Source organism: Saimiri boliviensis, chromosome 13, assembly GCF_048565385.1.
Source record: "Saimiri boliviensis isolate mSaiBol1 chromosome 13, mSaiBol1.pri, whole genome shotgun sequence".
Lineage (NCBI taxonomy): Eukaryota > Metazoa > Chordata > Mammalia > Primates > Cebidae > Saimiri > Saimiri boliviensis.
Genome location: NC_133461.1, coordinates 76,406,465 through 76,550,643, shown reverse-complemented (window position 1 = coordinate 76,550,643; position 144,179 = coordinate 76,406,465). Strand labels below are relative to the sequence as shown.

Sequence of the window (144,179 nt, the reverse complement as noted above, 5' to 3'; positions counted from 1 at the left end):
AGCATCTTCGAGGCGATTGTTTTTATCTTTCTATTGGCAGCTGATAATGTGGCATCTAGCACTGAAAAAATTGCTTAACAATTATTCATGGGAAGGATGGATAAATGAATGACCGGAAATAGGTCCCAAGGCCATTAGAAACACCAAGATTCAGGCTTTGTTTCTCTGGCTTTCTACCTCTTTTACTTCTCTAATCTAAAACACAAAACTCTAACGATTTAAATTAGGAAAAGGGAAAGGGAAAAAAAATTACATTTGTCTGGTTTCGAAGTGTCATTTTATAGAACACAGAAAGCAAAAGAAAAGGTACAAGAGGTAAATGATTAAAATAACTACTGACTGGACGAGGTGGCTTACGCCTATAATCCCAGCACTTTGAGAGGCTGAGGCGGATGGGTCACCTGAGGTCGAGTTCAAGACCAGCCTGGCTAACATGACGAAACCTCATCTCTACTAAAATACAATAAATAGCTGGGTGTGGTAGCAGGCACCTGTAATCCTAGCTACTTGGGAGGCTGAGGTGGGAGAGTCACTTGAACGAGGGAGAATCACTTGAATCCGGGAGGTGGAGATTGCAGTGAGCTGAGATCCCACCACTGCACTCCAGCTTGGGTGACAAGAGCAAGAGTCCATCTCAAAACAAAAAAAAAACAAAACAAAACAAAACAAAAAACTAACCACTGTATTTTAATCAGGTCCTGCCAAAAAATATTGCTGTTCCCTACTGCCAACTCTCCGAGAAGCTGCAGCTGCCTCCTATTCTGGTTTATGCAGACTGTGTCTTGGCAAACTGGAAGAAAAAGGATCCTAACAAGTATGTAAATGGTGATAACAACAGGAATTTTGGAGTACATGCCAACTAAATAAAACAGGCGTTACTTATTGGCTTAATTTTGGGCAGCACAGTTTTCCCCTCTGTTGCTGGGTATGGTTTCTTGGACTGCTGTGTCTACCACTACAAATGTACACATATGTGAGAGGTGTATAGTTAACACAGCAAAATGCACAAATCTTAAGTGGTCAGCTTGAATTTGACTATTGTATACATACGTATACCCACCACTCTCAGCAAGATATAGAATATTTTTTATCATCTCAGAAAATTTCTTTGTGCCTCTTTCAATTCCCTTTCCTGCCACAGACAAATATATTCTTATTTGCTTTATCAAAACTTAAATTAGTTTTGTTATTGGGTTTCATATCAATGAAACCATGGAGTATAGAGTCTTGTGTCTGGCTTCTTTTGATTAGCAGGTTTTTGAGATTCCATCCGTTTAATTTTTAAGAAGCCATTTGTGGTTAAGAGTCGACACATCTTTAACAACAGGCAGCAATGACTGGTTTTTCAGAGCAGTCTGCTCAGGAGGCAGGCCATTTTTACCCATTTAGGCATGAGATCTGCTACAATAAAGGGAAGGGGGAATCACAGACCATGCCTCTGAGCATGTGCTGGCAGAAGAATATTCTGCAAATGGGATTATCACAAAATGAAAGAACTTGAGCTATCAAGTTTCTTATTAACAATTAGTTAAAAAAAAAAAAAAGCCAGGAATGATGGCATATGCCTGTGGTCCCAACTACACAGTGGGTTAAGATAGCAGGATCTCTTGAGCCCAAGAAGCTGAGGCTTCAGTGAGCCAGGTTCACGCCACTGCGCTCCAGCCTGGGCCACAGAGGGAGACCCTGTCTCAAAAAAAATAAATAAATAAAACAATTAGTTTTGACTGTCCATGTGAGTTCTTTGCATATTTAATTATTTAATTCATTTGTAAGTTATTAAGTTAAATGTTTGTAATGCCTACTGAAGAAATATTTTTTAAAAGTTTTTCTTTTTACCTGTCTATGTCTTACCACTGATAGATCAGTAGTAGTCAATCAAATAACAACAACTCATCATTATTTGATGTTAAGTTGATTTTCTTTCTCTCTTCCAATTTGCGCATTGCTTCATGGCTGCTTTCATAAGGCCCCTGACTTATGAGTAAGTATCTGATTCTTGTTTTATTCTAAGAATTATTTGTTATTTATACTTGAATGTAGGCTTATCAATAAAGCCAAACATTTTTTATATGATTAACTGAATTCAGGCAAAAAATAATTAAGTGATTATTTAGAGAACAAACAATCTGTCTTTAATTATATCTATGATTGTGTTACAACTATGTCTATTTGATATTACAGCTATAGATATATACAAGAATGCTACCCAAATACATATATAGAAGATTATTATGCAAACATACAAAATTCACATACAACTATGTATCTATGACTTAATAACTCCTAGTCCATAACTAGTTATCAGTGTCCATAAGTAACCATATGCTAATTTCTTTTTGAGCCAATCCTTACTACTTCTGACCTATAATATATACTAAACATTGGCTAAGAGATGGGAAAACTAAGGCAAATGTCATCAGTATAAACCCGCCTTGGTGAAGCTAGACTAACAGAGAGGAAAGGCAGTATATAAAATTGTGTAAACTGCTATATGACTAAGAGAAGGTGTAAGAAGATAAAGTATTGGGATTCCCAACCAAATAAAGCGGGTAATGGGGGAACCCTTGAAGCAAGTTATTTGAGTCCTGAAGAGTGAGTTAGGAATTAGCTGGAGGAAAAAGGTACTGGTATTCATAGCAGAAGAAACAACAAAAATGAGACCTTCAATGTCAAATATCTTGGTGCATTATCAAAGCTGAAAGATGGCTAATGTTACTGATAATAAATAATAAAAATAACAGTGTGAGAAAAGAATTAACAATTTTTTTTAAAAGATGGCTGGGCGCAGTGGCTCATTTCTATAATCCCAGCACTGTGGGAGGCTGAGGCGGCTGGATCACCTGAGGCCAGGCGTTCGAGACCAGCCTGGCCAACATGGCGAAACCCCTCCTCTACTAAAAATACAAAATTAGCGGAACATGGTGGCACACACCTGTAATCCCAGCTACTCAGGAGGCTGAGGCAGGAGAATCGCTTGAACTCGGAAGGCAGAGGTGGCAGTGAGCCAAGATGTACCATTGCACTCCAGCCTGGGCGACAGAGCAAGACTCCGTCTCAAAAAAAATAAGATTATGTAGGATTTTATTAGCTATGATAAGAAATTAAAACAGAATCTTAAGATACGGGAGAAACTGGAAGGCTTTTAAATAGGAGGGTGATATTAGCAGTCAGTCCCATTTTACAGATGAGAACACCAAGGCAGATGATGTCGTATCTTGCTCAAGGTCACACAGCAAGTAAGTTGCAGAGGTGGTCTGGCTTCAGATACCATGAATTTCACCACCACAAAACTCGTAGATATACAGATACTAAGATCATGTTTTCACCAATGTCAAAACTTCAATTGAAGAGAAAAACAGGGTCTTATTAGTTATTTGAATTTCACAATCAACGGCTTTGTAAAGTAGATATACCACTGAGAAACGGAATTAGGCTCACAAATTAAAATATGAATATGAATGTAATTACTTAAACAAAAGATTACCTCTGAAAATTCTACCTCACAGTTATCTCTGTAAACATTGAGTATATGTGTATGGTAATATAAATGCCTGTGAAAAGTTAACAGGATTATAGAAACAGAACTAGTTTGAGAATTTCTAGGTCTGTGTGTTTTTTGTTTTTTGTTTTTGAGATGGAGTCTTACTGTTGTTGCCCAGGCTGGAATGCAATGGAGCAATCTTGGCTCATTGCAACCTCTGCCTCCTGGGTCCAACTGATTCTCCTGCCTTAGCCTCCTGTGTAGCTGGGATTAGTGGGGCCCACCACCATATCCAGCTAATTTTTGTATTCTTAGTAGACATGGGGTCTCACCACATTGGCCAAACTGGTCTCAAACTCCCGACCTCAGGTGATCCACCCACCTCGGTGTCCCAAAGTGCTGGGATTACAGGTGTGAGCCACGATGCCCAGCCCTAGTTCTGAGTTCTAATACAAAATTTTAGGTCTCAATTTAGTCTATTTACTATTAATTATATGATCTTAGACAATGGGCCTAACAACTGAGTCTTAATATTCTCAACTACATAATGGAGATAGTAAGGCCTGCCACACCTCTCGTAAAATTTTGTTGAAAATAAAATAGAATAAATTAAAATGTCGAAAACCATTTTTGCTAAATTTCTTGCCTTCCTTATCTGATTTCCTTAGGAACATGGATGTTTTGTTCTCATTTCGTCATGAAGACTGCAGTAAAGGATTCTTCCTGGTCTCTCTATTGGTGGAAATAGAAGCTGCTTCTGCAATCAAAGTATGTCTATCCTCACTTCAAAATTTATACATCAATTTACCTAAGCAGAGCAATCACTTAGGAGCCTAAACTATACTAAGCATGAGTTAACTTTATCCTTAACAAATACAACATGGGATCGTTTAATTGTGAATAGAGGATCAATTATTTATATTTGTGTATTACCTAAAATATAAAATCTCAGAGCCATTTACTTAAAGTCCAACTTGAAACCTCTGTAGGAAATAAAAATTTTCAATGAAATCTGGATTTGGAACTATGATATACAGTGTCATAAATTCAATAGTTTTGATTATCAAAAATAGAAATGAAACATATACAACTATATAAATATCACTAAATTAAACGCTATGTGAATAATAACAAATCCAAGCTTCTAGAAATATAAGGAAATTAGTCAAATAGGGTGTCCAGCCCAGGAAAGAAATGTAAAAACCCCAAATTTAATTTATGGATTAAGACCGGAGAATTTGCCCAGGTATGGTGGCTCACACCTATAATCCCAGCACTTTGGGAGGCTGAGGTGGGCAGTTCACTTAAGTGAATAGTTGGAGATCAGCCTGGCCAACATGGTGAAACCCCGTCTCTAGCTAAAAATATAAAAATTAGCCAGGCATATTGGCATGCACCTGTAAAATTCCAGCTACTCGGAGGCTGAGGCACAAGAATGCCTTAGAATGCCTTGAGCCTGAAGAAGCAGAGGTTGAAGTGAGCTGAGATCGTGCCATTGCACTCCAGCTTGGGCAGCAGAGCAAGACTCTGTTAAAAAGAAAAAAAAAAAAAAAAAGACAACGATGGAAGAATTTTGTACTATGTCAATGTTTAGCTTTAGAAAACCTTAAATGCTTGTTTGTTGTGTGTGTGTGTTTTTTTTTTAGGAAATTCCTATTATATTCAAGGCAATGCGAATGCAAGAACTGGACACTTTGCGAAAGGCTCTGTTGAAAACAGCTTCTTGCCTGGAGAAAGCGCTTCAAGTGTTTAACCAAATCCATGGCAAGTGTCGTATGCCGTGCCACAGTCTAGCCTGACAAGTCAAATGTTCCAAGTGTAAAACAGTTGAAAAGGGGAAGCAAAAAGCAACTATCACTATCACTTAGCATGTTTTCGCTTTAGGTATTTTATCTTACTAAACCATTACACTTTCTATGTGGAAGGTTTTATTACCTCCATTTTACAAGTAAGGTAATCTAAATTGAGAAAGACAGGGTAAATGACTTCAGATTCCACAGGCAGTAAATAGTGAATCCAGAGTTCCAGGCTGGTCTATTTAAGGAACTTCCTTACTGCCCACTAAAAACCTTATAAAAACTGGCTGAGTTCCGAAAAAAACAGCTTCTGCTTGATAAGAACTCTTTCCTAATTCTGCTTTTTCACAAATTAAGAAACAACACAGAAAAGCCAGCTTTCTGTTCTCTCTGTTATTACTTGGCCAGGTATGTACTGCCGGTAGAGGGGGGATAAGTTTTTCATTGAGCTGAAAACTTGTTGTGAAATTAATAGCTAAAAAACTACCCCCAAAAGAACACACACAAAAAAGTGCATAAGCAATAATTTGCTATAGGAAATCTGCCCTACTGAGCAGATTCAACCAATCTGATCGTTTATTTCTGGGTTTTGAGTAATTGCTATTTGGTCCTTGGCAAGAAGCTAGATTTTCAAATCAAGTAGGGTAGGAGGCTGAGTGTGGTGGCTCATACCTGTAGTTCAGCTACTTGGGAGGCTGAGGTGGGAAGACTGCGTGAGCCCAGGAGTTGGGGCTGCAGTGAGCTTTGGTCATTACATTCTAGCCTAAGTGATGAAGTGAGATCCTGTCTCCAAACAATTTTTTAAAATTTTTAAAATAGATCTAGTTTCGGGGTTTTTGTTTTGGCTTGGTCTGTATTTTGTCTTTGGTTTGTTTCTTTCTCGATGTAAACAGTTTATCTGTTGCCTCCGTAAGCACGTAAAGTAGTGCTAAATAAATATTTACAGTTTAACTGGCGGCATGGAAGAGGGCAGGAAAGTGAACATTTATGCGCAGGGGCTTTGTTTTGCACATACTGACCTAATGCCTTTCCTGTAGCCTCTGCAGAAATCCACTATCAGTTGTACACGACATCTTGATTTCCCTGTATACCTCTTATGCTGCTTAATTAAACACATTCCATCTTTTCACAGAGCACGTGAACCCGCAAGTATTTTTCAATGTTCTTCGCATCTATTTGTCTGGGTATGTAGTCTTACCTTTGAATTTGTTTGCTCTCACTTAACAAAGGACGTCACCAATTCCCTTGGATGATCCCTAATATCCATGGGGTTTGGCTATCAATTTATATCCAAAAATTCATGTGGTAGAAAAAGACTAGACCATTCTCTCTGTTATTACTTGGCCGGGAATGTACAGCGGGGTGTGATGGCTGGGGGAGGGGAGAAGAGGGGAAACAGGAAAGCTAGTCATTTTAAAAAGAGTGGAATGATCTGTGCTGGTACCAAGGTAAGGTTCCATTCCTGGAATATTTATGCCAAATTTGCTCAGGATTATATTACTTATTATTCTCATGCATGGAAATGAACAGGGGGAAGGGGGCGTGAAAGAAGGATCATGAAACCCATCTCTCATCGCCTTTTATTCACCGTTAGTGCAAGATCTGATATCAAAAAATTAGCAATTAATCTAAAGAATGATTTTTCTTTCTTTCTTTCTTTCTTTCCTCTGACAGCTGGAAAGGCAACCCCCAACTATCAGAAGGTCTGATGTATGACGGGTTCTGGAAGGACGCAAAGCAGTTTTCAGGGGGCAGTGCAGGCCAAAGCAGCATCTTCCAGTGCTTTGACGTCCTCCTGGGCATCCCGCAGAGGGCCGGTGGAGGTGAGTGGAAAATAACAAGAAATAATCATTTCTTATGTGAACACAATTGTATTTGGATATCTACAAAGCACCTTCCCATCAGCATCTCATCTGAGTTTATCTGATGGTTTTAGCAGCATCAGGCAAGTAGGGATTTGGTTGCCATCATCCCATTTTAAAGATGAAGATGCATAAACTTTATGAGGGTCAGTGACTGGTTCCTTCTGAACCAGCTAGAAAGTGGCAGAGCTGGCTGGGCGCAGTGACTCAAGCTTGTAATCCTAGCACTTTGGGAGGCCAAGGCAGATGGATAACCTGAGGTCAGGAGTTCAAGACCAGCCTGGCTTACACGGTGAAACCTCGTCTCTACTAAAAATACAAAAATTAGCTGGGCGTGGTGGTGCCGCCTGTAATCCCAGCTACTCAGGAGGCTCGCTTAAACCCGGTGGGCAGAGGTTGCAGTGAGCCGAGATTACACCACTTCACTCCAGCAGCGAAAGAGTGAAACTCTGTCTCAAAATAAAAATAAAAAATTTAAAAAGTGGCAGAGATTTCCTCACACCCAAGCTTCATCTTGATATCTGAACTTGTATGTAAAGACTGGTTGACTCTGGTTAAGTCAATATCACATGTTCAGAAAATGTATGATCAGACTCAGAGACAGTCTGACCAAATGAGACAGGGCTGTTAAGGGGAGCTAAAGACCTCAGTGGCATGGAGGGTCTGCGCCTTGCTCTTGTTCAGCTGTCTTGTGGCCCCAGCCACCCAGAGCAATGCCTGCACCAATGTTTAAAGATGTGCCACATTGATTATATGCCTTCTAAGGGCTGGAGGAGAGGAATAAGCTCCAAGAAGAACTTCTTTCTAATTTTCTCTGTTCTGTTAAACTACTGTTTAATAGTCAAAAGGGAAAGCATCAGGCTGTGTAAAAACATATATTTTTCTTTTCTTATCTTTTTTGAGATGGAGTCTCGCTCTGTCACCCAGGCTAGAGTGCAGTGGTATGATCTCAGCTCACCACAACCTCTGTTTCCCGGGTTCAAGCGATTGTTCTGCCTCAGCCTCCTGAGTAGCTGGGATTATAGGCATACACCATCACACCTGGCTAATTTTTGTCTTTTTAGTAGAGACAGGGTTTCACCACGTTGGTCAGGCTGGTCTTGAACTCCTGACCTCGTGATCCACCTACCTCGGCCTCCCAAAGTGCTGGGGTCACAGCTGTGAGCCACCGCACCTGGCCCAAACAGGTTTTTCTTAACTTGAGCACTTTAATTTTTTTATCATATTCAATTTTTTATTTTAGATTCAGGGGATACATGTGCAGATTTATTACACAGGTATATTGAGTGATGCTGATGTTTGGGCTTCTAATGATCCCCTCACCCAAGTATAGAACATAGTATCTGATAGGTAGTTTTTCCTCCCCCCTCCCCTATTTGAAATCCTTAATATCAGTTGCTCCCATCTTTGTGTCCATGTGTACTCAATATTTAGCTCCCACTTATCAGTAAGAACATGTGATACTTGGTTTGCTGTTTCTGCATTAATTCGCTTAGGCTAATGGCCTCCAGCTGCATCCATGTTGCTGTAAAGCCCATAATTTCATTCTTTTTCATGGCTGCATAGTATTCCATGGTGTACATGTACCATATTTTCTTTGTCCCATCCACCACTGATGCAAACCTGGGTTCATTCCATATCTTTGCTATTGCTGAACACTCATTTAAACACAGTCTCTTAAACTCTCTTAATACTCAGTCATGATATGTCAAATGTAGATTATATATGCCCTTGTCTATAACATCAGCTTCTTATAATAGAAAAGTGAGGAAGAAAGTGCAAATGAAGGCTGGGCGCAGTAGTTCACGCTTGTAATGCCAGCACTTTGGGAGGCTGATGCTGGCAGATCACCTGAGGTCAGGAGTTCGAGACCAGCCTAACCAACATGGAGAAACCCCAGTCTCTACTAAAAACACAAAATTAGCCAGGCGTGGTGGCGCATGCCTGTAATCCCAGCTACTCAGGAGGCAGAGGCAGAAGAATTGCTTGAACCGGGGAAGTAGAAGTTGTGGTGAGCGGACCTTGCACCATTGCACTCCAGCCTGGGCAACAAGAGCAATCCTCTGTCTCAAAAAAATAAAAAAAGAAAGAAAAGAAAAGAAAGTGCAAACAAAAGTACTTATTGTGGGAAAATGAATTTAGTTCATCCAGTTTTCAAAATTAATAATATTTTACAACAGTTATGATTGCTATAGTAGCAAGACTAATAGCCAAACATTATCCTTCAAGTCAGATGACCTTGACCTCAGAGACTGCTGTGTTGGTGATCTCCTGTCCACTCTGACCTGACTCTGCCTTTCTCTACTGGATTGGGGAATGCTGTGACCTTCACATTTCCTCGTCTTTCTCTTGTTCCTATAGGATCTGCTGCTCAGTTCCTCCAGGACATGAGAATGTATATGCCACCAGCTCACAGGAACTTTCTGTGCTCATTAGAGTCCAATCCCTCAGTCCGTGAGTTTGTCCTTTTAAAAGGTGATGCTGACCTGCGGGAAGCTTATGATGCCTGTGTGAAAGCTTTGGTCGATCTGAGGAACTACCATCTGCAAATTGTAACTAAGTACATCCTGATTCCTGCAAGTCAGAAATCAAAGAACGAGACCTCCAAAGAGCCTTCGAAACAGGAAAACAAAGGAACTGGAGGCACTGATTTAATGAATTTCCTAAAGACTGTAAGAACTACTACCCAGAAATCTCTTTTGAAGGAAGGTTAATGTAACCCAACAAGAGCACATTTTATCATAGCATCGATATCTGCGTATATTCCTGTCACTACCCTTTATAACAGAGCCCCAAATTAATACGATGCAATGCTTTATCGATAATGCAATACAAAAGACTTCAAAATCTGTGCATTTCTTGTAGAAAACAACAAAAGGTAATTATGTGTAAATATTAAAAATTATAGAAGTTTTATAATCTGTATCTTATTATTGGAATAAAATGATGAAATTCAATAAATAAAAATGCATAAGATATAATAAATCTTGCTTGATTTATAACCATAATCAAATCTTTCTTTGGATGGGACCTACTCTAAACTGCTTTCAGCAGGGCTAATAGACTCCTATACTTTCCCTATGTTAATGTGAAATTTTTTTCATGATTGCCTGTTTACTTGTCCATATTCTCATCACATGACAAGCTTTTTTTTTTAATTATTTTTCATTGTTTTTTTTTGTTTTCACATGATAAGCTTCTTGAAGTCAGAGGCATTCTATATTGTTTACCAGATTTATGCATCCCAGAATTTTTTTTTTTTTTTTTTTTTTTTGAGACAAGGTCTCACTTATCACCCAGGCTGGAGTGCAGTGGCATGATCTCAGCTCACGCAGCCCTGATCTCCCAAATCTAAGTGATCCTTCCACCTCAGCCTCCTAAGTAAATGAGACTACAGCTGTGCACCAACATGCTTGGCCAATTTTTGTATTTTTTTGTAGAGACAGGGTCTTGCTATGTTGCCCAGGCTGGTCTTGAACTCCTGAGCTCAAGTTATGTCTGTATCTTAGCATTGGAATATGTGATAATCCCAGCAATCTGGCCTCCCAAAAGTGCTGGGATTACAGCATCCCTCCCAAGGTGGTGGGATGCAGCCAGGTGTGGTGGCTCATGCCTGTGATTCCATATGATTATGAAAAATACGATTTGGCCTCCTAATGTTCTGGAATTACAGGCTTGAGCCACCGCAGCCAGCCACATTCCAGCTTTTAGTAGATACTTAGCAAATATATGTTAAATAAATATATAAAAGAATGAATGAATGTATGAATAAATTAACCTGAGCTAACACGAAGAGTTCACCTTTGAAATAAAACTTCTGCAAGATCCAGATTATGGGCACTCACTTTCTGGCATGAACATGTTTAATAATGGAAACCTAAAAAGCTACAGCCTGAGAGGAATTACAGATTATCAAAGTTAAGCTCTTCATTTTAGAGATGACAACATTGACACACAGAAAGGTGAAATAACTTACTGATGGTCACATAGTTAGTTGGTTAACAGTGGGAGAAAAATTTTTGATGACTCTTACCATCTTTCTTTTTGCTCTAATTAGAGTAAACTAAGGTGGTGGAAAAAATAATTTTGGAAGGGGAAGGGGAGGAAGTGAGTTGACTGGGCAGGAACTCATGAGATTGTAAATGGTCAGCCAGAAATCAGATATGTTATAGAAGATGAGATGGAGGGGCGGGGCATGGTGGCTCACACCTGTAATCCCAGCACTTTGGGAGGCTGAAGCAGATGGATCACGAGGTCAAGAGATTGAGACCATCCTGGTCAACATGGTGAAACCCTGTCTCTACTAAAAATACAAAAAATCAGCTGGGCGTGGTGGTGTGTGCCTGTAATCCCAGCTACTCAGGAGGTTGAGGCAGGAGAATTGCCTGAACCGAGGAGGTGGAGGTTGCGGTGAGCCGAGATCGCGCCATTGCACTCCAGCCTGGGTAACAAGAGTGAAATTCCATCTCAAACAAACAAACAAACAAACAAAAAGAAGATGAGATGGAGGGAAAAACCACCATGGTCTCATGGGGGTGGAATTAGCAAGCACTTTGAATTTGTGAAAACCTCAGCCCTGAAGAAGCTCTGAGCTCTTTCAAGTACACAGGAATTTAAATGAGTATACCCAAGTAGGTCTGGGGAAGGAAATGTAGCCATACACTACTAAAAGCCAAACTTCTAAAAACCATTTTAATATTATTTCTTAAATACACCCTAACTCAGTGAAATCAAGTGAAATCTTCCTGCTTACAGCAAACTTTCACTAGATTCTGCAGAAAAGGTACCAAACAAAAATAATAGCAGTATTTATCAGGCGGGACACATTTTCTTCTTTATGCTCCTGTCCATGTTTCTGCAATGAGGACATAGAATTTTATAATGAAAAAGTATATATGCACCATGCACACATACCTGCCAAATACATATATGAGTGTGCACATGCGTGTAAGTTTTGTTTTCGGTTTTGGTTTTTCCAAGACGGAGTCTTGCTCTGTCACCCAGGCTGGAGTGTAGTGGTGTAATCTCTGCTCACTGCGACCTCTGCCTCCTGGGTTCAAGCAATTCTCCTGCCTCAGTCTCCTGAGTAGCTGGTAATTACAGGTGCCTGCCACCACCACACTGGCTAATTTTTGTATTTTTAGTAGAGAGTGGGTTTCACCCTGTTGGCCAGGCTGGTCTCGAACACCTGACTTCAGGTGATCCGCCTTCCTCAGCCTCCCAAAGTGCTGGAATTATGGGCATTACCCACTGTGCCTGGCCTGTGTTTAAGTTTTAAGGGATAACCAGAAAGACCATCACATTCTTAGAGTTGAATGTGGTACAGAAATCTCTAACCTGAGAGTCGAGAGACCAAGACGTGGGTTTCATTTGGACATCTTTCAGCTTTGTGACCTTAGGCAAGTCACATTTTATGTCTGCAAAATAAGCATGACAACACTAGCCCTGACTTATTCACAAGTTAGAACAAGGTTCTAACAGTGAGGCCTGAATGCAATATGGTGTTGAAGTGTTAGGAAGCTGTAATGTACTACTAGGATAGATAAGCAAATTGCTAAGGATCTTTTTTTTTTTTTTTTTTTTTTTTTTTGAGATGGAGTCTTGCTCTTTCACCCAGGCAGGAGTGCAATGGTGCCATCTTGGCTCACTGCAACCTTCACCTCCCAGGTTCTGGAAATTCTCCTGCCTCAGTCTCCCGAATAACTGGGACTACAGGCTCCTGCCACCACACCCAGCTAATTTTTCGTATTTTTAGTAGAGACGGGGTTTTATCATGTTAGCCAGGCTGGTCTTGAACTCCTGACCTCAGGTTATCTGCCTGCCTCGGCTTGCCAAAGTGCTGTGATTACTGGCGTGGTCCACTATGCTCAGCCTGCTATGGAGCTTTTATTGGCTCCTGCTAAGGAGGTCAAGATGCCTTCCGTCTTGTGTTCTCCTGCTTGCAACACTGATCACTCTGGCCCACAACCCTGGAAAGGCTACGCTTCAGACACATCAGGCATTTCTCTCTTCCAGAGTTGGTTTTATCTAATTAGTATTGACATGCAGAGAGTCTCTGGTTCCCTCAGAAAGACCCTGCAGCCACGCCTTCTCCTTTAGAACATCACCTTTACTCTGATACTAAGGGAGAGAGGGAAAGGGAGGAAGCAAGGAGCATTGCCACAGAAGTCGCGCCCACTGCTGCCTTGTAGGTGAGACAGGGACTGTCACTGGGCTCCACGTGCTCCTACAGAGCATGTGGACACTAGCTCCAGAGTCTCTTCCGTGTGTCCACATAATAGAAACCAAGATATCTGAGTTACTCTAATTAAACCATCTCTGGAGTGGGAAAGGAACAGAAAGATGCTTGGTATGTTTCATAAGAAGCCCTGCCACTTCCTCCCCATGTATTTTCTGCACATCACAGTTGAGTGTTCCTCCAGGGGTGGGGTGGGATCACCAGATGGTGAAGATGGTTTCCTATCACAGAGAAGGTTTTAACAAGATGTAATATGTTTTAAGTAACACGGTTCCTATTTGAATGAAATTAAAGGTGATTCTATCCCAGTCTGCGTCATGGGAAATACAGAAGTTCATGGAGGTGGCAGGGCACAGTGGCTCATGCCTGTAATCCCAGCACTTTGGGAGTCCGAGGAGGGCAGACAACTTGATGTCAAGAATTCAAGACCAGCCTGGCCAACATGACGAAACCCCATCTCTACCAAAAATATAAAAATTAGCAGGGCGTGGTGGCATGTGCCTGTAATCCCAGCTACTTGGGAGGCTGAGACAGAAGAGCTTGAACCTAGAAGGTGAAGGTTGCAGTGAGCCAAGATCACGCCACTGCACTTGGGCAACAGAGAGAGACTCCCTCAAAGAGAGAGAGAGAGGAAAAAAAGAAAGAAAAAAAGAAAGAGAGAGAGAAATAAAGAAAGAAAGAAAGAAAAAAAGAAAGAAAGAAAGAAAAAGAAAGAGAGAAAGAAAGAGAAAGAAAACCATAGTGGTGTATTTCTCCACACATTGTTTTCCATAAATAAGGATAACTTAGCTTAAAATATGTATCATTTCCATATCAAAGTTCGAAAAAGTATTCTTTAGCCCTTGCCTTCTATAATTCAGTTTGCATATTAAATGTTGAAGTTATTTATGTATTATGTCACCCTATGTTTTTCACTCTACTATGTTATATATAATCTCACAAGGAAATGAGAAATACTTTTCTCAGCTTTTGCCACACCGAACGTCTCCTGTCCTTTAAACCAGAGCTAGTGCAGTCATGCAGTTGTAATGGTCAGCCATGAACTTCAAATAGACATTTGCTCATTTCCACAGAACTGTTTCGTGACAATAAACAATTAAAAGGTTAGAAGTTCACCCAAGCCAAAAATTTTTCATATAAACATACACTTAATGGTTTCTAAGATTCTTGCCAAATATGAAACGAAATGGCCCACACAGGCAGAAATTCCATCTCCAGTGCCTCTGGGAAATAGCAAGCTTGTATTTAGAACTCACACCATCAATTACTACTCCTAATGGTCTTCACATACAATCATTTAATCTTCAAAGCAATTCTATGTATTATTACTCTCCTCATTTTATAGATGAGGAAATTGAGATGCAAGGCTAAATTTGTTCAAGAACATAACAAGGAAGAGAAAATGCCAGGGTATACATCTGCATAGTCAGGCTCCAAAGATGAGCTCTTCATTACTTTAATATATAGGAGGCAATGTACTCAGCTTCTGTGGAAATACCTCTAGAGAACGGGACGTCAATAACACATATATGGCTTGACTCACTTTTCCACAGACATTCGTTATTTTAGTTGCTTGATATTTAAATACCAATAAAACACTTTTTCTAATCTCAATTAGCTTACAGAGACAAGACATCATATTGTGTTTCTTTGGGGGTGATTACCTCTATAATCGTTAGACTAACAAGAAAATTGTGTGTGATAGAGGCACAAAATAGAAAATGATTCATTCTGTTTGAAAAGTTAAGGAACATTTTTTCCAGGAGGTAAGTTTGATACCTAGCTTTAAAGTTAAATTGATTAGTATACCTTCATTGAGAATTTTCTTCTGAATGCCTAGCATTAAATAAACAAGCAAACACATAACTTTGGCTTGTTGACCTAGCCTCATATATAATGCAAGAAGTAAACATAAAAATATAAATTTCATAAATGAACATCAGAATAATCCAATATAGGGAATCTTCTGGGATACCCACTTTTTAAAACTATAATTTAATAATGATAGCTAATAATTACTTAATTCTTTCATATGCCTCTTTCCTACAAATGTCGTATTCATTACTCACTTAATCAAAACAATGAATCTAGAGACAGGTACTATTACTAGTACTTCTTTTTCCTATATGGGAATTGATATCCCATGTAGTTCAGTAGTTTCCAAGAACTGCACAGCTATGACAAAGTAAAAGATCGAACCCAGGCAATCTGACTACAGAGTATTTCAACCACTACACAATACAATCTCCTTTGTTGGCAAATTTCCTTTTACAAGGGAACTCGATTTCTTTTGACCTTTGCTATCAAGGTATTGGATCATTGACTGCACAAGTCTCCCCTCAAATTCCCAACTCATGTATGACTTTTTATTATGTTGTAGTAATAAGAGAACAGTGGAAGTCGGTGGAAGAAGACTTATTTTTGTGCTCATTACCACTATGTGGAGCAAGGGCTGAAGATTTTGAAAATGAGAGCTCAGAGACAAGGCCCTGGCCTTGGAAGATGACCCGGAGACGCTAAGGTGGTTGCACTTCCGCCATAGGAGCTGAACCCAATGAATGCAGAGGCTGGTGCCTGAAAATGTCAGTTGCCACAGAAAGAAGATGGAGAATTTTAAAGTTGGAAATCTGGCTGGTAAGGGATCATTTGCTGGTGTCTGTAAAGTTGAATCCATACACACCGGTTTGGAAATTTTGGTCAAAATGATAGTTAAAAAAGCGATAAGAATACAGAGTCCAAAATGAGATGAAAATGTACTGCCAGCAAAAAATAATAAAAAGAAATAAAAAATTTTAAACATTAAAATGAAAAAATACAAATAAAGAAAATGCACTGCCAGTTGAAACTTTCTCCTATTTTGGAACCTTATAAACATTTTCAAGACAAGGATTGGATTAGACCTGATAATAGAAATGTACAGTAATGCAGATGGCAACAGATATCTAAAGAACAGAATGAAAGCATTCTTAGGAAATGAAACTTGACATTTTATCCACCAGGTCATCACAAGAATGTTGCATTTTCATTCTCACGGTAAGAACACTAGGAACTTCTTTTCTAACCTCTTATGCATAATGTAAACATCAAGACTGACAATCGTGGGCTAGCAACTCAATTAAAAAAAATCACTGCCTTCTACTGAGAACAATGTAAACAGCAGAAAATTCCTAATTATATTTCCCTAGAAATTGCAAAGTGCACATGTACTTTCATTTAATGTTTGGTTCATGGGCTGAATGCTTTGTACATTCCTTTTGTTTTTTTGAGACGGAGTCTTGCTCTTTTGCCCATGATGGAGTCCAGTGGCGCAATCTCGGCTCACTGTAACCTCTGCCTCCCAGGTTCAACCCATTCTCCTGCCTCAGCTTCCCGAGTCACTGGGATTACAGGCACTCACCACCACACCCAGCTAATTTTTGTACTTTAGTAGAGATGAGGTTTCACCATATTGGTCAGGCTGGTCTTGAATTCCTGAGCTCATGTGATCCACACGCCAAGTGCTGGGATTACAGCCATAAGCCACGACACCCAGCCTGTGCACTACTTTTGAGGCCACATTGGATAATGGCACAGTCAAGAACGCTAAATAAAGTAGTATTGGCAGATTATGAAATGGCAATTGTTTTGGAAGACAGCAAAACCTGAAGTATGAAAACATCATCGAATTTTCAGAAATGTACATTGTGAAGTACTACAGCTTCTTTATGTGCAAGTTAAAATCCTTCATAACTGACAATCAAACGGGCAATAGTGAACAGACTTCATGCATAAGAGGTATCCATGAATGGACACTTCTAAAAGAGGTCTTTCATGGTTAGAGATATGATTACAATGTATTCTCCAAATAATGCAGTCTTCTATTGCTGACAGAATGCATCCACCTACTAACATCAGTAGGTACGGGTTTAATAATTTACCAGAAACATACTGAAGGAAATATGAATATGCTTCCAGATTTATTCTGCTTACAGGATCTGTCTCCAAAGTCATGTATTTTACAAGGTACTATAAATGCATTTTGATGAAAAAATTACCCTGGTATTGATTTTGAGGTCTGGTATTATGATAGAGCAAAAAATACAAAAGAGATTTAATTCAAGTGATGGAAAAGTCTTGAAAAATGTGTGCAAAATCTTACACATTGAAAGGAGAAAGTGAAGTTGGTAGCTTGAAAATGTGTTCCACTGTGAACAATTCTCTGCAAACCTACCCCCAAAAGTCAAGGGGGCTGACAGGCTGAAGAAATAGGCTGGCGAATCTAGTTTCTCAGAAAAAGAAAAATTAATAGGGATTTATGAACAGAAGCCATATCTCTGCCCTGAGATGAGAAGGTGGATCCTCACACTGTTACCCCCAGACCCAGGGCTTATATACTATAGGGAAAGACAATTGCAGCCGTTTGCTTAACAGCAGGATTTACAGCAAGTACATGCTGTTAAGAGTAGATTAAGTAGGAACCTTAGAGGCATTCCTACAACTAGAGTTAATCACCAGTCAACGTGGTAGATTAGCATCCAAAATGGAGTTGCTTTAGGCTCCACAAAGAGAAAATGAAAATATATTCGGTCCATGCTAATTAGGGGTGTTCCATTTGTTTGAAACTGAAATCTATAATTTCAGAAGAAGAAAATGAAAGTGAAAGTCCTCCTTCCTTTTTGGTATTCAAAGACAATCTGGCATTGTTATGCCTCTAAGGCCTTATCACCTCTTCCTTCTATGAGTCAGACTTTCCAGTGAGAGGAATGACATCTTTTAAAAGAATACTCATGACTAGTTTAATCATGAATAGTTCATCTTCTCTGCAATAGATATCCATATTTAATATGTCTATTGTTATATTACAAAGAATATGATGGCACAGCTACAACTTTGGAACAAACTCCAGAAAAGGTACTCTTAATGATTGTCTTCCAAAATCAGAACAACTTCTGAATTCTATTTTGTGGAAAATGTAGTTTGAGCAACACAGTAAACTCTGTGGATCTCTATGGATACAGTTTAATGATGGCTCCCAGTTTATCATGCAGGCAGGATTATCTTCCAACAGTTATATTTCACAGAAAGGCAAAATAACGAGGTACAGAGTATTTCCAATGCTAAAAAGAAATGAGCTATCAAGCCAAGAAAATGTAAGTCTTTTTTTTTATCTTTTTGAGACAGAGCATTGCTCTGTCGCCCTGGCTGGAGTACAGTAGCGAGATCTCGGTTCACTGCAACCTCTGCCTCCCAAGTTCAAGTGATTCTCCTGCCTCAGCCTTGGGAGTAGCTGGGATTACAGGTGCACACAATTGCACCCAGCTAATTTTTGTATTTTTAGTAGAGACGGGGTTTCACCATGTTGGCCAAGCTGGTCTTGAACACCTCACCTTGTGATCCACCCGCCTTGGCCTCCCAAAGTGGTAGGATTACACGCATGAGCCACCATGCTCAGCTGAAAGTGTAAGTCTTAAAGGTTACTAAAGATTATTACTAAATAAGAGAAGTCAATCCTGGAAAATGTAAAACTATGGAGATAGTAGAAATGTGAGTGTTTGCCAGGGATAGTGGGGAGGGAGGAATAAATAGATTGAGCACAGAGGATTTTTAGGGTGCTGAAACTATTCTTTATAATGCTATAATGATAGATAAATGTCACCATGCATGTCAAGACCTGTAGAATATACAATAAGAGTGAATGCTAATGTAAACTCTGGTGATAGTGATGTGTCAATGTAAATACATCAGTTGTAAGAAGAGAACCATCTTGGTGGGGGATGCTGAGACTGGGGGAAGCTGTACAGGTGTGGGTGTAGGGGATATATGCAAGCTCTCTGTGCTTTCTGTTTAATTCTGTTGTGAGCCTGAAACTGCTTTATTAAAAATAAAATTGGGCTGCATGTTGTAGCTCATGTCTGTAATCCCAGAACTTTGGGAGGCTGTGATGGGAGGATTGCTTGAGGCCAGGAGTTTGAAAACAGCCTGAGCAACATAACCAGATTCTATCTCTACACAAAGCTTAAAAACTAGCCAGGCATTGTGGCACATGCCTGTGGTCCTAGCTTGAGTCCAGCAGTTCCAAAGCTGCAGTGAGCCGTGATTGTGCACTGAGCTCCAGCCTTGGCAACAGAGCAAGAACTCATCTCTAAAAATAAAATAAAATAAAATTGCTGTATGACCTTAGAGAATTCATTTAACCTCTCTTGTCTGTTTTGTACCTCTAACATCATCAGAGATAAACAGATCATCTTAAGGTGACCTCCAACTCCGTAATTCAAGCATATGTGTCTGCAAATTTTACCTACAAATAAAATTGATTTTCATTCCCACCAACAGTGTAAAGCCATCCCTTTCTTCTCCACAACGTTACCAGCATCTGCTGTTTTTTACATTTTAGTAATAGCCATTCTGATTGGCACGAGACGGTATCTCCATGGGGCTTTGGTTTGCCTTTCTGTAATGATCAGTGATGATGAACCTTTTTGTTATATGTTCATTGGCCACATGTACGTCTTCTTTTGAGAAGCTTCTGTTTATGTCCTTTGCCACTTTTTAATGAGGTTGTTTGTTTTTTGCTTGCAAATTTGTTTAAGTTCAACCATTCTGGAAGACAGCGTGGTGATTCCTCAAAGACCTAGAGGCAGAAACACCATTTAACCCAGCAATCCCATTCCTGGATGTATACCCAAAGGAATATAAATCATTCTATTATAAAGATACATGCACATATATGTTCACTGTAGCACTATTTACAATAGCAAAGACATAGAATCAACCTAAGTACTCATCAAGAATAAACTGCATTTAAAAAATATGGTACACACTAGGGAATAGTGTGCAGCCATACAAAGGAATGAGATCATGTCCTTTGCAGGGACATAGAAGGAGTTGGAAGCCATTATCATCAGCAAGCTAATGCAGGAACAGAAAACCAAACACCACATAGTCTCATTTATAAGTGGGAGCTGACTGATGAGAACATATGGACACATGGAAGGGCTCAACACACTCTGGGCACCAGTGGGGAGTGAGAACAATGGGAAGAATAGCTAGTGGGTCCTGGGCTTAATACATAAAAGATGGGGCAATCTGTCCAGTAAACTATCATGGCACATGTTTACCTGTGTAACAAACCTGCACGTCTTGCACATGTACCCCTGAACTTAAAATAAAAGTTGAAAAACCAGAATACGATTAAAATAAAAAATAAGCAAATAAATACATCCAGGCATGGTGGCTCATGTCTGTAATCCCAGCACTTTGGGAGGCCAAGACAGATGGATCATCTGAGGTCAGGAGTTTGAGACTAACCTGGCCAACATGGTGAAACCCCGTCTCTACTAAAAATACAAAAATTAGCAGGGCATGGTGACAAACACCTGTAATTCTGGTTACTTGGAAGGCTGAGGCAAGATAATTGCTCGAACGCAAGAGACGGGGGCTCCGGTGAGCTGAGATTGCACCACTGTACTCCAGCCTGAATGATGGAGTGAGACTCTAGCTCTAAATAATATAAATAAATAAATAAATAAATTTGCTGAGCCTGCGTGGATTGACACTCTCTCTCTCTCTCTCTCTCACACACACACACACACACACAAGAAAAAGAAATAAAACTGATTGCTAAACTAAATTAATCGTAGTGGAAAATTTAAGTAACAAAAAGCCAGAATGTGTTCAAAAGTAAAACAGTGCTTAGATTTTGTTTTTACTCCATATTGTTTATTTTCTACAGCCCTGTTAGTTATATCAAAAGAGGAACTATTTTCCTTTTATGTGGTTGGCTTTAAAACTGTAGGAGGCAGGGTAAATGAGGAGAGGGAAATACCAGAATTACCCATCTTTTGAAGAACCTACAATCCATACCTTTAGTTCTCCAAGGGTAGCCCGAGCTTCAAGGGCTCTGGGGTCTGATCCTGCTGCTATAACCACAACGCACCTGTTCCTGGTTGAGAACCACTGTTTAGGCCACTCCCAACTTAAACTAAAGAACTAACTTGTAGGCCAGGCGCGGCAGCTCAAGCCTGTAATCCCAGCACTTTGGGAGGCCGAGGTGGGTGGATCATGAGGTCAAGAGATCGAGACCATCCTGGTCAACATGGTGAAACCCCGTCTCTACTAAAAATACAAAAAATTAGCTGGGCATGGTGACATGTGCCTGTAATCCCAGCTACTCAGGAGGCTGAGGCAGGAGAATTGCCTGAACCCAGGAGGCGGAGGTTGCGGTGAGCCGAGATCGCGCCATTGCACTCCAGCCTGGGTAACAAGCGTGAAACTCTGTCTTAAAAAAAAAAAAAAAAAAAAAAAAAAGAACTAACTTGTCAGGGATTCTCTTTTCCTCTATGACCACCATTTGTAGAAAGTTCTTTTTGGGTAATATTATTTTGGTCCTTGTATCATGATTACGGGTGCATGCATGTGCATGTTTTTGTCACTTCGTTTGGTAATTCATCAGTTCCTAAGGATAGGTCCCACAGGTTTTTCATTTTTACATCATAGCACTTAGCAACGTTTTTAAAATATTGGCTGTTAAAGAATTTTGTGGCCGGGCACGGTGGCTCATGCCTGTAATCGCAATACTTTGGGAGGCCAAGGCAGGTAGATTCCTTGAGGTCAGGAGATCAAGACTGACCTGGCCAACATGGTGAAACCCTGTCTCTACTAAAAATACAAAAATTAACTAGGGGCACATCTGTAGTCCCAACTCCTTGGGAGGCTGAGACCAGAGAATCACTTGAACCCAGAGAATAGCTTGAACCCAGGAGGCAGAGGTTGCAGTGAGCCAAGATGGCGCCACTGTCCTCCAGCCTGGATGAGAGTGAGACTCCATCTCAAAAAAATAAAATAAAATAAAATAAAGAAGAATAATACTGTGTGAATTCGTAGGATCTCTTCATGAGTGAGTTTAGAACTGACCCTATAAGCATCAGAATCTCTACCTAGACCACTCGTTTGTTTAATAACCATTTAACAGACAAATATGGTGAGCTAGTTCCTGAGTGGATACTAGAAATGGAAAGGTTAAGGGCACCATCTTACCCTTAGAGAGCTCTTTAGTGTTGAATTCACGGATGAATCATTTCAATGCAATGAAATAAGGGCTGTATGGACTTAAGCAGCAAATGGAGGTACACAGAGCAGGAGTCTCTAACCCAGACTAGAGAGACCAGAGAGCAGCAGAAGGGAGACTTCCATTGACAAAAGAGGAAGAGGCAAGGCAGGACACTACTAACGAGGATGTGTGGCAAAATAGGCCTTTCTATATAAGGTAAAATAGATGAGTTTTGCCGACCAGGCGAGGTGGCTCACGCCTGTAATACCAGCACTTTGTGGGGCAGAGGCAGGTGGATCACCTGAGGTCAGGAGTTCAAGACCAGCCTGGCCAACGTGGTAAAGCCCCGTCTCTCTACTAAAAATAGAAAAATTAGCCAAGTGTGGTGGTGTGCACCTGTAATCCCAGCTACGCGGGAGGCTGAGGCAGGAAAATCACTTGAACCTAGGAGGTGGAGGTTGCAGTGAGCTGAGGTCACACCATTGCACTCCAGTCTGGGTGACAAGAGCAAAACTCTGTCTCAAAAAAGAAAAAGATGAATTTTAAGGAGTGATTAATTTACATGCAAATGAAAAGGAAAAATTTAAAAATTCCAGGAGGAGTGTTAAAGTGAACTACATATGGCCTGAGAAGACCTCTGTACTTCAGTATTTGAGTCTTTGTGGACGAACTGTAAACTAACTTCAGAGTGTGCGCCTATGACAGTGGCTGCCTTTTGGCCAATCCCAGCAGCTGTACTTCAACCACTAATGCACTGTCCAGTGTTGAAACTGTGATCAAATAATGCAAACGCTGAGCTGTAACCGATCCAGTTGTTTCTGTACGTCACTTCTGATTTCTGTACATCATTTCCCTGTTCTTGTCTAAAAATTTGTTCTGATCAGAAGGCATCCCTGGAGTATCTCTGAATTTGCTGTGATTCTGGGTCTACCTGATTGGCAAAACGTTCATTGCTCAAACTCCTTTAAATTAATTTGGCTGAAGTTTTTATTTGAACAAGAGAAAGGACGTGCAAAGCACAGCTGTATAAGCACAGTCTGTTTGGGGAAGGGCACACGGTTCAGTATGACAAAAGCATAAAAGGATTAAAGGATGGCCTGGCACAGTGTCCCACACCTACAATCCCAGCACTTCGGGAGGCTGAGGCAGGTGGATCACTTGAGGTCAGGAGTTGGAGACTAGCATGGCCAACATGACAAAACTCTATCTCTACTGAAAATACAAAAAATTAGCAGGGAGTAGTGGCTCATGTCTGTAGTCCCAGCTTCTTGAGAGACTGAAACAGGAGAATTGCTTGAACCTGGGAGGCAGAAGCCGTGGTGAGCCAAGATTGCACACTGCCCTACAGCCTGGGTGACAGAGGAAGATTCTGTCTCAAAAAAAAAAAAAAAAAAAAAAAAGAAAGAAAATTCCATGATTGCAGCCTTAGTAAAATAAGGAGGGATAGGGGTCATGGAAAATGTCAAGAAGAGAAAAGAGTTTAAAAAAAAAAAAAAAAAAAGTAGGTTGTAATGCTGGATGCTTGAAAAGTTAATCAAGGAAAGGACTAAATGTCCCCATTGAATTTAGGAACAAAGAAGTAATTAGTAAACTGGACAAAAACACCCTCAATGTACCAGCATTATCAACTTAGAAACTGAAACTCAGAGTATCAGATGTTGCTTTCAGGAAACAAGTAAATGATGCCCTAAAAAGCTTGATTGTAGCCATTTTTTTTTTCTTTTTGTAATTTCTCCTTGGCCCATTTCCAAAAAGCCCTACTACCCTGATTAATAGAAATGGAACCCTTGCTGTGCACTGGTACTACTGTGATTCATGGAAAACTGATCATGGAACCCAAAATTCCCAGCCTTACTATTAGGAAAGAAAGCTTCTGACCACAATTGTTTCTAACCCACTTCCTCTTAGTAAGTAAGAAAGAGTCCAGGCAGGGCTTCATGCAGCTTACTGCCCTGGGTTCCTTACCGTAAGGTACGTTTCTGGGGCTGGGAGTAAGGCGGTGTCACTGAGAGCAGTGCAACGTTCTACCTGACATGCAGACCCCCGTCCTAAAACTGTGAGATCCATAATGAGACTGAGAGATCATTTATCCAACAAATATTTATTGAGTGCCAGACACTGGGCTGGCAGCTAAAGGAAAATACAAAGTTGGGTTGGATATGAGTTCTGTTTTCAGGGATCTTATCATCTAACAGGAAAGATAAGGTGACATTACTAACAATCAGACCGGATAGAACTGGAAATGTGATGCAAACGAGGTACAGGTTGACTGTAGAATTTTGCAGAAAGAAAACAATTCTGAAAAAGTGTTCATGGAAGTATTAGTATTTGAGATGTGTCTTAAAAGATTAGTTGGGTTTCTGTTGGAAACGTGCAAAATTCTCTCTTCCAGCTATTTTTAAATATACAATATGTTATTGTTAACTATAGTCACTCTACTGTGCTGTATAACACTAGAACTTATTCTTGTTATCTAATTTTAATTTTGTACCCACTAACCGACCTCTCCCGGTCCCTCCTCCCCCTACTCATTCTACCCTCGGTCGCCACTGTTCTACTGTCTGCTTCCCAAAACAAAGGAATGATCGCCGTTTGAGTGACGGAGATGTCAATTACCCTGATTTGATCATTACACATTGCATAAATATATAGAAATATCACACGAAATCCTAAAATATATACCATTCTTCTGTACCGATTAAAAATTTTAAAAAATTTAAAACTTTGGCCAGGTGCGGTGCCTCACACCTGTGATCCCAGCACTTTGGGAGACTGAGGCGGGTGGATCACCTGAGGTCAGGAGCTTCAGACCAACCTGGTCAACATGGTGTAACTCCATCTCTTCTAAAAATACAAAAATTAGCCTGGTGTGATGGTGGCTGCCTGTAATACTAGCTTCTCAGGAGGCTGAGGCAGGAAAATTGCTTCAACCCAGGAGGCAGAAGCTGCAGTGAGCCAAGATCATGTCATTGCACTTCAGCCTGGGCAACAGAGCAAGACTCCATCTCAAAAAAAAAAAAAAAAAAAAAAAAGAAGTCGAGCTTAGTTGTGGTGACTGTCAAGAAAGTATTTTGGAAAGAGGCTGGAGTATGAATAACTAGACCAAAGAAATCTAATACCAGTTGTTTCAGGAGCAGTCAATTATTTTTGAGGGTGTGAGCAAGGGTCTTGCTAGAAAGGTGCTGAGGCGTCAAATTTCAGATGTAATGCCAGGCCAAGGAAATTTACACTTCATTTCATTAACAATGAGGAGTTCTTGAAAGTTTTATTGGCAGGACCTGAGATAGTTACAGACCCACAAGACACAGGGATCTAGACTTTGGGAACAAGAAAAGTCAAGACTGAGTATACAGACTTGGGAATCAGGTATAATTAATGGCTAAGATTAGATAAAAATACCTAAGAACACTGAGATAGAGAAATGGTTCATTAATGCTGCAAATGTCTATATGTTTAGAGATGAAATCAAAAAAGAAGTCATAAAAACACAGTTCAAACAATAGGAAAGAAAACCAGAAATACATGATACTAAGAAAGGAAAGGGTGGATGTGGTGGCTCATGTCTGTAATCCCAGCACTTTGGGAGGCTGAGGCAGAAGGATTGCTACAGCCCAGGAGTTCAAGACCACCCAGAGCAACACAGGAAAATCCCATCTCTACAAGAAATGAAAATAAAAATTAGCCAGGCATGATGGTACACGCTGTAGTCCCAGCTACACAAGGCAGAAGGATCACTTGAGCCCAGCAGGTGAAGGATACGGAAAGCTATGATCACACCACTGTACTCCAGCCTGGTTGAGCAAATGAGATCTTGTTTCCAAAAATAAAAAATAAGAAAGGATTTCTAAAATGAGAGGAAAACAACATGAAACGTGAGAAAAACAACATTCTCTGTTACGTGGTAGGTGCTTTGCTTATAGTTTCTCATTAATTTATCAGGTAATGTCTCTGGGATAAACATTATGTATTTCCCACAGATATGGAAAACAGAAGCTCAGAATTTTATGCCAGGTGTTGAAAGGCCATGTAGCTAATAGTTGATAGAACAGAGACTCACACTCTGGTAGTCCTGAGTTAACAGCGGAAAGCCCTAAGCCAGGCATGAGCCATCACACCTATAATCCCAGCATTTTGGGAGGTTGAGGCAGGCAGATCACCTGAGGTCAGGCGTTCAAGACCAGCCTGGCTAACATGGTGTAAGCCTATCTGTACTAAAAACGCAATTACCCAGGTGTGGTGGTGTGCATTTGCAGTTCCAGCTACTCGAGAAGCGGAGGCAGGAGAATCTCCTGAACCTGGGAGGCAGAGGTTACAGTGAGCCAAGATTGCACCATTGCACTCCAGTCTGGGTGACCGAAAGAGACTCTGTATCAAAACAAAACAAAAAAACCCAACTAAGCAATCAACCAACCAACCAAAAAAACAGTAGGAAGTCCTGGACTGAGAGGCATCAAATCAGGATTCTACTCCAACTCTGATGCCAACTTCCAAGAATACACTTGATAAGTCATTTTATTCCCATAAATCTTGGGTTATCATGTTTAATGAGAGTGTTGAACTGTATCATTTATTCTATACTGGCTCAGTTCTAATATTTTACAATTCTGTGGTTGTATAATGTTACTGTAAATTATTGGGAAGTTGCAAAGAGAACAGATTAAAAAATCATCTGACTTGCATAAAAAAATAACAGAGCCGTCTTTTCATCTGAGAATTTAAGGAAAGAACAAGAGGACAATGAAACACACAGAGTTCAAGAACTTGAACTTAGGAGGCATAAGTTGATGAATTACAAAATTGGTTAAATATTGAGCTGAAGAGAGCTGAGAATTTTTTAATAATTAAAAACTTCTTGGTCGGACACATTGGCTTATACCTGCAATCCCAGCACTTTGGGAGGCTGAGATGGGCAGATCACTTGAGGTCAGGAATTCGAGACTAGCCTGGCCAACATGGTGAACCCATCTTTACTATAAGTACAAAAAAAATTAGCTGAGCATGGTGGTGCAAGCCTGTAATCCCAGCTACTCAGGAGGGTAAGGCGGAAGAATCATTTGAGCCCAGGAGGCAGAGGTTGCAGTAAGTTGAGATCGTGCCACTGCACTCCAGCCTGAATGACAGAGGGAGACTATCTCAAAACAAACACACAAAACAAAACACTTAAGAAATTAGGTGTAGAAAGAAAGTTCCTCAATACGATAAAGCCATGTGTGAGAAACCTATAGCTAATAACATACTGAATGGTGAACAGTTGAGTGCTTTTTCTCTAAGAACTAGAACAAAACAGGGTTGCCAACTCTCACAACTCTTAATCAACATAGTACTGGAAGTCTGAGCCACAGCAACCAAGCAGGGGACGTGGATGACTGAGAGTGGCTCAGGAGGCACTGTGGCTCAGTCCTGTCGTTCTAGCACATAAGGAGGTGAGGCCAGGCGTTCAAGAATGGCTCCTAGGTATCTCATAAGGAACCGTAAATCAGTTAGTCTGCTTTAGCTAAGCAGCAAGCTTCAAAACTGACACGTATGTGAGAAGTGTTCAATTAGTTATCTAGGAACTTCCTGCTTTTAGCTTTCATATTTATCTTACAGAAAGGGAGGAAGGAGAGGTTGTGTATGGATACATAAGCATTCACATAAATGTTTATAATCTTATGACCAGAGTTTAGGTCCAATGAACAAAAAGCCAGGGTCTTCAGAATTTCCCCAGTGCAATCTATGACCTGGACATTGCTATGCCGGGATCCACACTAAATGCTTGGATTACAGGGGTGGACCACCGCACCTGGCCCAAGACTTTCCTACTGTTAACTCAGGACTACCAGAGTGTGAATCTCTGTTCTATCATCTATTAGCTCCGTGGCCTTTCAACAACTGTCATAAAATTCTGAACAATGGCTTGGAAACTAAGATTCCTTAGCTCTAATCCTTGCTCTGCTAATAATTAATAGAGTGAAATCAGACAGGATTATTCACGTGTGTGCATCAGTTTACTGTTAACTGAAGAACGACAAGGTTCACAAATGTGGAAAGGAGGGTTTTTTTTTTGTTTTTTGTTTTTTGGGTTTTTTTGGGGATGGTGTCTTATTCCATTGCCCAGGCTGGAGTGCAGTGGCACGATCTCGGCTCGCTGCAAACTTTGCCTCCCGGGTTCAAGTGATTTCTTCTGCCTCAGCCTCCCGAGTAGCTATGATTACAGGTGCTTGCCACCACTCCCAGCTAATTTTTGTATTTTTAGTAGAGACAGGATTTCACCATGTTGGTCAGGCTGGTCTCGACCTTCTGACCTTGTGTTCCACCCGCCTCAGCTTCCTAAAGTGCTGGGATTATGGGCGTGAGCCACCACACCTGGCTGGAAAGGAGAGGTTTCTTACATAAGATTGCAATCTGCGGGGTGGCCGTGCTACAGTCTGGGAAGCAGAGCCTCTGGCTGGAAGCCAGAAACAGGCACTTCCAGGATCAGAAGAATAAGACAGAGATTTATGCTGAATGGGGTGACTAAATATACATGTTCAATAGGCTATAGGAGGAGTTATGAATATTTATGAAAGGAGAAATGTGCACATGTGCAATTTAGCTTCATGCCCCTTCATGGGACTTATGTTCAAAAAATGGAGGCCTTAGCAAGATCTGAAGGTGGAGCTTTCACCCCTCTGATGTCAAAGTGAAGCAGAGGACTTGAAACCCTCACTGTGCATTCTCCACAGGTGCCAGAACCACTGCATGGTTGGTGAACCTGGCTGGTTGATATGTTGAAACTGCAAAAGGGAGGGGTAACAGTCAGGTACTTGTTTGATACCAAGGGTAGAGACTTTCAAAAGGGCTGGATTCTGTTTGGCCCTTAGGGAAGAATGTCTAATGAGAATTCCCTAGAAGGGTATGATGACAAGTGTCTGACATCCCCATCCAGTTGTGACCTAGAACTCAGTTTTCATGTTTACTTTGGGACCCTCTTGGCCAAAGCGAGGTCCATTCAGTTGGTTGGAGAGCTTAGGATTTCACTTCTGTCTCTCATCACTAATCTGCGAAAGCCGGTAGTGAAATCACTTTTGCAAAATGATGACTGAGACAGTGAAAGAGATCTAACTTAATCGACTCCATCTTGGTTCTAACCTCCAAGCCGTCTTTATTCATTCCTGGGCATAGGCTGAACTAACTTTGAGAGAAACTTAGTTTATAGTTTTTAGTTTAAAACAAAGATAATAACAGCCACTTCCTAAAACAGACCTCCTTCTTGCCTGGGGACTAGATTGCCTTTATAGGACTAACATTAGCCACAAGATGAGAAATTGTGTTTTAGGAATCATACAGCTGGAGGCTACAAGATTCTGACCCTTCCGAAACTGCTCCTAAGATCAGTCCTTGAGCTATTTTGCAGACCCTGCACTTGATGGATCAGTTGGCACCACCCAGACTGATAAAGTGACTCCTCTGATCTTGTGGTCCCCACCCGAGAACTGACTCAGCATAAGAAGACAGCTTTGACTCCCTCTGATTTCAACCCTGACCCATCAACTCCTGGCTCACTGGCCTCCCAAAAGCCAGCAAGTTATCCTTAGAAACTCTGCTTCTGGCAGGGCACGGTGGATCAGGCCTGTAATTCTAGCACTTGGAGAGGCCAAGGCAGGTGGATTATGAGGTCAGGAGTTCAAAACCACCTGGACAATATGGTGAAACTCTGTCTCTACTAAAAAAAAAAAAAAAAAAAAAAAATAGCCAGGTGTGGTGGCACACGCCTGTAATCCCAGATACTCAAGAGTCTGAGGCAAGAGAATCGCTTAAACCCAGGAGGTGGAGGTTGCAGTGAGCCAAGATTGTGCCAAGGCACTCCAGCCTAGGCCATGGAGCTCCATCTCAAAAAGTAAAAAAAAAAAAAAAAAAAAAAAAAAATCTGCTCCCTGAATGTTTATGGACACTGATTTGAGTCATAATAAAACTCCAGTCTCCAGCACAACCTGCTCTGTGTGAATTGCTCTTTATTGTAAATCCCCTGTCTTGATAAATTGGCTCAGTCTAGGCAGTGGGCAAGGTGAATTCATTAAGCAGTTACAGTAGTACCCACTTCATAAGTGAAATCACTTATCTTAGTGGTAGGGTCTTAAAAGTTGTTTGGTAGAAGTAGAGGATTGAGGTGGTACATGGTGGCTCACGCCTGTAATCCCAGCACTTTGGGAGGCCAAGGGTGGATAACCTGAGGTCAGGAGTTTGAGACCAGTCTGGCCAACATGGTGAAACTCCACCTTTACTAAAATACAAAAAATTTAGCTGGGTGTGGTGGCAGGTGCCTGTAATTTCAACTATTTGGGAGGCTGAGGCAGAAGAATCACTTGAACCTGGGAAACAGAGGTCGCAGTGAGCCAAGATCATGCCACTGCACTCCAGCCTGAGCAACAAGAGTGAAAGTATGTCTCAAAAAAGTAGAGTGTTGAATTAAATAATCTGTTCATGCTATTTTCTAGTTTGTTAGTATTTATTATCTCATTTGCTAAACTTAGAAAACATATATTTTTCTTTAATGTGATCAAATATTTCAAAAAGTTTCTGTGTTATTTCTTAAATCAACCATAATCTTAGACTATGTTGCTCAAACTATATACAACACTCTCTGAGCTTCTGACAGGCCCTTCCTCCCCTCCCTGCTCACCACAGATCACTGAAATAATTGCCTGTATGTAACTTCTAATTTTGATAGACTACTCCATTTCGAATAACTCTCACCCATTTGTCAAAGTTCGTGATGGAGCAGGTTCCTGTTAGGGTACAGGTTTGATAAGTCATGACCACAGGTCTAGCACATTTCTCCTTTTCCAAAGTGGAACAAATGTCTCTGGGGTTAAAACCACTTTTCTCATATTGGTGCATGAGAGAAAAGGAGGAATTTTTTTTCAGTTTGTTTGGTTTGTCTGTTTGTTTAATTGGCATGTTAAAAATCATTTACTCAGCCTATCTCAGGAAAGTCCATGGCAATCTGGAATTCAACCTCAGGGCAAAGTTCTCCCCTGTGGCTGAGACATTGCTCAACTAACCGCAACCGAAGGATGCAACCTGGGTGTTTAGTACATTAGGAGCAGTTGATTCTTCAGTGACACCTTCCGTGCAGATACCTCAGACAAAATAATGGAGCCCCAAAGACCAAATGTGAAGACAGCACTGCCATTGTCTTTGGAAAGATATCACATATCTGAAGAGTATGGCTTTCTTCTTCCAGATTCTCTGGTAAGGATAGAGCCTTGAAGCAGGCTAGAATATGTTTCTTGAGATGCTGGTTGGTTTATTTTTTTAAAAAAATGTATGTGAATATTAAGAGATATGCCATATAAACTGAGAAAACATGCTACAAAGAATATAGATTATCATCACCATCAAAAGTTAAGTAACAGATACCACAGAGAACAGGTCATATGGAATATTTTTTGTTTCCGTTTCTTTCGAGTAGATTGTCAGTTAGCCCAGAGAAATTATAAGCGAATCTGTAGTTATCAAGAAAAAGGATGAACTAAGTAGAGAGAATTTATAAGAACAAATAGAACCTCAGCAACCGGAACATGGCACTTCCAAGGTGCATGAGCTAAGGTCACAGCAAGACTCAAGCTCCTTCAACAGAATACCTGGAATTTCTGCTACAGATTTTCTCCTTTGCATGACTACACGTTTAGAACGCAGGTCCCTCCAGGAGGGCTTAGTTATAAACTGTTCTGGAGCACTACCACTGACAGTTTGAGGTCAATTAGTTTACCTTGACTGGCCAGTGGGAGAAAAAAGAGAACAGCAGGAAACTTGGGTGCTTTCAGGGCTGGTTAGAAGGACTAAGTCCAAGCAGAAATTTCTGGAAAGAAGAAGGAAACCTTGATAACAAACAATACCTCTTTCTCAATTCTACTTAGGGCTCAACCTGTAATGCAATTGTTTCATCATTTAGACCTTATCAACACTTTTTCTCATCAGGTGTCAGCCTCTCTTTGTACATCTGAGCTGGATAAAATCCAAGGGAAATTACTCACTCAAAGTCATAGTGTCAAAAGCAGAACTAGTCCTGCTTGTAGCGCTTGACGACTTCTTCTTCTTCTTCTCCTTCTCCTTCTTCTTCTTCTTCTTTTTCTTCTTCTTCTTCTTCTTCTTCTTCTTCTTCTTCTTCTTCTTCTTCTTCTTTCTTCTTCTTCCTCTTCTTCTTCTTTCTTCTTCTTCTTCCTCTTCTTCCTCTTCTTCATCTTCTTCCTCTCCTCCTCCTCCTCCTCCTCCTCCTCCTCCTCCTCCTCCTCCTCCTCCTCCTCCTCCTCCTCCTCCTCCTCCTCCTCCTCCTCCTTCTTCTTCTTCTTCTTCTTCTTCTTCTTCTTCTTCTTCTTCTTCTTCTTCTTCTTCTTCTTCTTCTTCTTCTTCTTTCTCTTCTTCTGCTTATTATTATTATTATTATCCTAAATGCGGGCCTAGGTCACTCAGTTAAAAATCTTGGGATCCAGGCTGGACGCCGTGGCTCATGCCTGTAATCCCAGCAGTTTGGGAGGCAGAGGTGGGTGGATCACTTGAGGGTCAGGAGTTTGAGACCAGGTTGGCCAACACGGTGAAACCCCTGTCTCTACTAAAAATATACAAATTGGCCAGGCGTGGTGGCGCATGCCTGTAGTCGCAGCTATTCGGGAGGCTGAGGCAGGAGAATTCTTGAACCAAGGAGTCAGAGGTTGCAGTGAGCAGAGATCGTGCCACTGTACTCCACCCTGGGCTGGAGAGACTCTGTCTCAGAAAAAAAAAAAAAAAAAAAAAAAAAATATATATATATATATCCCATTGTCTGGGGTATGTATCCTGGTTCTCTGACTCCCCCGAGAAAGAATTCACGACACGGACACACATGAGAAGAGGGTTTAGGAGCTGAAAGTTTAACAGATAAGAGAGAGAGAAAAGGTTTCCTTATGTTGAGAGAAGGGGTTGCCCAAGAGAGGGTCTCTGGTTTGAGGTAGAAGACAATGGATTTTGTACAAAGGGTTGAAAAGGCGGTGATTGATTTACACAGGGCCCAGGGGATTGGTTTGACCAGCTGTGTCATTTACATAGCCCTCCTTGAAGACTGGCCCTCCCACCCTTGTCTTTTATTATGCAAATGCAGCCTTCACCTGGCAGCGGCCATGATGACGGTACACGTGGTTTTACCTGAAGGGGGCCATGACATCTACACACCTGGTGAGAAGGAAACAAGACTGAGGTCCGGGTGCAGTAATCACACTTGTAATTTCAGCACTGTGAGAGGCCGAGGTGGGCAGATCACGAGGTCAGGAGTTCTAGACCAGCCTGACCAACATGGTGAAACCCCATCTCGACTAAAAATACAAAAATTATCCAGGCATGGTGGTGTGCACCTGGAATCCTAGCTACTTGGGAGGCTGAGGCAGGAGAATCACTTGAACCCAGGAGGTAGAGGTTGCAGTGAGCCAAGATTTCACCACTGCACTCCTAACTGGGAGGTAGAGTGAGACTTTGTCTTAAAAAAGGAAGAAAAAAGGAAAAGCAATGGCCGTATTCGATGTACCTGGCTCCAGGTACTGCTGCTAGCATTTCCATGTGAAACCTCCCAGCTTGCATGTCTATCCAGCTGCTTTTAGAGAAGAAATGGTTTTCTGCTGCTTTTTATTAAAGGAAAATTCCACTGAGACCTCCTTTACCCTTTCTAGCTGCCTAAAAATAATTTCTTTCATTCTTTCTTTTTCTTTCTTTCTTTCTTTTTTTTTTTTTTTTTTTTTTTGAGAAAGAGACTTGCTCTGTTGCCCAGGCTAGAGTGCAGCGCTGCAATCTCAGCTCACTACAACCTCCGCCTCCCAGGTCCAAGCGATTCTCCTCCCTCAGTTTCCCAAGTAGCTGGGACTACAGACATGTACCATCATGCCTGGCTAACTTTTTTTTTTTTTTTGTATTTTTACTAGAGATGGGTTTCACTGTGTTAGTCAGATGGTCTCGATCTCCTGATCCCCTGATCCGCCCACCTCTACCTCCCAAAGTGCTGGGATTACAGTCGTGAGCCACCACACAGTTCCAAAAACAATTTCTCAGTAACTCCTATATTACTATGCACAGTCAAGTTGCGGTCCCGAGGACCAGACTATTGCCTCTGACACTACCACCAGATGACTCAGTGTCCCAATTTGTTCTCCTGACATGCAGGACTCTCAGTGCTAAATCAGGAAAGTGCTGGGGCAATTCTGATGAGTCGGTCACCCTAAGTTGCACTTAGTAGCTCCTGTGACTTTGAGTGAAACACAAACATCCCCTGACCCTCAATTTTCACATTTACTGGATGGAGATCCGGTGCCACCTCCACTAGATTGCTATGGAGAATGAATGTGAAAGCACTTTCATAAATCTAGGGTAAGGCTCAGAAGCCAGTCTCTGACCTTGAGCCAGAGCTTGTTAAAAACTCCCCTCAGTTTTTAACTAGCACTAACCTCATTCAGGAACATCCTGCCTAGTTCCTGTCTAACCCAATTCAGGAATATCCTGCCTAGTTCCAAAGGAAGAAAAGACCAAATTGCTCTTGTCGGGATTAAATGTGTACACTGAGCTGAGGAACAGTAATGTTACAAATCAACTAAACATGAAGTAGACTCACAGTTGTAGAGTTGCCCTCTTTGCTGTTTCCTCTTTTGTAACTATGGAAGCAGATGAAAATCAGTAACAGCACCAAGTTCTTGTGACACTCCCTGCCTGACATGCTATGGTTTATCAGTGGAATTTCCATTCCTGAGCTTGAATACAAAACAGACCCTTGGGAAACTTGTTTTACTCTGTTATGACCATTTTCACCGGAGTTCTCAAAGTGTACTTCCTTGTTTCAGTTTTAATTTTCTTTCACCGTGGTGATTATTTTTAACATCCCCCTTTCTGGGAAGATGTAGAGGAAGGACATTTTCATCAAAATCTGCCCCAGGTTGCTTCATAGATAAGGAGAGACCCAGCCACTAAAATGACCAGGCAGAAGTGTTGCAAGGGCAGACGGAGAATCACAATCAGCTGCCCTGCTCAAGTGGCACCAGACCTTACTTTCCTTTGGTTGAAAGGCAAGCGTCAGCATTGGGAGGCTGCTCCTTCATGTCCAGTGACCCCAGAGAAGTTCCTTCGGTATCTCTTTCAGATGCCATTTTAATAGGTTTCTCACTACAGACAGTTGCTTGAATGTGTCTGAAGAAAACATGGTCAAGGCAGTGACTAAAAACAATTCTGATTTTGGAGAAGGAGTCTGACTTGATTTCAAATCTTCTATCCCATTGTTTCTATCAACGTTCAGACCTTTCCAAGCTCCAACATCTATTGCGGGAAATGTGTGCCTCACCAACTCATACCCATAAATGTTTCATGTGCCCTACGTGTGCAGAGGGGGAATGGATGTGTGTTTCTGGAGGAAGGGGTAGTTTCTCTTTAGACGTGGAGAATACAAAGAAATTAGCTTGACATCAAGAAGAGTTAGACAAGAATGAAGAGAACTAAGAGACCTTGGATGTGAGGCTCTGAAGTTCAGATTTTTTTTTTTTTCCCCGAGTCTTGCTCTTTTGCCCAGGCTGGAGTACAGTGGTGTGATCTCTACTCATTGCAACTTCCCCTCCCAGGTTCAAGTGATTCTCCTGCCTCATCCTCCTGAGTAGCTGGGATTACAGGGGTGTGCCATCATACCTCTCTGATTTTTGTATTTTAAGTAGAGATGGGTTTCACCGTGTTGGCCAGGCTGGTCTTGAACTCCTGACCTCTTGATCCTCCCACCTTGGCCTTCCAACATGTTGGGATTACAGGTGTGAGCCACCATGCCTGGCCTGGAGTTTAGATTTAACGCATCCCATAAATGACATGATGCATCTGGTATTTGAAGAGTTTCCTCAAAGAATGTTTGAGGAAACATGCAAGGCAGTTTCGAGTTGTTGTTCCTGGCTACATAGCAAAAGTACTTGGGGAGTTTTTAAAAATACTGATATTGGAGCTCTACCTAGAACAGTTCATTCAGAATCTCTAGCGTAACTGACCTCAGTACTTGAAATATGATTATTATAAAGATTAATCAACTTTTAATAATATATCCTGGCTCTATTACTGATAGAAATCTTTCACTTGTATATCATCTCCAGTTAATGAGTCCCATAAATTGAAAGTCTAGTGTTTAAATTTCTACTTTATATTTATTTTTACTGATTGTTTTATTATTATTACTTTTGATACAGAGCCTCTTTTTGTAGTCCAGGCTGGAGTGCAGTGGCCCCATCTCTGCTCACTCCAACCTCCACCTCCCAGATTCAAGCGATTCTCCTGCTTCAGCCTCCTGTGTAGCTGGGATTACAGGCACCCACCACCACATCCAGATAATTTTTGTATTTTTAGTAGACATGGTTCACCATGTTGGCCAGGCTGGTCTTGAACTCCTGACCTCAAGTGATGCACCCACCTCAGCCATTCAAAGTGCTGGAATGACAGGCATGAGTCACCACGCCTGGCCTATTTTTATTATTACTCTTTAGAAATTGGGACACTACTAAAGCATGGTGGCTCATCATTAGCCAGAATATTTTCATGGAAAAATATTTTAAATGTGAGGATTTTTATTAAATTAGTGAAGATATATTAATTAAAAATTGGAAAATTTAGAAAGGTATGAAGCTGATAATTCATAGCCCCAACACAGAATCAAAATACCTTTGGTGTTTGAGAGTATTTAAGAGGCTGGGAATGGTAGTTTGCACCTGTAATCCCAGCACTTTGGAAGGCCAAGGCAGAAGGATCACTTGAGCCCAGGAGTTTAAGACCAGCCTGGGAAACAAAATGAGACTGAGACTGCTTTGCTACAAAAAATAAATTAGGCATGGCAACTAATGGGTCCGACTCCATGGGAGGCTGAAGTGGGAGGATATCCTGAGCCCAGGAGGTCAAGGGTGCAGTGAGTTATGATTGCACCACTGCCCTCTAGCCTGGACAACAGAGCAAAACCCTGTCTCAAATTTAAAAAATAATTGTAATCGCTAGCTAATTTTGAGGTCGATTGCCTCATCATTTGTTCTATTTCTTTAGTTTCAACTCAACAACCGTTTCTGACATTTCTATTCTTTCAGGATTTTTCTGGGCATTTTATTGTTTCCGTTTAGCGAAAACTTATTCACTGGTTTCTATGCCTAAGGGCATTTAGGAAGTTGCTTAGGGTACAGATGTGATAAAAAGAATAGTGTGAAAACTCTCCACTCCTAGACATTACATTCTAGTCCTCATCTTCTGGCATTTAAATCCTCAGTGATTCTTTTTTTTGGTGGTGCGGGGGATGGAGTTTTGCTCTTGTTGCCCAAGCTGTAGTGTAATGGTGTGATCTCGGCTCACTGCAACCTCTGCCTCCCAGGTTCAAGCGATTCTCCTGCCTCAGTCTCCCGAGTAGCTGGGATTACAGGTGCCCGCCAGATGGGGTTTCCCCCTGTTGGCTTGAACTTCTGACCTCAAGTGATCTGCCCGCCTGGGCCTCCCAAAGTGCTGGGATTACAGACATGAGCCACCAGCTCGACCATTTAGATGCCTTCTCATGCTTTTCTGTCTTCTGAAACAGATCATCTGTCTGTTGACATAGCATAACTCTTCAGACTAGAGACATTTTAGGCTGTATGTTTGGAATTGCATTTTCTAATCCCTCTATGCTTATTGTTCTAGTTAGGTTTTCTGTTTCTAAATAAAAATTTGATTTTCTGCAATTTCCCAAAGGGAAACTTAATTGAAATTTTCAAATGTATGAGCAAAATTTATTCATAGCCGCCTCTTACATTTCATTAAGAGTTGAATTTTTCTGCCCGGCTCAGTGGCTCATGCCTGTAATCCCAGCATTTTGAGAGGCTGAGGAGGGTGGATCACGTAGTTAGGAGTTTGAGACCAGCCTGACCAACATGGTGAAACCCCGTCACTACTAAAAATATTTTAAAAATTAGCCAGGCCTGGTGATGCATGCTTGTGATCCCAGCTACTCGGGAGGCTGAGGCAGGAGAATTGTTTGAACCTAGGAGGCGGAAGTTGTAGTGAGCCAAGATCAGGCCACTGAACTCCAGCCTAGAGTGAGACTCTGTCTCAAAAAAATAAAATCAATAAATAAGTCAGAGATTGTGAATAGGCTGTTGGACATATCCGGTTATGAATTAATTAGGAGCTTAAACCCAGGTTTGTCTCAGATCCTCAGGGACAAAAGACTTCCAGGTGAATCATGAGTAATTTGTAGGTCTATACTTCTCCATATTTATAGTTTTCAGACTTCCCCGGGTTCTCATGGGCTTTCCATGTCATTTGTATGTTTAGGTTGAGCTCCCTGATCTTTTCCCCTCTGTAATTAGTTTCACATTTACCCCTATCTGTGAAGATCAATTACACAACTTGATCTTCCCTCCCATCTGCTGATAAATTGAGTCCATAAAAAATGAACTCCTTTAAACTCTAGATCTTCTCCTTCTACTGCTGCAAGGACAGACATTCTATTTCAGCTCGCTCTCTCCTCCTTCCCTTCTTCCCGTCCTTTGCCCTTTGCTCCTTCTGCATTCAGTTACTCTCCTCTCTTCTTTGTCTTCAGGCTCTTCCTCTTGCAATAGCCAAGTATAAACTGTTTAGGTTTCTCTCTCTCTCTCTTTTTTTTTTTTTTTTTTTTTTTTTTTGAGACAGAATCTCACCCTGTTGTCCAGGCTGGAGTGCAGTGGTGTGATCCTGGCTCACTGCAACCTCTGCCTCCTAGGTTCAAGCAATTCCCTGCCTCAGCCTCCCTAGTAGCTGGGATTACAGGCGACTGCCACCACGCCCAATTAATTTTTGTATTTTTAGTAGAGATGGCAGTTTCACCTTCTTGGCCAGGCTGGTCTTGAACTCCTGACCTCATGATCCACCCAGCTCGGCCTCCCAAAGAGGGGGATTACAGGTGCGAGCCACCGTGCCTGGCCTCAGGTTTCTTGTTCTTAAAAGATCTCTCTCAAATGTAAATTCCTTACTGCCTTATGGCTTTTCTTCAAAAATAATATACATTTTCCCTATTTTTCTGCTTTCTCAACACACTAACATTTGAACTCTGCTTTTATGACCCTGACATAAATTCCTATTAAATGTACATAGATAAACTAATACTATTTGTGACTTCCTAATTTTTTTTTTTATTTTTATTTTTAAAGAGGGCAATCTTACTTTAATTCCATAATGATGCATTTGACCGGATGATCCTCCACTTCTGTGAAATGCTCTACTGTCTTGAATTCTATAGGGTCATTCTATTCAGGCTCATTAAACGTCTGTCACTGTGTTTTCGATCTGTATTGCTGGAATCAGTTTCTCTACCTGCTGTGTGAATATTGCCCACTGTGCTAATCTAGGCTTCTTCTCCTTTCACTTTTCATATTCTCTCAAATAGCTTTACACATTCTTGTGGTTTTAACCACAAGGTAGGGTTTTCACAGTAGTTAACGCTTTCAAATTGTGTATTTCTTTTATTTTTCTTTCTTTCTTTTTTTTTTTTTTTTTTTTTTTTTTGAGACAGAGTCTTTCTCTGTTACCCAGGCTGAAATGCAGTGGCATTATCTCAGCTCACTGCAACCTCTGCCTCCCTGGTTCAAGCAATTCTTCTACCTCAGCCTCCCTAGTAGCTGGGATTACAAGTATGCACTACCACGTCTGGTTAATTTTGTATTTTTAGTAGAGTTGGGATTTCACCATGTTGGTCAGGCTGATCACAAACGCCTCATGATCTGCCCACCTTGGGCTTCCAAAGTGCTGGGATTACAGGCATGAGCCACCATGCCCAGCCTGAATTGTATATTTCTAATATGACTTTTCTCCTGAACTTTAAAATGTGTATTCAACTTCTCAGTACAGTCATATCTTTTGATTCCATGGGTAATTTAACTCAATATATTTAAAAATGAATTCATTATCTTCATCCCCAGTCTTTGACTTTAACCTGCATTTCTGTCTCAATTCATGTTTCCATCCATTCATTTGCTCACCTAATTCATAAACTTGGAAATCATCCCTACTTCCTCTTCTTCTTAACCCACAAATTCAGTTGTGCAGGTCATACACTGAGCAAGGAGCCCCAGATCATGGGGATAAATCAGAGATCGGCGAACTTTTTCTGAAGGGCCAAATACTTAGTGCGTTAAGCTTGCCTACTGCATGGTTTCTGTTGAAAGTACAAACTCTACTGCTGTAATGTAAAAGCAACCATAGATAGTATGTAAACAAATAAGAGAGACTGGGTTAAAATGAAAATTCACAAAAATTAATGTAGTTTCCTATCTCTTGGGTAAGTTAGAGTTGGGAGGGGCTCACTGAAATTCAGAGTATGTCTTCCTTGGCTAAACCATGGGCCCAGAGTGGGCACATAATGGAGCTTTTGGGCTAGTGATTTTCTTGCCTTAAGCCCCCAGCCTCAAATTTAATCATCACATAATTTCAATTGCATTTTCCAAATATATCTTGAATACATGGCTTCTCCTTTCCAAATTCACTGTCATTGCCTAAGTTTAGTCCTTGAACAGTATTTTAAAGGCTTCCTTATCTGACTTTATATCTTAAAGTCCTACAAATTTATCTACCTAAAATTCAAATCAAACCATGTCATCAACTTTAAGAAAGGGGAAATTCATATATTCTACACACAGCACATTTCATGTAACTTTCTAGGCTAATCTTTCATCATCCTTTTCCTGCAAGATTTTCTGCTCCTTAGCTCAGCAAAATTCAGGATCTTGTCTCACAACCAGGAAAAATTAGGCAGGTAGACACAGTGAAGGGTGAGGATGACAGAATTTATTAAGCAAAAGGGGAGCGCTCAGCAAAGAGAGGGGTTCTGCTAGCAGGGCTCCCACCTTACATTGGAGTACCAGGACTTTCACACATGAGCTGAAAAGGCTAGGCTCCTCCCCAGCACAGGGCATAAATTCCTGGTGGTTCCACAGGTTTTCCTAGTACACACATGGACATGCCCAGGCAAGCCATAGGGAGTATCAGAAAAGGCAATATTCAATTGGTTAAAAGACATTATTCAGAAAGAATCAATTGGAAAAGGGTGAGCAAACGGGGGAATTTCTCCCTCTGGGTCACAGGTTTCATCTGGGACCAGCAGTTGATCTTTCAGCCTTCAGACTGTTTTATGCTTGTAGGTGGGTTTTCACCGGGGACCCTTCCCTATTTGCTTAGGCATTTGTCTGCCTCCTGCCTCTGTCACTTTCTCTTGAGTTTTATATTTTAGCAACATTAAGTAACATTGTTTCCCAGGGAAGCACCCACATCTGTTTATCTGCCATCCCCTTTACTTTTACTACCTTCCTTTCTTCACATCTCTACCCAAAAAAGTCATCTCCGCTCCAAAAACTGGGCTCAACTGTCATATTTTTATGTATATTTCCCTTTAATTCCTCACAACAGCTGACTGAATTAACTACATCCTCTTCTTTGCAAGTTCTTTGGCTTACACACATATCAGTAATTAAACATATTTTACTGCATTGTCATATATCTAACGAATGTGGTTTTTTTTCCCCTTACTGAAGCATACGCTCCTTAGTCATCTGTGTATCTGAGATGCTTAGCACCGGGCCTACCTAACATATGGTGTCTCCTTGATGTTAGTTGAACTGCACTGACTTGAATTCTCCTGAAGACTGAAATCTGAAAATAGCTACCCCCAAAAGCCCCTTTCCAGAGAGGTCTAAAATATTTATATGTTTCTATTTTAAATGCAGAAAGAACTTCCAGATCATTATAGACCTTGGATGGAAATTGCCAATAGACTTACTCAATTGATTGATGTGCACCAGCTTCGAGTTCACGTGGACAAGGTATTCTTTTCTTCACCCACTCATCACCATTCTGTTTTCGTCATAATATCACTTTTCTTTCTTAGTCTTGTGGAAGTTCATCAATTGACCTGGGAAACTGATATTACCATTGAGCAAAGCCATCTCATCCTTCCTGAAAAACAGAATGACCCCATCAAACATATGACGCATGTGTTTTCCTGACGTTGCCAGAGCCAGCACAAAACAATGTCTGACACGTATTAATTACTCATCAAATGTTTGTTTAAAAAAGAATCTGGATTGGAATTAATAAACAAACTAATGGAGAAGGTGTGGCCTAAGAAGGCCAGCTTGGGAATTCTCAGGTTCCTCATTCCATGTCAAGCGGTCAGGGCTCTGTTGTTGCTCAGTGGGTCTACCTTGATTTTGTCCTGGGTCTTATAGAATAGTTGAATGGAGGGAACTTCTGAATTATAAAATAGTGAGAATTTCTAAATTATAAAATTAGCCATGGGTTCTACAGAAACATCCAATAAGCCAGTAAATTCCACGAAAGTATTTATTAGGCTGGTACAAAGGTAATTGCAGTTTTTGCAGTTACTTTTAATGACAAAAAACACAAGTACTTTTGTACCGACCTAACAGGTATGTAATCTTGAAAAAGTTACTCAACTTTGCAATTCCATTTCCTTATTTATAAAATGAGAGAAATTTGGGTCTCACGGTATTGTTATGGGAACTAAACCACTTTCAAAGTGGCCCTTTTGTGGTTCTTGCCATATGACAGACAGCATTCAGTATACATTCATTTCTTCCCTGTAGTCTCTTCTCTATCTGTCTTAATCTTATCAATTTGGAATGCCACATAATTGCAGAATTCCATGAAAAGTTTTCCACTCTCCAAAATTCCCCTTTGCTGATGGATAGTATTTAATGTCTATATTTATGGATTCTTTTAAAAATACTCATTGAATGCCTGCTCTGTGCAAAGCACTAGAACCCTGTAAAAGATGAATAAGGGTCTGCCTTCAATATCTATGAAGATAGCAACTAGAGTGATTTCCTACAAATGTATCTTCCTAAAATTCAAATCAAACCATGTCACTGACATGACCAAAGAAATACAAAAATAAGAAAAGAAAGAGAGAAACTATCTGTAAGAAGAAGAAAAAAAAAAAAAAAAAAAAAAAACAGAGAAAAGTTCCAATGATGGAATAAAACTTAAAGGATTTTTTTTGATCGTATTAAGCAAATCATGTCTAAGATCCAGAAATAAGTTTACAGGACCCATGTCAGGCATTTAACCAAAGCAAAGGGAGACTCTGATGAGCCCCCCTTTCCCATCTCAGAATAGCAGAGTAGAGAAGCAAGAGGAGTCTGGAATGGTTGGCAGGAGGGTAGCTTAGAAATCAGTTTACGAACTATGAGGTCCTCTGCCACGTAAATTCACCAGGCGTTATTTGATTAAACTGCCATGAAGGAAGAGAAGGACTTGTTAAATTGGGGCTCCTCCTAGCAGAGCATTGAAAACAGTCCCTATTGCTTCTTGGCTTTTGGCCAAAATTGAATGTGAAATCAATCACTTAACATTTGTCTTGGGTTTAGGCTGGGTGTGGTGGCTCATGTCGGTAATCTTAGCACTCTGGGAGGCCAAGGCTGGCAGATTGCCTGAGCTCAGGAATTCAAGACCAGCCTGAGCAACATGGTGAAACCATGTGTCTAGTAAAAATTTTAAAAAAGTAGCTGGATGTGGGGGCACATGCCTGTAGTCTCAGCTACTCAGGAGGCTGAGGCAGGAGAATCGCTTGAACCTGGGAAGTGAAGGTGGCAGTAAGCCAAGATCATGCCACGGAACTCCAGCCTAGGCAACAGAGTGCGACTCTGTCACAAAAAACAAAACAAAACAAATAAACATATCTATATATAAACATATATATATAAATATATATAAAAACATATATATATATATATATATATGAATTTTTACTAGGTTTGATAGTGTCTTCCTAGAAGTCATGTTCATACAGAATCTGTGAGAGTGGTCTCATTTGGACATAGTGTGTGTACAGATGTATTCAAGTCAAGCTGAGGCCATGCTGGATTAAATTCTACATGATGAGCATCCTTGTTAGAAGAGGAAAATTTAAACACAAGGACATAGACACAAGGGAAAACACCACATGAAGATGAAGGTAGAATTGGAGTGATGCATTGACAGTTCAAGATGTGCCAAGGATTGCTGGCAGCCACCAGGAGTTAGGAGAGAGGCGTGGAACAGATTCTTCCTCTGAGGCTCCAGAAGAAATCAACTCTGTTGATACATTAATTTGGGACGTCTATCTTCCATAACTGTGGAGGAACAAATTTCTGCTGTTTTAAGTCATGCAGTTTGTGGTCATTAGTTATGGCCACCGAGGAAACTAACACAACAGTCTTGGTCTCCGTCCCTACTTTTAATTGCCTATGGCGAGCAACTGTAATCCCAGCTACTCAGAAGGCTGAGCAGGAGAATCGCTTGAAAGTGAAAGGCAGAAGTCGCAGTGAGCCAAGATCGCGCCACTGGACTACAGCTTGGACGAAAGGGCGAAACTCTGTCTCAAAAAAAAACTACAATGGTTGAACTAATTGACCCTCCCACCAACAGTGTAAAAGTGTTCCTATTTCTCCACATCCTCTCCAGCATCTGTTGTCTCCAGATTTTTTAATGATCGCCATTCTAACTGGCGTGAGATGGTATCTCAATGTAGTTTTGATATGCATTTCTCTAATGACCAGTGATGATGAGCATTTTTTCAAACACCGCATGTTCTCACTCATAAGCGGGTGTTGAACAACGAGAACACATAGACACAGGGAGGGGAGCACTACACACTGGGGTTTGTTGGGGGGAATCAGGGGAGGGACAGCGGAGGGTGTGGAGTTGTGGGGGGATGGCATGGGGAGAAATGCCAGATAAGGTGAGGGGGAGGAAGCAGTAAATCATACTACCACATGTGTACCTATGCAACAATCTTGCATGTTCTTCACATGTACCTCCAAACCTAAAATGCAATTAAAAAAAATAAAAAGAAAGAAATGTAGAGGTTAGAGACTAAATGAAATTTGAGAAGATACTTAAATAAAATATGACACCTAAAAAAAAACCAAACTAACAAATTAAGAGCAATTTTTAGAGTTTACTACCAAAAGCTGAGACTGAAACAGTTAGGAATTGTTTGTGAGAAGCAAATATAATAGTTTCCAGAGACTGAATCAGTTAGGAATTGTCTGTGAGAAGCAAATATAATAGTTTCCAGAACCACAGATGGAGCTATAGACAAAAAACATGTGTTCTCTAGATCCTTTACTTGCTGCAGACAACACAATAAGTGAATTTACAGCTTTGATCTTACAGTGCACCTAAGCCAACCACCTTGTCTTAGAATGCCTCAACATACCCCTCTGTATCTGAAACAAAATATATTAATTGGCTTAGACCCATCCACTCACATTTCTGAGGAAGGCATGATCAGAGAAAGCTATGCAAGAAGAAATCCAGCAGTGTTCTGGAAATACAATAAGAACATTCATATTAGACGCTGATCCTATAAAGCTAACCTTTGTTCATGAATTTGAATAGATACATTAAAATTACCAAATAATATAGATAATATGGGCAACTCAAAAAGAAGAAGGTTAGTCCAATTGGCATTCAGAACCAATGGCCTCCAGTAAATAATTAAGATGATATTAGTGCTTTAAATATTCTATGACATGTATCCAGCATATTGCTTTGATAAATTAAGTGAAAGCTGATATACAAAAGGAACTATTATAACTAAAAAACACACACATCCAAAAACTCCTCAATATAAACTCAATGAATTCAGTAAAACACTGATTGCAAAAAATATATATAGTGATTTAGGGACTTCCTTGAGAAATTTCATAAAGCATAAAAAAAAATCAAAGAATGCAAACCATCAGAAAAATAAAATATATAAAAAAGAGACGTATAGGTGATCCAAATTCCATATAATGGAATCCCATCAACAAATAGGTGGAGGAAAAGTAAAACTTCCAACATATAAGCACAAAATTTTTAGATCTTAAGAAATATTTGAGTTTTTTATATCAGAAAGATGGTGTTGGGGTGAGGGTTAGGGAACACATATGAATACTCAGATGAGACTTCAAATATTCTAGCATAAAAAATCTGCAAGTTCTTAAAAATGAAAAATAGTTTATTTACAGAGTAAATACATAGGACTATTTACCTGCAATGCTAAATATTAAAAGACAGCTTCTTTTCTTTTTTTTTGAGATGGAGTTTCACTATTATCACCCAGGTTGGAGCACAGTGGTTTGATCTTGGCTCACTGCAACCTCTGCCTCCTGGATTCAAACGATCCTCCCACCTCAGCCATGCAAGTAGCTGGGACTACAGGCATGTGCCACCCTGCCCAGCTAATTTTTGTATTTTTAGTAGAGACGGAGTTTCACCATGTTGGCTAGGCTTGTCTTGAACTCCTGACCTCAGGTGATCCACCTGCCTCCGCCTCCCAAAGTTCTGGGATTACAGGTGTGAACTGCCATGAGCAGCCTAAAAGACAATTTCGTACCTATTTTGTAATTTTTTTAAAAATCTGGCCATATTAAATGCTGGAGAGGATGTGTAGCAATAGAGACTTTCATTCATTGCTGATGGAAATGCAAAATGGTACTGCTAGTTTGGGAACTGGCTTGGCAGATTCTTATAAAATCAAACATAATTTACCATACAGCTCAGCAATAGCATTCCTAAGTATTTATTTAAGTAAGTGGAAAATTTATGTTCACAGAAAAAAATCCATATGTGAATGTTTATAACAGCTTTATTCATAACCACAAAAAAAAAAAAAAAAAAAAAAAACCTTGAAGAAAACACAACATCCCTCAACAAGGGAACGAACAAACCAAGTTATAGTAATTGTAAATTGTGGAATAGATAGTGGAATAGTATTCAGGAATACAGATGATTGAGCAATTAATTTGTGCAATGACAAGGATAAACCTTAAATACATTTACCTAAATGAACGATGTCAGTCCTATATTGTATGATTCTTTTCATATGACTTTCGGGAAAAGGCAAAACTAGAAGGATTAAAAATAGATTAATGGTTACCAGAGACAGGCAAGGAGTAGGTAGCGGACTGCAAAACTAATATCTAGGGGACTGTTCAGCATGATGGAATTGTTTTGTATGGTACTCAGGTGATGGATATATGACTCTATGCATTGAAAAACCCATAGAATTGTATGTCATAAAGAATGAACTTTCATGTATGCAAATTTAAAAAAATAAGCCAGAATATTGGGAGGATACCAGGATGGAATGCAGACTCACTCTGACAAATAAAACGAACTGGACTGTCAGCAAACCAACACAGGAACAGAAAACCAAACACCCCATGTTCTTACTCATAAGCGGGAGTTGAGTAATGAGAACTCATGGGCACAGAGAGGGGAACATTACACACCGGGGCTGTCTGGGGGTGGGAAGCAAGGGGAGGGAGAGCATTAGGACAAATACCTAATAATGCATGTGGGGCTTTAAATCTAGATGATAGGTTGACAGGTACAGCAAACCACCATGGCACATGTATACATATGTAACAAGCCTGCACATTCTACACATGTATCCCAGAACTTAAAGTAAAATTTTAAAAAGTGAAAAATAAAAGTACTACAAATGCACGATATAACCTCAATGAAGAGGGTGGGGAGTAGAGAAAGGAATGGACTTAAATTACTCCAAAATAGTGTTGTGATTAGAATCTATAAGGCTAATGGTAAATGAAACTTATATCATCACTATATTCTAGTTGGTAAATCAGTTTTTCATGGGATACAGGTGAAAAATTCTGAAACTACTTTACATACTGGGATATCTTTGCGTTTTGCAGATATTTCTTTCCTTTTTTTTTTTTTTTTTTTTTTTTTTTTTTTTGAGACAGAGTCTTGCTCTGTCACCCAGGCCGGAGTGCCATGGTGTGAACTTGGCTCACTGCAACCTCCACTTCCTGGGTTCAAGTGAGTCTCCTGCCTCAGCTTCCGGAGTAGCAGGGATTACAGGTGGGTACCACCACACTTGGCTAATTTTTTTTTTTTTTTTTGTATTTTTAGTAGAGACAGGGTTTCACCATGTTGACCAGGCTGGTCTCAAACTCCTGACCTCATGATCCACCCGTCTCGGCCTCACAAAGTGCTGGGATTACAGGTGTGAGCCACCGCACCTGGCCAGCAGATATTTCAATTTTTACAAATTGAAGATTCATGGCAACCTCACATCAAACGAGTTTGTCAACCCCATTTTTCCCACAGCGTGTGTTAATTTTGTGTCTGTGTGTCATATTTTGATAATTCTAACAATATTTAAAACTTTTCTTTACTATGACATCTGATACAGTCATCTGTGATCAGTAATCTTCAATGTTACTATTTTAATTGTTTTGAAGGTACCACAAACTGTGCCCCTGTAAGTCCGGAAACTTAATTGATAAATGTATGTGTTCTGGTTGCTCCACTGATGAGCTGTTGCCCCATCTGTCTCCCCTCCTCAGGCCTCCTGATTTCCTGAGATATAATGATATTGAAATTAGGCCGATTAATAATCCTACACCGGCTTCTAAGTGTTCAAGTGAAAGGAGTTGCATGTCTCTCACTTTAACAATCTAAAGCTAGAAATGATTAAGCTTGGTGAGAAAGTCATGTCAAAACTAGATAGGCTTAAAGCTGGGCCTCTTTTTTGGAACAGACAAGGTGGGAGTGCAAAGGAAAAGCTTTTGAAGAAAATTAAAATTGCTATTCCAGTGAACATATGAATGATGAGAAAGCAAAAGAGCCTTATTGCTGATGTAAAGAAAGTTTGAGTTTTTGGATAGATCAAAGCAGCCACAGCATTCCTTAAAACCAAAGCCTAACTCAAAAAAAGGCCCTAACGCTCTTCAATTCTACAAAGTCTGAGAGAGGTGAAGAAGCTGCAGAAAGAAAAGTCTTAAGCTAGCAGAGGTTGGTTCATAAGGTATGAGGAAAGAAGCCATCTCCACAACATAAAAGTGCAAAGATCATTGATGAAGGTGACTACACTTATTTTGTTTATTTATTTAGAGATGGAGTCTTGCTCTGTTACCCAGGCTGGAGTGCAGTGGCGAAATCTTTGCTCACTGCAAACTCTACCTCCCAGGTTCAAGCAATTCTCCTGCCTCAGCCTCCCAAGTAGCTGGGATTACAGATGCCTGTCACAATGCCTGACTAATTTTTGTATTTTTAGTAGAGATGGAGTTGCACCACATTAGCCAGGCTGATCTTAAACTCCTGACCTTAGGTGATCCACCCACCTCAGCCTCCCAAAGTGCTGGGGTTACAGGCATGATCCACCATGCCTGGCCAGTGGCTGCATTTAAAAACATATTAAATGCAGACAAAACCATCTTTCATTGGAAGAAGATTCTATCCAGGACTTTCATAGTGAAGAAGAAGTCAATGCCTAGTTTGAAAGGACAGGCTGACTCTCTGGTTAGAGGCTAATGCAGCTGGTGATTAAAGTTCAAGCCAATGCTTATTTACCATTCCCAAAACCCTAGGGTCCTTACCAGTTATGCTAAATCTACTCTGCCTGTGCTTTATAAAGGGAACAATAAAGCCTTGGTGACAGCATATCTATTTACAGCATGTTTTACTGACTATTTTAAGCTCACTGTTGCACCCTACTGCTCAGAAAAAAAGATTCCTTTCAAAATATTACTGCTCAATAATAATGGCTCTGATCACCCAAGAGGTCTGATGGAGATGTACCAGGAAATAAATATTATTTTCATGCCTGCTAACACATTTATTCTGCAACCTGTGGATCAAGGAGTCATTTTGGCTTTCAAGTCTTATTATTTAAGAACCATTCTTTGTAAAGCTATTCCTGCCACAGATAGTGATTCCTCTGAAGAATCTGGGCAAAGTCAAATGGAAATCTTCTGGAAAGAATTCACTCTTCTAGATACCATTAAAAACATGCATGATTCATGGAAGAGGTAAAAATAAAAACATTAACAGGAGTTTGCAAGAAGTTAAATTTCAACCCTCATGGATGTTTGAGGGGTTCAAGACATCAGCAGAGGAAGTCACTGCAGATGCGGTGGAAATAGTAAGAGAACTAGAATTAGAAGTGGAGCCTGATTTTGTAACTGAGTTGCAGCAATCTCATGATTTAACTTTTTTATTTTTTATTTATTTATTTATTATTTGAGACAGAGTTTCACTCTTGTTGCCCAGGCTGGAGTGCAGTAGTCCGATCTCGGTTCACTGCAACCTGTACCTCCTGGGTTCAAGCAATTCTCCTGCCTCAGCCTCCTGAGTAGCTGGGATTACAGGTGCCCACCACCATGCCCAGCTAATTTTTTGTATTTTTAGTACAGATGGGGTTTCGCCATGTTGGCCAGGCTAGTCTTGAACTCCTGGCATGAGCCACCATGCCTGGTCTCATAATTGAACAAGAAGAGATAAATTGCTTCTTATGGAGCAAAGAAAGTAGTTTCACAACACAGAATTTACTCCTGGTGAAAACGCTGTTTGAACTGTTGTTGAAATGTTGTTGAACATTGTTGAAATGATAAAATAAAAAATTTTTTTTTTCTTTTTGAAACAGAGTCTTGCTCTGTCACCCAGGCTGGAGTGCAGTGGTATGATCTCAGCTCACTGCAACCTCCACCTCCTGGGTTCAAGCAATTCTCCTGCCTCAGCATCTCAAGTAGCTGGGATTACAGGCACCTGCCACCACGCCTGGCTAATTTTTTGTATTTTTTGTAGTGACAGGGTTTCACCATGTTGGCCAGGCTGGTTCGAACTCCTGACCTCATGATCTGCCCACCTCAACTTCCCAAAGAGCTGGGATTACAGGTGTGAGCCATGGAGCCAGGCTGATTAACTGCAATTTTAAAAGAAGTTCTACTGGGGGGCCAAGTGCCGTGGCTCACGTCTATAATCCCAGCACTTTGGGAGGCTGAGGCGGGCAGATCATTTGAGGTCGAGTTTGAGACCAGCCTGGCCAACATGGTGAAACTCTGTTTGTACTAAAAATACAAAAATTAGCTGAGCATGGTGGCAGGCACCTGTGATCCCAGCTACTCAGTAAGCTGAGGCAGGAGAATTGCTAGAACCTGGGAGGCAGAGGTTGCAGTGAGTCAAGGTCTCACCACTGCATTCCAGCCTGGGTAATAGAGCGAGACTCCATCTCAAAAAAAAAAAAAAAAAAAAAAAAAAGTTCTACTGGGGAAAAAATGCTAACAAACATATTTCATGCAATGGAGAAATATTTTGTGAAAGAGTCAATTGATGTGGCCAATTGCCTTGTTATTTCCTTAACAAATTGCCACAGCCACCCCAACCTTCAGCAACCAACATCTTGAACAGCAAGTAGCCATCAGCATCAAAGCAAGGCTCTCCACCAGCAAAGAGATTTTGACTCACTGATGGCTCAGATGATCATTAGCATATTTTAGCAGTACAGTACTTTATAATTAAGGTATAAAGTACTTTATAATGTACATTGTTTTTCTAGGCATAATGCTATTGCACACTTTATAGTGTGAAGATAACTTTTATATGCACTGGAAAGCCAAGAAGTATGTGTGATTTGCTTTATTGGGATAGTCACTTTATTGTGGTGATTTGGAAATGATCCCTGAATATCTCCGAGGTATTTTTGTAGAGATGGGGTTTCACCATGTTGGCCAGGCTGGTCTCGAACTTCTGACCTCATGTGATCTCCCCCACCTCAGCCTACCAAAATGCTGTGAGGCACCATACCTGTTCAATAATATATTGTTCAGTGATCATATGTATGTGAATTTTGAAGGATATACAAATAGCAAGAAAATAATGAATACACAATTCAGCAAATAGATACCCTTGAGGAGTAAGCAGGATATTACAATGAATGAGAGGTACATAGAGGGTTGCAAAAATTTTGGTCAGGTTCTATTTCTTAAGCTGAGTGATTAGTAAATAAGTGTTTGTTCATGTATACTCTTTAGGCTGTAAATAGGCATTATATGTGTTTAATTTATATTCATAGTATATAAATTCATGAATTACTTCTAATAGGAAGTTATAAAATATACTTCAAAATGTTCAGCAGAAAATAATGCAAACATATTTCCCTGAATCGTGTTGCAGATTCTAAAGAAATGTTCATGATGGTTCTGAGACGCTCCTCAAATGGCATTTTTGTTTTAAGAGGGAAAATCACATTGTTTGGCCCTCCCAGATAATGTGGTCAGAGACTTTCAAAATGTTAGTTGAGTAGCATTAAGAAAAGCATTCAAGGTAGAGTACGTTTCCATTGTGAAGGAAACTCACAAATTAGTATTTCTGATTTCAGCTCCATATTATTTCTACTAATTCATAGACTTTTAATACACCAGTCATCAGAGACAAAAAGTTTTGTGCTCATGTCCTCAAAGTCATTTACAATTCAGAAAAAATTGTACTTAGGAATAAAATGTCACCAATATTTTTTATTCATTTGTGAGAAAAGTATTAATAATTTTCTAACAGTATATCTTTCCAATGAATCTAGCCATAATAAAATAATTATATAATCTTCAAAATAAATTATTAAACAACAAACAATAAACTAAAACATTTTAGAACATATGTATTAAAGATTAAGATCCATAATACAAAATGTATTCTATGAAATCAATAAGATGAATCATTGATGGGGAAAGATGGGCAAATCATATAAATAGTTAAGATATTGAAAGATATTTGAATTGGTGATAAACAGGCAAAAATGCTCAATCTCAAGAATAAACCAAAAATGCTAATGAAAACAGTAAAATATCTGGTATTTGGATAAGACAGGCTTGTAAAAGTTGCCGTGCAAGACACCTAGGAAATAAGTTCACTCGATCCTGGGAAAATAATGAAATATCTGGTTTTGCCTAAGAGATTGTCAATACATTTAAAATGTACTTAATAAAAAAAAACTGCTGTTTTAATGCTCACCTGGTTCCTGCTAAAAAGCAACATCTCAAGGCCAGGCACAATGACTCACGCCTGTAAGCCCAGCACTTTGGGAGGCCAAGGCGAGAGGATTGCTCCAGCTGAGAAGTTTGAGTTTGAGACTAGCCTGGGCAACATAGTGAGACCCCCATCCCCACAAACAGTTTTAAAATTAGCCAGATGCAGTGGCACATGCCTATAGTCCCAGGTACTCAGGAGGCTGAGGCAGGAGGGTTGCTTGAGCCCGGGTGTTCAACGCTGCACTGAGCTGTGATTGCTCTACTGCACTGCAGCCTGGGCAACAGAGCAAAACTCTGTTTCTAAAACAAAACATAACAAAGCAAAACAAAACAAAAGCAACACCTCAACTGTCCTCCCTTCCTCCAGCTGTGCCTCCCCTGCAAGCGTAGGGCACATTCTAGTTGTGATTCTGAAAGTCAATTTTATTTTTATTTTTAATTTTTGTGGGTACGTAGTGGGTGTATATATTTATGGGGTACATAAGATGTTTTGATACAGGCATGCAACGTTGCATAATCACACCAGGGTAAACGGGGTGTTCATTACCTCAAGCATTTATCCTTTCTTTGTGTTACAATCCAATTACACTTTTAGTTATTTTTAAATGTACAATGTAGCCCCCTGTTGTGCTATCAAACACCAACTCCTGTTCATTCGATCTAACTGTATTTTTGAACCGATGGGGATGGTGAATGAGAGCCCATTTTTGGGAGGCAGAGCGCGCAGTCTGGCCATGGGGAGCGACTGTCCCCTGGCCGACAGCGGGTGAAGGATTCGCCGCAGAGAATCCCCCAACTTCAACCCCGGGCCTGCGCCGGAGGAGCAGCTCCGCGCCCAAGTGGGGGTGCCTGGAGCTGAAATGGACACCGAAAACACCCCCTGCGGCCCTCCCTTCTGGCGCTTCGGACCTGGGAAGGGGTCACCGGGGAGGGGCTCATCCGGGAAGATCAAGATCAGGCAGTGTCTAGAGCTGGGGAGTGGGCCGGGCGGGGGAAGGAGGCGAGCAGAGGGGGGGCGCCTGGAAGCCCAGCTCAGAGGCTGCTGCCCTCAGGCAGGGCCCCCGGAGAAGCTGCCGATTTTTGTTTTGGCAGGGCTGTCACCCTTGAGTAACTTCTGTGCAGGATGTTGCTTTCAGCCGCGTTACCGCCCTTACGCGTCACAGTGAGGCTGCGTGGCACCCGGGCTGTGGCCCTGGAGGACGGGCAGAGGTGGGGTGGGAAGCCCAGGCAGGGTCAGGGGTTGTGTTCTGCTCCGGTCTGATGGAGAGAGGAACACCCACCGTACAGGGCTGTCGCAGGGCCAGCGATGGCAAGCAGGCCACAGTGTTTGGATAAAACAGGCTCGTAAAAGTTGCCACGTAAGACACCTGGGAAAAACGTTCGCTCAGTCCTGCGAGTTAAGCATCTTACAACATTTCAGCCAAGCAGGGGCTTCGGGATGGAGACGGGAGGCTGGCGCAGCCATGGGGACAAGCTGTGGGCTCGGGTGGGTGGTTAGATACTTCCTGAGCCAAGTCGTGTGGAACACCTCCCATACTGGGTGAGTCTGGGTCTAGGAATAAATGGGTGTGTGTGCGGGCTCTTCGTTCCTTCATTAAAATTTAACCCATTGGCCTGCACCCAAAGGCCCCTTCACATCCCAGGTCCCCGGTCCCCGGTCCCTCCCCTGTCCCCGTTCCCATCCCTCCTCTGACGGTATTTGGACCTCCACGAACAGATGCCCATGCTGAGCTGCCAGTTCCTGAAGGGTCACCGGGAGCAGCGCCTGGCCCACCTGGTCCTGAGTGTCCTCACCATGGGGTATGTGTGGCAGGAAGGAGAGGCGCAGCCTGCAGAGGTGAGGGCCAGAGGGCGGCTTCTCCTGTTACCTGGCTGGTTGGCTGCACCTCGAATAACGGGGCGCTCTGCTGGGTGCTATGCTGTTTTCCTGGAAAATGGGTGCTTTCTTCTTCTCGATGGGCATCAGTTGAAGCAAGGGTGAAGGGCCCATTTACTTTATGATTATTATTTATTTTTTATTTTATTTGGGGACAGTCTCAGTCTGTCACTCAGGCTGGAGTGTAGTGGAGTGATCCTGGCTCACTGCAGCTTCCCCTCCCAGGTTCAAGCAATTCTCCTGCCTCAGCCTCTGGTAGCTGGGACTACAGACACCTACCACCATGCCTGGCTAATTTTTGTATTTTTAGTAGAGACAGGTCTCACAATGTTGCCCAGGCTGGTCTAGAACTCTTAACCTTGGGTAATCCACCTGCCTCAGCCTCCCAGAGTTCTGGGATTACAGGTATAAGCTACTGCACCCTGCCTGAGAGCCTATTTAGATGAAGGATTTTTTTTCTTTTTCAGACTAAGAAGGTAATTTGTTTTTTAAACTGATAGCCATTTCTTCCTTTTATAAGCTTTTGAATTTTTTTTTTTTTTTTTTTTTTTTTTGCACCATCTTCCAAGAATGTTTGAAGAGCTGCATTTGAAGGTAAATTGCTTTCTTGCTTTAAAACAGGGTCGCACCACGTTGCCCAGGTTGGAGTGCAGTGGTGCAATCACAATTCATTACAGCCTCAACTCCTTGCAGGTTCAAGCGATCCTCCCACCTCAGTCCCCTGAGAAGTTGGGGCTACCAGCACATACCGCCACACCCAGCTAACTGTTGGAAATTTTTTGTAGAGATCAAGGTCTTGCTCTTTTGCCCAGGCTGGTCTTAAACTCCTGGCCTCAAGTGATCCTCCTGCCTTTGCCTCCCAAAGTGCCGGGATTATAGGCATGAGTCACCATGCTGGGCCTGAAGACAGACTCTGAGAATTCATAGAAACCTTACAGCATCTTGTACCCTTATGCATATAAATTATCTAGGTTGCACTTCCTAATCCTGTGAAATAAATAGAGCCCTACTGGCCCATTTTACAACTGAAAACCACAGGCACTGAATTCCTTAAGCAAGGTCAGATAGCAAATTAGTGGAAAAGCCAAGGTTTTTCCAAGGTCAGATAGCAAATTAGTGGAAAACCCAGATCTTCTCATTTTCCTAGTGCAGCCTTCTTTCCCCAGGGGCCACATTGATATTTACAACACTCATCTATATTTTTTTTCATGCTGCTTTCTATCCAACCAATCATTAATCAGTCTTTTTTTTCTTTCTTTCTTTCTTTTTTTGAGACGGAGTTTCGCTCTTCTTACCCAGGCTGGAGTGCAGTGGTGCGATCTTGGCCCACCGCAACCTCTGCCTCCTGGGTTCAAGCAATTCTCCTGCCTCAGCCTCCTGAATAGCTGGGACTACAGGCATGCACCACCATGCCCAGCTAATTTTTGTATTTTTAGTAGAGACGGGGTTTCACCATGTTGACCAGGATGGTCTCGATCTCTTGACCTTGTGATCCACCCGCCTCGGCCTCCCAAAGTGCTTGGATTATAGGCATGAACCACCACACCCGGCCTAGTCAGTTTTTTTTTTTTTTTTTTCAGAAATGTAATGAAGAAATATATCTGTACATCAAAATATTATATAGTTTAACCAAAGTATTATTTTATCCCATCAAATATTTAATATAAACATAAAATACTTTTTAACTTCAAGCAACCATACTTGCTAAGTTGGGTCTTTGTCAAGGCATAGGCGCTTAATGAGTATATAGTTTAATCTGAGGCTTTCAACCCTTTGACCATGAAAATGAATTCCAAGGAATTAGCCAAATTCTTTTTTCTCTCTATTCAAAATTTAACATTTATCTTATTGCCTGTTTTTTTTTTTTTAAAAGAAAAGGAAGAAAGAGAAAGAGGAAGAGGGAGAGAGGATGGGGGTATTGCTTTATTGCCCGGGCTAGAATGCAGTCTAAATATGGGTATGCCTATAATTGTCCTTAATAATGGAGACATGAAAGAAAATGAGGGAAGAGAATAGCAAACAAGGAGCCAACCAAGATTTCTTTTAAACTTCTAAGTTGATATGATGTGGTACTGATAAGAGTGTATATTTTGTATATTTAAAGTGGAGAGTTCTATAAATGTTAATTACATTTACTTGTTCCAGATCTGAGTTCAAGTCCTGAATATCGTTGTTAATTTTCTATCTCATTGATCTGTCTAATATTAATGTTGAAGTCTCCCACTATTATTATGTGGGAGTCTAAGTCTCTTTATAAGTCTTGTATGTCTGCGTATTCCTGTATTGGGTGCGTATATATTTAGGATCTTTAGCTCTTCTTGTTGTTGTATTGATCCTTTTATCATTATATATTGTCCTTCTTTGCTTCTTTTGATCTTTGTTGCTTAATTGTAACTTCTGCTTTTTATTTATTTATTTATGCTCTCTGTTTGGTTGGTAAATCTTTCTCCATCCCTTGTTTGAAGTCTTTGTGTATCCTTGAATGTGAGATGGATCTGGATGCAGCATACTGATGGGTTTTAGTTTTTTATTCAAATTGCCTGTCTTTGGATGGGGGATTTAGTCAATTTAAATTTAGAATTAATAATAATATATGTGAGTTTAATACTGCCATTAGCTGGCTATTTTGTCCATTAGTTGATGTAAATTCTTCATTATATTGATGCTCTTTTTGATAATTTTTTTAGAAAGGCTGATACTGTTTGTTCCTTTCATATGTGTAGTGGTTCTTTCAGAAGCTCTTGTAAAGCAGGCCTGGTGGTGATGAAATCTCTGAGTGCTTGCTTATTCACAAAAAGCTTTATTTTTCCTACACTTGTGAAGCTTAGTTTGGCTGGATGTGAAATTCTGGGTTGAAAGTTCTTTTCTTTAAGGATGTTGAATATTGGCCCCCACTCTCTTCTGGCTTGTAGGGTTTCTGCTGAGAGATCTGCTGTAAGTCTGATAGGCTTCCCTTTGTGGGTAACCTGACCTTTCTCTCTGGCTGCCCTTAGTATTTTCTCCTTCATTTCAACCCTGGTGAATCTGACGATTATGTGCCTTGGAGTTGCTCTTCTTGAGGAATATCTCTGTGGTGTTCTCTGTATTACCTGGAGTTGAATATTATCCTGCCTTACTAGGCTGGGAAAATTTTCCTGAACAATGTCCTGAAGGGTATTTTCCAGCTTGGATTCATTCTCTTCGTCACATTCAGGTACACCTATCAAGCGTAGATTAGGTCTTTTCACATAGTCCCATATTTCTTGGAGACTTTGCTCGTTCCTTTTTATCCTTTTTTCTCTAGTCTTGTCTTCTTGTTTTATTTCATTGAGTTGGTGTTGGACCTCTGATATCCTTTCTTCTACTTGATCAATTCGGCTGTTAAAACTTGTGCATACTTCACGAAGTTCTCCTATTGTGTTTTTCAGCTCCATCAATTCACTTATATTCCTCTCTAAATTGTGTATTCTTGTTAACATTTCGTCAAACCTTTTTTCAAAGTTCTTTGTTTCTTTAGATTGAGTTAGAACAAGTTCTTTTAATTCACAGAAGTTTCTCATTATCCACATTTTGAAGCCTGCTTCTGTAATTGGAACACACTCGTTCTCCATCAAGCCTTGTTTCGTTGCTGATGAGGAACTGTGATCCCCCGCTGAGGGAGAGGCGTTCTGATCTTGGGCATTCTCAGCCTTTTTTGGCCGTTTTCCTCCCTTCGTTATAAATTTATCCATCTGTGGTCTTTGAATTCACCGTCTTTGTAATTAGGTTTCTGAGTGGACGTCCAACTTACTGATTCTCAGCGCCGAAATCTGAGCAACCCACTGCACCGACCAAATCAGCGGCGTTAAGATTGATAGTGCTTTTCCGACTCTGCACCAAGAACCGTAGCTCCAAGGCGCCGGCATAACCGCCTCGCCGGTCACAAGAGTCGCGCTGGCGACCCGTGGGGCTCCTCCGCTGGGAATCTCCTGGTGCGTGAGCAACAAGAATTCATGTGAAGGTGTGGCGTCCTCTCATTCTTTGCGCTTTCAGTGGGAGCTACAATCCCGAGCTGTTAGTGATCAGCCATCTTGGATCTCTCTCTTTTAATAGTTTTTTAATAATTTAGTAGTTTTAATAGTTTTTTAATTTTAAAAAGTTTTTTAAAAGTAATTTTAATAGTTTTTTAATAATTAAAAAACTTTAATAATAAATTTTTTTAATAATTCATCTAAAGCTCCTTTGAATCTTGTAAAACTTTGTACAGTTTCCACCCACAGTGTCAGTTACTATTTCTTTTCATTTCTAAAAACATGCCTTTCCCAGAAAGCAGGGAGTTACCCTTGTCCTAGAACTCCACAGTGAAGAGAGCAGCCTGTGCCCACTGTATTTGCCTCACTGATCTTACCTTTGGTCTCTCAGGGAAATACGTGAGACTCAGGGAAGAGGAAAGTGTAGAGTCACTTCAGCCTTGTTATTTGTCAGTGAATCTCTCTCTCTCTCTCTCTCTTTCGAGACAGAGCTTTGTTCTTGTTGCCCAGTGGCAGTGGTGTGATCTCAGCTCACTGCAATCTCTACCTCCTGGGTCCAAGAGAGAGATTCTCCTGCTTCAGCCTCCTGAGTAGCTGGGATTATTACAGGCAACTACTACCACACCTGGTTAGTTTTTTTTGGTATTTTTAGTAGAGACCGGGTTTCACCATGTTGGCCAGGGTGGTCTCGAACTACTGACCTCAGGTGATCTGCTGACCTTAGGTAATCCACCCACCTCAGCCTCCCAAAGTGCTGGGATTGCAGGCATGAGCCACAGTGCCTGGCCAGTATCTCTCATTTTTAAAACAGTGTGTCTGATGCTGAAAAGTTTGAAGCCTAGGCACATCCCAGTGGGTTCTCTTTAAACCACCCCCGCCCCAGACCATTATCCTAAATTGGGGCCTGGGGGAGAGAAGAGTGATGTTGGGGGGAAGCCTCCAGCTCCCAGTAGTGTCCTGGTAGTTCCAGGGGACCAGCGAGGCTCCTCATCCACCACCCTGCCTCAGATCACCTTTCACTTCCTTTGTTTCTCCTCCCTTGACTTTTCAGCTCAGAAAGTACCTGGCTTTCCAATGCCTTCCGAGGAAAGTTTACCCAAGGTTCACATTGCAAAAGGCTTGAAAGCTCTTTGTTGCTTTCCACCCATGAAACAATTCTGTCCCAAATCTCACATTTCAAGGGAAACAAGAAGGCAAACTCAGGGCATCCTTAATGGAAATTTTATCTTAAGGAGAAATGAAAATGGAGATGGAAGAGGGGGCACAGGAACGGGCTTTGAATCTAGACTCGTTCAGCCTTTACTCCGATAGAGACCCCCATGCAGCATTTCTGAACTTGCAGCTGATAAAGCGCTTTGGAGGGTCCCTTGGATAAGAAAAGGGTAAAGGGGGTCTGTCCTGAGGGGGTTTACTTGAAGGTGTTACTGGGTTTGACTTATAAAGTGAGAGACAGAGTCAGTTTCTCCACCGGCTGAGGCAGTCTATCCTCATGCTTCTCTAGAGTGCTGGGGTCTCCCCTGGCTCATACTCGGTACACACAGAGGTTTCTACATCTAGCTGTACCTCTCTATCAGTCAATCCATCAGTACATCTGTCTATCATCTATCTATCGATTTACCTATCATCTCTACCATCTATCATCTCTCTATCGATCTATCATCTACTGATCTATCACCTCTATCATCTATGTATCTATGTATCTCTCTCTCTATATCTGTATATATATATAAATATATATGTATATATATAAATATATGTATATATATATATACATATATATGTGTGTGTGTGTGTGTGTGTGTGTGTATGTATGTATTTCTATCCACCTACCTACTTATCTATCAAAATTTTTCTTATTGCTAATCTTTTTGGGCCCCAGTTTCCATTTAATTTTTTTGGTAATGCCTTTCTTTGCACAATCAGTTTGCAGAGGCTATTTTATATTCCATGTGTATGTGTGTGGTCCAGCGTTGTAATTTTCACATGTATTTCACCGTGTACTCGAGTATAAACAGTATTTCCACTGGGTCATTAACAGAAAGATATGTGTAAGACATATGAATGTGCATCACTCAGGTAATTCAAACTTGGTTCCCAAGTCATTTTTGTACCATAGTATTGCTGGAATAGAATAAAAGACAACTACGTTTATTTCCTCTGCTGCAATCTTTCTAGACTGTGCTAATTGTCTGGATTTATATCTCAAAGGTCCTACCAAGGAATCTTGCCCTTCCGCTTGTTGAAGTCTCCAGGAACTTGGGGCTCCCTCCTATCCTGGTCCATTCAGACTTGGTGCTGACGAACTGGACCAGAAAAGATCCAGATGGGTAAGGACAGAAGAGAATCCTTTGAATTTCCCCAGATGGAAACTCCACCAGAGGCAGTCTTGTGACTTTAACTTTTCCCGCAGGAAATGCCCAGGCATTTTTGTAATTAGAGATATTCATGTTCATAATCTGCTTCATGATTCCAAAGAAGTGTTGAGCTGGACCAAAAATTCAAAAGTCATGGATTCTGGAAGTTTCCTCTCAATGCACTCTGACCACAATGACTCAAATAATTTTGTCTTGTTTATTTCCATACCACGTGTCAATTTCTCAACGTGACCTTCAAGCTCCTGCAAAATCAGATTTTATTTGTTCTTTCTCTTCAAACTGTTTATTCCCTAAGACGCCCTTCATTCATATTAGGTTAGAACCAGTGGTTTTGATAAGTAATCATTATATAGTGATCAAAGTGAATGATTATTGAGGAATTCAGAGCAGATGCTCCAGGTGTGCTGGATTGAGAATTTGATTAACAATTCCATCTATTCCACCAAAGTTACATCATTCTTTTGACAGTTGCTCTGGGAATAAGGGCATTGGTCTGTAGAAGGAATAGCAAGAGTTTTTAAGAAACAAGAAATTCAATAAACAGTCAGAATTGGACAGATGATGGAAAATGTTAAATTTTCCTTTCAGCTTCATTTTCTCAGCCAAATGAAAGAGACAGCACTCTCTTTTGTGGCTGATTACAGCAGCTGAAGATTCATGGAGGTTGAATATGAGGAAGAACTTCCTCAGCCATGGTATTGCCAGAGGAGATAGTGAGAATCCACTTAAAAGGGTTACATATTTAGTAGACAGCCTAGATTTTAGGAGTAATTTATGTGCCTTGGCCAGGCACAGTGGCTCGCGACTGTAATCTCAGCACTTTGGGAGGCCAAAGCAGGTAGATCACCTGAGTTCAGGAGTTCAAAGCCAGCCTGGCCAACATGGCGAAACCCTATCTCTACTAAAACTAAAAAAAAAAAAAAAAGCTGGGTGTGGTGGCACGCACCTGTAATCCCAGCTACTTGTGCAGCTGAGGCAGGAAAATTGCTTGAATCTGGGAGGCAAAGGTTGCAGTGAGCAAGATTGTGCCATTGCACTTCGGCCTGGGTGATGAGAGCAAAACTCTGTCTCAAAATAAATAAATAAATAAATAAATAAATACATATATATGTGCTGCATTGGAAGAAGTGAGATTGGGCCATCTCATCTCTCTCAGGAGCTCTGAGCCCTGGAGGTTTATGATTTCTGCAATTATGAATTTCTGTAATCTTTGATTCATTCTGCTTGCGTAACAAAATGGGTGACCACTGAAAGCTGCTGAATCTGGGTAAGAATTTGGATGGAAAAAATAATAAATATATGTACATAACTTATTTTGTTCAAGGTATTATATATTGAATAATCTGGATTTGTTATTCAAAGAGAAAGACAGAATAAGAGAAGGCTGAAGGGAAAATGCAAAAATGACTATACTAGAATGGTAGTCAAAAATGCAAAAACAGGTGGACGCAGTGACTCACACCTGCAATCCCAGCACTTTGGGAGGCCCAGGTAGGGGGATCACATGAGGTTAAGAGTTCAAGACCACCCTGGCCAACATGGCCAAACCTTCTCTCTACATTAGCCAGGTGTGGTGGCACGTGCCTGCAATCCCAGCTACTTGGGAGGCTGAGGCAGGAGAATCACTTGAACCTGGGGGGCAGGGGTGGCAGTGAGCCGAGATTTCTCCACTGTACTCCAGCCTGGGTGACAGAGGAGACCCTGTCTCAAAAACAAACGAACAAAACAAAAACAAAAAAGCAACAACAACAACAAAAAACTGTTAATAGTTTTCTAGGAAATGAGAGTGAAGGGATAGTTTAATTCCAGAGATTCAGACACAGTCCTGGGTCTCACTAGTTATTCTTGGTAATTATCTTTTGAAGCCTTTTAATATGCTTAGCACAGAGCTAAGTACTATGAAGAAATGAAATAAATAGAAGCAAAGTACTCCCCATGTGGGTTAAATAACAAGACACTGTATGACAAATGTCAAACAGTATGTCCTTTAGAATTTCAGAGAAATGACGTCAATGCAGTCTTCACAAGTCAGCAAAAATCTTGGTGAGGGGGCAGAGCTGGATGTAAGGCAAATCCTAAAAGCTAAGTAGGAATTGACTAGCTGGAACAAAATGTGAGTTTGTGGTAAATACAAAAATGTAAGAGGAGTGAATTAATTAATTATTTAATTAATTTCTAAGACGGAGTCTTGCTCTGCCACCCAAGCTGGAGTGCAGTGGAATGATCTCGGCTCACTGCAACCTCTGCCTCCCGGATTCAAGCAATTCTCCTGCCTCAGCCTTCTGAGTAGCTGGGGTTACAGGTACCCACCATCACCCCTGACTAATTTTTGTATTTTTAGTAGAGTCAGGGTTTCATCATGTTGACCAGGCTGCTCTCGAACTCTTGACCTCATCATCTGCTCGCCTCGGCCTCCCAAAGTGCTGGGATTACAGGCATAAGCCACTGCACCCAGCCTAATAATCTATTGAGATGGCCGCAGGCCAAATATTCTGGGGCTGGAATGTGAGTGGAGATGTTGCTCACCCTTTATCATACAGCATCCCATAGTCCAGCCACAACCTGCGGAATTCATTAAGTGTGGATGTGTGTGTGTCTGCAGTGCCTTGAACACAAGTGTGCGTGCCTGCAGACATGTGACCCTAGAAGTTATTAATACATCTCATTGTTTACAAACTGAATTGTTCTTTTATTTATTTTTTTTTCCTCTTTGTGGTTACCAATAACTGAAATTGGGCTAGCTTCCTGGAAATTGGGTAAGTTCTCAGAACTTCTTTACTCACTTTAGAATCCAGGTCAACTTTCGAATCATACAATAAAACAATGAAGAAGGCATGGTAAATTATATGTAAAGTACAACATCAACTACATAAATGCATAAAAAATATACTAGAAGGAAATGAGCCTAAAATTTGCAGTTTAAAAATTAACAGTGGCTACCTCTTCCTTGTATGGATTGGGGATTTTTTTTTTTTTTTACTGTATTTTCCAGTCTGTACATAATAAAACAAGTAACATGCAATGTAAACGACACAAAATGAAAACGTTACCAAATTTCAGTGGCTCTTTGAAGTTTAACAGATTTTTTTTTTTTGAGACTTAATCTTATTCTATTGCTCAAGTTGGAGTGCAGTGGTGTGTTCTTGACTCACTACAACCTATGCCTCTGAGTTCAAGCAATTCTCCTGCCTCAGCCTCCTGAGTAGCCAGGATTGCAGGTGCCCACCACTATGCCTGGCTAATTTTTGTATTTTTAGTAGAGACAGGGTTTCACTATGTTGGCCAGGCTGGTCTTGATCTCCTGGCCTCAGGTGATCCACTCACCTCAGCCTCCCAAAGTGCTGGGATTACAGGCATGAGCCACTGCGCCCAGCTGAAGTTTAATGGTTTGAAAAAAAGATTTCTCATCTCACTATAACTTCTGTGGGAGGCCAGATTGCAGGTAGTGGTTTCTCTGGCAACAGAAGAATTTCTTTGCAATACCTTGTTATTACATAGACTGGAGCTCATGGGGCAGGTCTGGTCCACACATCCTTAGGCTCCGCTTCTCCTGGCAAACAAAAATAGTCTCTGATCCAATGTTGCCTCTTCCATCACCAAACCCATCAAACAAGAGTGTCCAGCAGAAAATCTGGGCAGTTGGGTGTTAGAAGGTGAAGACATTTCCCAAGCTAATGTCGCTGCTGGAACAATGTAAGTCTTGACTTTGTCTTGGTTTGAAATTGTTTGTGTTTCATCTTTGTCTCATTCTTAAAATGTGAAGGGCAAATACGATCCAAAGAGTTAAGGTTTTAGGTTTTGTAGTGATTTTAATCCATTTAAATGACAGCAGGTCATTTAGAAATGATTCTTCTGTAACAGCCTTCCAGATCCCACTCGATCATACAGTAGTGGGTTTAGATGGATAGATAGATAGATGGATAGATGGATAGATAGACAGAGTTTGGCTCTGTGTCCCCGTGCATATCTCATGTCGAATTTAATCCCCACATGTCAGGAGAGGGACCTGGTGGGAGATGACAGGATCATGGGCGTGGATTTCCCCAATGCTGTTTTCATGATAGTGAGTGAGTTCTCACAAGATCATCTTCTCTCTCTCTCTCTCTCTCTCTCTCTCTTTTTAAATTTATTTTGACAATGGAGTCTCTCTATTAGCCAGGCTGGAGTGTAGTGGCACAATCTCGGGGCACAACTTCTGCCTCTGGAGTTCAAGTGACTCTCCTGCCTCAGCCTCCCATGTAGGTGAAACTAAAGGTGTGACCCACCACACCCAGCTAATTTTTTTTTTTTGAGACGGAGTCTTGCTCTGTTGCCAGGCTGGAACACAGTGGCGCAGTCTCGGCTCACTGCAACCTCCGCTTCCCGGGTTCAAGCAATTCTTCTGCCTCAGCTTCCCGAGTGGCTAGGACTATAGGCGCGTGCCAAACGCCCAGCTAATTTTTGTGGTTTTAGTAGAGACGGGGCTTCACCATGTTGGCCAGGATGGTCTCGATCTCTTGCCCTCGTGATCCACCCACCTCAGCCTCCCAAAGTGCTGGGATTACAGATGTGAGCCACTGAGCCCGGCCACCCAGCTAATTTTTGTATTTTTAGTAGAGACGAGATTTCATCTTGTTGGCCAGGCTGAACTCGAACTCCTGACCTCAGCTGATCCACCCATCTTGGCCTCTCAAAGTGCTGAGATTACAGGTGTAAGCCACTGCGCCCGACCAGTTTTCACAACATCTGATGACTTAAATGTGTGACACTTGGCCAGGCGGTGGCTCACGCCTGTAATCCCAGCACTTTGGGAGGCCAAGGAGGGCAGATCACAAGGTCAGGAGATCGAGACCATCCTGGCCAACATGGGGAAACCAAATACAAAACAGCTGGGCATGGTGGCACACGCCTGTAGTCCCAGCTACTCCGGAGGCTGAAGCAGGAGAATTGCTTGAACAGGGAGGCGGAGGTTGCAGTGAGCTGCGATCTCGCCACTGCACTCCAGCCTGGTGCCTGGTGACACAAGGAGAGTCAGTCTCAAAAAAAAAAAAAAAAAAAAAAAAAGTGTGACACTTCTCCCCACCTCATGCCACCATGTAAGATGCTTACTTCTCCTTCATCTATGACTGAAAATTTTCTGAGGTCTCCTAACCATGCTTCCCATTAAGCCTAAGGATCTCTGAGTCAGTTACACCTCATTATAAGTTACCCAGTCTCAGGTAGTTCTTTATAGCAATGTGAGAATGAGGTAATATACATGTATATGGATTAGAGGAAGCACTGGCCTAGTTGTGAAACTCTTTCAAGCCTAGTCCTGTGATTGGCTATATGACCCTGGGGAAGCTACTTTGTGTCTCTGGGCTGTGGTTTCATACCTGTTAAAAAAAAAAAAAAAAATAAAAATAAAAAGAAGCATGGACTTAGCTGTTGCCTGGGTCTCTGGCTCCAAGACTCTGGCTTTTGTTAGGAATGACAGGATGGGCCATAGAACTGGCTCTGTGAAGAATCAGCTACATCAGTTACTCCACTGCGGGGATGGTCCAGGACCATCAGGGCCGTAGTAGACACTGGGAGGCTACCTGTCAGGTGAACATGAGATTGAACTCATCTGTTCTCTTTCCTCCCTGAACTTTGCTGAAGGTAGATGCTCATCCTCAGGGATATCTAATGGAGAGGAAGAAGTTGTGCAGTAATTAAATAATTGCAGTTATCTAATTTGGCAGGGACCTCTGGGCAGTGATTACTCACGGTACAGTCTCCACACCTCTAACCATGTGATCCTCTCCTTCCCAAGGAACCTGGAAACCATCATCTCATTTCCTGGGGGAGAGAGCCTGCGTGGTTTTATACTGGTGACTGTTTTGGTGGAGAAAGCAGCAGTGCCTGGGATAAAGGTATCTTCTCACTTGATAGCACCTTTTCCTTTTAAAAGAGTTTGAGCTTTGGATTTCTCAATACAAATGAACATAGACCCTGTCCTGCTTAGTTCAAGTCTGAGAGAAGAGGTCTAAGTTCTAGGTCACCATATCGCTCCCGTTTCTCAATTCCTATAAAACTTGGAACGGACCTTATGCCCATTCGACAAACAGGCATTGTTCTGGGCAATGGAAAATTGGATCGAACAAGACAGACATTGTCCCAGCCCTGACAGAAGCTCATGATGGATGCTGTGGATCAAGATGAATTAACATGGATTACAGGCATGAGCCACTGCGCCCGGCCTCAAACCGGAATTCCTTCAGGAGTCAGACAGGTACCAGGAAGGCTGGTTAGAAGACAAAAGACAGTGGTGCAGCCTGTGATCAGCTACAGCGCTACAGGAGATGTTAGTGCCTTGCCTAAAAATATTTCAGTTAGATTTCTGCCTTCCCTAACTAACTTCCTCTTTTTTTTTCCCCTGAGATAGAGTCTCGTTCTGTCACCCAGGCTGGAGTGCAGTGGTGTGATCTCGGCTCACCTCAAACTCCACCTCCTGGGTTCAAGTGATTCTCCTGCCTCAGCCTCCTTAGTAGCCGGGATTACAGTCATGTGCCACCATGCCCCGCTAATTTTTTTTATTTTTAGTGGAGATGAGGTTTTACCATGTTGGTTAGGCCTCGAACTACTGACCTTGTGTTCTGCCCACCTCAGCCTCCCAAAGTGCTTGGATTACAGGTGTGAGCCAACACTACATCCCTTGATAATCATCTATTGAGTACCCACTATGTCCTCAATGGGATGACCCATTGCTGGCATGATTATTACAGCACTTCTTCCCCTCTCAATAGTTACGCTCCATGCTTACTTTAGTTCTCAACCATGTGTCTAGCCCATTGAAAGATGCAGAATCAAATATCGGCCTTCCAAATATAGTTCAGATAAAGTAGAGACTCCAGGAAGGCTTCCCAGGAGAGGGGCTTCTAAAGCTGGGGGTTCTGTAGAATCTGTGTATTAGACCATTTTCACGCTGCTATCCACATACTACCTGAGACTGGGTAATTTGTAAAGGAAAGGGGTTTAATTGACTCTCAGTTCTGCATGGACAGGGAGGCCCCAGGAAACTTATAACTATGGAGGAAAGTGAAGGGGAAGCAAGGATCTCTTAGCAAGGTGGCAGGAGAGCGAGCGAGCAAAGGAGGGAACGGCCAAACACTTTTAAACCAACAGATCTTGTGAGAACCCTCCCTCGTATCATGAGAACAGCATGGAAGAATCTGCCCCCATAATCCAATCACCTCCCACCAGGTCCCTCCCTCAACATGTGGGGATTACAATCCAAGTTGAGATTTGGGTGGGGACACAGAGCCAAACCATATTAACCTGACTTTATATGAGACAGCTTCGGAGCAAGGTAGTTGAAGATGCAGAAGAACTGATCATAATATGTGACAAGTCTGAGAGAAGAAAACAGTAAAGTAGTAGAACTCAGGCCTTTGGGAGGTACAAGAAGTAACAGCCAGCTGAAATTCCAGAAACACTTACCTAGGGGTCCGTCTGGGAGGTACCCAGGGAGCTATTGGCTGTCAGGCTGACCCCACAGTGGATCGAGCTTAGGATGCTCCCAGAGAGCTCTGACAAACTTTCCGGTCCTCCCCTGGGTTCCCACAGCACGAGGCTTCTTCTGCCTGCATGGACTTTAAGGGAGTGCTAATAAGTTGTGCACATGAATCTTATCCCCAGGCTCTTGTTCAGGCCATGAATGCCATCTTGCAGCCCAGCCAGGAGGTCCTGCTCCAAGCCCTGAAGCAACTGAGACTCTCTATTCAGGACATCACCAAAACCTTAGGGAAGATGCATGGTAAGGTGCTTCCAATGCTCCTGAAGGATCCCCCTGGGGTTCTGGGCTCTGCTCGGGGGAAGACAGCCTGGAGACCAGGCGGGTCCTAAAGGAGTGATGATGCATTTGTCCACCAGATGACGCTGGTGGACTATCTTTGTTTTAGAGTAAATGCATATTATCTTGGAGAGCTATTGTCACAGCTTTGTCCTTTATATTCTCCCGTGACTAAGATGGTTTCCCTTCTACAGTGGCCAGCTACTTCTTAAGCACGTTGAAGTCTTGCCTGAAGCTTAGGAGGAGGGGATGGGATGCCCAGTAATGCTGGTCACGTGTGCCCCATCCCACAGCGTTAGGTACTTCAGGGTAGTTTGTTTGCACTCTCTAATGCCCCTTCTGTTCTACCCGGCTCTGCGGGTTCCCGAGATGTCTGACCTTGGTGTTAAGCCTTGTCTAACGGACGGCTCGTGCTCCTTTTCTGCAGCTAGGGTAGGCTGAGTTGTCATAGGTGGGAAAGTTGTCAGAATCAAAATGGAGTCACTTGGGTTGAAGAAAAATTTTTAAACCTTGACAAATAGAGCTGGGGAAGGCTACAAAGACAGAGCTCTCATGCATAAATGCCTGATAACAAAATCTTTTCCAAAAGACTCTGCAAAAATCACAACCCTGACAACCTAACGCAAAAAAATAACTTCCACGAGGACATCTGCCCAGTAACTCCCTATCCAATGTTGGCCTGGTGCCACCCTTTTTATTGGTGCTCATAGCCAAGGATAACGATCTCAAAACAGTTATGTAAGTGTCCTCATTTTTCCTTTAAAGACCTTTGACTTCCTTTCTCTTTCTGAGTACACACGTTATTTACTATGGCACGCTTATTCCCATTGCAATGCGCTATTCCAGAATAAATACCGATTTCTATTAGGGAGCCTCTCCCTGTTACTTAGGTTAACATAGGCATGGTCAGTTAGGAGGCTCACTCTTTCTGAATCGGTTACATCTTATTCTGGTTACTGCATTCAGTTTCCAACATCTAGGAGGTTCTTCAAATTCTTCTCTCAGAGGAATCTGAATAATGTGTTTACGAGGGTGTGAGAGAGGGTGTGATTTCTTAACAAATCATATTCTAAGTATCATTTTCAGATTCTAAGTATCATTTTCCTTGAATCCTGCTTCCCTATACGAAAGAGAGATTCTGGGAAAAGAGAGTGTTTACGGGAAGCAGGACAGGAGGGGGGGAGAGAGACACTAGGTGGTGCCAAACTTTATTATCTCATATTAAAAAATAAATATATTTATCCTTCCATCCTCTCAGCACTAGTAGAAATCTATCTGAACTAATAGGATTAGGTATTATTTCCATTCAATTTCCCGGTTTTATATTTGTATTTTCTCCATTTCCTTGAATTTTAATTTAAAGCCCTCATGATCATATCAGTAGGCCTTCTGCCAAGTAACTCCCCCAAATTGTATGGTGGCTTTGCCAAGCTGAAATGAGATGAGATGTGTTTTAACTTTGCCAAGAAAGCCTGAATCCATCACTCAGGACATCAAGGCTATTAGGGAGACCGTGCAGCTGTCTTCGGATCACATGGATGAGCTCAAGAAAATATTTTGGAAGGTTATGAGAAACTTTCCACCCAACCCCAGTATAGGTAGCAGTAAGATGGTGCATGCAGTGTCTGGCTCTCATAGGCTTTCCTAGGGCTCACTTGCAGACTCACTTCTTTTTCTTTTTCTTTTATTTTTTTGAGACAGAGTCTCTGTCTGTCGCCCAGGCTGGAGTGCAATGGTGCGATCTTGGCACACTGCCGCCACCGCCTCCGCCTCCACCTCCACCTCCACCTCCCGGGTTCGAGCGATTCTTTTGCCTCAGTCTGCTGAGTAGCTAGGCCTACAGGCGTGCACCCCCATACCCAGCTAATTTTTGTATTTTTAGTAGAGACGGGGTTTCACCATATTGGTCAGACTGGTCTCGAACTCCTGACCTCAGGTGATCTGCCCACCTTGAGCTCCCAAAGCGCTGGGATTATACTGGCGTGAGCCACCGCTCCCAGCCCAGACTCACTTCTTAATCCCAGGTCAACCCCCTGTGCTCTTCTGCTCAGCCTCTGCAGGAGATCTCATCATCTGAGGAGGTCCCAGGGCTACCGCCCTTGTTTTCCGAAAAGGCACATTTTCCTACACAGACATAATTTGTTTTAAATGTTTTACTCCTAGTTACATTCATCTAGATGGAGAAATAGGTGAATGGATTGGACTGCGTTTTCTAAAGATGGCTCCATGCCACCCTGCATGCTCCTCCACCATGTGGCCTGAGCACTCCTTTCACCCAGGGGTGGACTCTGGCCCTGCTTGTGATGTGCGTGTCGCCAATATAATGTAGTAGAGGGGATAGCAGAAGACTTCTGAGGCAAGACTAGAAAAAGTGATGTAGGTTCCACCTTGTGTCCTGAGCCAGTAGATAAAGAGTCCATGTCCCCCGAGGCCACAATACTGTGCAAACTACACAGACAAACCGCCTCAAACAGCCACCTGTCGGTTCCCCAGTTGGCTTCCATCCAAGAGTGAAGGTGCCTGCAGATGGTTCTAGGCTCCCACCTCAGTTTATGTCCCATCTTGAAGTCTTCTCAACTGAGGCACTGGCCACCATGGAGCAGAGACAAGCCATTGCCACTTCATCCTGCCCAGATTCCCCAGCACTCACTCACGCTGGAGTGCAGTGGTGCCATCTTGGCATATAGTGGTTGTTTCACGCCCCTATGTTTGCAGTGGTTTCTATGCAGCAATATAGTAACAAACACTAGAAACTGCAGGACTTAAGGAATCACATGAACGTTCCAGTCATGGTCTCTGGTTTGTTTTTTAACTGGTTTTTTAACTTTCTTCTGCATGATAAATAGAGCTTGGCTGGACTTTTCCCCTCTGCTTCCATTCCCCAAAATGGAGCGTACCAGACAATTGCTTCTTTCAAAGCCCAACTTTAGCAAGAGTCATGAGCTCTAATCCCTTCATCCATAAATACTTTCTTTCCAGGCACGTAGACTCCCTTCACACACAGGGCTGAGTAGACAGTGCCTGTTCCAGACTGCAGTGGCATTTTGGAGGGCCACCCTCCTGGTACTTAAGTCACTAGTCCTCTGCCCAGCTTTTCTGTTTTGTACAGCGCTTACTTCTCAGTGGAATTGCAGTGAGCAGAGATCACGCCATTGCACTTCAGCCTGGGCGATAGAGCAAGACTCTGTCTCAAAAAAACAAACAAACACCAAAAAAGCATTTTTTTGTTTCAGCAGTAATGAGTCATCAAAGGGTTTCTTTCTAACAATTTAGTGTATGCATTTAAATCAGGTTTCTTATTGCCTGAGTTGGGGCTAAGCTGTAGTGTGAACTTCTGCTACTGTTTTTCTCTTTAGTTTCCTTGATTTCATGGAAGAAATTTTCCATCTTAGCTTGTGAATTTATTTTGTCTGAACTCAATTGGAAAGTAGTTAACACTGGGGTTCTTCTTGAATAAATTCTGTATGATTATAAAATCATAGAGACATTTATTTCTTTTTCTTTTTGACCTGGGAAAGTTGTTCACAAGCCAGACATGGTGGCTTACACCTGTAATCCCAGCACACTTGGAGGCCAAGGCGGGCAGATCACCTGAGGTCAGGAGTTAGAGGCCAGAGTAGCCAACATGGCAAAACCCTGTCTCTCTACTAAAAACACAAAAATTATTTGGGCATGGTGGCACATGCCTGTAATCTCAGCTACTCAGGAGGCTGAGGTAGGAGAACTGCTTGAACCTGGGAGGTGGAGGTTGCAGTGAGCCAAGATCCTGTGACTGCACTCCAGCTTGAGTGACAGAGCAAGACTCTGTCTCAAAAAAAAAAAAAAAAAAAAAAAGGCACAGTATATTGTTAAATGAAAAAAGCAGGTTACGTAACTTGCATAAGAGGCTATTTTAATAAAAATACACATATTTAGCAAAATAAAAGGACAAATGATATTTATTAAAATATATACATTGATTATTTCAACATAGAGGGTGATAGTTGATTTTGCGTAACTTCTTCCCTCCTTTTTTCTATTTGAATATTCTATAATGAAGTTATTTCTTAAATAGGGTTAGAAAGTGAGGAGTTATTAAACTTAGATTAGCTCAAATGTGCCCCTAGAGGCTCCTTTTAGCAGAGTGAATGTCTCTGTTCAACCTGAATCTGGGAAACTGCATCTACCTTGTAAACTGGAGTCTCCTTCAGAAATGACATTCGTTCAAACTTCCTTTTAGGCAGACTGTATAATAGTAATTTCTGATATTAATAGTTGAAAACAAACCTTCAGATGAATTAACACCAAAAGAGTAATTGAGAAAATACAAATCCTCACTTTAAAAAACAACCAAAATAAATACCAAAAAAAAAAATGATACAAAGTTACATTATCTAAGCTTAGTTTACTGCACAAATCAAGACAGCACGTTAGAAGTTGCTGGCTTCCACTCACACTGCACACAGTCCCACGCTCTCTTCTCCAGCCATTCCCTAGCCCATGCACGAGGTCTGTACACACAACAATGCATATGATGTTTTTTGGTTCCCGCAGTATAATAGGAACCTTAACATTTCAATTAAAAAGCAAAATGAGGGCATTTACATTTGCCATCAGACTATAAAATTCCTCTTCTTCTTTTTTAAGAGATTGCGTCTTTCTCTGTCTCCCAGGCTGGAGTGCAGTGGCATGATCTCAGCTCACTTCAACCTCTGCCTCCCGGGTTCAAGTGATTCTCCTGCCTCAGCCTCCAGAGTAACTGGGATTACAGGTGCGTGCCACCATGCCTGGCTAATTTTTTGTATTTCTAGTAGAGATGGGGATTCACCGTGTTGTCTAGGCTGGTCTCGAGCTCCTGACCTCAAGTGATCCATCTGTCTCAGCCTCCCGAAGTGCTGGGAATTACAGGCATGAGCTACCACATCCAGGCTAAAATTCCTCTTCTGAAGGATAATATAATAGTACTTGAAAATATAGTTAAAAAATTATATACTAAGTGAAAGGGCACCATTTCACAAGCACTAGAACTACATTAAACTTAAATGAGTTCCAACACTCTTAAGAATGCAATTCAAAAACAAGTCTAGTGTTGACAAAAGCTCCCATAACCAAAACCATATTAACAGGCACAATGAACGTTGCAAACAGTTGACGGGCACCAAATTTAATAGGGCAGACAGTATTTGCTTCTGCATCCACACTTACTCAATTACACTGTTTAAAAAAATGGTGCTGCTCAAGCTATGAATGCTTTACAAAAGAAATCATTTTAATAAATACAGTAAATGCTAAAGCTCTAGCTAAACTATCATGCAAGATATATAACCAAGACAAATGTGATTCATAACATGAGCAACTTGCATTCAAAATGAACTCTATCTTTATATTTTATTAAAAAGGCAGACTTTGTGGATTAACCCAGCTGCTTCCTGAATTACAAAAGTGGCATGACTTAAAATGAAAATAAGACACTGTCTGTAAATGTCTGACAGTAATAAATTGTAATATACGATGCATACAGGAGTCTTACAGAGCAATAAACTCTCCTAGGAAATAAAAATATTTTATACATTTAAAATCCAAAGTAAAATTAAAAAAACAAAATCATTGCCGGGTGCGGTGGCTCATGCCTATAATCCCAGCACTTAGGGAGACCGAGGCAGGATTGCTTGAGCCCAGGAATTTGAGACCATCCTGGGCAACATAGCAAAACCCGATTGCTACAAAAAAAAAAAAATACAAACATTAGATGGGCATGATGGCGAGTGCCTGTGGTCCCGGCTACTTTGGAGGCTGAGATGGGAGGATGCACCTCAAAGCTACAGTGAGCCAAGGTCGCACCATTGAAGCCTGGGAACAGAGAGAGACCCTGTCTAAATAAATAAATAAGCATCATTTATGAAAAAAGATTCTCTAGTCAGAATTAACACCTCAGCTAGTCGCATATCAGAAAGCTACCTTACAGCTACTTAATATACAAAGGGACACCTTTTCACCAGTCACTGTCTTCTGATATTTCTGTTGCAGAATCGTACAGACTCTCCCTTCCCTACACTACCCATCCCATCATTTCTTCAGACCATGGAAACAGAATTTGTTGAACATCAGAAATGTGTCACTATGGTGGTGCACAAACCATAACATTTGCTGTTGTCCAGCTGAAGGTATGAAGCCGGCTGGTGACTGGCTAACAAATGCCTGTTCTGTAGCTCTGACTTCTCCACTAATTCCCTTCTCTCCTTTCCTAGCCTCTCTAAGTTTCTGAAGGGATAATTTCAGAGGTTCGGCATAACTGTCGAAGCCTATGGTAGACACGGCAGGAGAAGATCCTCTTCACTGGTCATTTCCAATTGTCTTCGTCTCGGTCATTTGCCTCGGATGTTACAAAGCTGATGAACGCACATACACATTCTCGAACACTTTCTTGGGCATTTCCCATTTGAGATATGACATGTTTCATCATCCTTGTGACACGTGCAGTAAAACAATGTGTATCTTGCTCTCTGCAACTTTCTATTGAACCATTTGTGTCTTCATGACCATTCATGCCGTCTTCACTGTCACCATGAGGCTGTATAACATAATGACTCTTCCAGTGCAGTCTTCAGAAATTCCCAGCGCAGAAGCCCATGTCATGCAGTGGTCACCACTCACTCCAGTGCAGCTCTGGCTGGCTCCCATGTCTCATCAGCTCTTTAGTCGGACAGAAAATGGTTTCAAGGGAACCAGTTCCCTGTGGAGCTCTGCTTCCAGGACTCAGCCTCCCCTCCCTCCCTTTTTCCCTCCCTCCCATGCTAATGCTTTTTTTCTTTTTTCTTCTTTCTTTCCTTTTTTCTTTTCTTTCTTTCTTTTTTTTAATAGTCATTCTGTCACCCAGGCTGGAGTGCACTGGTGTGATCTCGCCTCACTGCAACCTCCACCTCCCTAGTTCAAGCAATTCTCCATGCCTCAGCCTCCCAAGTAGCTAAGGTTATAGGTGTGCATCACCACGCCCAGCTAATTTTTTGTATTTTTAGTAGAGATGAGGTTTTGCCACATTGCCCAGGCTGGTCTTGAACTCTTGAGCTCAAGCAATCTGTCCACCTCGGCCTCACAAAGTGGTAGGATTACAGGTGTGAGCCACCACGCCAGGCTCCATGTTAATGCTTCTAAAGTTTGTCTTCACACCTTTAGAAATTCCTTCAGTGGGCCGGGTGTGGTGGCTCACGCCTGTAATCCCAGCACTTTGGGAGGCCTAGGTGGGTGGATCACCTGAGGTCAGGAGTTCAAAACCAACCTGGCCATCGTGGTGAAACCCCATCTTTAAATAAATAAATAAATAAATAAATAAATAAAAGAAAAAAAAAAAAAAAGAAATTCCTTCAGTACGTCCTTTGGGACTTCCTCTAGTGAGTGTCTACTGTTGGTAAACTCTCCCATCTAAAAATTGCCTTGTTTCTCCTCAATTCCTGAAGGATATTTTGGCTAGCAGCTATATTCTTTTAGATGTTGAATATACCAGTACAATAGTTTCTGGTTTCCATGGTCGTTATTGAGATATTAGCTGTCGGTTTATCTTTCTCCACTGATTACATGTACAAGTTTCTCCTGTCTACTTTTCGTGTTGCTCAATTTGCTGGCCTTAGGTTTCAGTTTGCTGCTGCTGCTTCTTCTTTTTTTTTTTTTTTTTTGAGATGGAGTCTTGCTCTGTTGCCCAAGCTGGAGTGCAGTGGTGTGATCTTGGCTCACTGCAACCTCCATCTCCTGATTCAAGCAATTCTCCTGCCTCAGCCTCCCAAGTAGCTAATTTTTGTACTTTTAGTAGAAACAGGATTTCACCATGTTGGCCAGGCTGGTCTCAAACTCCTGACCTCAGGTAATTCACCCGCCTCAGCCTCCCAAAGTGCTGGGATTACAGGCTTGAGCCACCACACCCAGTCGCAATTTTTAAACTTTTTATTTTTTTCCTCAAGAGAATGAGAAGAAAAGTCAAATGTAAGCTTTAGAAGTCTTGCCCATTGGCCAATCTGGAAATATTCTCCATAAACATTCACCAGAAGTGGCCAGTGACCAGGGGTTGCTTTTGGTGAGAGGAATTGATGGGGTCAGGAATGGGAGGAAAGCATACTTCTCATTAGATACCTTGCTGAACTTTGTAAATTGTTTGCCAAATTCATGTTTACCTAGACTTCATAAATTAAATAATTTCTTTAAAAATAATTGAAAAAAATTTTAAAGGCTTGTTTAATTGATGGTGATTATAAGACATCCAGTAGAAATATGAGGCTTTAAAAGTGGGGACTGGCCAGGCACAGTGCCTCATGCCTGTAATCCCAACACTTTGAGAGGCTAAGGCAGGAAGATTGCTTGAGCCTAGGTATTTGAGACTAGCGAGGGCAATATAGTGACACCCTATCTTTAAAAAAAGAAAAATTCACTGGTGTGATGGTGTGTGTGCCTGTAGTCCCAGCTACTTGTGAGGCTGAAGTGGGAAGATCACTTGAACCCAGGAGCTGGAGGTTGCAGTGAGGAGTGATGGCGCTACTACACTCCAGCCTGGGTGACAGAGCCTGTCCCAAAATTAATAAATAAAAGAATGACACCAAAGAGATGTAGTTGGTCGTGACCATGGCTTGTCTAGTTGAATCTACAGGAGTGGATTGTGTGTCTACAATGCCTTACCCTGTATGTCAGTAATGAAGCACTGGCCACGTGATTCCCTGAGGAGAGTTGGTAGTGAACATTAAGAATGTCATGTGAAAATACTGGAGTCATTCTAAGTGTGAGGTTTTACATTGACCCAACGCAATGATTTTCTGAGTTTTGCATTATTTAAAAGCTATTTCCCAGTGTAAAACTTAAATTTCTACTCCTGAAAAATTTAAAAAGCAAGTTTCTTGAGGTTTCCCCAGCAAAATAATAATAATACTTACAACACAGAATTTTGAAAAGACGAAGGTGAATTAATCAAGAGCAGACGTTATATTTTTCTTGAGATTCATGTGGGTTTAAAAGGGAAAGCTGCCTGACCAACAGGTTTTGTGTTTAGCTGAACAATGAGAACAGGATCGTTGGAAGACATTTAGCCAGGCACTAAATGGAGCTGGCCTTGGCCATTCGGGCAGAAATTTAATCCTTGGTACTATTTTTCTACTTCGCTAGAAAGTCCTGTGGAAGGAAAAGCCACACGGGGAGGTTTCATCACATTTATGTTTAGATCTTCTGGGCCCCAGCAGGATAATGTCATTGGCTTCTGGGAATCGCCCCTCTTAGCCAAAATGCGCACATTAAATGTGAAAGCAAGGGAACTTACATGGTCCTCCTCCTTCACCATCTCTGAACTGGTAGAGGAGGAAGTTCTCTATGTGGTACTCTCTCAACAGTCTTCAGAGTCAGCTCCCACAATACACTGATATTCTTCAAGATAAATCAGTTGGGGATAATGAAAAGAATATCAGATTCAGAATCAGAATATCTAGCTCTAACTCTATTAACAGCTGTATAACCATTATAACTATGCTATACACTATCATGCTATTTTGGGCCCAATTTTCCTGTTTTTCTTTTTTTTTTTTTTTTTTTTTTGTTTGTTTGTTTGTTTTTTGGTTTGTTTTGTTTTTTTGAGACAAGGTCTTTTTTTGTTGCCTGGGCTGAAGTACAGTGTCACAGTCATGATCATAGCTCACTGCAGCCACAGCCTGAGACCCTGTTTCTGTATAAAAATAATTTTTAAAAAATTTAAAAAGGAAATCAGAGAAATGCAAAGTAAAACCATGATGAAGCACCATTATACACCCAGCGGACTGGCAATAAACAAATAAATAAAGGACTGAATGAATGAATTAGTGAATGAAGAAATGAAGTTAACAACATTAAATGTGATGAGGAGGTGGAATTTCAACGTAGTTCAAACATTGTGAAGAACAAATCGGTGTGGGTCGGTAGAATTGTGTTTTCTAAGGTCTCTATTCTGTTTCATCTGTCTTGCCCTGCAACAATATTATCTGCCTTAAAAACTCTAGCTTCGAGGTATTCCTTATTTTCAAGTAGAGGCAGCTCCGTTGAATCAGCTAGCCAAGTTCCATTTTAAAAATCTATGTTGGAGCTGGGTGCAGTGGCTCACACCTGTAATCCTAGCACTTTGTGAGGTCAAGGCGGGTGGATCACTTGAGGTCAGGAGTTTGAGACCAGCCTGGCAAACATGGCAAAACCCTGTCTCTACTAAAAATACAAAAATTAGCTGGGCATTGGGCTCCTGAATTACAGCTACTTGGGAGGCTCAGGCAGGAGAATTGCTTGAACTCAGCAGGCAGAGGTTGCAGTGAGCCGAGATCACACTGCTGTACTCCAGCCTGGGTGACAGAGCAAGACTCCATCTCCAAAAATAAAATAAAAAATTCAGATTGGAAATTTTGCTCAAATTTTATTAAATGTCTACATCAATTTGGAGAAAAATGACATGATTTTGATATTCTATTTAAGATTTCTGTATTATGAATAAGGCAAATAGACAGAGAATAGTATAAAATAATAACTAAAATTCCTGGGTGAACTACCTCAAATCATTTCTTCATATTGCTGGATATCCTTCTTTTGTCATATGGCCTGAAATACAGAGAACTCTTCTCTTCAATACATTTCTTCTTTTAGATATTCATATTGAGTTTTCCTGTCTATGAACATGGTATAAGAGAATATATCCCTTTGGGAGGCCAAGGTGGGTGGATCACCTGAGGTCAGGAGTTTGAAACCAGCCTTGCCAATGTGGCAAAATCCCATCTCTGCTAAAAACACAAAAATTAACTGGGCATGGTGATGCATGCCTGTAGTTCCAGCTACTTGGGAGACTTAGGCAGGAGAACTGCTTAAATCCAGGAGGTGGAGGTTGCAGTGAGCCAAGACCGTGTCACTGCACTCCAACCTGGGCAACAGAGTAAGACTCTGTCTCAAAAAAACCAAATAAATAAAAATAAGTTTAAAAGCAAGACTATATCCTTTAATTCACTAGTTTTTCTTCAGTTTCTTTCAAGCTAAGAAGCTTATCTATCTTCTGCTTTATTCATAGTTACTTGATATTTTTGTTTCTCATTAATACAGTGTCTTTCAATTTAACTGCCTCTTACCTGTTCATTACCAATTTAAAAAATGATATTGATATTTGAATATTAACCTTAAATCTGGCACCTTGGTAAACACTATTATTCATTATAATAATTATCAGTAGATTATATGTGTTTTCTATTTATAAATTATATTGTTTGAGTAGAATGCTTTGTTTCTTCATTTATAAAATTAACAATTCTTATTTCTTTTTAATGTTTTTTTCTTATTGTCCTGGCTAGGACCTCTAACACAGTATTGAGTGGAAGTGTTGATCCTTGTTTAGTTTCACATTTAAAAAAATTGTTTTTAATACTTTACTGTTAAGTATAATATATACCCTAGGCTTTTCTGTGGATTCCTTTTATCCACTTAAGAACATTATTCCTAATTAGCTGAAGTTTCCTGCATGTCTGTTTTAATCATGAATGGATTTTTAATTTATTGAAATTGTTTTACATAAAAGATATTTTACACCTGTTGAAATGATTATTTCACTTTAGCTCCTTTAATATGTTAAGTTGGGCAAAATATTTAAGTATTGCCAGTCATTCTGCTTCAGCAAAAAGCGGTAGTTTCTTATCAGCTTTGGTGAAAATAGAGCAGCAAATAAGTAAGACATAGAAATAGGACCCAGTAAAAATCTAGCACATGAGGCATTGTCACATGTGAGCAGAGAGAATGTGGCACCATGGAGGAGGATCTGGAGGCCTGAGGCTGAAGGAAGACATGAGTCACCCAGGATCATGAGAACGTCAGAGAAATTAGGGAGCAAGAAAAAGAAATAGGAGCAAAGACTATTTGTGATTGTAGAAAAAGGAAGTTGGTGGTATGGAGATATTATTATGTAGGTCTCACATCAAAGATGTAGATACATAGATAGATTGATTGATTGACTGATTGATAGATAGATTGATAGATATCTCAGAAACAGACAAAGACAGAGATCTCAGTAAGATAGACATATGCCAGGTGACAGAATTCAGAGAGGTCCTACTGTGAAAGCAATAGAACAACCTTCAAAAGTTGATGAAAAGAAATTTAATACAAATAAGAGGGCAGGCTTCCTTACATTACAATTTAATAAACTGGAAGAATCGATTATCCCTGAACATTGAAATAGATAAAAAAATAGCTGTTTCTATTACCAAAGGCAGCTAAACATGAAGCTAAGTGAACCTGTCTCTGACCTAGTGTGGCAATTCCTGGGTGAGGGACACTTGCTCCACTCCTGTGTCCTTTGCAGAATATCCAGACCTTCAATTGCACATCGATGGATTTAGTTGTCATCTCTTGTGAAAGCCTTGAGAGAGGTGATTCTGTCTGCTTTTCTTCTCTTCCCTTTCCTCATTTTCTCAAACATCGTCTGCTTAAAATATTAAAATTTTACAGGCGGTTTTGATCTCTTTTTAGTTGTTATTTTAAGTACAAATAGAAAAGGCCAACATATGGAATAGTTTAGAAGTTCTGGGAGCACCCATGAGGGGAACTGCAGAAGAGAACATTCTATCCCTCTTCTGCTGCAGCGTTCACTCCAGCTTCAGTGCTTATCAGACAGAGAAGGAGCTCTGGGAGCACAGCAGGGTCAGGCACATGTAACCAATTGCTTTCCTTGCCTGTAGTAAAGTTCACATTTTGATTGCTTCTCCAGATTATGTAGATCCAGACATATTTTATGCAGTCATCCGGATCTTTCTCTCTGGGTAAGTATAGTTCAGTTGTTTTCCTGTGTGAGCTCTCTGTAGCATTGACCGAATGTACAAGGTGAGAAACAGACAGAAGCTTCTTAGCCTAAGAAACATACCAACTGACCCTTGCTAGGGATCCACTCTCAGATAAAAGAAGTAGGATACCATCTGCATGACGAATAACACTGAGGACTAAAGATTGAAGTTCAGAGTGATTGTCCCTAGGCAATTTAGATCCATTTGTATTCACTCTTCTTAGAATTCTAGCTAAATGACAGAAGGAGAAGAAAAACACACTATGCCACTCACACAGTTCCATCACTTACATCTATCTACCTTTTCCTCTTGTTATTAAGGCACGTAGAGGGGTGAATAGTGTAGTATAGGGTTGGAGAGCACAGACTCTCCTTCTAAAGTTCCTGGACGAGCTACACTGTGGTTTGAATGATTGTGTCCCTCCAAAATTCATATGTTAAAAACTAACTGTGACAGTGATGTATTTGAAGGTGGGGCCTATGGGAGGTGATTATGTCTCCTCTGAGAGGAGAAAACAACCCCCATGAGTGGAATTAATGCCCTTACAAAGGGCTGGAGGGAACTCCCATGGCCTGTTTGCCCTTTTGCCTTCCATTCCTTGTCCCTTCCACTATGTGAGGACAGGAGTTGAGGTATTGCATTGGAAGTGGAGACCAGGCCCTCAGCAGATACCGAACTTACCAGCACCTTGGTCTTGGACTTCCCAGCCTCCAGAGCTGTGAGAAATAAATTTCTGTTATAGGTAGTCCCCAACTCAGTACAGGTTGGCATATGATTTTTTGACTTTATGTTGGTTCAGAAGCATACCTATTCAGTAGAAACTACTTTGAGTACCCATGTGACCATTCTGTTTTTCGCATTCGGTACAGTATTTAATAAATTCCATAGGATCTTCAACACACTGACATAAGATAAGCTTGGTGTTAGGTGATTTTGCCCAGTTGTGAGCTAATGTAAGTGTTCTGAGCACATTTAAGGGCAGCTAGGCTAAGCTACGGTGTCTAGTGGGTCAGGTGTATTAAATGCATTTTTGCCCTGTGATATTTTCAGTTCACAATGGGTTTATCAGGACATAACCCACTGTGAATTAAGGAGCATCTATATTTACAAATTACCCAGGCTAATGTATTTTATTGTAGCAGCTGAAACAGACTAAGACACTACCCCAAACCATTTTTTTTCATATTTCTGAGTATTCTTTTGTCATATGGCTTGAAATTTCTTCACATAGAGAACACTACTTTTATTTTATTTTATTTTTGAGACAGAGTCTTACTCTTGTCACCCAGGCTGGAGTGCAGAGGTAAAATCTCAGCTCATTGCAACCACTGCCTCTGGGTTCAAACAATTCTCCTGCCTCAGCCTCTCGAGTAGCTGGGATTACAGGCAGCCACCACCAAGCCTGGCTAATTTTTGTATTTTTAGTAGAGACGGAGTTTTGCCATGTTGATCAGGCTGGTCTGGAACTCCTCACCTCAGGTGATCTGTCCATCTTGGTCTTTCTAAGTGTTGGAATTACAAGCATGAGCCACTTCAGCTGGCTGAGGACTCTACCTTTATATATGTGCTTTGCTTAAACAGATGAACCATTCTTTCCTTGACATGTTTTAATCAGATTGCCTTCCTATTAACTTCAAAAAATTAAGTTTTTTATTTGTTTTTGTTCAATTTTTAAACAGTGAAAAATGAAAGGTAGAGGCCATGGATGGATGAGGTGAATATGTCAGATAGATATCATCTAGTGGGCCATCTTATTAACTGAGAGATCCTGAAGTGCTATCAATAGAAATAATCTGAAGCAGTGTCTGGATACAGCAAGAGACATGCAAATGCTAAAAATCAATTACTGATATATTGCATTGGTGCAAGGACAGAGAAGCAACACATACTAAATGTTTTCTTTAGATTGGGTGGGTTTGATGTGTGAAGCGCTTCAAATGGGGTCCAGCCTGGGAGGGAGTGGGCATGGAATCCTCCTTGTAAAGGGTGCAGAGTGGAAGCAAGACTGTTTCCAAGGTTGAGAGTAATCGGTGCGTGGTTTACGGGGAAAGGGTAAAACAAAAAGAAAGGTGCAGAAATGGAGTTGCTGAGAGTGTGCCTCAGAATTTAGACTTCCGCTGTAAACCTTTGATAGGATTAGAAAGAGAAAAATGGACCATTTTTTTTTTTAAAAGCTGCATGCTACCACATAGCAGGCTTATATTACAGATGCAGAAAGACTGGGATTTAGGAAGCACCCAATTCTGGAAAGTCCCTTTGTGCTTCACACTGCTCTCTAAATCTGTATGTTTTCTCTTGTTGCATAACAATTTACCACAAATTTAGCAGCTTAATACAGTACGCATTCATTGTTTCACAATTCTGTAAGTCAGAATCGTAGGCAAGTTCAGCTGGGTTTTTTACTTAGGGTGTCAATTTATCTGTTGGGCTGGGTTTTTAACTGAAGATCTGGGGAAGAATTCCCTTCATAACTCATTTAGGTTGCTGTCAGAGTTCAGTGTTTTGTGGTTCTAGAACTGAGATCTGTTTCCTTGCTGGCTGTAGGACAGACGTTGCTCCCAGCTTCTTGAGGCATCCAGTACTCCTTGTCACGTGTTTTATTTCATCTCGGTAGTGGCACTTTGTTTGTTTGTTTTGAGGCAGAGTCTTGCTCTTGCCGCCCAGGCTGGAGTGCAGTGGCGCAAACTTGGCTTACTGCAACCTCTGCCTTCCTGGGTTCAAGCGATTCTCCTGCCTCAGTCTCCTGAGTAGCTGGGATTACAGGTGCCCACCACCACGCTGGCTGATTTGTGTATTTTTAGTAGAGATAGGATCTCATCATTTTGGCCAGGCTGGTCTGAAACTCCTGACCTCAAGAGGTCCGTCTTGGTCTCCCAAAGTGCTGAGATTACAGGAGTGAGCTACTGCACCCAGCCAGCACTGGCACTTCTAATCCTTCTAGCACTCTGATCCCCTCTCACTTCTCCTTTTATCACTAGCCAGAGAAAACTCTGATTTTAAAGGTCTTATGTGATTAGACTCAGTTTACCTAGGTAATCCAGGATAACTCTCTATGTCAAAGTTAACTGATTAGTAACCTTAATTACACCTGCAAAGTCCCCTTTGGCAGAATATATCATACTGACAGACATGATATCTCATAATGCTAATGGCTCTAAGAATTATGATAAAAATCTTGGAGAACCATTTTTAGAATTATACCTACCACAGTATCCTTCAAGGAATAAATTAATTCTACTTCTTCCTTATGTCAGAAGCATCTCCTGAGGATGAACTATACATTCTGAAATTCCCATGATTAGATGGGAACTAGAAGGTGATTTTCCTTTCATTAAAATAAATTCCCAGTCATTGACACATTTTTTACATGTGATTTACATGAATGCCTTCCCTCTGTTTCTTACCCTCAAAATATTTCCCATGTAGCTAAGTGGCCAGTACTAAATCCTACATGCATTGATAAGTGTAGATGGCCAAAAACATCTGTATTATTGAGAATTCCCATTGGCATTGTCTTGAAAAACATAAATTTGCTTATTTATTCTTTAACCTATTTTTGGTTTATTTTTCATTTTTATTTATTTTTTTAGACAGAGGTCTCCCAGGCTGGAGGGTAAAGGCACAATATTGGTATGGTATCAACATCACTGCAACTTCTGCCTCCCAAGGTCAAGCAATTATCCTGCCTCAGCCTCTCAAGTAGCTGAGACTACAGGCGCATGCCACCACACCCAGCTAATTTTTGTATTTTCAGTAGAGACAGGGTTTTGCCATGTGGGCCAGGCTGGTCTCGAACTCCTGACCTTAGGTGATCCACCCACCTTGGCCTCCCAAAGTGCTGAGATTACAGGCATGAGCCACCATACCTGGCCTTTTTGCTTACTTTTTAAAAAACATGTGTAGATGATACATATTTATTCCTTTCAGTTTCCACTCACATTAAATTTCTCAAGAAGGTTAGCCTTTACAAAAAAACAGACCAAAAAAAAAAAAATAGTCATGTCTTTTTTTTTTTTTTTTTCTACTAAAACTTCTTCTTTGCTTGGGGTTGCTAGAAAGTTGCTGCAAAAAAGGCTTAAAAATACCTTCCCTGCAGATATTTGAAAGGAAAATGGTGCCTCTTTTTTCACAGTAGCATCTTGGACCTGAGAAATGTATGGGAGCAATATTGGGTCTGCTCAAAGAAACACAATTTCCCTTCCTCCGACTAGAATTACCAAGCTAGAGAACATGAGTTTTGAAAGTAGAGTGCTTCTTTTATCTTTTTTGACTTTTACGCTGATGTTTTCTCTGTCACCTTCAACGTGACATCCTCTTCAAGGTGAGGCACTGGAGGCAGATTGATTAATGTCACTTGGCCATTTGAGACATTGGATGGCATTTTAAGCTGGCCATGTTCTTTCAAGAACTATGCTTGGATCTACATATTCTGGATATATAATACATACTTACAGGATGCTATTTTTGTTTTTATTTTTTTTTGAAACAGAGTCTTGCTCTTGCTGCCAGCCTGGATGGAATGCAGTGGCACAATCTTAGCTCACTACAACCTCGGCCTCCCTGGTTCAAGTCATTCTCCTGTCTCAGTCTCCTTAGTAGCTGGGATTACAGGCACCCACTACCAAGCCTAGCTGTAATCCCAGCTACTTAGGAGGCTGAGGCAGGAGAATTACTTGAACCTGGGAGGTGGAGGTTGCAGCGAGCCAAGATTACGCTATTACACTCCAACCTGGACAACAAGCATGAAAGTCTGTCTCAAAGAAAAAGAGAGAAGAGTGAGGTGATTGCAGAGACTGGATCATGTAGAGCTTTGCCGGCTTCTTTTCTGAGTGAGATGGAAAACACTGACATGCTTTGAAAAGAATAACAACACGATCTGCCTTCAGCTGAAACTCATCTCTGTATTGACTAAGTAGGAAAGAGACTCTGAGAACAAAGATGGGAGCAGGGAAAATATTTAAGAAGCCATCAGTGCAGTCCAGGGTGGTGGCTTTCACTAGGGTAGAAGGGCTAAAGGTGTTGAGAGATGGTCAGATTCTAGATATATACTGAAATCAAAGTTGATAGAAAGATATGAGTCAAAGATAATTTTCAGGTTTTGGGGCCTGGTTCACTGAGAAAACAGAGCCATCATTTACTCCAATGAGGAAGAGTACTGGAGGAAGAAGTCTAGCAGAGAAGAACGGAAATCAGGAGATCAGTTTGGGGACACACTCACGTCAAGTAGGCAGTTGGACGTTCGAGTTGAGAATATATGGGAGAGGTCCAGCTAGAGGTGTAAATAGCTTTTTATACTTGTAAATAGTCAGGATATAGGGTTTTTTTTGTTTTGTTGGTTTTTGTTTTTGTTTTTGAGGCAGTCTCTCTCTGTTGCCCAGGCTGGAGTGCAGTGGGACAACTTCAGCTCACTGCAACCTCTGCCTCCAGGTTCAAGCGATTCTCCTGCCTCAGCCTCCCCAGTAGCTGGCACAACAGGTATGCAACACTACGCCAGGCTAATTTTTGTATTTTTAACGGAATTTTCACTGTGCTGACCAGGCTGGTGTTGAACTCCTGGCTGCATGTGATTCTCCCAACTGGGCCTCCCAAAGTGCTGGGATTATAGGCATGAGCCACGGCATGCAGCCCCCAGAATATAGCTGTTTTCTAAATCCATGAGGCTAGATAAGACCATTTGGGAACTGAGAGTAGGAGCAGTCCAAGGACTGACACTTTGGGACTGCAACATTTAGCAGTAGCCAAGATGGGAAGGAGCTAGTCAAAGAGCCCCAATGACATGTACATAAGACCATCACCCAGATTACAAAGACAAATCCGAACTAGTGTGTTCATATCTCACCCAATAGCAGTTATGTCTTTTGTATTTCTTCCCCATAAAACATTGTTCATCAACTTTATTAGACCAGCGTCTTAACGTTTGACAAGTCACAAAACCTCTCTAGAACCTATTTTATTCAGCTATAGGAAGCAAATACAAATTGGGAAAACTAAGCGTCAGAGAGATTTGTACAATGTTACACAGTAATGAAAGGGGAACAGGGATTCAAACTCACTCTAAATAATATGAGAAAATGGCTAGTGTTCATTGAATGCTTAACATATGCCAGGCCCTGGGCAGGTATTATTTTATTAGTTCTCACAATAATCCAATAAGGTAGATACTAATGTACTCAAATGAGAAAGCTGAGGATCAGAGAGGTGAATTACATAAGCCAAGGCTCACAGTTAATACGTAGCAAAGCTGAGATTAAATTCCGTATCTGCTTGAGGTAGAGGTCTTACTCCCATCAGTTGCAGCCTGAGGACCTTGCAGTAGGAACCTCTCCTTTCCTCTTCCCACCATTATCCTGCACTGCTTTCTGTACCTCATCTCTTTCCAGAGTGATATTGCCCCAGTTGCAAAGGCCACTGTGCGGTTTACGCAGTGAAGCCACAGCACAGCCAACCCAAAGAGCCCCCAGTGAAGACAATCTGGCTCCTTACAGCACTTCCAACCTAGAGCAGTATTTGAAAAATATCACGAACAGCAAACACGGCAGTCTGTCTGTGGCTATTGTATGTGTACGTGGTGTGTGTGTGTGTCCCTTCTCTTGAGCAAAATGACTTCTAGAATTATAGGAAAAAGGTGACACATCAATGTAAATCTGTTATTTAAACTCATAACAGAGAAGGTGGCTTGTTTCTGGCTTTAAGAGGAAAAGACGATATTCCTTAGTAAAAACGGAAATCCACGTACGGGGTTCTCGTAAAATGAAGTTAGAGAATTGCAGGTTTGGGGATCAAGTTCTGGTTCTATCATCCTTTAACAGTAAGACCCTGAAACCTTAATTGCTTTGAGTCTTTGTTACTTTATCTGTGAAATGAAGTATATTAAAAAACCCAGCTGAGACGGACAAATCACCTGAGGTTGCGAGTTCAAGACCAGCCTGAGCAAATTGGATAAACCCTGTCTCTACTAAAAATACAAAATTAGCCAGTCATGATGGTGCATGCCTGTAATCTCAGCTACTCAGGAGGCTGATGCAGGAGAATCTCTTGAACCCGGGAGGCTGAGGTTGCAGTGAACCGAGATCATGCCATTGCACTCCAGCCTGGGCAACAAGAGTGAAATGCCGTTAAAAAAAAAAAAAAAAAAAAAAAAAAAAAAAAAAACCTGTTCTGATCTACACACAAGAGGTCAAATGAGAAAATGAATGTGAAGATGTTTTCTAAACCATACAACACGGTAGGTACAAATGTGACATAAGCTTGTTCTGGTTTTGGACTCATTATTAAGTCACCCACACACTCTGTGATTGTTCAAGACTGTGCAAAGTCAGACACAGGAAAATAAGTAGAACAGATGGAGGCATAAAGAGGGGGGACTTAGAGAAAATAGTGAAGAACGCAATCAGAAAGACAAAGAAGGAGAGGAAAGGTGGGCAGGAGAAGAGGAAGGGGAAGGGAGGGTAGGAGAGCAGAACAGCTAGTTCGTGGAGCGTGGCCGACAGCTCAGTCCCAGCCTGTCTGCATGCTCCTGACTTCCGCCTCTGGTGAGGCACAGGCTTGCTCTGTGCTGCCTCCGTTACTCTTCTCATCCACCCATATCAATACTGTGATCAAAAAAGTATTCAATAAAGGTTTCCTCAAAGTCAGGTAGCATCTGTAGATTACAGATTGCAAAGTTGGGTAATACCTAGAATTGGTAGTTTAGTGTGGTGATTTCTTAACAATTATCACTGTTTCAGGGAAGGGCAGAGGTTTTGTGTGTGTGTGTGTGTGTGTGTGTGTGTGTGTGTGTGTGTGTTTATTTGTGTGTATCTGTGTATCTAATTTTGGATGTTTGTGTATATTTGTGAGGCTTTTTACCTGTCAAAGTTTTAAGTATCTGGTCATCAAGTTTGACATTAGCAAAGAAAGTGAAGAAAATTTTTTCAGAGCCCCTAAAATGTTCCTGTTGATCAGCACTAAGGGCATCTTTATAACTGAGTATTTGCAATGAATATGCCATGGGACAAGTGCCACAAATTCTTCTCTAAATAGCCTTTGCCTCTCTGGAATAACCCTTTAGATGAGGAAGAAAAGGGCTGTGATTTTATAGCTTGTTACGAAGCGCAAGCCCAGATGATGCTTCAGTATTTATCCTACAAAGATGCCTAATCCCTCACCCTAACATTACCATCGAAATCATATTCCCTTTCTTGTTCACTCTGTTTCCATGTCAGAAAATGTGCCGTTAACCCCCTGCACCCATTCTTCTCTCTCACTTTTACTCTTGCTTAGATGGAAAGATAATCCAGCAATGCCTGCAGGGCTGATGTACGAAGGAGTCTCCAAAGAGCCCCTGAAATACTCCGGTGGGAGTGCAGCCCAGAGCACGGTGCTTCATGCCTTTGATGAGTTCTTGGGCATTCGTCATAGCAAGGAAAGTGGTAAGCCAGATTTGTTTTCCCCTTAAGAGGAAAGGGAGGAAGGTGTTTTTTTTGTTTTGTTTTGTTTTGTTTTTTTGTTTTTTTGTTTTTTTTTTTAACCAATTGATAAAACCAAGTATAAATTAAAATGTCATGAAGCTTATACTTCTCTAAGTCAGCCAAGAAACTGCATGACTGCCAAATGTTTTTGTGTCAAGTCAATTAATATTGGAATATCAGATCTCAACAGGATCTTGGGTTTTACTTTCAAATCTTAAAATCGTGCTCTGTTTCCAGCTGTTCACTAACACTTTGGTTTGGATTTTTCGGCACTGGCTTCCTTTTTCTGAGATGGGGGGAGAGATGTAGAGTGTGAAGGCTGTGAGTCTGGGCCAGCTGGAAACAGGTCTGGGCTCTTCCAATAAAGTCCCTCCCCACAAAATGGTGCAACCCAACCTCTAGCCAAATCTATTTAGACCAGCAGAGGGATCTCTCAGCATGGAAGCTGGAAATTGCTCATTTTCTTACCTGCCAGGATCAAGTTAAGTTTTTAACAGTTGCAAAAGAGATGCTTCACACAATGAGGTTTTCAAGTTGGATTAGAAAAAAAAAGAATCATCAGAACTTCGTGTCGTAGATTCAAGTCAGTTCTCTAGAACTGTGGTAATTTGTATGGATTTTGGCATTTGGTGATGTTGAGTAGACTTACCATGCATAATATTAAATGCATAATGAATTTTCTATAAGTATCTATTGATTTGATTTTTAAACCACTTGGCTTCAAGAGGAGGTTTTTTTTTTTTTTTTTTCTTTTAAGACAGAGTATGGCTCTGTCACCCAGGCTGGAGTGCAATGGCATGATCTTGGCTCACTGCCACCTCTGCCTCCCGGGTTCAAGCAATTCTCCTGCCTCAGCCTCCCAAGTAGCTGAAACTGTAGGCATGCATCACCACACCCAGCTAATTTTTTGTATTTTTAGTAGAGACAGGATTTCACCGTGTTGGTCAAGCTGCTCTCAAACTCCTGACCTCGTTATCGGCCCATCTCAGCCTCCCAAAGTACTAGGATGCCAGGCATGAGCCATCGTATCCGGCCTCAAGAGACTTACTAAAACAGTGGCTCATTCTTTATCTTTTTTGCCTTTATAGGCTCTATATAACTTTCTACTTTTCTCATGCTCCCTCCGAATCAAAGCAGTAAGGAAACAAAATTCATCTGAATTTTCAGCTAGTCAATTTCAGGGTTTGTGTCCTACATTTGCAGATATTCCTCATAGCAGCTAGAAACTGCATATTTTGTTTACATTTGTTATGTCATAAATATTTATACATTGGCAAATAAATCTGATTCCAACTCTGTCATATGAGATGTGCTTACTTCATTTCCTCTTCTCCATCTCCTGTCAACGGTTAGAAACGTGCATCTGAGTATGTGAAATCTGCAAACAAAAGGGCCAATGTAGATTTGAGTTACAACACCAGCAACAGTTTCTGGTGTGTTCCTGTCTGAAAAAGCAGACAAGATTGGACACCATGGCTCACGCTTGTAATCCCAGCACTTTGGAAGTCTGAGGCGGGTGGATCACTTGAGCCTGGAGTTCAACACATGCCTGGGCAACATAGCAAGAATCTGTCTATACTAAAAGAAATAGAAAAAATATTAGCTGGGCATGGTGGCACATACCTGTAGTTTCAGCTACTCAGAAGACTGAGGTGGGAGGATCACTTGAACTCAGGGGCAGAGGTTGCAGTAAGCTGCGATCATGCCATTGCACTCAAGCCTGGGTGACAGAGCAAGACCCTGTCTCAAGAAAAACAGAAGAAGCAGCAGACAATCTCTGCTATGTTTCCATGTGGAGCTATGACATTATGCTGTGTTGTTTCTTTCAGCTGACTTTCTGTACAGAATGAGGGATTACATGCCTCCTTCCCATAAGGCCTTCATAGAAGACATCCACTCAGCACCTTCCCTGAGGGACTACATCCTGTCCTCTGGACAGGAGAACTTGTTGACAGCCTATAACCAGTGTGTGCAGGCCCTGGCAGAGCTGCGGAGCTATCACATCACCATAGTCACCAAATACATCATCACAGCTGCAGCCAAGGGAAAGTGTGGGAAGCCAAACCATCTCCCAGGGCCTCCTCAGGCTTTAGAAGACAGGGGCACAGGTGGAACCGCAGTTATGAGCTTCCTTAAGAGTGTCAGGGATAAGACCTTGGAGTCAATCCTTCACCCACGTGGTTAGGAGGCTGCCCGTTCCCTGGCAGTGCAGAGCCCCCCGTGGAGGGCAGGTGGGCCTAGAGAATGTGGATCAGGGTTCTGCCTGGGATCATCCAGGAAGGATCTCAGCCCTATTCATGCTCCTGCTTCATATTCTCCTTGTTGAGAGCTGTTGGCTTCACAAAGGAGAGTTGATACGGCCAAGATTTTCCTTCCCTACCTGATCACTGCTTAATAGCAAGTATTGTGGATACTTCCTCATGCAGAAACCCTCAGAGGAGTGACTGTACTCCATTCTCTTCACCAAGGAATAAAAAACCAATCCAAATTTCAAAAATCAGATAAAATTGCTTGTGGATACATTACCTGGCTGATTTCCTTAAAAAACAAATTAACTTAACAATTCATTAAGTTCAGACTGAACACTGCCTCCAAGATTAGAACAAGGATTTCTGTGGTCCCAGACCGGCCCTCTTCTCCCTGAATGTGTTGAGTTTGGTGGCAGGCGGTTGGAAATGCTCCAGCGGTGATGTGGAAGAAAGAGAATGCTGACAAATAAGGACTTGGATATCACCAGTGTGAAAACGAGCAGTTAATGATATAGGAACAGACGAGACTTTCCACATGGTACACAGATTTTCAAATTCTGTTGTAATGCGTGTCTTTATTTTTAGAAGAATTATTCTCTCTTCCTATTCCGAAAATCTGTATTTGTAAAATGAATGAATGAATTCTTTATAAGTAAATAAGGAAAATGTGAATAAGTAGTAAATTGATGTGTTTAGTGTGCAAATAAATGTAAATGCTTTTATTGACTTCATTTCTATCTCAAGATTTCATTCCACCTGGCAGTAGAAAATTAGAAACTTTTAGTCAGACCAATTTATTTATTTAATAATTTGTGTATTTAGTTTTGAGACAAAGCCTCTCTCTGCACTCAGGCTAAAGTATGGTGGCACAATCTCAGCTCACTGCAACCTCTACCTCCTGGGTTCAAGCGATTCTCCTTCCTCAGCCTCCTGAGTAGCCGAGATTACAGGTGCCCACCACCATGCCTGGCCAATTTTTTTTTTTTTTTTTGTATTTTCAGTAGAGACAGGTTTTCACCATGTTGGCCAGGCTGGTCTCAAACTCCTGACCCCAACCAATTGACCCACCTCAGCTTCCCGAAGTGCTGGGATTACAGGCATGAGCCATTGCACCCAGCCAATCAGGCTAATTTAGAATAGAATACACTTCATTAATTTAAGGTTGCCCCCTACACTCCTTACTGTGCACACATATACCTGGAATAGCTTCTAAATTCCAGGGGACCTATCTAGTATTTCGGTCACTAAGCAGCCTTTGCCCAAGTTCACATGTGCTAAGAAGTCCCTCTCCTTAAGTGGACACTGGTCAAGTGGAACCTGTAGGCTGTGTCATCATGTCTCAAAGCCCTTCACACTCTTCAGCCCTCGATGTCCTATCACAATACCTGGGAAAATATCTGACTACTTCCCACATCCCTAAGGAGTATTTGGAGGCTGCTATAACCTCAGCAACCATCTCCTCTCTCCAGGGCCATGGGGGAAAGCGAATTTTGCAGCCTTGTGAACTCTTGGGGCCCTTGGTAGGAAGCCATGAACCAGTGTTTTCCACCTGGGGCACGAGAAGGGCTCTTCCTGTCCTGTCTCCACAGGGCTTGGTCTGGTAAAGATGAGGTGGGCGGGAAACACAAGAGCTTCTTCTCAGAGACACTTATGGATGCTCTTCTCTGCTGCTGGCACTGCCCTCTCTTCTCTAACGCATAAAGGAGAATCGTTTTCTAGTCTGGATTGGCCAAGGAGGATACCTGGCTCTGACAGTGTCCTCTCTGCCTGCTGTGCAGGTCAGAGTCTCAGCACAAAGACTTAGACTGTCATAACTTAGAACGCCTTTTCTCTCCACATGCTGTCCTTGTGTTTGAAAAGTCTATTTTGAACCTCAAAAAGTGAGCATGAATCTATTTATTGCTCTTTGACTTGCTCTGGGATCAGTAAACCCAGATAGTCTTAACTGCTTGGGCTGAGCATGTGCCATGGTCCAAGGATGAGGACAAGTGGCAGGAGAGGACACAAACACACTGGTGAATGATCCAGAACATTATTCCTCCCCACTGTCACTCCCAGATGTACATGACTTTTAGAATGAGACCTATGTTTGAATCATGACTTTCCAGTTTTAAAAACAATATGGTTTTTGACCAGTTTTAGAAAGTCACAAATTCTCAGATTCCTATTTCTTATAAAATCGAGATGATCAGATGGGTCTCAAGGTAGATACGAATAACAGATGTGATAGTGCCTGGCACAGAGGGAAAAAGTCAGCAAAAGTTTATTCGGTTATAAGGTGGGGCTCAGAGCACAGATTGCGTAGATGTCAGTCAAGAGAGAACACTATATTCTTCCAGCTTCTTGAATCCATAACGATAAAATGGCTGTTTCTCATTCGGATATTTGGGGAAGCAGAAACTGACAAAAGTATGGGCTTCAAGAGCTAAAAAACCAGGCCAGGGGTGGTGGCTCTCACCTGTAATTCCAGCACTTTGGGAGGCTGAGGTGGTGAGATCACCTGAAATCAGGAGTTTGAGACCAGCCTGATCAACATGGCAAAATCCTGTCTTTACTAAAAAACAAAAATTAGCTGGTTGTGCTGGCACACTCCTGTAACCATAGCTGCTGGGGAAGCTGAGGCATGAGAATCACTTAAACCTAGGAAGTTGCAGTGAGTCAAGATTGTGTCACTGCACTCCAGTCTGGGCAACAGAGTGAGACTCCATCTCAAAGGAGAAGGGGAAGGGGAAGGGGAAGGGGAAGGGGAAGGGGAAGGGGAAGGGGAAGCAGAGGAGTGTTTCAGAAACTCTTGGAGCATGTGTGGAGTCATGTGTGTATGCACATAGAGGTAAGAAGCAGAATTGACTGAGGATAAAGGACTGAAAAACTGTCCCAGGTTCAGATCCCAGGATAGACACACTCCGATGTGAGATTATACTTTAGGTTCACCCAGATAAAATCAAAACCAATGGTAGTGTCTAACACATCATGGTTTCTCAATAATTGTAGAATAAATCCATACCCAGATTGAATGGAATAGAGGGGATATCTAAAGCTCTTGCCTTCAAAGATGGTTTTCTTCAGGATACTCATCCTTATTGCCCAATGGAGGTGAGGAAAATGCATGTTTTCTTTCAATGTTAGGGAGCCTGCATCTTCAATTATTCTAAGTCAGTCCTACAAATGGATGGAGTAGGTACCACTCGTGTGTTCCCCAAATTTGTGCTCAAGGTTGCCCAAATTTATGCTGATGTATAGATCTCCCCTTCAGTGACTTGATAAATATTTGAGATTTCTTAATTAAAGCCTTACATCAGGATTCTCCAGAGAAACAGAACACAATATACATGTGTGTGTGTGTGTGTGTGTGTGTGTGTGGTCCCTTGTTATCAGTAGAAGCTTGGTTCCAAGACCCCTGCAGATACCAAAATTAGTGGATGTTCAAGTCCTTTATATATAAAAGTGTGATATTTGCATGTAAGCTACACACACTCTTTTGCATACTTTAAATCGCTTCCAGATTACTAGTAATACTTATGTAAATAGTTACTAATAATCCCATGTAAATAGTTATGGTGTGTTTTTCAATTTGTATGATTTATATTGTCATATTATTACTGTTGATTGTTTCATTTTTTTGAAAAGTTTTTATCTGTGGTTGGTTAAATCTGCAAATGTAAAACATAAAACCCACTGATACGGGGCGGGGGTCCAACTCTGTGTGTGTGTGTGTGTGTGTGTGTGTGTTTGTGTGTGTTTGTGTGTGTGTTTGTGTTTGTGTGTTTGTATGTGTATAGAAAGAGAGAGTGAGAGAGAAAATGGAGGCTAGAAATTCCAAAAGCTACAAGATTGGCTGACAAGCTGGAGACCCAGGGAATAGCTGCTGTTGCAGGTTATGTCTGAAGACCATCTGCAAGCAGAATTCCTAATTATTTTCCTTAATTTTTTTATTTTTAATTTTTGTGGCTATATAGGAGGTATATATATTTAGGAGGTACATGAAATGTTTTTATACGGGCATGAAATGTGAAAATAGCACATAATGGAGAATGAGGCATCCATCTCCTCAAGCATTTATCCTGTGAGTTATAAACAATCCAACTACACTCTTTATTTTAAAATTTACGATTACATTATTATTGACTATGGTCACACTGTTGTGCTATCAAATAGTAGGTTTTATTCATTCTTTCTAACTATTTTTTGTACCCATTAACCATCTCCACCTGCCCCCAGGCTGCAACCACCCTTCCCATCCTTCTACTCTCTGTGTCATGAGTTCAATTGCTTTAATTTTTAGATCTCACAAATAAGTGAGAACATGCAATGTTTGTCTTTCTGTGCCTGGCTTATTTTACTTAACATAATGGTCTTCAGTTCCACCTACGTTGTTGCAAATGACAGGGTCTCATTCTTTTTATGACTGAATAGTACTCCATTCTAGATATATAACACATTTGCATTATCCACTCATGGAAACTTAGGTTACTTCCAAATCTTAGCTTTCATAAACAATGCTGTAACAAATATAGGAGTGCAGAAATTTCTTGGACATGGCGATTTTCTTTCTTTTGGGTATATACCCAGCAGTGGGATTGCTGAATCATACGGTGACTTAATTTTTAGTTTTAGATTTTTAAGGAATCTCCAATCTGTTCTCCATGATGGTTGGACTAATATACATTCCCATCAGGAGTGCAGAAGTACTGCATTTTCTCCACATCTTTGCCAGCATCCCAGCATTTGCTGTTGCCTGTCTTTTGGATATAACCCATTTTTACTCAAGTGTGATAATATTTCATCATAGTTTTCATTAACATTTCTTTGATCATCAATGATGGGGCCTCACAAATTGGAATCCAAAGATCTTACAACTTACAGAGCACTTTTTCATATGCCTGTTTGCCATCTATATATCTTCTCTTGAAAAATCTCTATTCAGATCTTTTACCCATTTTTCGATTAGATTATTAGATTTTTATTCCTGTAGAGTTGTCTGAGTTCCTTATATATTCTGGTTATTCATCTTTTGTCAACAGGTAGGTAGTTTGTAAGTATTTTCTCCCATTCTTTGGGTTGTCTCTTCACTTTGTTGATTGTTTTCTTTGCTGTGCAAAAGCTTTTTAACTTGATGTGATCCCATTTATCTATTTTCACTTTGGTTGCCTGTGCTTGTGGGATATTACTCAAAAAGATTTTGCCCAGACCAGTGTTCTGAAGATTTCCCCCTAATGTTTCCTTGCAGTAGTTTCATCATTTGAGGTCTTAGATTTAAGTATTTGATCCATTTTGATTTGATTTTGTATATGTTAATAGGAGTTTAGTTTCATTTTGCTGCATATGGGTATTCTGTTCTCTCAGCACTATTTATTGAAGAATTTGTTTTCCTCAGTGCATGTTCTTGGCACTTTTGTCAAAAATGAGTTCAATGGTAGGTGTGTGGATTTGTTTTTGAATTCTCTATTCTGTTTCATTGGTCTATGTGTCTATTTTTATGCCAGTACCATGCTGTTTTGGTTACTGTAGCTCTGTAGTATAACATTTGTGGTATAATTTGAAGCCAGGTAATGTGATTCCTCCAGTTTTGTTCTTTTTCACAACATTGCTTTGGCTACTCTGGGTCTTTAATGGTTTCATATACATTTTATGATTGCTTTTTTCTTTTCTATGAAGGAAGTCATTGCTATTTTGATAGAGATTGCATTGAATCTGTAGGTTACTTTGGGTAATACAGACATCTTAACAATATTGATTATTCCAATCCATGGCCATGAAATATTTTTCCATTTTTTGATGTCCTCTTAAATTCTTTCATCAGTGTCTTCTAACTTTTATTATAGAGATCTTTTACTTCTTTGCTTAAGTATTTATTTTCAGGTGTGGCTATTATAAACGGATTACTTCTTAAAATTTCTTTTTCACATTGTTCACTGTTAGCATATAGAAAACAATTCCTAATTCCTTCTTGCTCAGAGGAGGTCAGTCTTTGTTCTATCAGGCGTACAACTGATTGGAAGAGGCCTGCCCACGTTATGGAAAGCCACTTGCTTTACAAGTCCATCAGTTTAAACATTAATCTCCTTTAAGAAAAATATCCCCACAGAAACATCTTGAATAATGTTTGACCAAATACTTGGGTACCATGACCCAGCCAAGCCAACATTAAATTAATCATCACTGGGGTCCTTAAGAAGAACCTGAGATAGGATAAGCTATGATATCTGACACACACTCTCCCTTCAGCCTCTCCCAAAGAAGAAGAGTTCTCCTTTCATAATGATGGAGAGGGGGTCAAAAGTGGTGAAGAGTGTAGCTGCCCCCTAAGAGATGCCCAGAAGGGAGGCAGCAATGGATTGGATAAAAGCCTCTGAGAGAGAGGTGGGAAACTCCACTCAGATGAACCTTACTTAGTTTACAGCTAAAGGCTTTCTAAGCCGTGTGATCCCTGTGGAACAAAATCATTGCCTCTCATAATAAAAACTAAAACCCAATGCTCTGAAGTATGGGATGTAGGGTGATTCTCCACCTGGGAAGAGGTGAGCAGGCCTTAAATTCCTAAAGCTAGTACACAAGACACCTTCACCTTGGCGCTGCCACTACTCACCACCACCGGGGACAAGGTGATACTGATTCCCTTTAATGTTATGCCTGAGCTGGGATTCCTATTAGCAATTCTTTTTGTTTGTTTGTTTTTGAGAGAGAGTCTTGCTCTTTTTGACTAGGCTGGAGTGCAGTGGCACAATCTCAGCTCACTGCAACCTCTGTTCCCCGGGTTCAAGTGACTCTCATGCCTCAGCCTGTAGAATAGCTGAAATTACAGGCATGCGCTACCACATCTGGCTAATTTTTGTATTTTTAGTAGAGATAGGGTTTCACCACGTTGGCCAGGCTAATCTTGAACCTCTGAGCTCAAATGATCCGCCTGCCTTGGCTTCCCAAAGTGCTGGGAATACAGGGATGAGCCACCATGCCAGACTGATTACTGCAGTAATTCTAAGGAGAATTTAGTAAAAACTTAGGGTGATTTTAAAGGCAAGCAAACAAACAAACAAAAAAAAAAACACTATAGAAACAACAGCTTGATAACACGTAATGCTCACTCTGTGGTACTCTCAGACCCAATACTGTCCTGATCCCTGGGCTGACTTTAGGTGATGTGACCTCTCAAACTGGAACCCAAAGATCTCGCAACGTACAGAGCAGGAAGTCAAGACAGTGAGGCTCATAGAGTTCTTCCTTTACTGTTAGCTTGAGACTCACTCTTTGTTTTTGTATTTTATTGTCTCCAAAGCAGGGTTAAGTGAAATAAAATTAATCAAAAAGGAGAAAGGAAGGAGGAAAATAAAAGGGGGAGAAAGAGAGAGAGAAAGGAAAAAAGGAAGGAAGGAAGGAAGGAAGGAATGGAGGGAGGGAGGGAAAGAGGGAAGGAAAGAGGGAGGAAGGGAGGGAGGGAAGAGGGAAAGATGAAACAGAAAGTAAAAAAGATAAAGAAATAAAGAAAAAAGAAGTAAAAAGACAAAAAATAAAAAAAGAGAAAGAGGAAAGAAATTCTTAAAAACTGTGAGATCCTTTGTACTCTGGAATACAAAACGTTCTGTATCTATAAGTCATTCATTCCTTCCAAAGCAATGAATTTCACCCACCAAATTGTGTCTTGTGCACAGATGTCTTATTTGCTTTGCTAATGGAAAAAATACTCTTCTTTTTCTTTGTTCACTTAACAGTAAACTTAATAAAGGAGTTGGATATTATTGCTTTCTGAAATGCAATTGCCAGTTAATTTTTGCAGTTTAGCATCTGCTTCCCAGTAACATTAAAAAACTGAGTTCTTGAGTGTAAGCATCATCAAAAATAAGTGCTTTTGTTTTGCAAAGTAATTTCCTTTGTAAACCCACAAATCTTTTGGACCACATGCTTCTGTGACAGCTGTACAGGTATCAGACCAGATTCTATTATGCGTTTGACTTTAATTGTCCGTAAGCAGCTTTCTTCCTTCCTAAAGGCACCATTCGGAGATTTTACCTATATTTTGTGTCAGAAGTCATTTGTAGTGGGCCATGGAACCATCTTCTGGTCATTCGAAGGCCGTATCTCTCTTTACAAAGTGAAGAGTCTTGGGTCTAAAGGGACTCGCCATTAGAATGATCAGGCTTTTTGAGAACCAACTGAGTACACAGCCATGCCAAACAAAAGGCAATTATATAATAATGTAATAATCATGTGCATGTATACACATTTTATTATTATTATTTTTGAGATGGAGTCTCACTCTGTTGCCTAGACTGGAGTGCAATAGTGTGATCTTGGCTCACTGCAGCCTCTGCTTCCTGGGTTCAAGCAATCATCCCACCTCAGCCCAGGTAATTTTTGGAATTTAGTAGAGGCAGGGGTTTCATCATGTTGTCCAGGCTGGTCTCAAACTCCTGACCTCAAGCGATTTGCCCACCTCAGCCTCCCAAAGTGCTGGGATTACAGGTGTGAGCCATCACGCTGGGCCATATTATTAAAATATAAATACAACCATCTATTTGAAATTATACTCTGCAATACTTAATTTCTGTTATATAAGTGCTTTTATTTAAAAGTAACAGCTGAGGTGGGAGGATCACTTGAGGCCAGTTCAAAACCCATTTGAACAACATAGTAAGAAGCCGTCTCTACAAAAACTTAAGAAATAAAACCTTAGCCTAAGCACAGTGGCACATATCTGTAGACCTAGCTACTCGGGAGGCTGAGGCGGGAGGATCGCTTGAGCCCATGAGTTTCAGGCTGCAGTGAGCTCAGTGGATTTGCTCTTGACTGTGCCATTGGTATTTAGTCACCAGTGAGTGTGTGGGGAGGAGGGGGCTCTTTGCAGATGTGTAGATGGATCTTGGTCAGGTGGACTGGGATGTCTACATGCAGAATGAAACAGCCCCTGGACAGGCTTGGGAAGAGTAAAGCTGGCCCTGAGACCCACCACTCCATGTCTTCATGCCTGGCATGGAATTCTAAGGAATCTGAGAATCTTAATCTGAATATGGGCTTCCAGGTAATTATGAAGGTAGGATGATAGAGCATCTCTTTTTAATAATTTACTGTATTGATTTATAATTTTCAAACATGTGCAAAGATGCTATGTTGATGTCCATTTTACTCCAGGCCTTGGCAAACATTGCGGACGCGGAAGTGGTTAGCTATGTTTTTTGCTTGAAAGGGTTCATCTTTCCTTGTAGATGCAGTCACTTACCATGAGGGGGCAATAGTAGCCTGCACGATGAATGCCAAGTTTCAAGCAAGGTGTGGCTTCTTGACTGATTTCCCAGGCCAAAGATTTTCCTGTGTTTTAGAAATATTGTGATGAAGTTTCATTTTTATGTGATGAAAACGTTTTAAAACTGATTGTCGTGATGGTTGCATAACTCTGTGAATGTGCTCAGAGCCATTGGACCGTACACTTTAAATAAGCGAATTGTATAATACATAAATTATATCTCAATAAAGCTGTTTTATATATAAACATATATATATATATATATACACATACATACACCTGTGTGTGTGTGTGTGTTTGTGTGTGTGTAGATATCCCATTTTGGTGCCTACACACATTTCTCCCTTAGTAGGGCTGGGAGGACCTTGAGCCATTCTCTAACCCAAGATTCTGCTTCCACAAAAATCCACATTAAATAAATCTTGATGGATCTCTCTGGTTCAGAAACAAATGGTATTTTATTTATTTTTAAAAGTTAATAGGAGTATTCTAAATGGTAGACCTATGGATATTTTCCTTTTTACATATTTCTTTATTTAAAAAGATAAATGATAATAAATGTTACTCTATTTCATAGTTGGAGAGGAATTCTTTATCCTGTTCTGTGATCAGTGTTATCTGAGGATCTTTGCTGCTAAGCTGAAATGGAGCCAAATTGTGGAAAGAAGATTAGTGACTAAGAATTGCAAAGAAAGATCACATAAATAGTCAAACAGGAAAAGCCAAATCACTGCCTTGGGCTTTGAAAGAGATTAGCTGGGTTTTCATCTACAAGAAAAGACAAATATTGTTGGAATTAAATCTCTCTCTCCTCACTGCCCCAGCCCCCTGCCTCCCCCACTGCACTGCATTTAGCTACAGGTGACTCCTGAGGAGTACCTGCAATTGTAAGACCAGGGGTGTATCAGGCTCCTACAAATAGACAGTCCACTGAAACATGTCCTAGTAAGGCCATCAGTGAGATCACATTGCAACTCTAGAGGGGAAGTATGGATGGGACTGAGGCACCACAGTGTGATATCTACCTAATCTGCTCATCTTCACCAAGTCAAACCTTTTAAAATACAAATCAAATATAAAAGAAATCAAATTTCAAGAGTTATTCCTCTTGTCCATTCACATCCAATGATCAATAAGAATGCTAAAGCTGGGCGTGATGGCTCACACCCGTAATCTCATCATTTTCAGAGGCCGAGGTGGGTGGATCACCTGAGTTCAGGAGTTCGAGACCAGCCTGCCAACATGGTGAAACCCCATTTCTACTAATAATACAAAAAAAAATTAGCCGGCACGGTGGTACACGCCTGTAATCCCAGCTACTCCAGAGGCTGAGGTAGGAGAATCGCTTGAACTCAGAAGGCGGAGGGTGCAGTGAGCTGAGATCGCACCATTGTACTCCAGTCTGAGCAACCAGAGTGAAACTCTGTCTCCAAAAATAATAATAATAATTAAATAAAAAAATAATAATAAGGATGCTGACCAGAGCATTAAAAGTTCTCATATGAAACAAATGAAACAATAAACCCTATACATTGCTCAATCCCCTATAGACCTCATAATAAACATGCATTTGGGTTAGTGATTGAAGTACAGAGCATTTTTCACACAAATCTGCTCACAATGGCCTTCCTTTCCATGTCACTTGCTGGGTGCAAATTACAGTTCTTCCATTTGTAACGTCTTTGTGTGTAAATTTTAGTGTAATAACAATATCCACACAATAGACTATGAATATGAGTTGACAAATGTAAAGCATTTAGATTAGTGTCTATAGAAAGCAATCGTGTAACGGGTTGCTGCTATTGTTGTTGCTATGATTAGTTGCTAAGAATTGTTAGACACACTGTCAAACAGTGTGGAAGAAAAGCTTGCTTTCTTAAATCCAAGATATAGAGTCATTGAAAAGTTTCACTCATTTTTGTCCTCTCAGACTTCATCTGGAAGTGAAGTTTATGATCCAAGAACCTTAAAGGAAGGCCTTTGGAAAAAGTAATAAATGGTATTGCATTCTTATCTTTTCAAGAAAACGTTTTTCTTTTCTATTCTTCTTCTTCTTCTTCTTCTTCTTTTTTTTTTTTTTTGAGATGGAGTTTCACTCTTGTCACCTAGGCTGGAGTGCAATGGCCCAATCTCGGTTCACTACAACCTCTGCCTCTGGGTTCAAGCAATTCTCCTGTCTCAGCCTCCCCAGTAGCTGGGATTACAGGTATGTGCCACCATTCCCAGCTAACTTTTGTATTTTTAGTACAGACAGAGTTTCATCATGTTGAGCAGGCTGGTCTCGAACTCCTGACCTCGGGTGATCCACCCGCCTCTGCCTCCCAAAGTACTGGTAATACAGGTGTGAGCAATTGTGCCCAGCCGCAAGGAAGTATTTCTCTATCACTGTTTGATTGCTATTGTGTTCCCTACAGAAGATCTTCTCTAATCCCACTCCTAAATTCCAAATGATATAAAATATCTGCTTTTTAAGTAAAATTAAAATGGTGTCTGTTTTGTTGTGGGACATTGCAACACTCTTTGAGAGAATTGGTGATACCATAGAATTTGGACAAATTAGAACTGGAATTTACAGAGCTAAGAGTTCATGCAAATCTTGTCAGGGTGGAACTAGTTTTCTGGGTGAGGTAATGTCATATCCCACTGCCTGATGGGATTGGCTAACCTGTAAAGTACGAGGAGTTTGGCTCTGAGACTTCTAAACTCCTCTTGCTGTGCTGCCAAGCCCACAAACTGGTGACGTCTCTTCTATTAGTTAGGGAAATGTTGTATTTTACAGAATAAAAAATTAACAAATACCAAGGATAGGAGTTTGTTTCTCTCCAGTACTTCAAAATATCCAGGAGTGAGGTTGGGCATGGTGGCTCATACCTGTAATCCCTGCTCTTTAGGAGGCTGAGGCAGGTGGACCCCCTGAGGTCAGGAGTTTGAGACTAGCCTGGCCAATATGGTTTAACCCTGTCTCTACTAAAAATACAAAAATTGGCAGGGCACAGTGGCTATGCCTGTAATCCTATCACTTTGGGAGGCCAAGGCAAGGCAAGCATATTGCCTGAGCTCAGGAGTTCAAGACCAGCCTGGGCAACACGGTGAAACCCCATCTCTACTAAAAATATAAAAACTCTCCAGGCGTGGTGGTGGATGCCTGTAGTCCCAGCTACTTGGGAGACTGAAGCAGGAAAATCGCTCGAATCTGGGAGGCGGAGGTTGCAGTGAGCCAAGACCGCGCCACTGCACAAGCCTGGGCGACAAAGTGAGACTCTTAAAAAAAAAAAAAAAAATTAGCTGCAGTGGTGTGTGCCTGTCATCTCAGCCACTTGGGAAGGTAAGGAAGGAGAATCACTTAAACCTGGAAGGCAGAGGTTGCAATGAGTCGACATCCTGCCGCATCGCTCCAGACTGAGCAACAGAGCAAGACTCCATCTCAAAAACAACAACAACAAAATATCCAGGAGTGAAATGGTGGCTCCACAGTGCCGTTCATGACTCAAGTTGCTCTCTCTCTGCTCTGATATCCTAGAAGGGTTCCTCTATCCCAAAGGCAGGCTACTGAAGCTCCAACCCTCACATCTGCCTTCCAGTTCATGGGAAAGAATAGGGGAATGAAAGCAACCTTCTCCCTTTGAAGAGACTTCCAGGAGGCTCCCTAGATACTGTGTTGTTTCAGTTGGCTGTAACTCATAGTCTTCCTAGCTACAATGAATACTGGCAAATTCAGTTTCTTCACTGTTTAGCCATGCACCCTGCAAAAACTGGGATTCTGTTCAAAAGAGGAGAGAAGGGGGTGACCGCATGTTGACATAGACAACAGAATCCATTTGTCTTTCTTAAGTAGTCCAATTTTCTCAGTGCCCTTCCTGTTCCTCAAGACTTTTTCTCAGAAAGGAATTTAAAACTCACTCCATTGTGTAGGAGATTGATAAAGGATAACAGTATTAGCGCTACCTAAGGAATGTGCATTTTAATGGGCTTAAGGACTGAACACAGTTACTACATTTCACTAGTAAAGTTTCAAGGGAGAGAGAAGGAAGAGAAGGGAGTAGAGGCAGCGTTTGATAGGAACAGTAGAAAACCACAGCACACATAGAACTCGGCTTTTGCGTTAGGCCAGTTTGCATTGAGAGCTGTAACATTATCTTCGACTTACAGCTCCACTGAAACAAAAGAGTCCTGCCTATGTTCTCAGAGTCAAGAGTCAATTCTCTAAATGGGTTGCAGTCCCTAAGTTTACAACAGTGGCTCTCAAACTTTAGCCCTACATCAGAATTGCCTGGACAACTGGATAAAACACAGATGGAGAGTTTCTTGTCCAGTAAATTTTGGGTTCGACCTAAGAATTTACTTTTCTAACAAGTTCCCAGGTGAAGTCGTCACAAGCTCAAGTTTGAGAACCACTGTTTTATGGTGTGCTCCTCTTTTCCTTGTTAGCACGAGCACCCTAAGTCATTATCTCTAATTCATCTCACATTTAATGAAAGAATTTTGCTTTCTGAAGAGAAAAAGTTTAAGTTCTTTATAACCATCTGAATATGAAACATCAAGTACCTAGGGTGTTCTGCATACCTGTGTCCCTCGAAAACATATGCAAAAATGTTATAAACACATATGTTACATTGAAAAATTCCATTTTGATCACTCTCTTGCACTATTAAGTTTCGACATTATATTTCAGACAGAGAACAAACTTGAATCTCAGAAAACCGCCAGTAAATGAAGGGCATGGTAAAAATTCAAGACAGTTTAGGTCAAAAGATACAGGAGAGAAGATGAATGACTTTCTCAAATGGAAATGTCCCACGTCAGCTGCTGAATGACTGTGATCTTATCACAAGGAAGAATGATTCTGGGACCTAAATCGAAAGTAGTTTGGTGTGTTTATTAAGTGATGCTAAAATTAATGGATACAATATCCCCTTCAAAATTGAGTGAGAATACACACCTGTAATCCTAGCACTTTGGGAGGCCAAACTGGGTGGATCACAAAGTCAGGAGTTCAAGACCAGCCTTGCCAACACGGTGAAACCTCATCTCTACTAAAAATACAAAAAATTAGCTGGGCTTGGTGGTCAGCACCTTTAATCCCAGCTACTCAGGAGGCTGAGGCAGGAGAATCACCTGAACCCAGGAGGTGGAGGTTGCAGTGAGCTGAGATTGCACCATTGCACTCCAGCCCTGGCAACAGTGCAAGAGTCTGTCTAAAAAAAAAAAAAAAAAAAAAAAAAAAAGATGAGTGAGAATATAGTTGGAAAATGCTTCATACAAATCTGGATTCTTCTGCAAACAAATATAAATTGCATGGCTAAGTGATTGTATTACTCCTCCTCGCCTATCCATCTGATGCACGCTGCCCCACCTCGGAAAGCCTCAGTCTCTTCATCTGTGAAATGAGGGTGTTGGACAGGACACAATGACTGTCCCTTTCCTAACATTTACTGCTTCACTAATGAGTGTGGAAGGGACGTTCTTGTGCGGAGTGCACAGGGAACTGATTCTGCTTGTAATATCACCCTACCAGTATTAGCTTCTTAGCCCTAGTCCGTTCACTGCCACTTAGGCTTAACTCTGCTTTTTTTCTGTGAAACAGAGAGTGTTCCTAACAAATAGAATGACAGAAATAGAACGATTAATCGTGTTTAACAAAGAAATTCACACAAGAAACACGTCTCTGACTTGAAACCCTCATCCCACAACCCCTAACTCCACTGAATCAGCCCTCATCGTACATGATCTTCTGCCTTTTCCAAACAATGTCACAGACTCTTTGAAGTGGTGATTGTTATTTTTGTCAGGTTATCATAATTTCTTTTTTTTTTCTTTTGAAACGGAGTCTCACTCTGTCACCCAGTATGGAGTGCAATGGTGCAATGTCGGCTCACCGAAGCCTCCGTCTCCCAGGTTCTAGCCATTCCTCTGCCTCAGCCTCCCAGTAACTGCGATTACAGGTGAACGCCACCATGCCCGACTAATTTTTGTGTTTTTTGTCGAGACGGAGTTTCACCATGTTGACCAGGCTGGTCTCAAACTCCTGACATCAAGTGTGCTATCATCATTTCTTATAATTTATGATAAATAACTGAACCGATCCATTATATACGGGGAGAGCCTGAAATGCCCTCGGCACCCTTTCCTCTGTCGTTTCTTGGTGAGCTTCTCCAAATCTAGGGAGACTCAATTCAGCTGTCAGCTCTGGGAAGCCCTCCCCGCTGTCAACCCCGGCCACCCCAGCCTATGTGTTGCCTAACACTTTGGGTTGGCCCCTGTTGCTGTATTTAGCTCACAGAATTATAATGATCTGTTTATATAACTGCTTCCTCCACTTAACTGTGAGTTCCGTGAAGTCGCCTTGGAATCTCCCATGTCTCACATAGGCCACACTTACTAAATATTCTTGGAACAATGGGAGGAATGAGCAAGCTGAGAGGGTGCGTGGAGATTGTCCCTTCCAGGCAGAGCCCAGGAGTGTAAACACAGTGCAAACGTCTGGGGTGGGGAAAAAAGCCGCCTTACCAGGGAACGGGAGTCTACTTAGCTCTAGAGAATCTGCATCCTGGGCCAAATGACTTTGCGGGTCTTTCCATCAACACATTTTGATACCAGCAAAATGTTATTAAATTTACATCAAGAGAAGCTTTGAACACGGAGACCTAGATCATAAGCATCAGGCCTGGCTTAAAGGTGTTCAGAGTCTATAATAATAAGATCAGGGGTAGATAATGAATGAAATCCATTTGCATATCATCGTTTTATCATCTTTACCCCAGCCTGGCAACATGGGTATTATTATGTGAGTTTGGCTACTGGAGAAAGGGCAGCTCAAAGAAGGTCGGGGACCTGCCCAAGCTCGGCTTACTCACTTACTGTGAGTAAGTGGTGGACTGGAAATCAATGTGGATTTTTTGGTTCCAGATGAAATGATCTCTCTATTCTTTCATGACACTGTTTTCAAAGGAGAAGCAGCTGCAAAAATGACATGACCAGGCGTGGTGGCTCATGCCTATAATCCCAGCACTTTGAGAGGCCAAGGCAGGCAGATCACAAGGTCAGAAATTTGAGACCAGCCTGACCAATATGGTGAAACCCCATCTCTACTAAAGATACAAAAATTAGGTGAGTGTGGAGACGGGCGCCTGTAATCCCAGCTACTCAGGAGGCTGAAGCAGGAGAATCACTTGAACCTGGGAGGTGGAGTTTGCAGTGAGCCGAGATTGTGCCACTGCCCTCCAGCCTGGGAGACAGAGTGAGACTCCATCTAAACAATAACAACAACAACAAAAACTGGACATATGTTGTCCGGTGGGAAGAGGGAGGGAAGATGTTGCAAGTCAGCCTTTCTCAGTCCTTCCAAGTGGCTTAACAGAGAGCTCAGCCCTCTAACCCCAGCTAGTGGTTGCTTTACTGCTGCCCCACATTACATCTCTGAGTTTCTATGCTGCTCGGGGAGCAAGAACCCAGAGACACAGGATCCTAAACTGACGTTCCTAATTGGAAAATCCACACTAATGGCTTTGGACAGAGATTTCCCTATGGTGAATCACCCTCCAATTGCCGGTGAGTCAAGCCACTTAACTCCAATCTTTAATTCATATTTTATAAACAGTTTCACTCACTTCAGATGTCTTTAATTTAAAAGCCAGGGGCAATGGCCACAGCAACTACAAGAAGTTCACTCAGGGAGAGAAAGGAGAATGGATAAACAACGCTGATGTCCCTTTTCCTTCTCAAGAGAAATCACTATGAATGTAGCGCCATCTCCTTCTTCCCCGACTGTCACCTCAAGGGCTCCTCAAAGATGAGAGGTGGGTGATGCAAAGGCCATTTGCAATCTGTCCTGCTAGCTTTTAGATTGGCTTGGAGATAGGACTTACCATAAACCTTTACTGTGGCAGTGGTAAAGAAAATTCCACAGGTATAGAACTGGAAAGATCCTTTCTGGCCTTGAACGGGACTTCCCTGGGTAGAGAAGAAAAAGGATTTCATGCTTCTTCAGAGCCCATGTCTGAGACCATAATGAAATTTTCTATTTCTTTTTTTTTTTAATTATTGCATTTTAGGTTTTGGGGCACATGTGAAGAATATGCAAGATTGTTGCATTGGTACACACATGGCAGTGTGATTTGCTGCCTTCCTTCCCCTCAGCTATATCTGTCATTTCTCCCCATGTTCTCTCTCCTTACATCCCCACCTCCCGTCCCTCCCCCATTTCCCCCCAACGGACCCCAGTGTGTAGTGCTCCCCTCCCCGTGTCCATGTGTTCTCATTTTTCAACACTCGCCTATGAAACTTTCTATTTCTACATCTGGATTGTTCGTTTGTCTAAAGAGGAGGAAGGGCTTGATTTACTGCCTAAGGCACAGAGGAACAGAGGCTAGGGTGAAATTCTCCAGGACACTGTGAAAGGGCTGCCTGAGGTGGGTAATACTTACAGCTAAGGGCCTGAATCAATGTCACCATAGAAGCTTTTATACATAGCACAGGAAAATAAGACAATGGTTTTACAAAGGGTTAAAAACGAATAGAGACCAGATTTTATGCTTCCCAACCAAGGACATACTTCGGATGCCTGATTTCCAGAACCTTTATCTCCAGACCATCAAGTGATAATTTGGGGTACTGTTTATATGCCAGGCACCACATAAGCAATATTAAACACACACACACACACACACACACACACAGACACACACAAACACACACACACACACGTAGCACACATATACAAATATACATGTGTATACGTATGTATTCTGTACATATACAACACATGGTCTCAAGGTGTGTCTTCAAAGAGCTATTAGTCTATCCAGAAAGTCAGATCAACAGTGAGGTTCATGCTGCCAGTGTCACGGAGCACCCTTCAAACACCAGGACTAACTCTGCACTGTATCAGCTACAGACAGACTGTAAGCCTCAGGCATAAAATGCTGCATTCACGTTTGATGTTGCTACCAGGTAAAAAGTTTAAAAACTTAAATTGCTCCAAGAGTATTAAGTATTTTAATAGAACCTGTTCTATGAGCTATCATTTTGACCTATTCATTTGCTATTTGCCTCACGGTTTTAACGGTAGTTAAAAGCTATTCCAGGATCCAAGATTTTTAGATTCTTTACTTATAATCTTGAGGAAAATATACAGGCTGGCCTTTCACAACCACCTGTTTTTCTTTTATTTTGAGCTGGAATCTCACTCTATCGCCCAGGTTGGAGTGCAATGGTGTGATCTCAGTTCACTGCAACTTCTGTCTCCTGAGTTCAAGTAATTCTCCTGCCTCAGCCTTCCGTGTAGCTAGGATTATAGGCAACCACCACCACACCCAGCAAATTTTTGTATTTGTAGTAGAGCTGGGATTTTGCCATGCTGGCCAGGCTGGTCTCAGACTCCTGACCTCAGTTGATCTGCCCACCTTGATCCACCCGCCTTGAATTCCCAGAATGCTGAGATTACAAGTATGAGCCACCACGCCTGGCCACAACCTGTTTTTTATTTCTTCCTGAGAAATGAGACTTCTAGCTCCACACTAGTAAACGTGGGGTAACTGTTCAGTCCAGAGACAGCCCTTCCTGGCTTTCAACAGGACCTCCCTGGGTAGAGAAGGAAGAAAAAGACTTGATTTTATGCTTCTTTAGAGCTCTTGTCCGAGACCCTCATGAGATTTTCAGTTTCTACATTTGGATTGTATGTTTTGTCTCAAGAGGGGGAAGGGCTTGATTCACTGTCCAAGGCACAGTGGAACAGAGAAACAGCATGGTCTATTTTTCCTGCTGTGACCATTGGTGTAACTCTCCTAATTTGGTACTTGTATGTCAAAGTCATTCCTCGTGGGGCTTCCCTGCACACAGCTCTCCCGGCAACATGCTGAAATGGAGTGTCTCTCGCACTTCTCTCAAACATTCTGGTGTGTTTATACTCAACTTCTAACTCTCCACTTGCCGGGTCTGTCTCACCTGCAGAAGCAACCTCCCCTCCCTTCTGCACCCTGAAATCAACATGAGAACGGCTTTGTTCCACTTTACCTATGACCGGCGAGACCAGTTCCTATTCGCCTGCCTTCACATGTGGACATCTGACCTTATCACCTTTGAACACCCCTGCCACGGTGAACTTTGCAGGGCTAGTAGGTGACTTGAGCAGGGCCAGCATGTGACCTGAACAGGGCCATTTTACTCCTCTGATTTTGGACATCTGGGTGCTGAAAGAGGTTCAGGAAAATGTAGATTTGAAGCTAATTAAAGAAAGAACATTCAGATTGAAGCCAGCTCTATTCAGTTGGACATTTCAGTTGCTTAAACCAATAGATTATGTTATACTAAAAATTAAATAAATAAACTAGACACAATGAACTGCTATCCACAATCATTTACCTTCAATATGTACCTGTCTTGGCATCTGTACCTTGCTTCCTTATTTAACTCTGCCAGATGTGACCTCAAGTTATTTACAGACTTTCATGCTCATAGATTCCTGGATGAGCTTTCGTATCCCCCCTGGTGCTAAGCAGTTTCTTTATGCTGCTCATCCCTCTGGTCTCCTTTTGCTTTATAAATATGTTAGAGAGGCCTGGCACAGTGGCTCACACTTGTAATCCCAGTACTTTGGGAGGCCGACACAGGTGGATCATCTGAGCTCAGGAGTTTCAGAGCAGCCTGGGCAACACAGTGAAACCCTGTCTCTACCAAAAAAAAAAAAATGCAATAATTAGCAGGATGTGGTGGCACATGTCTGTAGTCCCAATTACATGACAGGCTGAGGCAGGAGAATCACTTCAGCCTGGGAGGTCGAGGATGAAATGAGCTATGATGGTGCCATTGCATTCCAGCCTGGGTGACAGACTGAAACCCCATCTCAAAACAAAAATAAACAAACCAAATTAAAAAAAAAAACTCACAAAACAAAAAGCAAATATGTTTGAGAGCCTCACTGCTGATTTTCCAGCCATTCCAGCTCATTTAAGCCCACCACCCTATTTTCGTTCTGTCACATCCAACTCTTGGTTTTCTGGGTTTGTTTATTTGTTTATTTATTTGAGACAGAGTTTCTCTCTTGTTGACCAGGCTGGAGTGCAATGGTATGATCTCTGATCTCTACTCTCTGCAACTTCCGCCTCCCGGGTTCAAGCGATTCTCCTGACTCAGCCTCCTGAGTAGCTGGGATTACAGGCACCTGCCACCATGCCCAGCTAATTTTTTGTATTTTTAGTAGAGATGAGGTTTCACTCTTTCGACCACACTGTTCTCAAACTCCTGACCTCAGGCGATCCACCCACCACAGCCTTCCAGGTATGGGCCGCAGTGCCTGTCCAGACTCCCGGTTTTCTTTGCTAGTACCCACTTGGCCTGAAAGCACAGGCAACCCCTCCTCCATACACAGCTGAGATTGAAGACCCATTCACAATTTAAATAGCTCTTGAAAAGAAAATCTCTTCATCAGTGGAGTATATCTTTTTTTTTTTTTTTTTTTTTTTTGAAACGGAGTTTCACTTTTGTTACCCAGGCTGGAGTGCAATGGCGCGATCTCGGCTCACTGCAACCTCCGCCTCCTGAGTTCAGGCAATTCCCCTGCCTCAGCCTCCTGAGTAGCTGGGATTACAGGCACGCACCACCATGCTCAGCTAATTTTTTGTATTTTTAGTAGAGAAGGGGTTTCACCATGTTGACCAGGATGGTCTCGATCTCTTGACCTCGTGATCCACCCGCCTCGGCCTCCCAAAGTGCTGGGATTACAGGCTTGAGCCACCGCGCCCGGCTGGAGTATATCTTTGTTAGTACTTCAGCTTTTTCTCTGCATTTTAAAACTGAAGACATGTTAACTGCAAAGGAATACAGATGATATTTCAAGCAGTGTGACGGGTCCTAGGGCTTGGAAGCCTTCTTAGCATTTTTAAAGCAAGCCCACATCGATCATTTCCTGCCCTGCTCACATTCCTCTCTAAGAAAATCTGCTCTATCTATTGACTCCTTGCCGGACAGGCCATGTTTCGAACTGCATGACCCAGTCCTCTTGGGATACAGGGTCAAGTAGATGAAAGCAGAAAAGACAGATGAAGCACCTGCATTGTTTAATATTTGATTCATACCAAAGGAGGAGCAAGACAAGAATACAAAGAAAGCCCACAAATAACCACGTTGATTCAAAATACAGTTTGAAGATTTTGATTTTGAATATCCACGCAAAGTCCATTTCCTAAAGCAATCTAACATGAAAGAAAAAAGTATTTCCCAATGCTGATCCTGGTACTTGACCTAGTTAAATGGCTCTCTGACCCTGACAACAACCAAATAGAATCACCTGGTATTTGATTTTTGGAAACTGGCTTTTGTCACTCAGCATAATCATCTTTGAGATCAATCAAAGCTATTGAAGTATTGATAGTTCATTTGTTTTGATTGCTGAGTAATATTCCATGATCCTGATGTAGCACAATTTGTTTAATCACCCAGCTATTGTGGGGCATGTTACCTGTTCCCAGTTTTGGGCTATTACGAATAAAGCTACTAGGAAAAGTCACAGGCCGGTAAGAAGCAAAAGGCGTGAATTCTGCCATTCTCTACCTTTTGCTTCATTCAAGACCTCAGTGGACTAGATGATGTCCACCCATGTATCAGGGGAGAGCAATCTACTTTATGAAATCTACCAATTCAAATGCTACCCTCCCCAAAACACCCACACAGCCATACCCAGAAATAAGGTTAAGTCTGGGTGCCTCCTGGCCAGTCCGGTTGATGCATGAGATTAACCATCACCACCTTTCATCATTAGGTACAATGTTTGATACAGGTTTTGTTGATATTTTTATAAAGTTGAGGGAGTTCCCTCTTATTTCTACCTTTCTGAGAGCTGTAATCATGAACAGGTGTTGAATTTTGTCAAATCTTTCTATGCAACAATTTACATATCTTTGTGATTTTTTTTCTTTCACCTATTAATATGGTGAGTTACATTGATTTTCAAATATTAAACCAACCTTGCATCCCTGTGTGGTCAAGGCATATAATTCTTTCTATATATTGCTAAATTCTATTTGCTAATATTTTGTTAAGGATTTTTGCATCTATATCCATAAAGGATATTGGTCTGTAGTTTTGGGGTTTTGTATTTGCTTCTTTTTTGGTACTGTCTTGTTGGGTTTTGATTTCAGATTAATATGAGATTTATAAAATAATTAAAAAATTGAGTAATGTTTTCTGTTTCTGGAACAGGTCGTATACAATTTGGGTTCATCTTTCTGCAAATATTTGGTAGAACTTTTTAGTATCACCATCTGAGCCTAGAGATTTCTATTTGGGATGTTTTTCTTTTTTTGTATAACTTTGAGGGTTCACAAAACAGCACCCCAAAATATGGCAGCTGGACATGATGAACTGTGAAAAAATCTCAAGTTTTCAGTGACCTTTCCCCCATCTTCTTATCTCTCAATCCTCTGTCTTTCTGGAAATACAGGATGAGGCTGTTTAAAGTTCCTTCATCTTCCTAGGAAGTGGACCTGCCAGAGAAAAATGAAATTGCCTTTAGCCTACTCCCTGAAATTTCCTTAACCGGAGACAATGAAAACTCAAATCACAGAGAAAGAAACTGAAAATTAAGACCATACCTGGAGCTCAGGTAAACTTCGTTACACATTGTCATCTGTTCTTAAGTCTCATTCAGTTTTCAAAAAGAATTACTTACTTACCATTGGGCCAATTTATTCCCCCTAAAAATATCATTTCTTAGCCCCTGAAGATGGCCGTATTTCTCCCATATCACCTTCCCCTGCTAAGATGGATATATAAGTTTCTGTACCTCATTGGGTTATTGGATATTCTGCAGTGCTTATGTACATTAAATATATTTGTAGCCTTTTTCTCCTATTAATCTGCCTTATTATAGGTTCATTTCTAGTAAATCTTTAGAGGAGAGAGGAAAGATTCTATTTGGTTTCTTAAATAGTTATAAGAATATTCAACTATCTTTTTTATATTGAGTGAGTTGTGGTAGATTATGCTTTTCAATAAATGGATCAGCTTTGGCCGGGAGCGGTGGTTCATGCCTGTAATTCCAGCACTTAGGGAGGCTTAAGCAGGCAGATCACCTGAGGTCAGGAGTTTTAAGATCAGCCTGGTCAATATGGTGAAACCCTGTCTCTACAAAAATTAGCTGGGCCTGGTGGTGGACACCTGTAATCCCAGCTACTTGGAAGGCTGAGGCAGGAGAATTACTTTATCTGGGGAGACAGAGGTTGCAGTGAACAGAGGTCATGCCATTGCACTGCAGCCTGGGTGACAGAGCAAGACTCTATTTAAAAAGAAAGAGAGAGAAAGAGAGAGAGAGAGAGAAAGAAAGAAAGAAAGAGGGAGAGAGAAAGAGAGAGAGAGAAAGAAAGAAACAAAAAAAGGAAATGAACCAATTTCTTTTTTGGGGGGGATAAAGTTTCACTCTTATCATCCAGGATGGAGTGCAATGGCATGATCCAGGCTCACTTCAACCTCTGCCTCCTGAGTCAAGCAGTTCTCAAAGATGAGTAGAATTAATATTGTGAAAATATTTATACTGCTAAAAGCAATCTACAAATTCAATGCAATCTCCATCAAAATATCACCATCGTTCTTCACAGAATTAGACAAAACAATTTTAAAATTTATATTCAAACAAAAAAAGAGCCCACATAGTCAAAGCAAGACTAAGCAAAAAGAACAAATCTGGTAGGATCACACTACCAGACTTCAAACTATACTATAAGGCCATAGGCACCAAAACAGCATGGTACTGTTCTAAAAATAGAAACATAGAATAGAATAGAATAGAGAAGGCAGAAATAGACCCAAATACTTATAGCCAACTGTTCTTCGACAAAGCAAACAAAAACATAAAGTGGGGGAAAGACACCCTTTTCAATAAATGGTGCTAGGATAATTGGCAAGCCACATGTATGAGAATGAAACTGGATCCTCAACTCTCACTTTATACAAAAATCAATGCAAGATAGACTAAGAACTTAAATATAAGACCTGAGACTATAAAAATTCTAGAAGATAACACTGGAAAAACATTGGCTTAGGCAAGGATTCCATGACCAAGAACCCAAAAGCAAATGCAATAAAAACAAAAATAAATAGCTGGGACCTAATTAAACTAAAGAGCTTTTGCACAGCTAATGGAACAGTCAGCAGAGTAAACAGACAACCCATAGATTGAGAGAAAATCTTCACAGTCTATACATCTGACAAAGGACTAATATCCAGAATCTACCATGTACTCAATTAAATCAATAAGAAATGAAACAATCCCATCAAAAAGTGGGCTAAGGACATGAATAGACAATTCTCAAAAGAAGCTATACAAATGCACAAAAAACACATGAGAAAATGCTCAACATCACTAATTACCGGTGAAAGGCAAATTAAAACCATGATGCAATATCACCTTACTCCTGTAAGAAAGGCCATAATCAAAAAATAAAAAACAGTAGATGTTGGCATGGATGCAGCGATCAGGGAATTCTTCTATGCTGCTTGTGGAAATGCAAACCAGTACGGCCACTATGGAAAAAAGTGCAGAGATTCTTTAAAGAACTAAAAGTAGAACTATCATTTGATCCAGCAATCCCCCTACTGGATATCTACCCAGAAGAAGAGAAGTCATTATTTAAAAAAGATACTTAACACACGCATGTTTATAGCAACACAATTCACAATTGCAAAATTGTGGAACCCAAACCCAGATGCCCATTAATCAATGAGTGAGCAAAGAAACTGTGGCATAGATATTTATGATGAAATACTAGCAGACATAAAAAGAAATGAATTAACAGCATTTGCATGACCTCAATGAGGTTGGAGACTATTATTCTAAGTGAAGTAACACAGGAATGGAAAACTAAACTTCGTGTGTTCTCACTGATATGTGAGAGCTAAGCTATGAGAACGTAAAAGCATAGATATATACCATGGACTTTTGGGGACTTGGGGCAAGAGTGGGAGGAAGTACAGGGAAAAAGGCTACAACTGTGCAGTGTATACTGCTCCGGGGATGGGTGCACCAAAACCTCGCAAATCACCACTAAACAACTTACTCATGTAACCAAATACCACCTGTACCCTAATAACTTACGGAAAAAAACCAAATGTCTGATTTCATATGGCCAATCCTGGTTTGACTGATGAATGTTTTCATGGTGTATCTTTTTTATTCTTTCACTTTTAGGCTATTTATATTATTATATTTGAAGTGAGTTTCTTGAAGAGAAGATATAATTAGGTCATGTTTGCTTTTCTGTTTTTTTTTTTTTCTTTTTTTGTTTTTTGAGAGAGTTTCACTCTTGTTGCCCAGGCTGGAGTGCAATGACACTATCTCGGCTCACTGCAACTTCCATCTCCCAGGTTCAGATTATTCTCCTGCCTCAGCCTCCCTAGTAACTGAGATTACAGGCATGTGCCATCACGCCCAGCTGATTTTTGTATTTTTGCTAGAGACAAGGTCTCACCATGTTGGTTAGACTGGTCTTGAACTCCTGAACTCAAACCGATCCATCTTCTCAAGTCTCCCAAAGTTCTGGGATTACAGGCGTGAGCCACCACACCTGGCCTCATGTTTGGTTTTCTAATCAACTTTGTTCATTTCTATTTTTTTATTGTTATATGTAGAACATTTATGATCAATGTAATTATTGATAGGTTGGGGCTAATGTCTGTATTTGATTTTTGTTTTCTTTTTTTTCTTCTCTGTTTTTATTTTTATTTTATTTATTTACTTTTGAGACAGTGTCTTACTCTGTCACCCAGGCACTATCACAGCTCACTACAGCCTCAACCTCCAGGGCTCAAGTGGTCCCCCCACCTCAGCCTCCTAAGTAGCTGGGCTGGGACTATGGGCAAATACCACCCTGCCCAGCTAATTTTTGTGATTTTTGTAGAGATAGGGTATGTTGCCCAAGCTGGTCTCAAACTCCTGGGCTCAAGCCATCCACCACCATGGCCTCCAAAAATGCTAGGATTCAGGCATGAACCACCACACCTGGTCTTTTTTCTCTTTCCTTTTTTTTTTTTCCTTTCTGTGGGTTATGTGAACATTTTTATTTTTATTTATACATGGTGTTTTTGAGTGTATATTTTTCTTTTCTTTTCTTTCTTTTTTTTTTTTTTTTGAGATGGAGTTTCGCTCTTGTTACCCAGGCTGGAGTGCAATGGCACGATCTCGGCTCACCGCAACCTCTGCCTCCTGGGTTCAGGCAATTCTCCTGTCTCAGCCTACCGAGTAGCTGGGATTACAGGCACGCACCACCATGCCCAGCTAGTTTTTTGTATTTTTAGTAGAGACGAGGTTTCACTTGAGTGCATATTTTTCTGTATTATTTTTAGTGGTTTCTCTTAGTGCCATATTAACAACATATGTGCAGCTTTGCACAGTCTGCCGGCACACACGTTAAACAGCAGTTCAAGTGAAGTGTGGAAACCTTCCCTTATTTTACAGGACTTAACCCTCTTGCACACAGAATATCATTGTTTTAACTATTTCTTCTACAGATTTTGAGAACTGTATCTGACAGTGTTAAAATTTTTGTTACAAATGTCATACGTAATTTGGAAAACTGAAGGAGTTGAAAAGTCTCCTGTATTTACCTACATTTGGCTCCATATCTCAATATACATTTTTCATGGCTCTTTCTTTCTTCTTGATTGATACAGTTTGTCTATTTTTCCCCATCCAAATTTCATGTTGAATTGTAATCCCAGGTATTGGAGGTGTTGGGGGAAGATTCCTCAAAAGTGGCCTGGGCCATCCATCCCCTTAGTGATAAGTGAGCACTCACCCTGAGTTCACAGGAGATCTGGACATTTAAACATGGGTAGCACCTCCCACTCCCTTGCTCCATCTTTTGCTATGTGAAGGGCCTGCTCTGCTTCACCTTCTTCCATGAGTAAAAGCTCCCCGGGGCCTCCTCAAAAGCAGATCCTGGCACTATGATTCCTGTGAAACCTGCAGAACCATGAGCGAACTAAACTTTTTTCTTATAAAGTACCCCGTCTTAGGTATTTCTTTATAGCAATACAAGAATGGCCTAACACACTGATGTTCCAAGATCTAATTTTACCCTTTCTCTTTTATTGAAGAAATGTTCATTAGGCATTCTTTTAGTGTTGGTCAGCTGCTGATAAATTTTCTTAGTTTTCCTTCATCTCAGAAAGTCTTAATTTCCTTTTCATTTCTAAAGAATGTCTGGCATTTCCTTTTTTTCAGCATTTGAAAAATGGTGTGCCACTTCCTTCTGGCCTTTGTAGATTCTGTTAATAAATCTGCTGTCTTTATTTTTTAATTTTTAATTTTTTTTCTTTTTGAGACAGAGTCTCAGTCTGTCGCCCAGGCTGGAGTGCAGTGGCATGATCCCAGCTCACTGCAACCTCTGCCTCCTGGGTTCAAGCGATTTTTGTGCCTCAGCCTCCTGAGTAACTGGGATTACAGCTGCACATCACCATGCCTGGCTGATTTTTGTATTTTTTTGTGGAGAAGGGGTTTCACCATGTTGACCAGGATGGTCTTCAACTCCTGGCCTCAAGTGATCTACCTGCCTGAGCCTCACAAAGTGCTGGGATTACAGGTGTGAGTCCTCATGCCCGGCCATAAAGTTGCCATCTTTAATTTTTTTTTTCTCTTACGAGGAAGTGTCAATTCTTGCTGTAAACAATAACAGTTTCTGTCTGTAACTTTCATAATTTTGATTTTGATTTGCCTTTGTGTGGACTTTTGTAGCCTAGCTGAGGTTGGCTTAGGTTACTGAATGTGTAAGTTTTTGTCTTTTCACAAATTTGGAACATTTTCAGCCATTATTTCTTTGAATACCTTCTCAGCTCAACCTCTTTCTCCTCTCTGTCCATGATACTAATTATACAAATATCAAATCTTTTTGAAACATCTTACAGATCTCCAAAGCTCTGTTTCACTATTTTTTTCTTCAATCTATTTCCTCTCTGTTTTATTTTAGTTGGGGAATTTCTATTACCCTGTCTTCAATTTCACTTAGTCCTTTCTCTTTCCTGCTAATGAGGTTATCAATTGAGTTCATTTCATTTATTTGGTTATTCTACTTTTCAAGTTTAAAATTTCTAATTAGTTCTTTAAATTTTCTATTTCTTTATTGACACTATGTAATTTTACTTGTTTCAAATGTGTTTGTAATTTATGTTAAAGCATTCTTTTACGAAGACTGTTTTAAAATCTTTGTCAGATAATTCTAATGCATTTGTCATCTTCTTGTTCATGTCTGTTGATTGTCGTTCAGGTCAAGTTGTGCTTTTTTTGGTTCTCATATGACAAGTAAATTCGGATTGAAATTTGGACCTTTTGAATATTATAGTAAGAGATTCTGGATTTCATTTACAGCTTCCGGTGTAGCAAGACTCCTTTCACACCATGTCATCAAGAGAAGAGCAGTAGCTCCTCATTCCTAGGTGGGGTTGAAGTCCAAGTTCCCTATCGGGCCTCCACTGACAGCCAAGAGGGGTGGTGTTACTCTTTATTGCTGGGATGGTAGTTGAGTATCAATACTAGACCTCTGCTGATGCTGTCCTGGTTGAGAGGAACATGGTGAGGGGGGGCCTCATCACTAGGGGGTGATAATGCATAAACTTAGAAACTATAGATCTCATTTCTATAACTCATCACAAGGCCATAATTAATATTTTTCTATTTTTTTTTTTATAGAGTCTTGCTTGGTCACACAGGCTACCATGCAGTGGCATGATCCCAGCTCACTGCAACCTCTGCCCCAATGGCTTTTTTTCTACTGCCCCAAGTAGCTAGGATTACAGGCACCCACCACCACGCCTGGATAATTTTTGTATTTCTAGTAGAAATGGGGTTTCACCATGTTGTTCAGGTTGGTCTTGAAATCCTGACCTCGTGATCCACCCACCCTGGCCTCCCAAAGAGCCGAGGTTACAGGCATGAGCCACCATTTCTGGCCCACTAATCTTTTTTCTGCCTTCCTTCCCACGTGCTCTGTTTCTCTTGTCATCTTCCAACAAGTAGTTTGTCAAAGGATTCTCAATATGGTGACTCAAACTTTTGCCATCCTCACAGATCTGAGACCTTAACAGTCCTTCTACTAAGGACTTACATTAATATTTACTACCATGCCTAGTTTTACAGAGAAACCATAAAGGGAATGAGTTAGATTTTATCCATATTATCTCCTGCTCTAATGTGTATGAATAATCCAACTTCTCCCGTAGCTAAAAGCAAAACATCTTTTTTGATCTATTCATCTAATAAAATAAGAAATTCCAAGTTCCCAAGTAAATTAGTATTAAAATTCTCAGATCTCCAAGTCCTGAGAAGAACTGGCAATAGAAGTCAAGTAGTTATGTCACCTAACAAATTACCAAATCAATTTCCATCTTCCAATTCTGTGAACTGTATCTTTTAGCTGTGAATAAAACACCATCATATGTTGGATCAGTACTTCATAGCCTTCACTATACTCCTCCGGATGGCTGCACAAACTGGCAAGGCTTTGTTTCCAGCTGTGGCACAGCTGATGAGATACAGAATCAGACCAGTGAATGCCCTCAGCATGGGATCATAGCCTTACTCCCTTGACAGTAAGGGAAAATTCCTGATCATGTGTGTACAATGTCATGATGGTGTGTAAGACTACTACAGGCTCATAGATTACAGCTCTACCAAAGCCATAACAGACAGAAAGAGAATGCAAATCTGGAAAAAGTATCTCTGCCAGTAAAATCAAATCTCTGCCTTCATCATAATAGGAGGTGCCTAATGTGAACAGTTTACTACCGTGAAGCTGGATTCCCTTATCAATAAATAGTGATCCAAAATTTTAACCTATACTGTGTGCTTAGCAATATAGCCTATTGTGTATTCAGCAGTGGTCAGTTACATGTCAGCCTTGGTGAGGGACATCCTTGTGGCTGAGCAGATGCACAGTTCCCATCACTGCCACCAGGGTTGCTTTGTTCATGAGTTCATTAAGCAAATTCTAAGATGACCAGTAAGGGAATTTACTGACATCCAAAAGCAAACCCATCCACTTGACTATTAGGGTGTCCCTTTGCAGTGGCAGATTGTTGGTAAGAATTATATAGAAGAGAATGATGACTTTATAAAGGGTATTAAATAATCTAGCTAAATCCCCATACTTCCCAGCTACCATTACATCTAAGTATAGCCCTGTAACTACATGAGATGTAAATAAAAACATTGTGTGGTAAATCTCCAGAAAGATTGCTTAAAATAAGTAGATTGGCTAGGTGCAGTGGTTCACACCTGTAATCCCAGCACTTTGGGAGGCCAAGGCAGGTGGATCTCGCCTGAGGTCAGGAGTTCGAGACCAGCCTGGCCAACAAGGCGAAATCCTGTCTCTACTAAAAGTACATGGTGGCATGCGTCTATAAACCCAGCCACTCAGGAGGCTGAGGCAGGAGAATCATTTGAACCCAGGAGGTGGAGGTTACAGTGAGCCATTGCACTCCAGTCTGGGTGACAAGAGCAAAACTCCATCTCAAATAAAAGGCCACCGTTATCATTATTATTATCACTAATATTAAATATAAGAAATGTTGACCCAAGGTATATTATTTATAAACATTCCAGAAATATTCAATATGATATGAGAGTACAAAAAAATAATGCCTCACTTCTACAATATCATTATAAAATGAAGAAAGAAAACTTCTTCATTTTAAGGTAACTGATATATCACTCTGAAACAGCTTTAAATGGGCAAAGATAACAATGAATGATTGTACCTATTACTCTATTATGGCTTTATTGAACGTATTGCATGCCCACAGCGTGCTATAGAGAATACAGCTAGTACCTTTCCTTAGGGACTAGTTACCTACACTGAAGACCACAGGCTGACTCTTACTCAATTAAGGGATCTATCTGAAAATAATTTATAGCCCTGATCCTTCCCTATTGTCTAGCCCTGCCTAGATGCCTCAAAAAAACTAATATAGCTGAACGAGGTAGCTCACAGCTGTAATCCCAGCACTTTGGGAGGTCAAGGCAGGCGGATCACCTGAGGTCAGGAGTTCAAGATCAGCCTGGCCAACATGGCGAAGCCCTATCCTACTAAAAATACAAAAATTAGCCAGGCGTGGTGGCACACACCTGCAATCCCTGCTACTCAGGAGTCTGAGGCAGGAGAATCGCTTGAACCCAAGAGGCGGAGGTTGCAGTAAGCCAAGATCGCTCCACTGCACTCCAGCCTGGGTGACAGAGCGAGACTCCATCTCAAACAAACAAACAAACAAACAAACAAACAAACAAAACTATTACAAAACCGGATATGAAGAAAGGGCATATGAAGAAATGGAAAGCCCACCTGCAATGATTTCTTACCAATCTCAGCAGTGGTAATTATCACAAGAATCAGTTATATGAGACTCTAATCACTCAGGGGGTACATCACACAATTCCACCAATAACAAACTGGGGGAAGACCTGCAGGTCTTCCTAGTGATTTATTTTCTGCAATCCCCATTCAGGCACGTTATTGATCCATTAATTCATATTTACTGGGCACCTGCTATGCAGAGAGCTAATTACTCAGGAAATGTATTTATAGCATAAATCTCAACCCTTCAAGCTAGAATTATGCATAAATTTATTAATTCTTTCATGCATGCATCCAAAGATTTAACAAATATTTAATGAACATCCGTTAAGTGGAAGACACTCTACTTAGGAATAGGATGTGAAGACAAATAAGACAAAATTCAAGGAGGTGCCTAGAGTTTGATCCCACTGCCAACACAATACATTCACCCCTCTGCACCTGTGACTCCTTCCTCGTAGAGTCGTGTATGTGATGGAGCAATAGGCAGGTCAAAGTAGTTGGGGGTGAAAGAAACAGTACCTTGGTGCTCAGGTTGTGCCCATAAGGTAGTGGCCCTTCTGCCCAGGGAGAGGTGAAAGGAGGACACAGGTTAGAAGGTCATTCTTTGAGGTGCAGGTGGCACAGACATCAATCAATGAAATTGACCTTTGGATTTTAGAGACTTGCTCCTTGGATAAACAAACACTTCATCAACTCTGGGAAAACTGGTTTCAGAAGCCTGTTGAGCAATAGTTAACAAAGGGCATCTGGTGTGCTGTTCGTTTGCATTTTGCTGCGTGGGTATGGTTTCTACCTTGCTCCCTCCACCCTTCTTGCGGACCGTCTGAAACTAAATGTGCATGTCTGGAAGTTAATGCCGTACTGTGCTGCTGGCTGTCTGCCTCAGCTAATGGAGTGTAGACAGCCATGGCTGTTTGCAACGTCTGTCCCCCCCTCAGGGGCTCTAGTCAGTAATTCCAGCCAGTTCTGATAAACAAAGGACAAGAAGAACTGGCACAGAGGTTGGAAATTGCCAGCTTTGTGCCAGTTCCAGCCTGCCACAGGCCAGTGCCCAGAGAGTGACAGTGCAGCTGTAGAAAGACCACACTGGGATGAGCCATAGTCGTCAAGCATGGCATTTGAAGACCAAGTCTACCCTGGAGTAGAATGAGGGATCTCTCAGAGAGGAAAGGGGTCTCAAGAGGTCACCTGGTGAGGAGCTGGATGGGCCACATGGCTGGGAGTATTCTTTAAGGATACTTAGCAGCAGTGGGGAGGAAACCCCGTTCTTTGCCTCTGTCCTTCTTACTTATCATGGATTGGTTAGTTTGTTTATTTTCCAAAAGAAGATCTCAAGTCAGGCTTGCCTGCAGGTAGTTTATTTGTAAAAGAATCTCAGGAAGCATAAATAAGAGAGTGATGACCACGATTTAAGGAAGGAGAAAAGCCAAGAAAGGGGGTATTACTGTGTGGGTTGAGCTCTGCAGGCCCCTGGGTTTCAACCCCTGGGTAGACCCTCCAGGAAACCCAGAGGAAGAAGTACACCTCCGAATTGTCCCACCAGGGGATGTGGAGGCTGCATTATTTACCTAGCAACTCTCATCCCCATTAATAGGGGATTTCTCCCAAAGGCATTAGCCCCCTCCCTATACACTTTTAGGCTGTACCACTAGGTAGAAAGCAACTTCCTGAATAAAATGGTACCGAAGAAAACCTCAGGCAGCGGGGGAAAAGAAATGTGAGTGCTTGGGCTGAGAAGTTCTCGACCTTCTAGAAACTGCCTACACAGCCACAGGTGAATGTGGAGGTGAACTGTGGACTATGGAGGTGGGGTGCCGATAGGGTCTATTACCATACACAGAAGAAAACCATAGCACATACACAATTTTCACTTAGAGATACAAGTAAGAAAACAACCAGGAAAGAGAGCCTTCTCTGTGTGAAATAGGAAGCTAAGATCGGGGGTATTGCGGTATGAATAAAAGCTGTACCAAGAGATGATTCTGCCACTTGTGATCTGCGTGGCCCTACATCATTTCCTTAACTTTTTGAGACCTCAGTTTCCACATCAGTGAAACAGGAGCCTTAAGATCTATTCAGTCTCCCTCACAGAATTTTCAAAAGGACAAACGAGAAAATGCCGCATAGATATTTGCATACAACTAAAAATTCTTAGATTATTCAACCCATGTAACTGAATGGCTACCCACTGTGTGTGAGGCATTGTGCTAAGAGGACAGCCACTGAGAACAGGAAAGTCCTTGATCTCACTGAGCTTGCCGTCTTTTGTGAGATATAGACAAACAAGCAAACAACACACAAACAAACAGGCAAGTTTAATAAACTTTCACAAATGCTAGGATGAAGGAAATACATAGTACTATAGGAACATTAATGGGAACATGGTATCCAGATGAGTAGGAGCTTGAGAACAACCTCCTGGAGGGGACCATGTCTAAGTTGAGACATAAAGGATTCACCTTTAAAAAAAAAATACATGTAACACACAGTTGCCTTTGATTGTTTTTAAGTAGACAGTTCTGTGGCATTGAATACATTTATGCTGTCATGCAACCATCACCACCATCCAGCCATAGAACTTTTTTTTGCAAACATGAAATTCTGTACCCATTAAACACTAATTTCCATTGCACCGCCTCCCATTCCTGGGAACCACCTATCTTCTTTCTATCCCTATGATACTTGATACATTAGTTATCTCATATAAGTGGACTAAAACAGTACTTAGGCTTTTGTGATTGACTTATTTCACTTAACATAATGTCCTCAAGTTTCATGCACCTCATAGCATACTTCAGAATGTCCTTCTTTTTCAAGGCTGAATACTATTCTATTCTAAGCACATGCCATATTTGTTCATCCAATCATCTGCCCATGTACTCTTGGGCTGCTTCTGCCTCTTGGCTATGAGAACAATGCTGTTATGAATGTGGATGTGCAAACATCTCTTTGAGTCCTTGTTTTCAATTCTGAAACTTTTGCTCTATTGCTGTCTGTTACGTCTGAACAGTTTCACATACACACATCTTTTCTTCTCTATCAGAGAGTATGGAGAACCTTAGGTCTGTGCCTTTCAGATATGTTCATCAAAGCCTTGTCGATGCTGTTTGCCTGCCAGGCTGTGTAGTGTAATGGGAAGAGTGTAGGCTCTGGAAATAAATTGGGATTCCAATTCTAACACTTCTATTTATTAACTGTGCAAAATTAAGGAAGTCATTTTACCGCTTTAACGCTCAACTCACTCTTCTCCAAAATGGGATGAATAGAACTCATCTTGCAGATGATTATACAAATTAAATCCTTCTGTACTGTGTTACATAACCAAAGTGTTTTAGCAACTCAAAATGTAAAAAGTTATCTTCAAAAAAATGGTGAGTGTGGACCGGACATGGTGGCTCATGCCTATAATCCCAGCACTTTGGGAGGCCGAGGCAGGTGGATCACCTGAGGTCAGGAGTTCTAGACTAGCCTAGCCAACATGGTGAAACCCCTTCTCTACTAATAATACAAAAATTAGCTGAGCATCATGGGGCATGCCTGTAATTCCAGCTACTCAGGATGCTGAGGCAGGAGAATCACTTGAACACAAAAGGCGGAGGTTGCAGTGAGCCAAGATTGCACCATTGCCCTCCAGCCAAAAAAAGAAAAAAAAAAAAAAAGCGAGAATGGTGAGTGTGAATCTTACAGGCCATTACTAAGCACTTTGAATTTACAAATATATGAGCCAGTGGGGGCGTTAGTGCAGTTGCTGGAAGAAGCGGCCAGTTGAAGGCGTCCTGACTGCATTGCTCCCAGACCCAAGGGAGAGAAAACACTATTGGATACCATCTCCCACCCACTGTGCTGCAGCCTCACTCCAGGTCCCAGAGGCTCAGGATGCCATGGTGCCTTTCCACACAGGCCACCAGACTCATCATTAGATCTGGGCATAGAACTGGGGCAGAGAGAAGGAGTTACAAAAGGTAAAACCTCTCAATAGTCCTGACACACCAGCAGAGCCTGGGCAGGGAGCTTCTCCTGTCTGGAGCTGTCTTGCTTCTGTTCAATCCAGGTTTTTCTCAGCCAACACACAGACCCTAGCCCCATCACCCACCAACCGTTTTCTAAATCCCCCCACAATCTCCATCTTGTATTTAAGTCAAAAAGTTTTCTTATAATTCTGCAAGCTGCCTCAAATCTTGTGCAGAATAAGGCACAACACAAACACTAGGACTTACCATCATATACAGCTGGCAAATATCAAATATATTATGTGACCAGAGATGCACATCCTGCAAACCCAGTGCTACTACAAACCCAGTGGGTAATGAAATTTCTTGTGAAGTTATCAACCCTCAGTCTTTAAGGCAAGGAGCAAGTTGAGGAGTGTCATGGCACCACTCGTAAGAAATCACTTCACAGGACAGAAACATTATCACTCGAATTTCAACATGAAAAAAGAAATCAGAATCACAGCCTCCAAGCCCAGAAGTGAGTCTACCAGGAACTGTAACAGGTCATTAGAGAATGTTTAGTTCTGGGTGTATTTTCTTCATGGTTTCTGAGGCAAACAGTCTCCAAAACAAACACCAACGAATCCTGCGTCTAAAAGCACTTGTCTACAGAACACATCCTTTTAGAAAGTACTAATCAGTGACTCAGCCTAGTGACTCCTCACCCTGAAGTCCCTTTGGCTTCAGAAAGGGCCAGTTCTATGACATCAGTTCAGAGACACCTTGTAATTTTTATTCCCAGACATCAGTATAGGTACTTAAAAAGAGAAAATAAATGTCAGACATCTTCCTCAGGACTCCCAAACACATAAATGCCCATTCTGTCAAGATTTTGCCTTTTTTGAAAACATATCAGTGTGTTGCTTTGAGAGATGTTGCTGTGTGTAGTAAAGTAATGTAGTTTCAGCTGAGAAAGAGAAAAGTAAAGAAGAATAAAAGATGTTAGATTATCTTTCCCTGCCCATAACTCCAGAAGGTACTGCTTTTGGTGGAGGATATGGCAGATCATGCGACACAGAGCTCATTACTTCTTTTTCTGCATTAGCCTTTGTAAGATGTAAGACGCTCTTGGTGTGTGTGCATTGCCTGGAGATGTGGGCTTCGGGAGCAGGGCTGGGAAACAGAACAGCAGAGAGCGCCCTAAGGTCAAGAGTTATTTATTTATTTATTTATTTATTTTGGTGACAAGTTACTCTGGGTTTAGATCTCACCATGGAATCTACTGCTCTAATACTGAGTTATGTTAACTGGAGATAAATATGATTCTACTAATTTTTCAGATATTGACATTGAGAACAAAAATATCGACAATAGTGCTTAACTCATAGAGAAAATAAATAATAAAAGAAATGATGAGTAAAATGACTGACATATAGTAAGTAGTCAATACATAAAAACACCACTATTATTTATTATTATTATTATTGTCATTATCAATAGCATAGTAGTGGCAGCGCAGCTCATGTGGAATGGCTGAGCCAAAGTGCGGTTCAGGAGATGGATCTAGATGGGCTATCTAGATGCAGGCAGTGTGTGCCTTCTCCATGAAGAGGAACCAAAAACATTTCTAACAGATCATGTAAATGCTCCCTAAGAGCAAGCATTAGGGGTCATCTGCAAAGTGAGAAGCACCAAAAGAAAGGTGAGGGTTTGAGGCAGCGTGCCCAGCCGGGGATTGGTTGGGAGCTGGAGAGGCTCCAGGACAGAGACTCATAAGGGGGTCCATGCGGCAAAATGAGATTTTTACCATCTTGGCTACTGGAAAACCCCTTGACCCAAATGGGTCTTGGATCTAACATAGGGGGTTGCCCAGAGATAGCACAGAGACGTTGCTTCAAAAAGGGAACCCACAGAATCCCACAGACTCTGAGCCTAGAGCAGCTTCAGCTTGGTGCCATTCTGAGAGCCTAGTTACTGGGGATCTGCAGACACAGCTGCTGCTGTATTCCTCCAAGGAGGGAAAGGGGAGACTGCCTGCTCCCATGCACCCCTGGGAAGGCTGCTGCCCTACTGCAGGCTGCTGCGAGGCTGATGTGGGTGGGTCACACTCCCCATAGATTCTTGCCCATGCTGCTTGCCTGAGAGGGGCTCCACCCTTTCTGGGCACAAGCCCACTGCCAGCACCATTTTGAGAGTTTATCTCTGGATTGCACCCTGTCTTTGGACCGAGTTCATGCGGATGCTACTGCAGCTGTGGCCCTGCTGCAGAGGAACAGGGATACCAGCTCTCTTGCACCCACCTAGAACAATGCCCACTGCCCTAATACGGGCCGCTGTGAGGGAGAGTTGTGAGTGGATCATGCTCTGCACAGCTTTTTACCCACACAGCTCACCTGAGAGGGACCTCACGTGTTCTGGTCATGGGCACAGTTGGTGCCGTTCTGGAAATTGAACACTGAACTATACCCTGCCCTTGGATTGAGCTCAGACTGACGTTATTGCAAACAGAGCCCAGTCCAGGAGGGAGGGGAGGCCGGACACTCCCTCACACCCTGGGACAATTCCTCCTGCCCTGCTGCGGGTTGCTGAGAGACCAAGACTCCAGCAGACCACGTTCCCCAGGCTAGTTGCTGGAGAGGTGCCCCACTCTCTCTGGTTGTGAGATCACAGCTGGTGCTGTTTCAAGTGCAGTGCTGGGCTGGACCCCACTCTCAGCCAGGCATGGACTAACGTTGCTGTAAGTGTCTCCATGCTGTGGAGGGAGAAGGCAGATCAGTCAACTCCCATGCACCTTTAAGACAATGAATCCAGAAACTGATTTTTTGAAAAAATTAACAAAATAGATAGACAGCTAGCCAGACTAATAAAGAAGAAAAGAGAAAAGAATCAAATAGACACAATAAAAAATGATAAAGGGGAGACCACTGTTGATCTTACAGAAATACAAACTATCATCGTAGAATGCTAATAACAACTCTATGCAGATAAACTAGAAAATCTAGAAGAAATGGATAAATTCCTGGACACATACACCCTCCTAAGACTAAACCAGGAAGAAGTTGAATCCCCAAATAGACCATTAACAAATTCTGAAATTGAGGCAGCAAGTAATAGCCTACGAACCAGAAAAAGTCCAGGACCAGATGGATTCAAAGAAAAATTTTACCAGAGGTTCAAATAGGAGCTGGTACCATTCCTTCTGTAACTATTCCAAACAATAGAAAAAGAGGGAATCCTCCCTAACTCATTTACTTTACTAACTAGCTGAATATAGGGAGATAGTGTTTTAGTCTCAGTATGTGAGCAAAAAAGCTATTCCAGTAAGCACAGTCCTGGGGCCATTTGTCCTATTAATCCTGTTGGAGAATGATTAGTGGGAAAGGTAAACAATTGAATTGAATATCCTGGGTCTATGTGATCTACCTGTCTCTGAGAGATAGCTAGTTCTGTTTCCTCAATTTCCCTTTTTCTGCAGGATTAAACACCTTGGAGAATCCAGGGTAGCATTGCCTTTTAAGATGGAAAACAGGTTTTGCAACTTATCAGTAGTTATGTCCAAGGTGGTGCAAAGCCAGTTAATATCATCAAGTAATTTTTGATAATCATTTGAAGTATGTAAGTTGCTAGTATTTAATTTAACCTTTTGAGGTCTTACTGATCAGAAAGTTAGTACATATCCAAGATGTTTCCAAGAAGAGGACGTAGACATTTGTACTTTTTCAGGTGCAATTGGGTTTGTGAAACTGAGGCTCTGCTAGCTTTAAGCAGCTGTTTTAATAATTTTATTAAACTTGAAAAAGTGTGTATGCCTTTGGACAGAGGCATATAAACTTAAAAGTACTGGATCTGTTGGGGCTGCCAATGAAATATCATCCATAAAACGACTGATCTTGAAATTAGGAAATTATTTTCCTCTAAAGAGCAAAGCCTGATTTACATGATACTGACACATGGTAGAACTGTTCAGCATTTCTTGAGAAAGCACTTTCCAATGAAATCAACCTATTGATCTTTCATTATTGATAGCTGGTATTGTAAATGCCAATTTTTCTCTGTACTATTCTGCAAAAGGAATAGTACAAAAGCAGTCTTTTAAGTCAATGACAGTAACAGGCCAGTCTTGAGGAACTGCCGCAGGAGAGGGGAGCCCCCAATGAAGAGGCCGTATGGGTTGCAAATTAGCATTGATAGCCTGTAAGTCATGCGAAAGTCTCCATTTGCTAGACTTTTTGGGAATGGCAAAAATGGGAGAATTCCAAGGGCTATTTGATGTTTTTTTACTGTGGGCTTTTAATTACTTCTCAACTAATTCATGGGCTCGCTGCAATTTCTCTCCCTGTAAAGGTCACTTTTCCACCCAAACAGGATTTTGAGAGAGCCACATCTGGGGTAGGGGAGGAAAAATAGTGGCCATTACTAGGTGTTATTATGCCCTCCAGAGGAAGTATAGACTGGCACCTAAAGTTGTTTTAGCTAGCACTGACCAGTCCCATGGGCTTATATGAAGGTTGTTTGCTATGGCCTCAATTAATCTTTTTGTAAATGGGCTAATGGCTTCTTCTTCTCTAATGCTTTTTCTTATCTCTTTATAAACATTCACTTGATTGCCTTGTTGATATGGCATCAGTGGGCAGGCCAAGAACTCCCCTTCTGACGCCACTTGCCTAAGACAGGCTCCCATAGCTGTAGCGTCTCCCTTGTCCTTTCCCCACTGTTTTCCAATTTATTGGGTGAAGGGGCTCAGGGAGAATTTCTGTCTCCTCTATGACACTTTTACTTGGTAACGGTGGGGCTGAGGGAGATGGAAGCAATAAGGTAGGTGATTGGTTCCTCTTTCCTTCCCTTTTTAGGCTCTTCTGTGTAGAGAGGGACCATAGCAGACCTAACTAAGGCCCATAAAGTTAGAGATGTTACTGGGACCCATTGCCGTTGTGTATGATGTTGTTTAAGAGTTTTCCCCACATGTTCCCAGAGCTCTACATCTAGCACGCCTTCTGCTGGGAACCATGGATTATGGAAACAACAATTTGCATTAAGTCCCTAAATTGAGCTTGTGAAACTGAAGCTCTGCTAGCTTTAAGCAGCTGTTTTAATACTTTTATATACTGTCCTTTTGTGCTGATAACTGTTGTCCCATGATGAAACCCTACCCTGAACAATTTCCTTGAACTTGGGAACCCTGAGTGGGCACCGATGACTTACTGACTTACTTATATAATTATAAAGAAATCTATTCAACAAGAGAATATAATAATCCTAAATATATATGCACCCAACACTGGGTCCACTGTAAAGATATTTATTTATTCTACCCAGCAACAGGATATACATTCTTCACATCAGTGTATGGAACATTCTCCAAGATAGACCACATGTTAGGCCACCAAACAAGTCTCAATAATTTTTAAAACCAAATTTTAATGATACCAGGTATCATTAAAACTACAAATGAATTTCAAGATGAACTCTCAAAAACATACAAATACCTGGGAATTAAACAACATATTCACAAATAATCTTTGTGCCAATGACAAAATTAAGACAGTAATTTTAAAAAACTGAAATAAATAAGAACATACACAATATACCAAAACCATCTGGGGTGCAGCAAAAGCAATGCTAGGAAAGAAGCTTCTGGTGTTATACCTACATCAAAAGAAAAGAAAAACAACAAATTACAACCTAATGTTGCATACCTCAAAGGACTAGGAATAAAAGGACAAACTAAACCCAAAGCTAGCAAAAGAGAAGAGATAACAAAGAGATCAAAGTAGAACTAAATAAAATCAAGAACAAAAGCACAATGCAAAGGATCTATGAAATGAAAAGCTGGTTCTTTCAGAAAATAGAACAAAATAGATAGACCACTTGCTAGACTAACAAGCAGAGAGAAGATCCAAATAAACATAATCAGAAATTTTAAAAAGGGGATATGATAATTGAGACTACAGACATACGAAACATTTGCAGAGACTACGATGAATAGCTATAGGCTTACAAATAGAAAACCTAGAGAAAATGGATAAATTTTTGGAAACATATAACCTCTCACTATTGAACCAGGAAGAAATAGAAATCGTGGACAGTCCAGTAACAAGTAGTAGATTGAAACAATAGTAAAAACAATATCTCCCAATCGACAAAGTCCAGAACCAGATGTATTCACAGATGAATTCTACCAAATGTACAAATGGACCTGGTGTCAATTCTTCTGGAATTATTCTGAGAAAATCAAGAAGGGAATCTTTCTTAAATCATTCCATGAAGGCAGTATCACTGTGATACCAAAGTCAGAAAACTACAGATCAGTATCTCTGGTGAACACAGATGCAAAAATCCTCAAAAACAAAACAAAATAAACAAACAGAAAACTCAGAAAACCAAATCCAACAACACGTCACAAAGAGTACACCACAATCACATGCGCTTTTTCCCCCTAGGAATGCATAGATGGTTCAATATATCCAAATCAATAAAGGTAATTCATCACATAAACAGAATTTAAAATAAAAACTGTGTAATCATCTCAGTGAATGCAGAAAAATCAATTGACAAAGTTCAGCATCATTAAATTGTGCTATCGTGTTGATCCTGTTACTTGAACTAAAATCAAGATCACCCTCAATTCCTTTCCCATGCCATACTAACCAATAATACTCAACCCTCAGATCGCATTTACTGAGTACTAGGTATAGTTGCAAGTGCTTTGCATAACTTGTTTAATATTTGCAAAATATGAATAAACTAGGTGATTTTTGCCTTCATTTTACTATTAAGGACATGAAAGTACAGAGGCTGTCATTTTCACAGTATCATAGAGATAGCATGTACCTAAGAAGTGATCTCAAACTTGAGAAGCTCTAGAGGCTACAATTGTAACCACCAGTCTACACGGCCTAGATTACCCTAAGAATCTCCTAATTTAGTCTCTTGCATTTATTCTTTTCCCTCTACAGGAAATTTTCTATCAAAAAGATTTGAGAAAAGTGTTGGCGAGCTGTGGAGAAAAGGGATCTTCAACCCTTGTACACACTGTTGATAGGAGTATAATTGGTATGGCCATCATGAAAAACAATATGAAGTTTCCTCAAAAAATTAAAAATAGAACTACCATATGATCCAGCAATTCTACTCTGGGAATATATCCAAAAGAAATAAAATTAATATTTCAAGAAGATATCTGTATCTTCATGTTCGTTGCAGCATTTTTTATAACAGTCAACATATAAAATCAACCTAAGCACCCAACTGTAGATGAATAGATAAAGAAACTATGGTACATATACAAAAGAAATATTATTCAGTCATAGAATAGAATAAAATTCTGCCATTTGCAGCAACATGGATAAACCTGGAGAAGATCATGCAAAGTGAAATAATCCATACATACAAAGACAAACACTGTATGATTGCACTTACATGAAGAACCTGAAAATGCCAAACTCATAGAAGCTAAACGTACAGTAAATGGTGATTGCTAGAGGCTGGTGGATGGGGAAAATGGGAAGATGCTGGTCAGAGGGTATGAGCTTTGAGTTATAAGCTGAAAAAGCTTTTGAGATCTATGATACAGCGTGGGTAAAGATGAATTTGTTAATTAATTTGACTGTGATAATCATTGAACAATATGTACATATATCAAGCCACCGTGTTGTACGTCTCAGATATAGCCAAACTTTATTTAGTAATTAGATATTTTAAAGCTAAAGCAAGGTCCACATAACATTGAGAACCATTCCTCTAAATCCAGATTCAGTTAACATCACTCTTCTACTTTAACATGCTCTAATGGTTTCTTATCACATAAAGAAGAAAATAAAAAGTGTGCTACCATAACTACAAGGTCCCGTGGCTCTAACTCATGACGGATCCCACCTCTAACATTTGCAGGGCCCAGGCCAAGAGTATAAAAGGAGGCCCACAGGCCATATTCCTAAATATTAAAGTTTCAAATGCAAACCACTTAAATGAAAGTGCAAAGGTAATGGTTTCTTTCAAATGCAAGTAAACCAAATTTAATAATTTTGTGAAATTAAAACTATTCAGAATTCTAGCATTTGCTGTTCATCTCATTGCAAGGGTAAACAGTGGGTGTCACTCTTCATGCTTTTTACATTCAACACATACTTAAGTTCAAGTGTAAAATGAATTATTTAGTATTTAGAATGTTCTTCAGACACTATTTGCAGTTCTTGCTAGTATCCTATTTCTTGTGGGTTTGTACATATCTCCAGAACCACAACTGGAATGTAAGAAAAACCAAAAATTGGACACCAGACATTTCTGAGAAATATAAACATCTATTGTATTTATGTGAGGAGGTAGGATTTGACAGGTTATAATGCTTCTTTCCTCTTAGCTAAGCACTTAATCCACTCGTACCCACCCTTCAATTCAAAACAGTGATGTCAGCAGTGGCACAGCTTTCAAATCTTTATGGACTCTGAACAGAATTGCCTTTCCTTTCAAAAGTGTCCAGCAAGACACACGGAAGTGTTTCTTTCAAGGGCATTCATCAAAGAGCGGATGTCCGCAATTTCAAGTGCTGTTATGGGGCTGTACTGAGTGTGAGATCTCAGAGAGGTGTCCAGAGAGAGGTGTTAACAAATGTAACACTGTGGCTATTACCACTAGTGTTGGATTTGTGTTAGGAGAGGTACTCTGAAGCATGAGTTTCAGGGTAAAAATCTTTCCTGGTCCTGCTCACGTCTAAGATCCATACTAGTCTCATGAATAAGTAATTCTCAGATGGCATATCTTGTGCTTGATCCTGCACTCGAAATCTCTTAGAGAAAATTGACTTGGTTACCCTGGTATTCTGCTTAAGTCTCTGGATTCCAGCTCCCTCCAGAACTTGTTTAGAAAATTTGCACTAATGGGTTCTTATCACATAAAGAAGAAAACAAACTGTGCTACCATGACTACAAGATCCTGTGGCTCTAACTCATGACGTGTTCCTTAATACATTTGCAAAAGATTCTGAAAACACTTTGTTCTACATTGCACCTTCTTTTATTGGGAGCACGCATCTCAGTAACCTTTTTTTCAGTATCTAATTTGAATTCTTTCTAATTTGGCCTCCCTATCTCCACCCTTCAACCCCTCACCAACTCAGTTAAGATGTTTATTGCAAAAATCACTAAAACCCAGCATGTTTGCCAAGCACAGTGGCTCATGCCTATAATCCCAGCACTTTGGCAGGCAGATGACTTGAGGTCAGGAGTATGAGACCAGCCTGGCCCACATGGCAAAACCCCATCTCTACTAAAAATACAAAAATTAGCCGGGCCTGGTGGTGGGCACCTGTAATACCAGCTACTCAGGAGGCTGAGGCAGGAGAATTGCTTGAACCCAAGAGGCAGAGGTTGCTGTGAAGTTGCACTCCAGCCTGGGAGACAGAGTGAGACTCCATTTCAAAAAACAAACAAATGAATGAACAAACAAAAAAACACCAAAAACCTTCATGTTGCCAACCAATTGATATTTTATTAGGTTGCTCAACTCTCTGGTATTTTTTGTACATCACCAAATAAGTCTTCTCAACATTATTTGCCAGCTCCCTCTATTTTACAAAACCCTGAATTTCTTCAGGGCTCAGTCTGACTTTTTCTCCTCTGTCTCTGCACTCTTCCATATATGAGCTTATAAATTTCTTTGACTTTAAGAATAATTTATATACTAATGAGTACTATACTTTTAGACCCAAATCTGACCTTATTCACAATATCAGCAAACTAAAAAAGAAATCATATATGATTTTCTCAAGACATTAAAATTTTTTTATGAAATCCAACCTTCATTCATGATAGAATTCTTAAACTAGAAGTAGAAGGAAAACGCCTTCATCTCAGAGAAATTGACATGAAACTGATAGCAACATCATCAGCTGAAGCAAAGAAAGTATATGTGTTGTCACTATTTCTAGTCAGTATTATATTGGGAGAAGAAGATAGAGAATCAAACATGAGAATTGCTGGGAAAGAAAGTGAAGAACAGTTATGCAGAAATATAATATGATTTCATATGTATACTATCTAAAAATAGATAAATTATTAGAATTGAGAAGAGGGTTTGTTTATAAGAGATAGCTAACTGTTGAAGCAATCTAGAATGACAAATTTTATTATGGCAACATAAACAAATTTAGAAATTAAGAGTAATAACATTTATATAATGTAAATTTTAGTGATATGAGTTACATGTAACATCAAATAATATGACCAAGTAGGGAAAACCTTTTCAAATATGTGCAAGACTTCTACAGAAAAATTACGAGGCATTAAATGCTTCTGAGAGATACCAAGGAGGAAAATCTAAATAGAGGAAGGAATATAACCTATGATGGTTTGGAAAACCCAGTTGGTATTGTCATTGTTGTTGCTTTATTTTAGGATATCATGAACTTATGGTAAGAATAATTTGGAACAATTGCCAAGTAAAGTGAAGACACACTTAAAGAAGAATCTATTAAGGATAACTTGCTCTACTTGATTTCAAGTCTTATTATAAAACCACAGTAACAAAAACTGCTTTTCATTTGCATTGGGAGAGTACAATGGAACTGAATAGAAAATACTGGTACTTGGTCATGAATATATGACTATTCAATATGTGACAGAATTATATTTTTTAAACATCAAATCTTAGAACAATTGGGTTTCCATTTGGACAACAGAAAGTTGTCTCTTGCTACAAACCATGCACAAAACATCAGCTCTAGATGTATCAACAATCTAAATATAAAAGATGAAGTATAAACATCTTATTAATATAAAAGAATATGACTTAGCAATAGGGAAATATTTATTAAGTGGGAGTCAGAAAGGAAGGAATTGGTTGACAAATTGAGCTAATTGGAAATTAAGTATTCACATTCATCAGAAGACAGCATTTACAGAAAGAAAAAGCAAGCCACAGAACACAAGAAAATGTTTGTAACACAGAACTAATTGGTCAAGAATTATCATGCAAAATATATAAAGAACTCCTACAAAAACACAAGAAAAATGCAGATAACCCTATTTTTAAAAGTGATTTAAAAATGAAAGCATGCTGGGTGCAGCTCATGTCTATAACACCAGCACTTTGGGAGGTCGAGGTTGGTGGATCACTTGAGCTCAGAAATTCAAGACCAGCCTGGACAACATGGCAAGACCTCATCTCTACAGAAATTAGCCAGGTGTGGTGGGGTGCACCTACAGTCCCAGCTACTCAGGCGGCCAAGGCATAAGAATCACTTGAGCCTAGGAGGAAGGAGTGGCAGTGAGCCTAGATCACATCACTGCACTCCAGCCTGGGCAATGGGAGTGAAACCCTGTCTAAAAATAAGTAAATAAATACAAGCAGGCACCTCACAAAAATAGAGATCACAATGGCCAATAAACACTTGAAAATGTATTCAACCTCACTAATAATCAAGAAAATGTTGATTAAAAAAAAATCGACTAAACCCAAACATTCTGTTACCGCTAATGTGGACAGGGGTACAAACAAAAGAAAGTGTCGTACTATTTGGTGAGAATATAAATTAGTAACAGCACTTGAGAAAACTTTTGACAATATTTTCAAAAGTCAAACATATGCATACCAAGCAATGACATCCTTAGTAGAAACATATGCATGTATACACCAGAAAATGTGTACTCATTATTCTAAAAATATATGTATATACCATTAGATTACACTGAAAAAACTCAAAGTGTACATTCACATCAGGATGAATAAATGTACATTGCTGAGTAGCAATACAGATAAATAACTAAAGCTCCCTGTAGTGACATTTGATCAAGAGTCATCAAACTATGATCCGCTGGGCCAAACAAGCCTGCTGTGACCTATTTTTGCATGGCCCACAAGCTAAGAATGTTTTTTAGATTTTTACCGCTTGAAAAACAAACAGGCAAGCAAGAAAAGATGTAGGTAGCCTTTAAAGACTAAAATATTCACTATTTGGTCCCCAAAGGAAAAGTTTGCCAATCTCTGACATAGACAAATGTCAAAAACATACTTTGATCAAAAGAAACAAGACCTCAGATTGAACACAGAATTATTTCAGCCTTATAAAGTTCAAACTCAAGGAAAACTAAGTTCTTTTGTTTCATAATTAATATAAGTGGTAAAACTACAATAAAAAGGAAAAGGATTACTATCATAAAAGTCAGACTGTAATTGCTACCAAGGAAGATGAATGTTGTCATCGGGATAGGGACATGGGAATTCAGGGTCTTGACAATAATGTTTCATTTCTTGACATGCAGGCATTAACTTTACACACAAGTGCACACGTGCATGCAAACACACACAGCATGTTTTTGTAAATATGTTTATTTCACAATAACTGTTTTTTGAAGAGTAAATCAGACTTTGGTTCTTTCAAGGCATGCTGAAATATGTGAGTGTTTTTCTGCTACAAATACAAAGAAGTGCCTGGTAATACATAATACAAAGAGTTTAATATATGATTGACCTAAAAAGAAAGAAGGTAGAATTCCTAGATGTCAAAAACAACAGGCATAAACCTTGAGGAATGATGCTATGGTGGCCCAGAAGGAACTGAATCCTGACACATGTCTTAATTGCCAGGGATGGGGTGATGATGCTTGCGAAGAGGTGACAAAAAGCATTCGAAAAGGTAGTATCCGGCTGGGTGCTGTAGCTCACACCTGTAATTACAGCACTTTGGGAAGCGAAGAGAGGCAGATTACGAGTTTGGGAGTTTGAGAGCAGCCTGGCCAAGATGGTGAAACTCCACCTGTACTAAAAATTTAAAAAATTAGCCAGTTGTGGTGGCGAATGCCTGTAGTCCTAGCTACTTAGGATGCTGAGGCAGGAGAATGGCTTGAATCCAGGAGACAGAGGTTGCAGTGAGTCAAGATCATGCCATTGTACTCCAGCCTAGGTAACAAAAGCAAAACTCCATCTGGAAGGGAGGAAAGAAGGAAGGAAGGAGGGAGGGAGGGAGGGAGGGAGGGAGGAGGAGCCCCAACCTATGCTACAGCTAAATGAGGAGGAAAAATTGGTATAACTATGTATTTCCAAATAAAGATACTGCAGTCTTGTGTCCTGACCTATGAGACAAACAGAAAAATTTGTTACGGAAGCATTTTTTACCCAGTGTGAAAGCAGGTGTGCACGCATACACACACACACACACACACACACACACACACACCCCATACCTACTGAATAAAAGAACACATGCAAAATTATAAACCGCATGAGAAAATAATCTGTCGTAAGAGAGAATCTGATTAATAATAAGCCCTAAGGCATGTGGTCTCGAGAACCAGAAGTAATACAACAGTCATAAAGTGTGCTTTAAATTCTTCACAAATAAAAATATGAAATAAAATTATAATAGACATTTTAGAAATAATATTTTAAAAGAAAAACAAAAAGAATATTAAAAATGAATATACAGTCATTGAAACTAAACACTCAGTGAGTTGAACATCATGTTGCACACAACTGAAAGAAGAATTGTGAGCACAACCAAATAAAATAATTAGTGAACTGGAAGAGTAGTCTGCAGAAATTGCTACAAGAAGTAATAATTCAGTGAGATAAAGCAATGGAAAATGTAAATGTAAAGGAAAGATTGAGTGTCATGATGAGTAGAATAAAAATAACCAACATATGTCTAATATGCTCCGTGGAAGAAAAATATAGGGAAAAGTTGGGTGAAAAAAATACAAAATGATAAATGGCTAGGAATTTTCGGAGCTGATGAACAACTATCAATCTTTACAATAAGGAATCATACCGCTTCCTGAGCTGTATAAATGAAATAAAAATTAATGACATGCATCAGAGTGAAACTGCAGGGAAAAGAAGAAACGGCCTAACTCTCAGACACAATCAGGTAGAAAAAGATTACGTACAAAAAAGGAACAGATTGTCAATTAGGTGTTCTATCAGCATATAGAAAGTAGAGAAAATTGATTAGTATTTTGAAGTTGCTAGGAAACATAATGGGAACTTAGACTTCTGTGCCCAGTTAAACCCTCAAAAGTCAAATATATTTTCACACAAATGCTAACATTGCCACCCATATATCTTGTTGAAAGACACAACAGTTATTTATTTATTTTTCTTTTCTTTTGTTACAGCTGTTATTTAATAGCTATTTTGAAATAAACATATGTACAGATAAATGTCGTGTGTGTGCGTGTGCGTGTGTGTGTGTGTGTGTATGTGTGTGAGTGTAAAGTGAATACATGTAGGCCAAGAAATGGAATAGGTGTGGTGTGTTACATAAAGATAAAAATTGAACCTAAGAAGGAAGAAACAGAAAGCAAAATGAGTGGTTACAAAATAAATCAGAAAAAATGTGAGTAAATATAAATAAAATTATTATAAAAATTAATAATAAATAAAATAATGCCCCATGGGTGTGGCAAAACAGCTATAACTAAAATACTATGCCATAATAATATGGAATATGTGGACATTCTGCAATTCTTCACTGGTCATGAGAAAACCTGTTAATTCAGGTGTGCATTTTAACATTATATCACACAAAATAAATAAAATGTCTTTTAATTTGATGGAAGGAAACAAAGTGGAAAGAAATTCTAATCATCCAACAGAAGGATGATTGAGGAAAGGAGGAGAAAAATAATTAAGAAATAGCATGAAAACAAAAAAAATCTAGTCATGTAAATAATTCCAAATACATCCATAATCTCAATAAATAATAAAGATAAAGATCATCTAGTTGGATAAACAAAAAGGCATTACACAGAAAGAATATTAACAAAAAATGGGAAAAGGTATATTAGGGCAAATGCTAATCTGAGTAAAGCTGATATAGCAATACTAAAGTCATTATGAAGAAATATTAATGATAAATATGATCATGGAAATTATTTGAAAGTTACCTAGAAAATGAAATAATACTAAATCCATCCTCCTCTAACAGTGTAACCTCAAAATGCATAAAGCACAAAAAAATAGGAAAAATTGATTAAATAAAATCATAGGAGAAGACTCTAGCTTACCTGTCAGAAACAGAAAAAGGGAAAACTGAAAAACGCTAAAAAAAAAAAAAAAAAAAAATCAGAGAGCACAATTAACAAATTTGTTCAGACTGTCATACAAAGCCCAGTACCCAGCAATTAAGGTACTCATTACTTTCTAGCAGATACCAAGTTTTTATAACAATCAACCATGTCTAAAGATGTACTGGAATTTAACCTGGTGCAGATAACATTAGAAAACTACCTACCGGAGTGCACTGCTCAGGTGACACGTGTGCTAATATACCAGACTTCACCACTATACAATTCACCCATGTAATAAAAGAAACTTTTACCCCTACAGAATTGAAATCGAATAAGTTAGAAAAAAATAGCAAACTCCTCAAAAACACATTACAAAAATACCTACTGAAACACTAACCAACTTGTATAAAAATTTTAAAATTGGAATATTTGATATTTTATAAGTCAGAGAGAAATTCAGAATGGATATTAGAGAACTGAAAAACATATAAAGAACTGAAAAACTACATATTGAAACTCAAGAGATGCCATTGAACTAACACTTGCAGAGTCTGGGAGCCTGACATGCACAAACAAACAATGAGCACAATAAAAAAATAAGCCCTCTGTTTGTTCAACTTATGAAGTAAGAGAAGACTCATAGGGATAACTCCGAGAAAGTAAAGGGAAACAGAGAAGAATGACGAGAGCAAGAAAAGCAAAGAAGATTAACAAAACCCAAAGCTATTTCTTTGAAAAGAGAAAAAGTGTAGGTAAATTCCAGCCAGAGAGACAGAGGGGGCGACAGACAGAGACAAAGAGGCAGAAAGAGAATAGAAAGACAGATGAATAAGCAAATAAACAGTTTTTTCTTAAAAAAAAAAAAATCAGTGATTATTAAGAAAAATGTATGCCAACACATTTGAAAACTTGGAACTATAGACCATTTTCTAGGAAAATATAAATAAAAATGACA

General features: G+C 40.8%; 2 protein-coding genes across 4 annotated transcripts in view; both read left to right on the top strand.

The window, feature by feature from the left end:
* Nucleotides 1–10,124, top strand: part of IDO1 (indoleamine 2,3-dioxygenase 1) — a 16,530-nt gene extending 6,406 nt beyond the window's left edge. Inside the window, exons 4-10 of the mRNA XM_039463372.2 lie at nt 696–814; nt 1,967–1,981; nt 4,150–4,249; nt 5,128–5,245; nt 6,410–6,461; nt 6,952–7,100; nt 9,501–10,124. Of these exons, the coding sequence (XP_039319306.1) occupies nt 696–814; nt 1,967–1,981; nt 4,150–4,249; nt 5,128–5,245; nt 6,410–6,461; nt 6,952–7,100; nt 9,501–9,853 (906 nt within the window). The 3' untranslated portion in view covers nt 9,854–10,124. The remainder of the gene's footprint in view (nt 1–695; nt 815–1,966; nt 1,982–4,149; nt 4,250–5,127; nt 5,246–6,409; nt 6,462–6,951; nt 7,101–9,500) is intronic.
* Nucleotides 10,125–31,343: 21,219 nt separating this feature from the next.
* Nucleotides 31,344–93,452, top strand: IDO2 (indoleamine 2,3-dioxygenase 2). 3 transcript variants are annotated; one of them, XM_003942400.4, is made up of 10 exons: nt 31,344–31,618; nt 42,112–42,207; nt 54,926–55,045; nt 61,282–61,400; nt 64,190–64,204; nt 67,222–67,321; nt 69,087–69,204; nt 81,950–82,001; nt 90,285–90,433; nt 92,302–93,452. In XM_003942400.4, the coding sequence occupies exons 1-10, from the start codon at nt 31,520–31,522 to the stop codon at nt 92,655–92,657; spliced, it is 1,224 nt and encodes a 407-aa protein (XP_003942449.1). In that variant the 5' UTR covers nt 31,344–31,519; the 3' UTR covers nt 92,658–93,452. The 3 variants fall into 3 exon arrangements, with proteins under 3 accessions (XP_003942449.1, XP_074239942.1, XP_010328548.1); XM_074383841.1 differs by lacking the exon at nt 54,926–55,045 and having other exon boundaries at nt 31,370–31,618; XM_010330246.3 differs by lacking the exon at nt 64,190–64,204 and having other exon boundaries at nt 31,370–31,618.
* The last annotated feature ends 50,727 nt before the right edge of the window (nt 93,453–144,179 follow it).

Coding starts and splice junctions, on each gene's coding strand:
- IDO2 (XM_003942400.4), top strand. CDS start 31,520: ATGGAGCCCCAAAGACCAAATGTGAAGACAGCACTGCCATTGTCTTTG. Junction 31,619..42,111: donor TTCTTCTTCCAGATTCTCTG/GTAAGGATAGAG, acceptor TTTTAAATGCAG/AAAGAACTTCCAGATCATTA. Junction 82,002..90,284: donor ATCCGGATCTTTCTCTCTGG/GTAAGTATAGTT, acceptor ACTCTTGCTTAG/ATGGAAAGATAATCCAGCAA.